At 41.2% G+C, this 144179-nt stretch overlaps 1 protein-coding gene across 4 annotated transcripts; it reads right to left on the bottom strand.

The window, feature by feature from the left end:
* Positions 1-18900: 18900 nt before the first annotated feature.
* Positions 18901-93334, bottom strand: TFEC (transcription factor EC). Of its 4 annotated transcripts, none has more exons than XM_083182787.1 (10): positions 92970-93334; positions 66051-66148; positions 46681-46926; positions 46013-46093; positions 43069-43164; positions 33712-33832; positions 30547-30597; positions 27687-27762; positions 25980-26127; positions 18901-23219 (listed from the first exon to the last, which is right to left on the bottom strand). In XM_083182787.1, the coding sequence occupies exons 2-10, from the start codon at positions 66051-66053 to the stop codon at positions 22863-22865; spliced, it is 1179 nt and encodes a 392-aa protein (XP_083038913.1). In that variant the 5' UTR covers positions 66054-66148; positions 92970-93334; the 3' UTR covers positions 18901-22862. The 4 variants fall into 4 exon arrangements, with proteins under 4 accessions (XP_083038913.1, XP_083038914.1, XP_083038911.1 ...); XM_083182788.1 differs by lacking the exon at positions 92970-93334 and adding an exon at positions 77397-77506; XM_083182785.1 differs by lacking the exon at positions 66051-66148.
* Between the last annotated feature and the right edge of the window lie 50845 nt (positions 93335-144179).

A 144179-nucleotide genomic window follows, 5' to 3' on the forward strand; every position in this document is an offset into this window, starting at 1 on the left:
TCAGGGGGATTCCAGACTCCGTATCCAACCCTGAACTGGAGGGTTATGTCACCACACTGCTCCGCAAACTGCTGCCTTCCGTAGAAGACAGAGACCTCTTGATCGACCGTGTCCACCGGCTCCCAAGACCTCGCTCAGTCTCTTCTGCTCTCCCTAGAGACACCCTCCTCCGTGTCCACTTTTTCACCACCAAGGAGCGCATCTTGAGGGCTGCAAGATCGGCCGGGGAGACGGATACATTGGGAGGCCTACAGATTTTTCCAGACTTATCTGCAATGATGTTAGCCAAAAGAAGAGCACTGGCCCCGATTACTACTGCACTACGAGCCAACGAAATCCCCTACCATTGGGGTTTCCCTGTGAAGCTTTTGATTACCCATGAAGACTTCACGCACACCATTCAGAATGGGACATCACTGTAAAACACCCACAACGGAGTTCTGCTCCCCGTGTGGAATGGGTGGACACTTGAGTGACTACTCCACTACCCCCTTCGTGGTATGTGATCCATGTGTCCTTTATCTGGACAATCTCTTTCTCCTCACATCCTGGAGTTTGACCCGTTGGCTAAGTATAACAGCCGTTTGTTAATTAGGTTCATTGTCTGTCTAATTATAACATGCCTTTTGCTACTATGTTTATGATAAAACTGTTTTGTGCTAGCTCTCTGCTAAATGACAGATTACGTTAATGTTAATATAATATTTTTCAAGTTATGCACTGGTTTGTAGATGTGTTATTCACTAAGTGATTCTCTTATTGGGCCTACATAGGAGGTGGCACTAGGCCACCTACAGAGCCCCCACCTTCTCCTATACTACTGCATTTGTCTCCCCTTCCCTCCCTGCAGTAGTCATGTCGGTCCGATATAATGGACCGTTTTGGTTTAGTATTTTCCCTTTCCTTTTCAATTTGTTCCCTATTTTCCCCTTAAGTTGCAGACCTCTCCCTCACACTAGACTCTGTCTTGTACCTCAAAAATATGTACACCTTACATATCATATAAACATTGTGCTATTTGTTGACCTTTTCACCCATAATTTTGTTCATGTGGTTTTATGACGACTAAGATCCTTTCCTTGAATGTCAAGGGACTGAACTCCCCCAACAAACGCAAACTTGCCCTCACTTTCTTCCATAAGCAGAGGGGAGACGTGATCGCTCTACAGGAGACTCACTTTACCTCCGTAAACCCCCTGTCAGCGCAGGGATATTTTGTGTTCCCGGCTGTGACCGTGGTGGACCAGTGGAGGGCGCTGGATAGTTGAACGCAGGAGGTTTGATATGAGACTTACACGGGAGGATCAGGGCACTGTGAACCAGAGTGTTGGCGGAGACCAGGAACAGGGGCGCGGAGTCTAACCTGCCAGCGGTATTCACCAGGGAGCCCCGCAAGGAGCTTTGGACTTAGCTGCGTCTGACAGGCAGGTCGCGGCCCCCTGCCCTGGCCCTCTGGATGCAGGCTGGGGTGATGACACTTGAACTTGGAGAGCTCAATGAGGGAAGTGCAATCTGGGAATTGCTGGGGATGTCGACGTGAGATGTCGACCGTGGTGTCGACAGATGAGAGAAGGCCCCGGGGTACTTGCTGGAAGAATAGGACAGATGATGTAGTCACTATGAGAGCAGCAGGGAGTAGTCAACCCCGGAGTCGACAGAGTCTGTCGGCAGTTTTCAGGACCAGGTGGAAAAGTCACTGATGGGCTGAAAAGCCAAATGATGTTTGTAGCGGAACACCGGCTACTCAACTGCAGGGATGGAATCGCAGGAGTCTTCTGGAGATGGAGAGAACCAGGTAAGTATCGCAGGTGCAGGTGTACGCTGGAGATTGAGACACAGGAGAACCTGGAGATCTCGGAGCCTTGGAAACTTCTCTGACACAGGAGATTCTGGGAACAGGTAAGCAATTGTTCAAGGCAAGGAATGAAGGCCCAGGGCCTGAGTTATATCCCCCTTGCCTTTCTGTGATTGGCTGCCAGCCGCAGCACTAAACAACACTGGGGAAAGACAGACACACCTGATTACTGCACAGGTGTGTGTGGGTCAGGGATCATGCTGCAGAACTCAGGGAAGTTCACTGGAGACTTAATCACTGGGAATGCAGGGCAGCTGCAACAGCAGCAGCTAGGAGCAAACAGGCATAGAAACCTCAGAAACTGACTGAACCAAGTCAGGTTCATGACAGTACCCCCTCCTTTAGGGGTGGACTCCGAACACCCCAATGAACTTGGCAGGGACGGGAGGATCGGGCCCTTGAGGCTAGGACTCCACTATCGCTTAAGTTGCATCTAGTAAGATAGCCAGGGGCTTTTGGATAGCAACTTGTAGAATTCAATTTGATTTTTTCCTGAGGCAAAACATAGTTTTCATCTTCGGAACAGGTGGACCATCCATCATCGATGGAAACTGAATTTATCGGAGTATCATCCTGGAGAAAAACATGGTCGTGGAGGATAGGGCCTCCCTGGAAAGGAATTTTATGCTGTGTACCCTCTGGACAGGATGTCACACATTCTTTGATATCTTCTCTGATCTGTGGCCATCCATCGGAGCGTTGCAGAGTCTCGAGGGTGTTTTGGGCACCAGGATGCCCGGGGAACAAAGATTTATGAACCCCTGACAACTGTCTTGGGCGGAGCTCAGGGGGCACAAATGTCTTACCAGAAGGAGGTGTAGGAGATACTTGCGTAGGAGCAAATGCGATGGAATCAGGAATGGGGTAGTCTTCCTTCATGGAGCAAGATAGGACATCAGTTTTTACACTCAGAGTACCAGAACGGCACATAATCCTATCATAGGGCTTGTTTTGTCTGAGCTGACGTGGAACCTCTTTTACTGGAGAGCGATGGGATTCTACGTCTCTGGAATCAATACAAGATCGGAGACCACCTTTTTTCTTTGCAGGGCAAACACCTATACCAGCAGGAGGATTAGAAGGTCGGACGAATCTCTTTTGAAGATTCTTTCTATTACCAGATTGCATGGCCTGATTCTTAGGGACTGATACCGGGTAGGTACGGCCTTTAGGAGGGATTTTCCCTGGGCGCAAATTGATGGAGCAATCCCACTCCTGAGGTGGTGGCAGGGTATCGGCAGCATGCTTATCCATAAGGTCTCTGTAGGTGTCAGGCCGACCAGGAAATGGTGCGACATTCGTGGAACCGGTTGGCAGCGCCGGAACAGTACAATGCTGACGACAATATGGACTCCAATGTTCCAACTGTAAAGTGGACCAGTTGATACTGGGGTTATGGAGTCGGAGCCATGGAAGCCCCAGCACAATGTCATAGGATGCTTTGGGAATCACAAAGAATTTTATTAACTCTTGATGCAAAGTACCAACTTTTAAAAGGACAGGTTCAGTACGGAAATGAACCTCACTGCCAGGAATCTTGCTGCCATCCATCGCGGTAACAGAGATAGGCGGAGATATGGGTACCAGAGGAATTTTCAACTTGGAGACAAGGTCATAAGAGATGAAGTTTCCACCTGACCCGGAATCTGCTAGGGCAGAACTGGGTATGGGTCCGGCTGGAGTCTCGAGGGACACTGAAAGGACAAAGTCATTATCGTGAGGAGATTTCACAAGTTGACCCAACCTGACTTCTCCATTGCAGGTCAGGCCTTGGCGTTCTCCTGAACGCTCAGGACAGGCATCAATGAAATGATTGGAAGCAGCACAATATATACACAATCTATTGCGCTGCCTGCGGGCACATTCGACAGGAGTCAGGCGTGATCTACCAATTTGCATGGGTTCTTCACGGTCAGGAGACACAGAACGTGATTCAGGAATCTCTCTAGGAATTAACTTCTTTTGTTTTTCAAGACCTCTCTCACGGAGGCGTAAATCAATCTTGACACATTGGGAGATAAGGTCTTCCAACCGATCTGGAAGATCCCGGGTTGCCAGCTCATCCTTGATGCGATCTGATACTCCTAACCAGAACGCAGCTGTCAAGGCTTCATTGTTCCACAGTAACTCGGATGCCAAAGTCTGAAAGTGGACCACATATTGCCCCATGGGCCGAGATCCTTGTTTGACCTGAAGGATATCTGTGGAAGCAGAGGCTGAGCGACCTGGTCTATCAAAAATACGGCGAAAAGTCTGGATAAACATGTCATAGTCTGCAAGGAGAGGATCAGACTTCTCCCACAGCGGTGATACCCACTCGAGGGCAGATCCGGAAAGCAATGAGACGATATATGCAATCTTTATTCTAGCTGTGGGGAAGTTGTGAGGTAACAGTTCAAATTGAATTTGACACTGATTAATGAATCCCCTGCAGGTTTTGGAATCACCGTCGTATTTGCTTGGTACCGGCAATTGGAGACTGGAATGGGAAGTGGGTGGTAAAAAATTTTGGACAGTCGACACATGAGTTGACAATGACTGCTGCATTGTATCCAATCGACTGGATACCTCTTGAAGATATTTTATCACTCGCTGCTGAGTGGCTTCTTGAGTCTCTATCCGAGCGGTAACATTTTGGATGACCGCTGGTCCCACACTGGGGTCTTGAACCGAGTCCATCGGCCTTGAACAAACTGTCAGCGCAGGGATATTTTGTGTTCCCGGCTGTGACCGTGGTGGACCAGTGGAGGGCGCTGGATAGTTGAACGCAGGAGGTTTGATATGAGACTTACACGGGAGGATCAGGGCACTGTGAACCAGAGTGTTGGCGGAGACCAGGAACAGGGGCGCGGAGTCTAACCTGCCAGCGGTATTCACCAGGGAGCCCCGCAAGGAGCTTTGGACTTAGCTGCGTCTGACAGGCAGGTCGCGGCCCCCTGCCCTGGCCCTTTGGATGCAGGCTGGGGTGATGACACTTGAACTTGGAGAGCTCAATGAGGGAAGTGCAATCTGGGAATTGCTGGGGATGTCGACATGAGATGTCGACCGTGGTGTCGACAGATGAGAGAAGGCCCCGGGGTACTTGCTGGAAGAATAGGACAGATGATGTAGTCACTATGAGAGCAGCAGGGAGTAGTCAACCCCGGAGTCGACAGAGTCTGTCGGCAGTTTTCAGGACCAGGTGGAAAAGTCACTGATGGGCTGAAAAGCCAAATGATGTTTGTAGCGGAACACCGGCTACTCAACTGCAGGGATGGAATCGCAGGAGTCTTCTGGAGATGGAGAGAACCAGGTAAGTATCGCAGGTGCAGGTGTACGCTGGAGATTGAGACACAGGAGAACCTGGAGATCTCGGAGCCTTGGAAACTTCTCTGACACAGGAGATTCTGGGAACAGGTAAGCAATTGTTCAAGGCAAGGAATGAAGGCCCAGGGCCTGAGTTATATCCCCCTTGCCTTTCTGTGATTGGCTGCCAGCCGCAGCACTAAACAACACTGGGGAAAGACAGACACACCTGATTACTGCACAGGTGTGTGTGGGTCAGGGATCATGCTGCAGAACTCAGGGAAGTTCACTGGAGACTTAATCACTGGGAATGCAGGGCAGCTGCAACAGCAGCAGCTAGGAGCAAACAGGCATAGAAACCTCAGAAACTGACTGAACCAAGTCAGGTTCATGACACCCCCCTATCTTTAGAGATAATAGATATCCTCTGGGATTTTATGCTAGTGGTCAGGTTAAACGTAATGGTGTTGCCATTCTTTTCAGCAATAAAGTGACTTTTGTCCAGCACTCCCTCACTGCGGACCAAAATGGGCGCTATTTAATCTTGACTGGACTGCTAGATGACAAACTTGTTACCCTGGTCTCAGTATATGCCCCTAATTCTAACCAGATTCCCTTTTTACGTAAATTATTTCTTCTAATTCGCAAAGTAGCCAAAGGGTCATTACTGATAATGGGTGATTTCAACTTGGTATTAAACCCATATCTCGATAAATCTACCAAACCTTCCATGATTCGGCCCCCTCCCCCCCAGGCCCTTCCTTAGCATTCCGCAATATACTAACTGAATTCGACCTATATGACATCTGGAGAACTCATAACCCATCGGGCAACGAATATACCTTTTTCTCAAACGTCCACAACTCATACTCTATAATTGACATGCTCTTATGTGACAAATGGACTCTACAACATTCCAAAGACATAGACATCCTCCCCATCACCTGGTCTGACCACGCCCCGATACTGTGGAAATGGTCGTTGAATAACTTCAATATTCCTCCCAGACCTTGGCGTTTAGCTCCCCATCTCCTAACTGACCCGTTGCCCAATAAAATTAGCATATCTTCATACTTCACTAACAATACTCCTCAAGACACGTCTACATTCACACATTGGTGTGCATTCAAGGCGGTTACCAGGGGTGCTGCTATTCAGGCCGGGGCTGTCCTCAATAAACAAAACATCCAAAGACAGACAGATTTAGAAAATAAAATTAAGGATTTAGATTGTAAGAACCAATCCTCCCCTTCTGCTGCCCTAAGGAAAGAGCTTTCAGAAGCTCGTAGTCAATTGCAGAAAATGCTCCTGGCCCAAACTCAGTTGGCCTTGAACAGACTCCGTACAAAATTCTATCTATCAGGGAATAAATCTGGGAAAATGTTAGCACGTAAACTGAGAATGCAGCATGCCAAGAATAGAATTAAGCTCATACATTCCCCATCTAATGAGAAACTTCTAAACCCAAAGGATATCTCTAACCAGTTTGCTAAATATTACTCTCAACTATATAACCTTTATCTAGACCCAGACACCCCTCAACCCTCCAAAGTCTCTATCTCCTCTTTCTTAGAAGGAGTTAATTTGCCTTCCTTATCCAATGATCAATTAGAAGTCCTAAATGCCCCCTGGTCTCCGTCTGAAGTAGATGCTGCTGTTAAATCCCTACCTAGGGGCAAAGCCCCGGTCCCCGACGGGTTCATCAATAATTTTTACATCACTTATCGCGAAACAAGATTTGGGAGTGATAGAATGCTATCACAAGGTGGCGCTGTTTTACCACAAAGTACAATTTACACAGTGCTGTGATATCACTTTGATTTAATAGAAAGACATATTAAAATACAATTCATAAAACACTCAAATGTACGTATAAAATAAAAACAAACAACATATAACATATAATAGCATATATTATGCAGAGCGAGGCATTTTCAATATATGAGGCTTTTTGGTTTGTTCAGATATACTTTGTGAGGCAAAATGACCATAGTTACCAGTCCCTTAGATGCTGTTCCTTTGGGTTTTTGTATATATATTTTGGAGATATTGTCCACTGTATTCCTATTTCTGAGCAATTCGAAATGGGTCCTGCAATGGTTGGACCGGCTCCAGGTATAAGTGTCCAATTTTGTAAACTCCTTTTTTAGGCTCACTGAGCCAATTTCAGCTCACCCAATATTCAGCAGTGTGCAGAAGCTGATGGTTGCAGCGTATCAGGGTGCTGGTACCGGGCTGTAACGGGCTTCCAATACGCGTTTCTCCGCCTTAATGGTGCTCGGCGGCTTCCTCAGCTGGATACCCGACAGCACGCAGTTCTCCCTTTTTATGCGGTGTCCGTTCGCGGGGATTCTCCCCGGGAACTTCCGCATTGTGCGTTTCAAGCCTCATTCTCGTATCCTCTATTTATAGAGTACCGCGGCCATTTTTATTTTTGCGTGTCAAGCCTCATTATCGATCCTTCTTGGATTGCTTTGTACGGTGGCCATTTTTATTTTTCCAAGCCTCATTTTCATATTATCGCCATTCTGTAATCCATTGTGTGTATATTAGTAAAGCCTCATATTTAAATGTTTCCAAGCCTCGTTTGCAAACCCGGAAGTCCTTTATAGCCTCATAATTATAAATATGCCTCTTATTCAATCCATATGCCTCGCTCATATATACATATAATTTATACAAACTAGATATCAAAAAATAGCTGTATATTCTTGATCTTTCATGTGTATATAAAACATGCACTTTTTTTAAAAAAAATAGCGATTTTTATTATTACTATTATTTCACTATTACTTGCTATCTGCACATATGCACATACAGTTATTTATTATTATTATCCTTCTACTACCTATATTGATAAATGTTCTAAAACTTATCACCTCCATTAGCCCAAAAATAGAGTATGTATATATATATATACCTAATTTAAACGATGGTAAGAATACCCCATACAATATTTAGAAAATAATTTTTTTATATAAACAATACAGACTACATATATCTCTCAACCCCAGGTACTAGACATATGCCTATCCCAACCCCGACCATATTTTATGGTCGTAGTAGAGACATGCACATTCATAAATTCATATTAAGTGTGGAGTAGGAACATAGCTTCACACTAAAGGAATTTTTATATATATAAAAAATACACATATAAAGAATATACATAAATGACATTATTGGTGGGTGTATATAACACTAGATTTGAAAGGAGACCCATATAAATATGTGGAGAGAGGGGGGAAACATACTCTCTCCACACACACATGGACTCCTCTATCTCTATATATTATTCATTTCAATAGTGTCGTTAAGACCTTGTGGTACCAAGGTTCTTAATCTAAAAATCCAATAAGCCTCCCTTCTACATAATTGGACGTACCTATCCCCTCCCCTGGCAGTATGGTAAATATGTTCAATACCTATCATAGTAATTCCTCTCATGTCCCCATTTTGACATCTTGACATATGTTTGTACAAACTATTAGTTTGTGTCTTTTTACAGATATTGCGTTTATGTTCCATAAACCTAATGTGTAAGTTTCTTATCGTGCGACCCACATATTGTAGGCCGCATTTACAGCTTAACACATAGATAATGTATTCTGTTCTACAGTTGATAAATTCTTTTATTGGGAACACCTCTTTTGATATTTCAGATGTGAAGTTAATAGTTTTTTTATTATTATTTGTAAATTTACACGACATGCATTTCTCTCCTCCACACGTGTGATATCCTTTTGGTTTTTCAGGTAGCCAGGTGGGTTTCTGTGTATGTTTATCCATGTTCTTAAAAAAACTGGGGGCCAGTCTATTTTTTAGGTTTCTAGATTTTCGAAAAACCACTGTATTTCTTGTTTCTACCTCTGTTTTAATTGCTTCATCTAACTCCAAAAGGTGAAGATTTTTCTTAACAATCTTTTTAATTTTCATCGCTTCAGAGTTATATTGTGTGACAAATACTGCTCTTTTCTCTTTCATCTTATCATTCTTTTTAATGCCCTGTGCTTTGTCTGTTTCTAGTAGTTTTTCTCTATCCATTTCATCTACCACTTTCATGGAATTTAACAGCAATGTTTCTGGGTATCCCTGTTCTAAAAAAGCTTGGTGGATATTCTCACTTTGTTTGTAATACGCTTCTTGAGTGGAACAGTTCCTCTTAATCCTCATAAATTGGCTTTTTGGGATGTTTTGCTTCCATTTTATGTGGTGATTACTATTGTAATCTAGGTACCTATTCTGGTCAACCTTTTTTACATATGTTTCTGTTACTATTTTATTATTTTTGATCGTGAGAGCTATATCGAGAAAGTTCACACCCTCCCCATGATATGTACTAGTAAATTTAAGACCAAATAAATTGTCATTTAAACTATTAGTGAAATTAACAACTGATTCTACATCCCCTTCCCAAACAAAAATTAAATCGTCTATGTACCTACCATAGAGGACCAGGTTCCCCCCACGTCCGCCGCCCCATACATGGTGCTCCTCAAAACGCCCCATGACAAGGTTGGCGAAACTGGGGGCGAACCTGGTCCCCATGGCGGTACCCTTAGACTGTAAATAAAATTGTGAATCAAACCCAAAATAATTATGTGATAAAATAAATTTAATGGACTGTAAAATAAATGTGCTTAACTCATGTGTTATGTCGGGGTCTTGGGTCAAATAATATTTGACCGCCTCTAGACCTATTTGGTGATCAATATTAGAATACAGTGACTCTACGTCACTGGTAATGAAGTAATAATTTTCCTTCCATTCCACCGTTGCAATTTTCTGTAAAAAATGTGTAGTGTCTTTTATATAAGAATTTAACTGAACAACATATTTCTGTAAGTGGCTATCTACAAAATAAGACAAATTATTGGTCATAGATCCAATTCCGGCTATAATTGGCCTGCCTGGAGGGCAGGTCAGGGTCTTATGTATTTTAGGCAAAAAATAATACGTTGGTATAACTGGTTGTATAACATAAAGAAAAGTGCGAACCTCTCTCGATATAGCTCCCACGTGCATCCCTTCATCCAACAGTTGTTTGAATTCATTTTGGAAGATTGTAGTGGGATCTTTTTTTAGTTTTATATAGTAATTTTCAACCCCCAACTGTCTATATGACTCTTTCAGATAATCGGTGGTATCCATTATAACGATCCCTCCCCCTTTATCTGCCTGTTTAATGATTAGGCTATGATCTTCGCACAGTGTTTTGATTGCTAACCGTTCTTTTTTAGTTAAATTATCTCTTAAGGAGTTTTTTTCTGATTTGTCACACAATTTTCTAAAATCTTCCATAGTGGTTTTATAAAAACTCTCCAAATACGGTCCTCTATATTGTAATGGATAGAATTCTGATTGGTTCCTGAATCTCGTCCCACTGTTCTCTTTATTTTTCACATCATAGAGAGGTATATTCTCAGTTGTTACCATCTCCTCCGTGGATAGAGATTCAAGGATCTCAATCAGAATATCATCACCAGCATCCAATGTAACAGAATAGCCCTCATCCCTTTGATGTTTTAATGAAAAATACCTTTTTTGGCTAAGGGTTCTAACATAACGGTTAAGATCAATGAATAATTCAAAAAGGTTTGGTTTACTTGCTGGGGCAAAGTTTAGCCCTTTTTCTAGGAGGCTAGTTTCATCTTTACTTAATATTCTTTTTGAGAGATTATAAATACCTTTCCCTGATGTTATCTTTTTAGGTTCTTTCCTTTTCTGCTTTCGTCCTCCTCGTTTCCCTCTATATCGTGATCTCTTGATCTTTTTAACATATTCAGATTTTCGTGTCTGTATGGTGGATAATTTTGTTTGGGAGTGATCCCTAAAAAATCTTGTTCCCTTCCTCTTAGGGGGGTATTATATTCCCCTTCTCTCCAATTTCTCCTACTCTCATTTTCATAAGGTCTAGTTTGAGCATATGATCTACGGTACTCTGGGGTTCGGTTTTCAAGGGGATCATACCTATTTCTTGTTGGTATTACAAAGTTACCATTGTATCTGGACCCTCCCTCTCTTTGGGGGTTCTGTCTAGGTTTTGATCTATTATTGTAACCTTTGTTAAATCTTACATTTGTTGTTTCTTGATCAGTCCTATGAAACATCTTTGGACTATTTCTATTTGTGGGGTATTTTGTTTCCCATTTATTTTTGTTATATGTATGTACCTCCCCTTGTTCATAATCTATCTTGTCTCTATTCATTTTGCTATTTTTTCTATAGATTAGAGAATTTTCAAACTCCTCCACGTTTTTGTTTACTTGTTGATCTCTTTTCACAAAATCGGGATCACCTACACATTTCTTTAGTTGATCTTGTATCCCCTCTATTTCTTTTTGGATCACTTGTACTTTTGTTTCTCTATATCTGATGAGTAACCTCATCAGATTTTTTGAACAATTGTCCAAAACATTATCCCACTCCTCTGTGAAGGTTTTATCCTCTTTAAACGTGGAGGTTTTCAAAATTCTCAAACCTCGTGGTATAAGGTTAAGATCCAAGTATTTTTGTAGTGTGACCTGGTCCCACCAATGTCTAGTCTCATCCATACATAGATTTTCTAGTTTATTAAAAAGATTTTGCATATTATTAACTTCCTCATTGGGAGTTATTTGTTGGATTTTAGTGGGATCTTTCAGATATATACTCCTTCTTTCCAATCTTTCAGTTAAGCATTTTAGGCTAGACATTGTCTCGGATAAATCTACACACCTGCAGCTCCTGTTCACAATAGCAAAACAAAAACAGAAAAGGGGTGACCCTAAGGTCGCACAGAAGCGCTAGTATGTTAACACAATAAAACTTCTAATAGTGTGTATCTATAAAAATCTATTAATCTCTTTGGGTATAACTGCCGCCTCCTGTCAGAGGTATTGTGTTCCTCTGCTAGAAAAACAAGATTTGGGAGTGATAGAATGCTATCACAAGGTGGCGCTGTTTTACCACAAAGTACAATTTACACAGTGCTGTGATATCACTTTGATTTAATAGAAAGACATATTAAAATACAATTCATAAAACACTCAAATGTACGTATAAAATAAAAACAAACAACATATAACATATAATAGCATATATTATGCAGAGCGAAGCATTTTCAATATATGAGGCTTTTTGGTTTGTTCAGATATACTTTGTGAGGCAAAATGACCATAGTTACCAGTCCCTTAGATGCTGTTCCTTTGGGTTTTTGTATATATATTTTGGAGATATTGTCCACTGTATTCCTATTTCTGAGCAATTCGAAATGGGTCCTGCAATGGTTGGACCGGCTCCAGGTATAAGTGTCCAATTTTGTAAACTCCTTTTTTAGGCTCACTGAGCCAATTTCAGCTCACCCAATATTCAGCAGTGTGCAGAAGCTGATGGTTGCAGCGTATCAGGGTGCTGGTACCGGGCTGTAACGGGCTTCCAATACGCGTTTCTCCGCCTTAATGGTGCTCGGCGGCTTCCTCAGCTGGATACCCGACAGCACGCAGTTCTCCCTTTTTATGCGGTGTCCGTTCGCGGGGATTCTCCCCGGGAACTTCCGCATTGTGCGTTTCAAGCCTCATTCTCGTATCCTCTATTTATAGAGTACCGCGGCCATTTTTATTTTTGCGTGTCAAGCCTCATTATCGATCCTTCTTGGATTGCTTTGTACGGTGGCCATTTTTATTTTTCCAAGCCTCATTTTCATATTATCGCCATTCTGTAATCCATTGTGTGTATATTAGTAAAGCCTCATATTTAAATGTTTCCAAGCCTCGTTTGCAAACCCGGAAGTCCTTTATAGCCTCATAATTATAAATATGCCTCTTATTCAATCCATATGCCTCGCTCATATATACATATAATTTATACAAACTAGATATCAAAAAATAGCTGTATATTCTTGATCTTTCATGTGTATATAAAACATGCACTTTTTTTAAAAAAAATAGCGATTTTTATTATTACTATTATTTCACTATTACTTGCTATCTGCACATATGCACATACAGTTATTTATTATTATTATCCTTCTACTACCTATATTGATAAATGTTCTAAAACTTATCACCTCCATTAGCCCCAAAAATAGAGTATGTATATATATATACCTAATTTAAACGATGGTAAGAATACCCCATACAATATTTAGAAAATAATTTTTTTATATAAACAATACAGACTACATATATCTCTCAACCCCAGGTACTAGACATATGCCTATCCCAACCCCGACCATATTTTATGGTCGTAGTAGAGACATGCACATTCATAAATTCATATTAAGTGTGGAGTAGGAACATAGCTTCACACTAAAGGAATTTTTATATATATAAAAAATACACATATAAAGAATATACATAAATGACATTATTGGTGGGTGTATATAACACTAGATTTGAAAGGAGACCCATATAAATATGTGGAGAGAGGGGGGAAACATACTCTCTCCACACACACATGGACTCCTCTATCTCTATATATTATTCATTTCAATAGTGTCGTTAAGACCTTGTGGTACCAAGGTTCTTAATCTAAAAATCCAATAAGCCTCCCTTCTACATAATTGGACGTACCTATCCCCTCCCCTGGCAGTATGGTAAATATGTTCAATACCTATCATAGTAATTCCTCTCATGTCCCCATTTTGACATCTTGACATATGTTTGTACAAACTATTAGTTTGTGTCTTTTTACAGATATTGCGTTTATGTTCCATAAACCTAATGTGTAAGTTTCTTATCGTGCGACCCACATATTGTAGGCCGCATTTACAGCTTAACACATAGATAATGTATTCTGTTCTACAGTTGATAAATTCTTTTATTGGGAACACCTCTTTTGATATTTCAGATGTGAAGTTAATAGTTTTTTTATTATTATTTGTAAATTTACACGACATGCATTTCTCTCCTCCACACGTGTGATATCCTTTTGGTTTTTCAGGTAGCCAGGTGGGTTTCTGTGTATGTTTATCCATGTTCTTAAAAAAACTGGGGGCCAGTCTATTTTTTAGGTTTCTAGATTTTCGAAAAACCACTGTATTTCTTGTTTCTACCTCTGTTTTAATTGCTTCATCTAACTCCAAAAGGTGAAGATTTTTCTTAACAATCTTTTTAATTTTCATCGCTTCAGAGTTATATTGTGTGACAAATACTGCTCTTTTCTCTTTCATCTTATCATTCTTTTTAATGCCCTGTGCTTTGTCTGTTTCTAGTAGTTTTTCTCTATCCATTTCATCTACCACTTTCATGGAATTTAACAGCAATGTTTCTGGGTATCCCTGTTCTAAAAAAGCTTGGTGGATATTCTCACTTTGTTTGTAATACGCTTCTTGAGTGGAACAGTTCCTCTTAATCCTCATAAATTGGCTTTTTGGGATGTTTTGCTTCCATTTTATGTGGTGATTACTATTGTAATCTAGGTACCTATTCTGGTCAACCTTTTTTACATATGTTTCTGTTACTATTTTATTATTTTTGATCGTGAGAGCTATATCGAGAAAGTTCACACCCTCCCCATGATATGTACTAGTAAATTTAAGACCAAATAAATTGTCATTTAAACTATTAGTGAAATTAACAACTGATTCTACATCCCCTTCCCAAACAAAAATTAAATCGTCTATGTACCTACCATAGAGGACCAGGTTCCCCCCACGTCCGCCGCCCCATACATGGTGCTCCTCAAAACGCCCCATGACAAGGTTGGCGAAACTGGGGGCGAACCTGGTCCCCATGGCGGTACCCTTAGACTGTAAATAAAATTGTGAATCAAACCCAAAATAATTATGTGATAAAATAAATTTAATGGACTGTAAAATAAATGTGCTTAACTCATGTGTTATGTCGGGGTCTTGGGTCAAATAATATTTGACCGCCTCTAGACCTATTTGGTGATCAATATTAGAATACAGTGACTCTACGTCACTGGTAATGAAGTAATAATTTTCCTTCCATTCCACCGTTGCAATTTTCTGTAAAAAATGTGTAGTGTCTTTTATATAAGAATTTAACTGAACAACATATTTCTGTAAGTGGCTATCTACAAAATAAGACAAATTATTGGTCATAGATCCAATTCCGGCTATAATTGGCCTGCCTGGAGGGCAGGTCAGGGTCTTATGTATTTTAGGCAAAAAACGCGAAACCCTCACACCCTATCTGACTGATCTTTTCAATACTATCACCTCTTTAGGTTCCCTCCCCAAGGAAATGCTGGAAGCACAAATAATAACCCTACCCAAACCAGGAAAGGATCCAGCCCACTGCCAGAATTATCGTCCGATAGCTCTGCTGAACGGCGATACTAAATTGTTTGCAAAACTTATAGCTCTCAGAATTAAAAACCCTCCCTAGAGCCAAAGGGGGATTGAACCTCCCAGACCTAGCCTTGTACCATGATGCCTGCAAACTGGCCCAGATAAAAACTTTCTTCGAATCGCACTCAGAATCAAGGTGGGTGGACCCTGAGATATCACATGCACCGACCCCAATTGATGATCTGTTTAGAATACCTAAACAACTCCGTCCTGAGCTCTCCTAACTTCTTCCAACCACTAGGGCCTCCATTGCAACCTGGGATGCCTTGATCTCTAGACTCCCCCACCCCATATCTCAACTCCCACTAATTTCATTGAAATCAATATCCAAACTAATACCCAATCTACACCTTACCAGATGGACCACACTAAGTATTTCTAAACTACGTGATATTTTGGAAGGCCAGCATATCCTCCCTTTCTCTGCCCTCCAGCAGAGATTCTCTCTCCCCAAATCTGAACTACTACATTATTTTCAAATTTGCCACTGGTGGAATACTGCCCATACTTCTAATAGTACACCTAATAACTTTGATTCACACATCTATTCTCGCCTTAACCTACCAAACTCGAAAGGGGACGTTACATTTTGGTATAAAACATTGATAGACATTCCAAATTCCCCTAAGTCAAATGCACAGACTAAGTGGGACGTTGACCTAGGTATGACCCTCTCGGACGCTCAATGGAGCAAAATTGTTCTCTCCTCCTATGCTATGTCAAAATGTATGAATCATACCGAGATGCACATAAAACTAATACACAGATTATATTTAACCCCAGCCAAACTACACTCCTTCTGGACCACGTGTTCCAAGTTCTGTTGGAGACAATGTGGTAGTATCGGTCACATATACCACATATTCTGGTCTTGTCCCCTCCTCACTGTGTTTTGGAAGGAAGTATTTGACCTAGCAAACCAGGTCTTAGACACAGCACTATTACCCACTCCATTAATAGCCTTATTCAATATCTTCCCTGACACGGTCTTACCTAACAAACGCTATGTTCTAGGCCATATATTCATTGCGGCACGCGCAGCCGTGGCCCAGTGCTGGAAACAATCCACCCCTCCTCTACTTTTAAAAGTTATTCAGAAAATTAACTTTAACTTCACCATGGAAACACAATATTCTTCCCACTCAGGCTCTACATCTGCTCTAATGGCTCGCTGGTTGCTTTGGCACGAATATGTTACTATTGGAGCAGGTACATCGCACATTCCCAAATCACCCCAATGCGACCCCCTTCAATTCAGCCTTAACGAGATGCAAGCAGAATCCACAGACTTTCCATGATCCCTCAATTCTCCACTCTACGATCTGCTTGTGTGGTTGCATACTTAATGTTTATTTAATTATTTTATAGTTAGATTTATTTGGCTACTATAGATATAGCTTACATTACTATTATGGTTAAATATTTTACCTGATGTTTCTGTTTAGGTCTACTAAATTCTCATTGTGTACTGTATGACGATATTTCTTGCCTGCTTACTTATGTACAGAGTCTATGTACCCCCCCCCTTGCCCCCCCCCCTGTTCCCTCCCCCTTTTTACTTTATTCTGTAACCCTCCATCAAAAATTTTAATATTTTTCAATAAAATATTGATGTTAAAAAATAAAATAAAGAACAAACAGGAGGCAAAAAACAACATTTATATACATGTATAATGGAGCAAAGTTGCTAAAGAAACTAAAAGAATAAACCTTGGTTGACAACAGAGACGCCGGAGCTTGTCACGTGACCGGCTGTCTAAATAGAATAACCCGGCAACAGAGACGCCGGAGCCGGTCACGTAACCAGCAGTCTAAACAGAAAAAATAAGATAAGCCGGGTAACTTAGCAACCAGGACGCCGGCCAGAACATGAGACAGGCCACTCTAATAGGCTATGAGTGGCTTGAAAATAGCCGCTCACATAGCAACGGAGGATGCCTGCATCCTGATCACCTGTTATGGTGTAATAAGCAAGGCTGTACCTCCGTTGTATGAATATGTGTTTGAAAAGTCTAATGATAAGGAATAAACAAGGTTTATTCTATTAGTTTCTTTTGGCAACTTTGCTCCATTATACATGTATATAAATGTTGTTTTTTGCCTCCTGTGTGTTCTTTATTTTTATAAAAATTTATAATGGATTGGATCTTCTCAGCTGGGGCTGATGAGCCATGTGACAAACAATGCTTGGGTATGTAAAGTCAGCCCCAACACAGTCAGCTACCCACCTTTGATAAAGCCACCTGCAGTGGCAAAATGCATCAGTGAGCTGCTTGGATTACCCCTTATGTGCTGATCTATGCCGGATTGTAGCCTGAACCAACCCCCGGAATCTGTAAATTGACTTTAACAAACAGACTGTGCACCACCTCCACGGGCTTCAACATTCATTGCCTCATCCATACCAAATACAAATGTGGATTGGACTTACCACCATACCCTGCGATTTGTCGGTAATTTGTGCCATCTTGGGCCGACCGCACGGAGGATCGGTGGAGGACTCACATACCCTATAAAGGTGCTGCTTTATTTTGTTTTCTTTTAAATGCACAAAATTGTTCACATTGGAGGCCATACTCAGATGGACAATCTGAATTTGCCATAGTACAGGTGCACATTTTGATGGTATGACCAATGACACAGTTAAAAGAAGCACCAAGTGATATTTCAGAGTTTATGGATGCTGAAAGTGGGTATATTAGTCCTTGCACATTCTAATGCATGGATAAACACCAAAAAGGACTTTATAGAGGCATTTGCATGTGACTGGCAAAAGGCACAAACATGGTATTATTATGAGAAGTAATGGATTGTGCAGATCTGAGATGGCAAGTAATTAATCAATTATTTTCCAGAAAAAAAGCTCATATTCACACACTGACACCAGGAGCATATAGAGCTTTCCCATGCAATGTATTAAAGAGTGTGTGACCTAATAATTGAGGTGTGTCCACGACCCCTTTAAAAAAAAATCTAGATTTTTTTTTTATACACAGTGATGCATCATAACCTGCACATGGTGGCCATGCTCACATTCTTGGAGGATGCATGATCGATGCATGGACCCAGGGCCCCCATCAGCAGTGGAACCGGGAGGCAGCTGCAGTGGCAGTGCCTTCCCTCTGAATGCAGAACATGCACTTTTAACAGCCACATAGAGAAATTTCCTAAGGGGGGAGGGGGCAGGTCACATTTCCCTTCATTGGCCATGCCCCCTCTAGTACCTGGGGCCAGCACAGCTGCCCGCTACACCCATTCAGGAAGCCAGGACCCGAGTAATTAGTAATCCTCCCCTACCACCCTTTTGAAGCCACTGACTAACACAAACACATTGCCTAAATGTTATCTGAACCAAATTCAAAAAGTTATGTGTTGATATTAACTGTGATAATAAAGCTAAACAACAAAATGTTTCCCTAGAAGTATCTTTAATACCAATATTGTTGAATAATACATTGTTGTATCATTAGTTTACAAACACAAGTAGTATAAAATAGTTTTATTTAGTCTTATAAAAAGAATACTTTAATAGTCAATATAAATTTTAATCTTAAAAAACACTGTGTGAACATCCTAATTCCTAGAAAATGTAATAAAGTACTGTAGTGGTTCATTTTCCAATGGTTTGTGCTAAATGTATTTTGCTGTTCCATTTTTTTTGTTTTATATATACTGTAAGAGATTTACAAAACATAAGACTCTTGGTTTTTTTACCCTTTGTGTGCCAACATCTCTGTGAGAGACATGCAAAATAGCCACTAAAAATGCCAGCATTGCTCACATTTGTTATATAAATTCAAATAAAAATGTGTAATAAAAGATTATATTTCCTATATAAGGTAAACATTACAGGTCATTATGATGAATAAAAATGTTTGCTTGGCAATTTTCACACCTATTTTGACAAAATCACTTGGCACTCAAAGGGTTAAGATAGATTTATATTCCAAAACAAGCACAAAAAAATGTAATCAGGTATACAAGTATTAGAAATACAAGGAATTCGTCCATGGGAAAGGCTATAAATTTTGATCATTTGTAATCTGATAATTCGTTGGCACTATAATAATGAATGCATTGAAAAAAGGCTATTATATCAAAAACAATTTAACGTTATAACAAAAACAATTTAAAAAAGTTAGAAAAATAGCTTAATGTAACTTGGTAAATTTTAGGGTAGGTCAAAATAACCGAAGTGTGTACAAGTGTGCTCTATCTCACTTTCCCAAAACCGTACACTTGTACATGAGATGTATACAATATTGTACAAGAAACTAGGTTTATCGTCATGATCTCAGGACAGAAACATTTCAATATTTGTGTAATGTAAACCTATTTCTGCAATGTCCAAAACAACATTGCATCAAGTTTTAATATCCAGATTGAATTTAAAGTTATTTAATATACATTTTATTAAATCAATAAAACATTTTTAAGCAAGTTACATTATTTAAAAAAAAAAACAGATATCGATTCACTTTATAAATTTGCTTAAAATTGCCTTTTTTATCTAACATTTGCTATGAGAGCAAACAATTATATGGACAAGCCATCCAATAAATACTATTAGCTGATGTGCTAACTATCTATATATGTGAATAAAGGAATAAAACGTACAATACACAAAACAGAATTCCAGTATTTTATACATTCATTTTTGTTTGTACAAAAAATGATTGAGGATATTGTATTTGTATGTTATTAAAATAACATAGATACACATTTTAAATTAAGTTATCTACTTTGTACAATAAGGATTTAGATAAATTAGTTCTTGATGAGAGGATACCGCAGACACCATTTGGGTTAAACATTTCTTAATCCATAGTTTCCAAAATTGTCTACTGAGAGCTGAATATCCGTAAGGAATAATTATTCCTTATATCTACTTAGTCTCCCAAGCATTTTAGTAACTGAGGAGCAAATGCCGCAAGGTACCCTCCAGCGCTGCCACACACCTTAGGGCATATAAAATGAATATGCCGCAAGGGTTTTTTGCTTGTGGAAATATCTTCGTCTTTAAACTGCATAACAAATGTGGACCGAGCAGAAGATTATATTTGGAAACTATTTGCTTTCAACGATTTAGTTTAAGTGTAGCCTCCAGTAAATAAAGAGACCATTACCAACAGTTGTCAGAAAGTGTAGTAATAATAATTCCAGAGCTCTCTTTTCTTGATTGGTACATGTCAGTTTCTGATAACAGATAAACAAAAAACCAGAAAGCATACATGCTAATTATTTTCTTTACTGGGCATGTGAAAAGTTATTGATGCTTAGTAATAGGAATTGGTGAAATAAGAATAGTAAAAGTACAAAATATAAAATATTTTATGGCCATAATTCATATTTTGTATTGCATGAAAGTATCCTTGTTTAAGGAATTGATATCTTTAACAAGCTTTTGCACTGTGGAAAAAAAAAACAGTTATAAATGTAGTCTTTGTTGTACAGTATTATTCAGTAGAGAAATGTAGCTTTAATTTTTTGTTAAACAATCAATTTAGCCTTTAAAAAACCGATAGAAAACTTTTCTAATATTACAAAAATAAAAAAGTTGTTGAAAAAATCAAATGACTCTTTGGCCTACCATTTGCAGTAACAATTCTTCCATAAAAACTTTGTGTATTTATTCCTTCAACATGATAATTCAGTGCACATAATTCAGTTAAAATCTTTTGTTTGGAGTATTACAGAAACATTTTCTATGCCACATATATTCTTTTAGTTTCATGTTATTGAAATTGAAAGACATATTTTACCTTTGCACTGTTATTATTAGTTGAATTAATTTATTAAAGTCACAAACACTTGGCTTTCAAATAGTTGCGACAGAAATACAGTCCACACAAATGATACTGAAGATGACTTCTATAAAACTAAGTGGGTTATTCATACTTGATCGCTGTTGTGCAAATGCGCAATGTGATCGATGATCAAATTACTGCACATGCAAACAGATCGTAGTGCGCATACGTGAGGCCAAACAGGATCAAAAATCAGAAATTATTCTATTTGCAATCCCATTGCAATTTAAGATATTTGAGGGTGACAACTGGCACTTTTCTGAGAGTGTCTGGAAAAACACAGATGTGCCCAGGCGTTTTAGAGGAGGGTATGGGGTATGTGAGATCAGCCTGAATGTGTCAAAGATTTGTGGAAGGGTCAGACTTATACTTGCACAGACTGGGAAAATTATTCAAAGGTGAGTGAGTTGCATATGGATCTGTAGCTGGTGGCCAATCTGTGATATTTTCACAGACATGCGAAACTCTCTCTGGGAAGTGCCTATGTGATTGCAGGGATCTGCAAATGAGTCAGGCCCTAAGTTCCTAATTTATATTTGTACATACATTTGATGGTTTACATACAAATATGATGTTTGGGCACAGACGGAAGAACCATTCTGCATCACACTTTCTGGATCCAGGTATCTAGGTCCTTTGGATAACCAAACTAAGCTTTAGCATACGCAGGCTGGTCAGTGCCTGAAACCATGGCAATGGTGATCTGAGGCAGCATCCTCAGATGCGGCACGTGGATCTCTTGTAAATGGAAACAGGAGGCATCTATCTCCTAATGACATGGAGTTGCATAGCGGCTTCCTTGCATCTGTGAAATTCCATACAATCATGAATTAGGCCCAAAGTGCACAGATAGGGATGGTCCACACCTACTCGCAAACAAACTACCACCACCCAGTTACACATTAGCAACTAGTGGAGATGCAAAAGATTTGCATCTACAATAACTTGTTAAATATGCACTCAGCTATGGTGCAGAGCAGAAGCATGCAAGAAGTGTCTCCAAAACTGACTCGTGTTCCTCTCTGCATCAGCACAATTATGGCTCTTATGAAAAGGCATCAAACAAACAGATATGACAAAATATTAAATGTCTGTAGCTTAAAAGAAATGATGCGACCGTAGAATATAGCACAGCAGAAAGAGCATTTCTAGGAATGGACAACCAACAAGGAAGTTAGAAAATGGAAATCAGACATAATTGGATTGTTTGTAGGACCATTTTTTTACAGTAAATATCTTCTGCTTTCATGGCTATTCAAAGAGAATTCATTTTAATTGTTAACAGGATGATCCATTTGCCACAGTAGCAAAATGGCAACTTAATTATAAGCGGCCCTTTTAAATTTAATTATGAATTCAGACCTCTTTTTCCTAGCCACCAGATGATTTTAGCCCCGAGGTAAACATTTTGACCAGTATTTACTAATTAAAGCTGTAACAGTGGAAAATCACTTAGGTTCCATGTAATTGAATGGGCGAATAATATATTCCTCCATACTTGTCACCTTGAAATACATGTTAATGAAAATGAAGCTGTTCATTCAGTACTCATTCTTTACAATAAAGCACTTGTAATTGTTCAGTAGTCTCTGGTTGCTGTCTGTGAGAAAATGTCTTTTCACAGATCATCATCATCATCAGACGTGAAGCTGCTCCTCCTACTGCTTCCTTTGGAAAGGTCTGGTGATGTTGTAGACAGAAAGGGGTCTGTTCCATACGGAGACATTTCCTCTAACATCTGTTCCTTTAGAGCGGCGCTGAATGATAAATCTGTAAAATGTGAGAGGGGATCAGAAAATCCAGTCGATCCATCACACATATCAGTTGTTTGTCCAATAGACAGTGGAAGCTGATGCGCATAATCCTCTGAAATATTCTCTCCATATGTTTGCTGCTTGATAACCTGGGAAGTTAGTTCTACTGTGCACATTGCCGGAATGGGCAGACCATGAGCTCGTGCTTGTATTTCAAGTTCCTAAAATGACATAATAGTACAAAATTAAGTACTGATTACCTTGAAATAAGGCAATTCATTTAAATGGCATACTGTATATGAATAGTTTGTATTTGTTCTACAGTAATTTGAATATAAAAGTCATAAGATAATATCTACCACATAAAAGTTGATATTAACTGCAATTTAATTTTCAGTTGATTTTATTAATTTACTGAAAGTTCAAATTTCTGCATTAGAAATTTGTAAGATTAGGGCAGAACAAAGTAAACACTGTATCCAGTCTTGCATTGTTGTTGCAAACAACACAACTAAAAACCATCTCAAAAGTATTAACACTGACAAAGAGAGAACAGATGTTGGTACTTTGGGCAAACATTACGTGCTAGACTTAAGGTGAGCATACACTGGTCTGACTTGTCTAAGGTACAAGTCAGACCCGATTTCCCTTGGTCTCCCCCTTGCAGCTTCCCAAGAGGAGTTCCATATGGTTTGACACTTGGTGTGCCATTTTTATATGCGATAAATTGCATGTGATTTATTGCATGTAAAAGGGCTCCTGGGAGCTACCATGGGAGTTCAAGGGGAATCAGATGCAATATATTGCAGGTGCTAAAAATCGAAATATTTGGATGATTTTATGGTGTTCTTACAGTACCTACACTTTACTTCTTGTCTTCATCCAACATATTCTGTGCAATAAAAAAAATGCAAATAAATGGACCATGGAGACAGAGCACTCATCTATTTTTTGTTTTATATTTACAATTTTTGATATTGCACAGCATATTCCACTTTACAAATGGAAACAACAGTGATAAAACAAACTGGGTAGTAGCAAACTGACATAGAGGTACTTGTTTAGTTTCATGGCGGCCGATATATCGGATGCCAATAGGCCAATATATATCAGCCGATCCGATGCGATACGATGCCATTTTTTACCTGTTCATAACCCCACTATCCACTACGCATGGAGTTTATTTTATATAGTGTGGTGAGTGCAGTAATCCGCATCTGCTCGCCACACGTCGGGCAAGGTGGCTCGCTGCGCTCGCCACACTATATAAAATGAACTCTATGCGCAGTGGATAGGGGGGTTATGAACAGGTAAAAAATCACATCGGATCACATCAGATCGGCCGATCTCGCATCCGATATATTGGCCGCCGTGAAACTAAACAAGTACCATAAACAGTAGTAACCATTTATTCATTCAAATCAGGAGTTTAAAAACACTGCACACCAATGGCAATGGCACCACATGACTTCACATGAGGGGGTGATATCAAGATAGCAGAACTTCTTTGCTATTTTGATGTCAGTCTCTCAGATGGTGTCACCGAGCATCGGCATTAGGTGTTATGGATGATATGTTCATGTACACATCATTAGCATGCTACTTGGGGAAGCTGGGGGTGTCCTGAAGTTCCTGGAGCACCGGACCAGCCACCAGTGTGAGGATAATAGAGGGAAGAGGGGGGGGGGGGGTGGCAAGCAGTCACATCCTCAAAATGCCACACACATGTGTGTGGCTTTGGCACACACAAGTAACACTCACAGTTGCCACACTGGGTGTCACCAATTTAAATTGGGCCACTGTATGACTAGAAACCAGCAGTGCGCAGAACAAAATTACTGTATAAATATATATTATGTGCCCATATTAATTTGAATTTTTTTTTATGCCCTCCTTTATTTTATATTTGTTTTAGCCCATAACATATATCATTGGTTGCACTATATTCTTTGGTACATTTGTATTTTTTCAAACTCCTCCATATTTTGACATTTGCGTCTATGAATATGGCAGATTTAGGTAGTAACCAGTGGTGTTTCCAGGTAGAGCAGCACTACAGTCCAAAATTCAAATAACTAAGCCCCATAAACTTTCTGCGAGCCCTGGCCAGCAATGTTTGCCAGCATTTGGGGTCACAGTTGTTGTGGTTCCCCTGTTTGAATTTTGAACTGTGCTGCAGCATCAGGTCTGGAGCAGCCACTGGCAACAACACCATTATTATACTTATTAATACTAAAACTTCTTTAATTGCCAGTAGCTGCACACCTGACTTTGGACCCGATTCAGACCTGCTCACCAGGCTCACTGATTAGCAAGCAGGTAAACGCCACCCTAACAAACGCCCCCCTCCCGAGCTAAACCCTGTAACATGATGTGATCAGATGTGTACGCTTACACATTCACTCGTATGCAGCCACACAGAGTAAAAATCATTTGATGGCCGCTCACCATTTTTGCTCTCTTAAGTCTGAAAAGTAAGTCTAGACTTACGTTTCATATGGCAAACTATCTTACTGCAACTGGCACCACAAAGCACATACTGCAGAGATGGCATGAGCAAACTTGTTTATTGAGTGTTGGAAGATTCTACTACAAGTCAAGCACAAATATATTTATTTATTAACAGTTTCTTATATAGCGCATACATATTCCGCAGCGCTGTACAGAGAATATTTGAACATTCACATTAGTCCCTGCCCCAGTGGAGCTTACAATCTATATTCCATACCACATGTACACATATTTAATTGTAAGTACTGCAAGTTTTCAAACTACAGTATACAGTACTGTCCAAACCAATGTACAGTTTATTTAATCCTATTGGAATGCATTCATACAGCTGAAAGGTCCCTGTGAAAGGTTAAATACATTTTGAAGTTGCAAATGACCACAGAGCGTGACAGGGTTTATAAATAAATGATACAATCTGACAAAATTGATGCAGAAGAATTTGAGGATATTTTTGATCATATTTAACCAACCTGAATACGAAGCAGCAATCTTCGGTTGGCTTGTTCTAATTTTTTTTGTCTGTGTTCTAATTCTCTACCTCTTTGTTGTTCTCTTTGTAGCCACTTGATGTATTCTACTGAAGCTTTTAAAATAGTTCCTTTGTTCCAGCGCATATCACTGCAAAATGGAGAAATAACCTTTTCACAATTGTGCGCATCAGCAGAATTTATAAGAACTTACAAAATCTTTTACATTAACCTGAAATAATGATTTACATGACTATTATTCACTGTTAGATATTATTGCTTCTGAATGGAAATTTTAATAGAATAGTTAAGAAGTCCTTATATAGTAAAATTGATCCTGGAATGAAAATATGTGTCAAAAGAAACTAATAGAGAGACTTTTTGTGAGAGTACTAAATGTATTATCATGATTCTACCATTACAGTTTTTATATTTTAAGTGAAAATTGCTTTTATTATTAACTCTGAGATTAAAATCTATGTGCAGTACTTATACATTAATAGAGTAGAAAACGTACATTGCCAAAGAATTCAGATTACATTTTAAAAGATCATTTTAAGCATAATATTCTTTATATGTCACTCTTTTCTGGAAAGAGAGAGGGGCTCATTGTGAAAAGTAAAATAAACTAGGTTCTGAATAGTGATACTTATTCAAAACTGTACGTAATAGGAAAGTATAATATACATAGAAAGCTATTCAGCTATTTATTTCTTTTCTAACCTGAGATTATAAAATATATTGGCCTAAATCTAATCTTATCTGTAAAACACATTCAACAGCTAGTGTAAATACACATCTTATAAATGATGAGATATTACAGTATGAGTTTCTCTTGCCATAGGTTAAATTGTACAAATACTTTGTATATTATACCATTAAATTAATATTGGGTAGAACGCAGTGAAAATTCTGATGTACTATGCATACAGTATATAGGAATGGCAATGATGCAAATTACTCAACAAATATGTATTTTATCTATCTACAGATGGAACAGCTCTCAATGGAGCTGCTCCCGGCGATTCTATCTCCATTCGCCACCGCCTTCAGCTGCGACCAGTCAACAGAAGGGGGCACGCACGCAGAAGACGCTCGCATGCCCAGTTCTGTCCGAGGCTGTAGCCGCCCTCTGTTGCCCTCCGCCAGTCTCCATGTATCTTTATATATTTTCTTTTAAAAAAAATCTATTCCAGGAAGTAAATATGTGAAGTTGCACAATGGCACATGCATTTTTGGACAATATATCAAGATACAGTATGTACCCATTGGGCTAACATTTAGTCTTTTAGGATATGCTTCTAGTGCAAGTTCAAAAATGTATAAGCACATGTAAAAAATTGTACTAAATGAGATTGTTTACAGTCTATTTGTATCTTTATGAGATGAGATGCAGGAGCAGACAGCTTAAGAAATGAGATTGTTTTCCACATGCAATTAACTTGAACAAGACAACACCTTCCTGTTTTGACTCAAATGGGTGTTTCATAGGATTCAAATTGAATATACTTATAAAAGTTTATAGAAACTCATTAAACCTAATAAACTTGAGTTTAATGTGCAATAAAATTGTATTGTAAATGGCAGTTTGTACATAGCCTTAGACAGTCACAAGTGTGCTTATTATTGGATTATATTAAAAAAGGCCAAAACAATTACTTTAAACATTTAATTACTGTTTTATCCAATAAAAAGCGGATATAAACTTACGGATCATTTGACTTTGGGATCATTGTTCCAAGTTCTTTGATCCTGTAGTTAATATTATATCGTCTCCGCCGTTCAACTGTTAAATAGAAAGTAAGTATTCATGATGTTCCATTCCAAATTACAGTTGTAGATAGCAGTAGCAGCCTTCCAAAGTACTAAGGGAAAACTGCTCTGGCTACAACAGGTGAGTATCAGCGGTACTCTGGGGAAACACATATTCCAACATTTCATAACAATGTAAATTCCCCTGATGAAGAACAATTTGGTTCTGAAATGTTAAAATAAATTCCTTGGTGCTTTATTTACCTGTGGAATGCAGCAGATACTGCTGCATATTGCGACCACTTGTTCAAATAGAAGTCACAGGTACTCTGCACCCACTAAATTAACTAACAGTAATAAACAGTGGATATTTAGTTCATGTATTGATCAATGCCTTTAAGCTTGCAGCCTCCTTCACAGGACCTCAGTTTTCTGCAGGTCCTAACCTATTGCTCATCTATACATATATATATATATATATATATATATATATATATATATATACACACATATATATGTACAGTATTTATTTAAAATCATCATACAGTATGCTACTTGTATGGAACAACTTAGAAGTTGGCATATTATTCACCTGTATTAGTGCTGCTTCCTTTATACATTTTGGGCCTGATCCTGAATCACTCGCAAAAGCAAATTCTCTCTCTAATGGATAAAACCATGTGCAGGTGGGGCAGTTGTAACATGTGCAGAAAGAGTTAGATTTGGGTGTTATTTTCTTTTTTTGTGCAGAGTAAATACTGACTGCTTTATTTTTACACTGCAATGTCGATATCAGTTTGAAGTACAAACCCCACCCAAATCTAACTCTCTCTGCACATGTTACATTGATACATCTGCCCCACCTGCAGTGCACATGGTTTTGTCCATTAGAGAGAGAATTTGCTTTTGCAAGTGAACCAGAATCATGCCCTTTGTTTGTCCATACTTGTCATTATTTGACGATGGGCAGCAGTATTTTTGCTACAGAAAATAATAGCATTTTTCCTATCAATCGTTAGAGAGGACACTCACCAATTATTTTGGCAGAAGAATTGTTTTCATTTCACCTCATAAAAGGTAATATACAGATGGAGCTGGCCTTTTTCTTGCAGGGGCTGGCGATTCTATCCAGCCCCTGCATCCAGCGGCCGGCTCTCACCAGGGGCACGCACGCATGAGACGCTCGCTTTCTCTGCCGCCTCCCATGCCGCCTCCCCTGGTGCCTCTCGCTGCCCCACCGTCCCCCCTATACCTGCCTGTCTCCCTGAAGAGGAGACGGTCAGGATGCCACCATGGCGCCACCCTGACACTGGGACGCATGTGCGTGTGAGACACACACGCGTCCCAGTCAGATAAAGAGCCTCTGTGCCGGCGATCGCCAGTGCAGGGATGCTCGCAATCCCGGGCAAGGTTTAGAGGCGCTCCATCTGTATTACAAAACTTATCTCATAGATGAATGTGAAGGTAGTGTTACCTATTGGTGTCCATATATCATTTACCACAGCCTTGGTTTAAGAGCAGCTGTGTTACAACTGTAATTATGCTACTTGTGTTTCTTGATTATCCTCTGCCAGGGCTGGTCTTGGCCATAAGGGGACAGGGGAAACTCCCTGTGGGTCTCACTGCCTGCCAGCCCACTTTCTCTTCTAAGGATCAACATCCGGACAGTGCACTTGAATTGTACATTATGCATAGGTCACCATATACTGCAATATAGTGTATTTTTTACAGTGCTCCTATTAACCTTGCACATTATCATGCATGCACTAGCAGTTTTTACTATATATATATTTATCAAGGATTCCAGCCCATGCGCTTTCTAATGTTTAGTGAAACCAATGTGGTGGCTGGCTGCACCCACTCTGGATGCTGGACACATGTCCACTGCCATAGCATTGCCCTAGTCCAGGCATGTCCAAACTGTGGCCCTCCAGCTGTTATGAAACTACACATCCCAGCATGCCTTGTCATAGTTTTAGCATTCCCTAATAGCAAAACTGTGGCAAGGCATAATGGGACTTGTAGCTTCACAACAGCTGGAGGGTCATAGTTTGGACATGCCTGCCCTAGTCTAATAATGACCTATATAGTAGCACTTCTCAATCATCCACTATTTTCCAGCCTACCTACAGATGTGTGGTAATACACTGTACTGCACCAAACATTTCCATTTTAGCCCCGGCGATACGGCCGTCTCAAACACTTTTCATCTTATTCACATAAATAAAACAATGAAAATGACAAATCTAATTTGTTGGTTTAAACTGATCAATAAGATGTGCAACATTTTACATCTGTGTGCAAATGAGTCTGAAGCTGTATATACTGTAGAGTGCAAGGATTCTGGGAAAGTTGATCTGAAGTGTTTAATAAGTATATTGGATTTTTTACTAGACACTTTGTTAAACCCTGTATAGAACTTTATGTAATGATTTCAAATTCAGGATCACTTTGAGTATGTACAGGTGCCTCTTGTTTAAGACGCAATAGTGTTGCTGTATATGGAGGCCACCAAGTAAGTAACACCACCTTAACATTCATCTATGGAATTGTATGGAAATCGGTGCCATTGGTGTCCTAATCTTTAATGGCCTATATCACTTATGAGGAGAAATTAATAGTTTTTTCTGCCTTCTCCTTGAAAGAGAGATCTTCCACATATCCCCTAATCCTTTTAATGTACAAATTATTTTAATTTAAGACCAATCAAATGTGCAAATAGATATTATGTAAGAAATATTTAGCTGATTTTTCTTTTTTCACAAAAGGAACAATGATGATTAGGGTAGTATTTCCTATTGTACTGTAGTGTACTTACTGAGGTTATGGTTGTCCTTCTTCTGCCTCTCTTTGGCCATTGCTCTGTTATCTGTATAAAAATGTGTAAAAATGTCTACATTAACATTCTGAATCTGAATGTATTTTATTACGGATAAGACAACACATCCACACAATGTAGTCAATTGCTGCATTGCAAGTTGGGCCAGTGTTATCACGGCTCATCCTCAGATGCAGATGGTGATAAATTGGCCTCTTAAGCAATCCTGCATATTGGTTCCTGATTATGATTGAAAATGATGTAAAGAAAAATCTGATTAATATCTGGACTGCCATTTCAGCAGTTATAAGATGCAAAAAAAATGAGATGGAGGTATTAAGCTTTTGCCCATCAATTATTTTAAAGTGGGCTAACACCCCCCTCCCCCCCAATTTGGCTAACATTTTTATTCAATTTAAGTGTTAAAATAATCGTGCATAAAACTATTGTTTTTTTGTGAAGCTTATCATAATGTCAAGATTCATAGTACTTGTCCATACAAAAAGTGTATTTAACCATTCCACAGTAGCTCTGGCTTCTTGCATTCCCAAGTTCAACTCTAATCAGATTTCTTAAATAGTTCCACTGAAAGAACGCTGTGTTTCATTTCCATGACATTAATAAACAGTAAAAGGTTTTAGAATGTTGAGTACTAATTGAATGTAACTTTTCAAGCTGTTAATCCGTTAATATAGATACTTATTGAATGGATTTTCTGTACACTCTCAAAAAGCCATTTGTTCTATCATGAAACACATTAAACGGGAGATAATTAATTTATGCAGTTGGTCTTAAGCCAGTATTTGAAAGAATCTTGTGTTTCCCAAAATAATTCGATTTAAAAAAGCATGATGTTCATATTGATCACAAGGTCGGCATTGTTTGTAAGTTTCTAAACTAAGAGCACAGTGTAAACATACGTATTGATCTTTGCACTGTCTTTACTAAAATAGTATTTTTTCTAGAACACGTGCAGCTGTGATTCTAAAGATTGCTAGCATTTTTCCTGTGAAGAAAGCATTATTCTAGCACTGTAAGAATGCTTTTATTAGACTAATTTTAGCTATACTGTATATTTTCTAAAAAATATTTTTAGGATATTAACAAATGTGCTTTTTAAGGGTTGACTTTAATGCAAGTCTTTTAAATAAATCTATTTAATAAATAAAATAAAAATGTTGTCCTAAAAGAATAAAACATTTTACTTGTATTTTACTTATTTGTAAATTATAATGAATATAGTAGCTGTCATACACTGAGAATTGAGACTAAAATTCAAGCTGCAGATGTACTTAGGTGTAGTTTAATATAGCTGCAATAGAAGGCATTTCTGTATTGAAAGCTTAAATTGCTAAATGTTCATATTTCAGTATTTGTAATCAGTGTTCTATTATTTTCCAGTAGTAGTCTCATAACGATATCCCCCATTAAGGTACTGTAGCTGCCCCTGATCAGCTACTGTAATATAATTTGAGAGATCTATAATAAGGGCTCACTTCAGGGCGCTTTTTATTTCGTTAAAAATGTGGAAAATTAATGTTTACACTGCAGGGAAGGAGAGACTATCCGCATTGTTCAGTAAGAGATTGACAACAAGAAATAGATATCGTAATTGAAAGAAATCCAACAACAACCTAGCAGAACCAGTGTGTTACCGCAACCACACTGCAACCTCAGTTCCTTCAAAGTTATTTGAGAAATAAGTACAAAGAAAAAAAAATGGCGCTTGGGTTTCGCTAACTGAGGGGATCAAGTGGCACTGAAGTTACCCAAATAATATTATTATAACTTCAGTGCCCCTCATTCTTTCTTTATGGACTGGTGTACTTTATATCATTGATTATCTATGGGAATAGCGTATTGATTTTATATATATAAGTTTTTAATGTTCTCTAATGTGTAACATTTCCAAATGAATTCAATATAATTGGTTTTACCCAGCCGTACAGATTTTATTGTATATTCAGTGAAACCCAAGCGCCAAACGGGAGCAAATACATTTATATTGTTTCTATTTAGTGTAAATGCTGGCTGCTTTTGCTTGACCAACATCTAAATATCTCTGCACATGTAATAATAATAAAGATGTTACATCTGCCCCACCTGCAGTGAAGCATGGTTTTGTCCATTTGCCTGCAGTTTGTGTGTTTTAAACAAAGCAGAAACAAGCCCAATATTTAGATTTTTTTTTATTGAGCCATTAAGCCCTATACACACTGAGCGGTTTTAGCCAGAATGTTTTCACGTGGGTACAGGGCGATATCACTAGGGACAAAACCATGTGCACTGCAGGGGGGCAGATGTAACATTTGCAGAGAAAATTAGATTTGGATGGGTTATTTTGTTTCTGTGCAGGGAAAATAATGACTGCTTTATTTTTACACTGCAATATACACTGAAGTAAAACCCCACCCAAGTCTAATTCTCTCTGCACGTTACATCGGTACTTGTGTAGTTTCACGGCGCCAGCATGGCGCAGTGCTACTTCTGGGTGTACTCTCGCCACAAAATATGTCCAAAAAAGTAACTTAACTCCATGCCAACATGGATAGTTCATACCTCCACTATCCATGTTAGCATGGAGTTGTTTTTAAATAGCGTGGCGAGCGCAGCGAGCCACCGAGCCCGCAGCGTGGGCGAGCAAAGCGAGCCCCGCATGCTGGCGCCTTGAAACTACACAAGTACCGTTACATCTCCTCCCCCTGCAGGGCCACCGAAAGGGGGGGTGGAGGGGCCCGGGCAGCTGCCCACAGTGGCACAGCACCACCCCCTGCACAGCACAAATCAGCCCACCCACCCGGCACCGGTGGCCAGGCGCACACAATACACAGTGCAGCCTCCAGAGCGCCGAGCCTAGGATACAGAGGGACTCTGCAGGCTGCACTGTGCAGTGAGTGCTCCGAGCCCCCAGTCCCGGAGGGAGAAGATGCTGCGCTGCCGCCACCGTTGGTAAGTAATAGTTATTGGATGGGGAGGCGGGGTGCCGCCGTGCGAGAGGGGGTGCCGGCATGCACGAGGGGGGGGTGCCGCTGGGGGCCCGGGATGAAGGTCAATCCTGGGCCCCAACATTACTAGTGGTGGCCCTGTCCCCCTGCAGTGCACATGGTTTTGTCCATTTGAGAAGGAATTTGCCTTTTTGTGGATTATAGATTCATGTCACATTACCTGTAACTTCTCTCTTTACACCAACCCCAGTGGTGCAGGATGTATTGGAAAGTCCCATACTAGACCCCGAAATGCTTTGATCAGTATTGTAAACATCCAGAATGTTACTGGACAGTGGAAGCTAAAACACAAAAAAATATAATTAATTAAGTAGATTGTTAAACCATATGTGGAATATTGCACATTCTAGTCTAAGGCTTAAGTAACTAAATAGTTCTGTAAGGCTCTTCCATCCTAAGTAAAAGAGCAACAGATTGTGGCTATAAGTTACACAGTAGCGCTGATTTCTCACTGGAGGTAATATTAATCCAATTTACACCTTATGTAATTATTTTATTTCTGGAATGTAATTGCAGCTCTCTTTTTGGAGGAATTGTGTACCTCTTATACATACAAGACAAAAGAAAGGTGGTGGCAATAATCAATTGACACCTAGAAAGCGCAGCTGCACTCCAACTACAATAATTCCACAGTATTTCTCAATGCATTATATTACTGTATTTTATTTAAAAATTATATAGGGCAATTTCATACACATTAAAAATACACAATTTCATTATCACAACAATATATAAAATAGACAAACAAGACATACAACATATAACATGTACTCTATCCTATGAATCAATGTATTGAGGCAATATTATTATGTCTCTATTGAGGCTTATGAGGCTTCTGTTTTGAATGTCTCTTTATGAGTGAGGCAATATTTATAGTTATCAGTCCCAATTCAGATTTATAAGGGTCTCCTCTGGATCATTGTATCACCCCAGTTTCTTTTTCTGAGTCCGCTACCTCCCTCTGCTGAGGGTGAGCGCTCCGGCTGCTGAGTGTCCAATAAAGATTTTGTGCTTATTATCCCAGAATCGGAGACCACTCCTGATAATCTCTGGTGACTGGATATGTTGGGGCTCCACAATGATCCAGAGGAGACCCTTATAAATCTGAATGTGGACTGGTAACTATAAATATTGCCTCATTCATAAAGAGTCATTCAAAACAGAAGCCTCAATAGAGACATTATAATATTGCCTCAATACATTGCCTCGTAGGTACATGTTATATGTTGTATGTCTTGTTTGTCTATTTTATGTATTGTTGTGATAATGAAATTGTGTATTTTTAATGTTTATGAAATTGCCCTATATAATTTTTAAATAAAATACAGTAATATAGTACCCTTATATAGTATAAAAAATACACTAATATTGAGAAATACTGTGGAATTGTTGTAGTTGGAGTGCAGCTGCGCTTTCTAGGTGTCAATTGGTTATTGCCACCACCTTTCTTTTCTTCCATCCTTACCCTCAGGGCCAGATAAAAAATGGGGCAGATGGAGTTGCAGCTCCAGGAGGCCTCCACAGAAAAATAGGCCCATTATCATGGCAGCATGATGACCACTAGACAGATACCAGCTGTCCACATGATTGACCATAAATTATAAGTATTAAAATAGCTTTCCTATTTTACATATTTATGCAGTTTTTGTACTTTTATATATTAAGGCACACATTGGGGCATATAGTGTATGGGTTATACATGCCTACATGGCATCTGCCTCGCCTCCTCCACTTCTAGCTCCAGGCCCATTAGGCCCAGCTTACCCCTATGTAACCTCTTCACATATGTAGTATTTATATATTGGAGTCTATACCAAAGCAGTCAATGACAGTCTTTAGGAGCTCTTAAGAAAAAAAAAGGGGAAATTTACTAAGATGTGAGTTGTATTTCACAAGGATGTTGCTATGGGCAACCAATCAAATACTATCTATTATCTTCTAGAAGGTGCTTAAAAAATGAGAAGTAGTTTCTGATTGGTTACCCATAGAAACATCCCATGTGAAGTACAATTCACATCTTAGTAAATTTCCCCCATTGACTTATACCTGACTGCAAGAAAACAGCAATTAGGAAAAAAGTAATAAGATAATGCTGACACTTCTATTTGAGAGTCACAGGAGCAGGGAGAACTAAAACATCACTTTCTTTTTTATCACTGCACAATGATGAGGTAAAGTCACAATGACCAAAAACTTTTGTATATTGCTTTAGAAAAAAGTGAATATATGAAAGCACGGAAAGAGATAACATTGTCAAAGATAAAGTACTAGCCAATTATTTGCCTAAACATTTTATAAACAGGAGCTCATTAGTTGGCACTTTATCGCTTACAGTTTTATCTCTTTCTGAGCTTTAATAAATACCCTCCCAAAAAATGTTTATGTTCTAACAGAACATATGATATTAATTGCACATATAGGAGATGATCTGGGCTCCATTTACCTCTTGAGCATTGTGGTGACATTAATGAATGATGGAGCTACTGTTAATCTCTTTGCCAATACATCAGCCAAAACCAAAGTTCAGTGAATAGAATAAATGAAAATACAGTATATACGCCCAGTAAACAGTAGGTGGCAGAACTACAGTACTATAAATATTGTCAGTGCTGTAAGGTAGGAGGCAGCAGTAAGAGAAATACAATACAGTATGCCTGAGAAGAAAGGTACATGTGCAGATCAGCACAGAATTGCTCATAGGTATAGTTTTGTCATCTGTAACACCATTGCTGTTACTTTTGTGCTTTTTAACTACCAGACATTACAATGCTGGAATTGTAAAATGAAATAATAAATGTACAGCCTACATTTACAATGTGGACAATGTTATAGGGATAATACTCAAATATATAATAAGCTCAAGTATTATTTAGTAAGTAAATTCTTATGATACTGATTCAGCTCCTTAGTATTTTCAGGCTATGGATCATTAGGATGACAGTTTTTAGGTTAACAGTCCTTAGGACAACCACTATTGGTCAACAGAAAGTAGGTCGGCACATACAAAATGTCAACATGCATCTTTAAAAAATGCGTTGAAGTTGACATGCAATATTGACACTGTAAAAGTGTACCTCGTTCCCTCGCATGTCTCACTGCACCCACCATGCTTTGGACACAGAGCCTAGTATATTTTCCATCCAGGTCCACTGGGATGGTAAAGTATGAAAGTATGTGCAAAACTCATGTCGACCCTGTCATGTCAAGCTTTTTCATGTTGACCTTTTGACCATATAGTCTAATGCAGGCATGTCCAACATTGGCCCTCCAGATGTTTTGAAACTACACATCCCAGCATGCTTTGCAATAGTTTTAGCATTCTCTAATAGCAAAACTGTGGCAAAGCATGCTGGGATGTGTAGTTTCAAAACATCTGGAGGGCCAACGTTGGACATGCCTGGTCTAATGCATGTCAACCTTTTTCATTTGTTGACTTACTGCCTGTCAACCAATAGTGGTCATTGTTGACCTAGGAGCGCATACCGTATTTTCATACCGGTTTTTCTATACTTCAATTTAGGGTATGAAATTCCCTGTGATTCAGACATATTTTTACATAATAGTAAAATATGTGCGGCATTCAAAAATACAGACAACGTAAAGCAAAGCACTTGCTGGTGCACAGGCCACCTATAAAACACTAGCACTGCACTATGTACAAAACATTATACAAAAAATGAAATACAATAAATAACTCCCTTGCCCTAAATCATGACCCAGCTTCAGTGATAGATAGCAGACACAGTAAAAGCCAGCCCTGAGCTCATCCTTGCAGCACTGTTACCCGAACAGGGACACAACAAAACTGCATGCAGTTCTACCTGTATTAATGATTGGAGCATTTGCATACAGCACACTATATTTCTATGCACCACTACAGACATTTTCCCTTTTTGTATTATCTGTTTTTAATACTTCAGAGAACCATTGGTCCCAAGAGTAAATTATGTACAGTTCAAAAAAAATGCAACTACTGTAGTTGATTATATCTACTGTATTTTGTATTTTACCCTTCCAAGCTTTAGCAGCTTCAATCTCTGGGCTTTGTATGCATACAAATTCCTCTATGTAGAAAAAACTGTATGCTGATTGTTGTAATTCCAGTATTTATCACATAAGAGGCATACTACAGTATATACTCACAAAGTGGAATATAAAAAAAAATTCTTACCTTAAATCTTAACCTGTGTTATGTTTGGTAATGTCAACCTCTACAATGAATGCTAAAAAGTGGTTCATTTCATGCAGTAAGATGAACTTTGGTTCCTCTTGTAACTTGTTTTCCAACTGTTTTTTTACTTTGCTAGGCAAATTGTCTTGTTAATATTTGTCCAGTCTGTCTAAAGTGTCCAGATGTCCTTGCAGGAGTTGTATACACTTTGTCAGGTAAATACAACTACATATCTCTAATGCACATGCAAAGGGACACTAAGGTCTAAATGAATATATTTCTTCCCTTCTTGCCTAGAACTGTTTGCCCTTACTCCATATCTGCTAACACGACTCTTTTTCACAATGAGACAATACTATTTCTGCTTCTTTGCACTAAGTTGCAATAGGCTGGGTTAAAATACCTTTAAATCCAAATAATTAACTCAGCTCAGATGACTTCAGTGGAAAACAAGTTTAAAAAAAGGAACAAGTCAGGAAATCAGTTAAACAGCTATGCTAATCTCCCATGTTGGGAGCAGCAATGTTACCACATAGAAATAAGGAAATATCTCTAGATATTTAAACATTTTTCACTCAATAAGGGGTATATGTATGAAGGGGAGATTATGCACCTCTCTGCAACAATGCAGTACTAGAACGTGAGGTATCCTCGCTTTGCACAATTTAGGCCCATGAAAAATTGCCAGGGTGCAGTGACCTAAGAATCCAACCTGGGTGACAACCAGTGGCATCACTAGGGGGGGGGGGGGGTTGCAGCCTGCACTTCAGTGGGGTGACACCATGGCTGCACCCCCCCTGCAATCATGCCTGCATAGCTACTGTGCTTCTTTACAGAGAAGTGCATGAATGTAAGCAGCACTAATGGGGGCATTTATGTGTGTAACTACACATAAAGTGTGGCCCTATTAGGGTAATAGTCTTGCATGTGGCTAACCCAATAGCCCCAATAAGCTGGCACAAGCCACGGGTTATTGGGGATTTGCTTCACCTGCCCCAGAAAAAAAGGAGCTGCAGCTTTGCAAAAACACACAGGGTGGGATTCTTTAATATCCGCACCCCCCGCTAGCAGCACATCGCCGGCTACTGCTGACATAATTATCGGATATGCTCTAACATATGCGATAATTATGGCAAATGACAGCTCTTGCGTTAAAAGCTGTCCTTTGCGGTGAGCAAAATCCTTGATAATAGCAAATATGACAAACAACATATAAAAACTGCGCTGGGGACAATCTTTATATAATTACATTTATTATTTGTATATAAATCACTGGCCAGTAAACATTAAAAAAAATATTAATAATAAATAGACATACAGTACACAGAAAAATGTCTTAAAAAGCAATAATCAATAATTTGCAACTATGATGTTATTATTGAAGTGCCTTGTAGTTATTGTTAATAGTCGATTCCTTTTTACTTTGTTTTTAGTAAAAAGCATGCATATTAGTAGCAGTGGAACACTTTATCAAACGTCCATCTGGAATACAAGGAGGCTCTCATAGGTACCTGGCTATACATCAAAGGATCTATTTACAGCCTGCTCCCTCAGCCTGCAAAGCAGTGCCGTGCAGTTTGCACCATAATACTACAAACCGGAGGATGCCAACAAAGAGGACCTACTGTAAGAGAGGGACCTTATTTTGTCTGGCCAGACATATCAGGACTGGTAAGGTTGCGGTAGAAGCCCATATGCTTCTATGGGGCATTGCCAGATTTTGCTGGCGATGCCACCTGTCACGGTAACCCGGCGGGGGGACTTTAGAGCACTGATAACAGGGTTTTTACCACATTTTTAGTTTAGACAATCCGCCCACAGTCTTTCTATCAGTCAAGTCAATAAAATAACTCAATAAAAACATCAGGAAAACATTGGAAACATCAGGACCAATTGAATGGGATTTCAATGAAGCCGTGTTCAATTACTCAAGTCGGCCTCAGATTTTAGGTGGTATTTTTTTTTTTTTCAAAACTGTCATTTGAAACTTGTAAAACAAATATTTTATATTTGCCTCCTTTATTTCTTTTCACAAGCAGAAAACAAGGTCCACATGATTTGATGATGCCCTTCATCAAGCAAGCAGTGTTTGGGGACACTATAGTGTCATCATGATCAGCGATCACCAAGGTTGCCTGAGATTAAGGATTAAGGTTTCAGTTTTCTTCACAACATTCCCATATCCATTCTGCAGATACTTGTGCAAAACAGTAAAAGAAAAGCTTGCTGCATTAGAAGTCTAGGAAGACTCCCCATAATTTACAAATATATATTGGATACAGCTTCTTCTTATAATTATGCAGAACTCAATCAAGTTTTTCCATCTAATTTCTATACAACACTTGTTTTACAGATATACAGTTATCCGAGTTGGCTTTTGTAGGTTAGTTCTTTTCCACCTGCTATTTTCTACTTTCAAGCACAGCCATGTCTTTGGACCTTGTCGGACACCCACCTACATCTTTATGTAAATGCCCCTTCCATGTGTCTAAAGGTGCCCATACACTAGTAAGATTTATCTTCAGATCTGGCTGGTTGGCACAAAAACATGGTTATGGATGAGTGACAGTTTGTCAGTTTTCCAGCATTTCCAAGCAAATGGTCAACTGTCATTTGCTCTCATCAATAACCAGGTTTTTGTTCCAACCAGCCAGATCTGAAGATAAATCTGTGTGTGTATGGCCACCTTAAAAGTGCAAGGACTGAGACACCCACGGTTAGCATCCACAGATGCATGAGGGTTGAGGATTGCTTATAGGTACAGAAGTGTTAAGTACCCACCCACAGATGTGGTACTCTTCAATGTGGCTATGCCCAATATATAAACAAGACAAGTTCCTGATAATATGGATTGTCACATAAAAAATATGGTCTTTATATTTCTGGGACAATATTAAAATAAAATGACAACTTGGTTCTTTTTGTTTTATTGCCACTCCACGATTTAAAAAAAACAACAACTTATTATCATAGTTTTGACCACAGGTGCTGACTGGTCACAACCACACAGTATCCTAAAGTACCTACATATGTGTTCTCATTCAACTAGCCTCAATATGCCATGAATCATAAATGCATGAGATGCCTGGCGCTAGTAAGCTGCCAGTTCCTGTGCAGGGCTGCTAGCATTGGGCATATTTTTGTTGATGTCGCTGAAAGTGCATCTTAGTCACAGTACAATATGGCTAGGCTATACCAAGAAACTGTGCTGATTAATTTGAATTACAACACTTGTATATTTCTGTGCGGCTGAGTGTGTATACAAAGCACAACAGAACATGAAAAAAGGCATTGAAAAAAGTCAAGGCAGTTGCATTGTAGAACTTTGTATGCAGATTCTGAAACTAAGACAAACACAGATATTAAAGTGTTGCATAGCAAATTAACTAGTACAGTCTCCCAGTGATACTAGCTGTTTTGCATTGTGACTAAGATGCTTTTTTGCAAAAAAGACACCCAGTGCTAACAGAGTCTCATGGGATCCGACGTCAACAAGAGAATCTGTTTGATATGACTACAGAAATGATGTATGAGGACATATCTGTACACAGCCTCCTCTATACAGTGGTAATGCTTATAAATACACATATTGTATGATATACAGTAGTTGGAAATATGCTTTAATTTTACAGAGATGCCTATGACATTGTAAAGTTTGGACTTTGCGCTTTAGAAATCTGATGAGCAAATTAATTTTCTGGTGGCATTAATACCTACAGAAAATGTCCTAAATTTATTGGAATTAATATGACAATGTGGAAATATCTAAACTTTAACTAAATGCCAATGTAAGAAGAACATGATAAGTTGTTTCCCATGAGAAAATTGCCTTATCACACATCAGTGCACTGATATTTAGTTTTACTTTTATAGAAGAATTTACATTAAAGAAAGAAAAGTTACAACAGACTGGATTCAACATGATAAAACTTGGGACGGTGTGAATACAAAGTGAATCACTAAGGTCTAGGATATCAGGATTTTTTCATCACACAGTAAGTGCAATTATTATTATGTATGTATCCCTGATCTTCATTTCCCTTATTTAAATCATATTCAAACAATTCAATCATATGATCTGTATAAACAAATGAAACAAAAAAATAATAATATACATATTGTTTAAATCTGTTTAATTTCTTAATTAGTTAAAAGCATTTGCCTCTTAATGATCAGACAAAACATAACACATGCATCTTCACATGAGAATGGCTTTTAATTGTATGTACCAAGGCACTCATTCAAGTTGGATCACATTAGTGATCCGACCCACAGTGTCCAAATAATTGGGAGAATGCACACATGCAGGACCTATTCACATCGCTGTATTGGAAAAAAAACTCTGCCTGACTGGCAGGCAGAGGCGGTCGTGGAGATGGATGAGGGCGGTGGTGGTCATCGTTCATGAAATCTGCATTTCCAGACCTGTCATGGCCAACTGCAACACAGTTTTACTTGGTTTAACAAGGCCCCCTAGAACTGCAAGCCTGTGTATGGTCAGGCTTAAGTGCAGGAAGGAAATGGTATGCACCTCCTATTTCATTTGCTTTGTTAAAGACAGTATATGCCCTGAATGAGGGCCCTAGTCTACTGCTGGGAATTTATTGTTTTATATTTTTACTAGCATGGCTTTCTTGAACAGTTTATTACAATAAATCTAATTCTAATTTGGTTACGATAATATTAAGAAAAAACTAACCGCTATAAAAAACAAAATCAAATTTTTTTTGTCCCAATACACAAATAAATAAATAGTTATTTTGTGATGACTGGGAGCCTATAAAATTGTCTGTCACCAACAGGAAACAGGGTAACAAACACAGAGTTTCGGAAGACAGAACAGTAACCATTTTAGTATTCTTAACACTGTATACGTGACTATCTAACATAAAGATCTATGCTATTTGCTTCACAAGTTTTATGCCTAGAATAATTGTATGAATATAACATAAACACAAAATAAATCAGATTGTACTGTAGGCCTTATTACATATATAGATACCACCAGGGGCGTAACTAGATATTCGTAGGCCCCATAGCAAAGGTTTGTAAGGGCCCCCTATTAAGCAATTGATAGAGACAAATGTATGTAAAACATATTACTTAGACAGTAAAGATGGGACCCTTCAGCTCTGGGCCCCATAGCAGCTGCACCCCTTGTACCTATGGTAGTTACGCCCTTGGATACCACTTATACTATACATGTAATTTTATTTTGCGCAGATTCTTTAGCACTAAAAAAATAGCTACTATGTAATTTTCAGATGTTAGTTTGTTAAAACTATAAGGGCAAATTTGTTTCTACTTGAAACCACTACAATACGTTTTGTACATTTATATGCTTACATTATTTTGCATTAGCATTGTAGTTTCTGTGCAGTTCAGCCCATTGTCATTGAAACTTGATTCCAGACTAATTATGTCATCAATAACTTCTTCCATCTGTTGTAAAGTAAATGAAATGTATTAAAAGTGATAGTAGTATATTTAAATAATTACATATCTGCTACTACACATACTGTACAACTATGTGAAACACCTACGTTAAGTGTGATTATGTTACAGTTACTAGATTACCAATGTTACCATTGTGAGAACACACTCAGGGGCAGATTTATTAAGCTCGGTGAAGTGATAGAGTGTCTGGTTTTTATCACCGGCCAATCAGCTCCTAACTGTGAAGTTACAGGCTTGGTTTGAAAAATGGCAGGTAGGAGCTGATTGGCCAGCGATAAAAACCAGACAGTTTATCACTTCACCAAGCTTAATAAATCTACCCCTCAGTATCTTGTAAACACCATTCCCAAAATGGCAGCTATAGGATCAGGAGAAAACTGTAACAACCAATCAGAGAATGCATTTTTATAAGTCTAAAGCTGGATATACACTGCGCAAATGCCATCGGAGAACAATATAGTGCACACTCACCGATATCGTTCATGATATTGGTCAGTGCCATCATCTGTCCCTCCCCCACTCCATATAAAACAATATCATTTTTCATATGGAGTTGCTGATGATATAGAAAGATTGAGCTGCATGTACAGACAACAAGGGTGGATCGTTAATGATGCGTAGAAACATACATCGTTAACAATATTGGGGTACACACTAACCGATGTTTGCGAAGTATCATTAATGATATCAGTATCATGCATAGTGTTAACAATACAGTATATCGCCCATTATGTACCCAACTTTTCATGCATTTATCTGGTCTGGCATAGTATCTGATGGGATGCTATGGGGTAACAATACCATGCAATAAATAAACATTTTTATATATCTACTTGTTTGCATTTGTAAACTATGGTGCCATGATTTAGATAACATTTTTAAATACAGATTTTTTTAATGCAAAGTATAATGTTTACAGAATGTCATTTAGGATATAAAATCTATTTATTGTATTTAGAATAGATTCATTAGTTAGCAAATGATAATGTAATTAGGCCTTTCACCTTTATCCCCTGTTAGGTGGGTGATATTAGACACAAGCTGATAATGTGAATATATGTACCTCTCTACTGGCCACTGCTTTCCTGCCATTTACATGAGGTATCTAATTATTATACTGTATACAGTATGGTCTAATTTACTAAAACATTGAATGAAGAAGTTCTTGCCTTGAAATTGTGCAAGCCACATAAAAGATCTCATTTGATCAAAACAAAAATTATGTTTCATACTGTATAAGTTCACCAAAAGACAAACAATGAGGTCCGCAAGCATGAGATGTGAATTATAAAATAGGTATAGTAAAATGCTCGTGGAGAGATTATTAATATCACATTGCTCATTATCTGATTTGATCTATAATATAACAGTTAAGATTGACATATTTTTATTTTGGCCCCGAAATTTCAAAAAATTTCTGGGACCCAAAATGAGATGGTTCCTAATAAAATATGAAGTACAGGTACAGTATATATGGGAACCCCTCATGCGCCTTTGATATAAAGTACTTCCAGAGCATATCAATATTTGGCATATTAGTAACGTCTAAATTTTACGAAATACAAATCTTAAATAAAAACATTGTCTTTTTTCCTGCTTGTTTACTAACAGCACATATTGTTTTTTACTTTTATTATAACTGCATTGCCATACAGCTGCAGGTCCATGGGTTCTAATCTCTACCAAGGCCCACCCGACATCTCATTCCCAGTTTACAGTACATCATCTACATACACACAACCACTTTACATAGCAGACCTACCTCTTCCACTGAATCCCTGTGACTGTAGAAGACCAGTGCAGTCTGTTTAGTCATAATAAAGCCTTTCCGGCTTTGAATTGTCTTGAGAGAGATGTGCAATTACATAATTGCATTGCACTTCTAAATTAGAATGCATCCGCTAACTAAAAACAGTCATTGCGGCTGCATTTTTATCTTAAAGAAGCCTTGAGCATGCCAAGTGTAAGGGGAATACCATGGAGTCCTCTACTTGTATCCAACTGGTGCTTATATGGCCCTTCCAGCAATACAGTAGCATCACATATAAAAATTCCCCACAAACCAAACTTTAAATGTATGAACTTTTTCCCATTTAATTTAGTTAAAGATTTGCTATATTGCAATCCCTAGAATCCACCAAGAGAAACCAATTTAGGGTAAAGTTACTATGTTTATACGATGACTCTCCTGAAAAGTCTTTTAAGCATTTTAGTACATCAATTCCAAAATCTACATACAATTGTATCTTTCCAATTGATTGTAGGTCTCCCCACTATTATGATATCAAAACTTCAGAAAGTTGACATAAAAATATAAAACACACTAAAATAATATAATAGTATTGTTCATATTATACTGCATCTACGTTATTTTTAAAGTACAGGAATATAAGTGAGTACACGATACCACAGGTCCTAAACCCTGAAAATTATTTTATATCATGATTGTTTTAAATAAAGATGAGCTCAATAGATTTGCTGCATTTTTGCATTTCTGCACAGAATTTGTATGTTTCTCACAAAGATTTCCATACTTCTACCCGAACCACAGATCAATGTACATGGACACTATTATACCCCAGCTCTATTTATAAACTAAAATGTGGAATGCATGCAGACATTACAATATATACAGAGGGAGATGGGAATTCTGTAGAATAGAGAGGCAAAAATGGCACTCAAAGATTATTTACCCGGAAATTCACTTCTAAATTCCTTTCATGCAAAATTCCTCCATTTCTGGCTAAAATATAACGGTATAATTGCTGCATGGTGACATGTTTGCTGAGATTCTAAGTCTGCAAGATTTTAGACAACGTGCTACAAAGCTGACCTGAATGCAAACTCCATGGAGTAGTGATGATGATGGTGATGATGATGCCTCTCCCATACTAGATTGTAGTTGTGGAAGTACCTAAGCATAGGAAGAAAGATACCAGACAATGAGTGTCAATGGGGATCGTACTCTACATTTCTAAGTACAATATTTTTAAGATATTTAATAACGCAGTACTGTATATAGACACTAATATATATTTTATAAGCTAAAAAGACTTTCATTTGCACCTCTGTATAACCTCAAACACTTTTGTGTTAAATGACAATGATAATAAAATGATCTAACATTATTAAATATCACAGCCAAATTCACTGTTATATAAAATAACTGCCCAAAAGACCTAAACATGCTAATACAGAGTCAGTTAACACATCAGAAAGTGCTGGTTGTAAAATGTATGCCACTTTCATTATATTTTATTTGATATCACAAATCAGATTCTATGAGGTAAATTTACTAAGATGGGAATTATGTTGAAGATGTGATGTAGCCCATAGCAACCAATCAGATTCTATTAATTATTAAGCACCTTCTAGAAGATAATAGATATAATCTGATTGGTTGCTATAGGCAACATCCCATCTTCCCGTTTTAGTATATTTACCCCTATGACTTTATTATATTAATTTCAATGATCTGATGATTATTTATATACACAATACCTCATTTTTGTGTCCGGTTCCCAAATGTAATAATTTTGTCACAGTGTTATTTGCTGTACAACTTTCCTCCGCAGGAGACACATGTCCGTTTCTTAGTGGTGGGGTTATTCCAGCAGGCAGGGCGGTGTGTGAGTAGGAAAGGGACTGTGTTGCAAATTTGGTTCCAAGTGTTAAGTACTGTTTTACTTGCTGTCTTTGTGATTGTTGCAAGTGGTACTTTGTAGGATTTTCCAGGTGAGTTTGAACCTGCAGACAAAAAAAGACATCTTTAAATTATCAGTGCAGTGATCAGTAAAAGTTCATAAGCCACCAGAAAATGTTCAACCAAACTGTAGGCCTAGGCACCCTGGGGTGCTGTGAGGCTGTTGCAGGGGTGCCTCGGATTGGTGGTCAATTTAATAGCAGGTAACAACTGCTAATCATAAAACATACAGACAATCACAAGCACAAGTCTGTATACCGCCATAAAACTGACCCTAAGTATGACAGGTAGACACAATTTACTTAAAAAAAAAAAAAAAAATATATATATATATATATATATATATATATATATATATATATATATTTAATTGTATCAATTAAAAACTTTTATCCTAGGGATGCCATAAGAAAAAAATTATTGATATTCTAGAGCGCCGTGACATGAATGATTGGGAACCGCGGGTTTAACCCATTATTATATTGTATAAAACAGTAGATTATTATTTATTAGCAGTTTCTTATATAGCGCATACATATTCCGCAGCGCTGTACAGAGAATATTTGAACATTCACATATCAGATCCACAGTATAGTATATACAGTATAAACTGTATTGCATGCAATATAATGAGAGTAATACAAAGGGTACATAAAAGTTTGACAAAACATACCAAATATACAGTATAATAGTAATATCAGTGCGTTAATATTCATGTGTAGCAAAGTGCAATTCAATTTATAAAAACTGTTTAGCATCATTATGTAACAACAGTTTGTATAATCTTTACTATTCTTTACATCTATTATCGTTTATTATGACAGAAAGTTTGCAAGCATTAAGGTATAGCAACCATATACATTGGTACACAGTAAATACTACAAGCAAAAACATAAAAACAAATACTTATTTAGTAAATCGAATGTGGATCTGGCCAGGTGAACACTACGCAAATATATTATAAAACAACAGTTGCACTATACTAAAGTACTTATGCTTTATGTTGCAAATGCCAGTATAATTGACATTAAAAAAAAGAAAACAAAATGAAATAAAATGATTAAAAGATGTGTTGATGGCAAGTTTTACTTTGTGCACAAATTCAGAATTACAGGTGCAAAAACCATCAAATGTAATATATACAGTATAAACAAATTCACTTAATCATATAGCATCATTAAATATTATATATATATATATATATATATATATATATATATATATCACATCAATATTTCTTACCTCATAGTATGAACAGTCAGTTAAATGAGGCATTTTTCAATGGTTACGAAGGGAAATGTCTCCGTGCTATACTAGCGATAGAGGTACCAACCACAGTCCTCTGGAGGTTGCAGTTCAATAGGGACAATGTTTGAACTCAGTAGGACTTTATAATCTTACTAAGCATGATAAAGGATCTAATTGGTTACGAGGAGGCCATCCTTTGATTGTAAAGACTGACAGTTACTTCAAATAGCTCTGTTTCTTGTAGATGTCACATTCCTTTAATTTAACCACGACAGGAATACTAGATACAACATAAACTGTATTGTTAATTGAGCCTTGCATCTTTACTCCAGTGGGCTTTCCGATGGTTAATTGCAAACTTGTAGTAATAAATTCTTCTCAAGTGCCCCATGTGTAAGTATTTTTAATGTGCTCCTAATGATCATCAGTAGTAATGTTTGATTTACAACACATATTTATCTCTCTGCTGTGCCCCAATTATATAATCTATTTATAATTCCCCTAACAGACATTAACATGCATAAGTAAGCCACATGAAGTATTTTGCATATAAATTAAGTATATTTTGGCATCACTATGTACTAGTTATTTAGCAATTTACATAAAGTCAAATGACAGTTTTAGTGATACAGTACTTTATATTTCCTAATGTACAAAATAAAATATGCAAAAAAGCTAAGCTTTCATGTAAAGATTTTATATGTTGCTAAGTACATGGTTTTAAAAATGGGAAGAAGGCGAAAAAAAAAACAAATTCATGTTCTAGATAATATTTTACCCTTTTTTTAACTCTTTATGTTGCATGTTTCCGATGTATTGCATTAATGACACTAGTAAAGTAGACAAACAAAAACCTAAGTAACTCAACCAAAAAATAGTTTGATCATTTTCATTTTTAGTATATAAAGCATTGTAGCTCATACACCAAAACATTTATTTATTTATTGACAGTTTCTTATATAGCGCAGCATATTCTGTTGCGCTTTACAACTGGAAACAACAGTGATTAAACAAACTGGGTAGATACAAACCGACATGGAGGTAGGAGGGCCCTGCTCGCAAGCTTACAGTCTATAGACATTGTGATTTTTGATACATTCTACTAGAAAATGTTCAGAGTATTTTCGAACATTTAAATGGACACTGGGATTTTTATGACAAACATCATCGCAATGTGTCTGTGCAATATTTTTTTAATAATACAATGATGAAAATATATAATTGCTGGTGAGTTTTCTGTAGCAACTATATATTTTGTTTAATAATCTAGTACTACTTACTTTTTTACTACTTTTTTTTTCCTAGTATAAAAGAGGATGAAATGATAATTTACTTGATGCTATGCAATAACATTTTTTCACCCCCAGGACCCAGTTGTCCAGGCTGCAGCCTGATCAGCCTAGTGATTGATCAGATTCTGCAGAAATGAAATCATCAATATTGGTTCCTATCACACTGGCATTTAGAATTTATTGTACAGTATATTCCCTAAAACAAATACACAGGTTCTTAAAACATTTTTAATCATGGCACCAAACAGTTCATATTTTCCATGTCTCTTCAAAGAGGCACAAAAGAAACAATTAGCTCCACCTGCAGATCTTTTAAACTGTGTCAATGAGTAATAAATACAATTGTGCACCTGCCAGGTGCCCTGGGATATGTGAACAGTTTGGGGTTCGGTTCTGAAGGAGCCCATACACGGTCCGTTGTGTAGGGCTCCGTTCTGTACTATGTGATGCGCGCTCCCGCGCATCACATAGTATGGTACAAAAAGTATGTGCTGCACATACTTTTTGTACTAGGTACACATCGGAACGGATCGCAGTGCATGCACACTGCATGCACTAGGGATGTGATCCGATGTGTACTTTAAAAGTACAGAACGGACCGAAAAAACGGACCGTGTATGGGGGGCATGAGGACTGAGTTTGAGAACCACTGCCCTACTACAGACATATTGTTGTGTTAATTGCTTCAGAAGCCAATTAACTTATCAGGACAATAAAGTATTAAGACTTGTACACATGAGGCAATTGTTCTAAGCAATTTGATTACAGGTAGGCAAAAAACTGTGTCCGTAAAAGTGCATTGCTATCAGCAAGTTTGCAGTGACAGCATTACCCAAATAAACAGCAACCACTCCATCATGGTGATGTGGTCAGGACAACACAATAGGCATACTGTAAGGCCCTTATTCTGGTCCATACAGCTAGTCTGCGTTTGCTCAGGGACTGATGTTTCTTTAGTGCATTTCGCCAGGTGCACGCACCCAACATACCGGCTGGGGGGGGGGCAGAGAGGGGCATGGGGCTCCGGACAGCCTCATTAATATATGGGAACGCCCAGCATTTCACGTGCTTTCCCATGAGAACGCTTGGCGTTCTAATGGTAATGAGGCCATGATGCGGGAGTGGGTGGCAAGCAGCTGCCCGCCCATTTCCGTCAAAGCGTGCATATGTAAGTGATTTGAAAGGTACTTTTATGTACGTGCACCTTCCACATCTTTCGATCGTTGGCGACCATCGAAAGATGTGGGTGTTCCCGGCAGCATGCTAATGGAGTTTATGTAAAAAATCCCTGAGATGGGCGGCAGAACATCAGAACATTGTGGCACATGTGTACTGTGTACCGTAATAGACTTAGTCATAGATAAGCTCCATTAATTGGAAATTCTTTTTACTAAAATCTATAAATATAGGTCAAAGACTTAGAAACTATTTTATAAATTGGTTTGTTTTGGTTTGTAAACCGACATTGTCACTAACTTCAACCTACAGCTGGTAAAATAAATACTCCATTATCTTTTCTTTTCTTTTATGCATCATACCTGATTAAAGGAACATCATGTTCTCTCTTACCTCTACAGCCTTTCTGAACCATCTCTTTCATCTGAATGTTGTCACTGCTACATTAGTTTTCCTTCAGTCATTCATATTTAGGCTTGCTCTATTATTTAACAGACTATTCATTACCTTATATCCTTTACCAAAACATAGGTTTGTACATAAAACACTGGGTTGCCATTTATTTGATGTGGATTTGGGATCTTCTTTGGCATATACCAGGGTTTCAGTAGTGTCACCTTTGTCTCCAGTGGTGCTCGTTTGCATGTGGTCTGCTGTGACACATGGCACTCCCCTTGCATATATTAGATAAATTTAGGAGATAATAACACTGCCATGCCAGTGACTTCTACATCATGTGTGTAACTCTCCCCCATCTACAATACAGGGCCAGATGCAATAAGCTTCAAAGTGATAATATGGAGAGTGATAAACAACCAACCAATTAGCTCCTGCCTGACATTTTTTTTAAACACAGTCTGTGACATGGCAGGTAGGAGCTCATTGGCTGGCTGTTTATCTCCCTCCATTTTGTCACTATTGAAGCTTAGTGCATCCGGCCCTCAGTTTGCTCATGCAGTTGCTGTTGAACAAATGGAGGGCCCTGGATCCATAGCGATGAGTGTCAACTGGCAGGCTCCATGTGAAATGTCAGTTGTACCTGGTGAGTCATCTTCTGTAACTGATTACAATTGCTCGCTTGCAGACATTAGTGACATTTGCTCAGAACGCAGATTATGGTATGCTGTTCAAAGTACATGTTTACCCTTTTGTTTCTCACAAATATGAGTGACACTCTTGTTGCTCTTCCTCCATTTCTAATTCAGGGTGCTCAGCAGTGACTAGCATGCAGTACTATTTGATATGTCATCACTCCCATAGTAGTAGTGAGCCATTGTCAGGGCCGGCACCACCACTAAGCAGCTTTAGGCATTTGCCTAGGGCGCCGGCCACTGCAGGGCAGCACTTGGGAGCCCCCCCCTCATGGAGCAAGTGGATAGGTAGTTCCACAGTGGCGCCCGCATTGTCCCCAACCCCCTTTAAGGCAGGTCCGCTGTGTCTTGTGAGCGCAGTGGTGCCCGCAACATCCCCCCACCCTGCCCCTATAGTTGGAGTGTCTCGGCAGCGGTGGCCGCATCCCCTCCCCTTCCCTCCACCGCAACTGTACTCCCCCTGTCGTGGAGCGGCGACTCAGCGGCCGCATCACGCCCCCTGGAGCAGGTGAGCAGCGGGGGGCTCCAGTCCCCCGCTGTCATGGAGCAGTGCCGTACATAGCATCGGCCATGCCACCACCACCAGGTGCCTGCCTGGGGCAAAGTACGCGCCCCCCAGGGCACGGAACAGGCCGAGCAGCTCTCAGGTCTCCCACAGCACGTGCTTGCCCAGGCTGGCCCAGGCTGCTGGTTGGTGGAGAAGGCTCTGACGGTGGACTGCAACCGATACGAAGCTGAAGGACGGAAATGCGGGGCGCCTTGCAAAGTCTCCCCCGTGTGCAGCAGTACGCGGCGGATTGTGTGGTCCCCCCCGGAGCAGGTGAGCGGTGAGTGGCGGGTGGGCGGCGGGGCACCCCCCCCTGCCTGGGACCGGCCCTGGCCATTGTGTATACACTTCTTCGCTCTGCTTTGTTGTTTTAGTATTATAGATCATATATGCAAAGGCAAATACTGCACTTAAAAGTGTTTGTCGTTACTATTAAAGCCTCAAATAAGAAGGTATGATATGAGTGGTACACTTACAAGTCCTACTTTTCCTGTTTGTCCAGTATGTTAGGTGTAAATGCAACCTGCAATACCTATGAATGTTATTAGGTATCTACAGTATGTTTGATCTCTCTCATTCTGCAAACAGCTTTGTTTGGTGAGAATACAATGAGGAGCTTTGGGGCATACATTTTGGCTGTTCCATTATGGATCTATGGCATAAAGAAGTGTAACTGGATGTGACCTAACCCCAGGCTACAATCAGTGAGCAGTTTATTCAAAGGTGCCTATCTTCTGACCCACAAGCATCCGCTATGAGTACATGTATTGTCTTTTATAATAGGCAATGCACTAATACACTGAGGTGTCAATTGTTTTACTTGTGTACAGTATTTGCTGTAATGGGGCATACATGTTCTTACACATGGGTAGAGGTGACTCAAGAGCTAGACCAATTCCTTTTCCCATGAACAGGACAATTTCACCCTAAGCAGGTCACCTAATCCTGTCTTGCTGTATGCCATGAACAATATTTTGTCTTGGTATCCTGTTTTTTAAGACAGGGTTTTGAGATCATCCTGGCTTTAGAAAATTAAAAAGGTCAATCTTTGCTCTGCACAGTCTTTGTTGGAAGACTGTAAACTATAATTTCAGATTATGCTAATGCGTAATACTACTTGCTGTAAACTGGATTGTGCCATGGCAAGTGTTAGTAGACCACATTATTTCTGAATAAATTCTAGAGGTATCTTCTGGTCTTGGAGGATTTTTTATCACACTATAATGGCATCTAAATGCAGGGCCTGATTCAGAGTTGATCGCAAAATCTTTATCAAATGGGCAAAACCATGCTGCACTGCAGGTAAGGCAAATGTGCAGAGTTAGTATTGGGGGAGTTATTATGTTTCTATGCAGGGTAAATACTGCTTTATTTTTACTCTGCAATTTAGATTTCAGTTTGAACACACCCCAACCAAATGTAACTCTCTCTGCACGTTACATCTGCCCACCTGCAGTGCAGCATGTTTTGTCCATTTGAGAAAGACTTGGCATTTGCGATCAGCTCTTAATCAAGCCCATGGTCCATCACCTTGTGACTATTTCAGGGTGTAATATTAGGCTCTTTAGGTAACTAAAATTCTGCAAAGTATAATTCCATCATAAACCATGTTGTTCATTTATGGAAAGTGATCATATTTCCATGTTTGCTATTCACATTGTAATCTTGTTCTGAAGCTTGGTTGTTTTCTTAGCAAATATATAATAATACCGTACCCTAGATACTACCATCAGTGTTTAAATGACCGTATATATATATGTACACAGATTAAATATGCACACAGGTCAAATATCTCAGAGCATAAAACGATGTTTCAATCGGATTGTATACAAGTGGAACACAGGATAACTCAAAAACAATGCTTTTGATATGTAACAAAACACTATTCATGATATCTAAGACAAAGGCTAAACATGAAAATGTATTAAAACTAGTCTACTGGTTACATCAAACTCTACACAGTGTCCAAATATATATATATATATATATATATATATATATATATATATATATATATATATATATATATATATATATATATATGATCTGCACTTTTTATTTGGTTTGCATATAAACAGTTGCATATCCAAAATGGGTACTTGTGAGTTATCCGGGCGTCCGATTTTTTGATTGTATGCCTTAAGTTAAGGCATACAATCAGATGCGATGCGATGCGATATCGCATCGCATCGCATCGCATGCGACCATCGGATGCGATGACCCGATTTTTCCATAGGAATCAATGTTAAAATGATTCCTATGGAAAAAGGGGTCCTTTTCATACCCCTACTATCCAAGTGGGCATGGAGTTGGATATAAACCTGTGGCGAGCGTAGCGAGCCACCGAGCCCGAAGCGTGGCGAGCGAAGCGAGCCCCGCGAGGGGACGGTATTCTGTGTCCCCTCGCGGGGCTCGCTACGCTCGCCACGCTTCGGGCTCGGTGGCTCGCTACGCTCGCCACAGGTTTATATCCAACTCCATGCCCACTTGGATAGTAGGGGTATGAAAAGGACCCTTTTTCCCATTGAATTCCATGTTAAAATGGACTCAGTCCATTTTAACATTGATTCCTATGGAAAAATCGGGTCATCGCATCGCATCGCATCCGATGGTCGCATGCGATGCGATGCGATGTCCCGATCCGACCCGATTTAAAAATCGGACGCCCGGATAACTCACAAGTACCCCAAAATGTATTCCAAACTGAGTGGTCTCTATCTAAACACATGTGAATGTATTTTATGGTACAGCCTCCCAAAATCTGCATTGGCACAGTATATATTGAACACTTTACCCTGCTAATATATGCTTGCTGTGTGACTATACAAATCATGTTATCAGATCTAAGTTGGCTGCCACTCCCCATCAGATATAGTAAAAACTGCTTGCTTATTCCTTCAAAGATTTATGGACAAATTATCAAAATGTCAGAACTGATCGAATTCTGCAGCCTGTGTATAGCACTTATTTCGTTCCAAAAGCCGTGAAGAGTTCTCTAAGATTGGCAATGAATCTGGTTTATCTTCTTCCCCTATTAAATAATGTTTAAATAAATAAAAGTGTACTTGACTGTATTTGATTTGACGAAGAAAGGGTTACTGCAATTTTATTTTTATTTTTTTTCTGAAGTAGAGCTTTAAAAGTTTGGGGATCAGAAACAGATAATTAAATGGTATGCAGCTTGGTTGGCATATTATTATTATTATTATTATTATTATTATTATTATCAGTTATTTATATAGTGCACACATATTACAGATACTATTTAAACATTCACATCAGATCCTGCCCCAATGGAGCTTACAATCTATATTCCCTATCACATGTACAGGCACAAACACATCTTATGGATCATTTTTTTGTTGAGAGCCAATAAACCTAGCAGTATATTTTTGGATTGTGGAAGGAAACCAGAGTAACTGAAGGAAACCCACGCAAGCACGTGGAGAATATATCAACTCAACACAGTTAGGGTCATAGTGGGAAATAAAACCAAGACCAAAGTGTTCGAAGGGAGTAATACTTACAATTGCGCAATCCCTGATGCCCATATTGGTGAGCATTATTGTCTCAGAACTGATGTCACAAGTAAAACTGAAAATATTAGTGGCATTTGTATGCTATCTCCATGTTTACTAAAGAGTTCAACGTTTCATATCCAAACAGGTAGGTTATTGGTGGCAGTGGTAGATTGCCCTCTAGGCTTGTGAAGCATGTGCCATGGGGTGACACTTGCTGGAGGGCACCACAGCATGCTCCACTGCATGAGAGTCCAGCTAGTCTTGTAGGTGGATAATTGTTTATGTCATCACTTATTTTTTTATTTTTTAAATAGCAGGGGGATGGGGGGGCAATGTTCAGTAAATTGGCAGTTGGCAAGCATTGTGATAGGACTGTTAAAAAGGATGCAGTGGTGATGGGGATCAACCAATAATGTTGTGTCTAGGTACAGCCCCTATCACTGATTGGCTGCTGGCAAAACTTAATATATTTGTTTCCATTTAATAGGGAATATGAATTGTCTGTAGCCATAACCATCATCACCCTACAGTATGATGACCGGTGTCCAAATTCTATCTAAGCTGGCTTAGACACAGTTGACACTGTAGCATGTGCAGCTGATTTCATTCTTTGGTGCTTGCGACAGCATGTTAAAATCTGTAAGATCAGTGCACATTCCAACTTGCTATAGACTCAGAGTATTTCCCAAACACTTGATTGAGGTGCGTAGCATGATCTTCTATGTCATGGTCCTACATCAGGATATCATCCACAATGATTTCACATGAGTATCCATCAAAGATATGCTTTATGTGAAGATTTCATTCACAGCGTAAATACTGTAGGGCATTATGATAATGGCATATCTGCCCACAGGTATCATGAAAATTATGAGAATTAAGGACTATTTGTCAGTGTTGGTCTGCTAGTAATTGAATCAACCATGGTTGAGAATAGTTTTGTGTTGGGTATGTGAAACAATAACTTGTTTCAAAGTCTTGAGATGGTGGAGTGGTCTCCCGAGTGTCAGGACCTTGGATTGGTTTGGATTCGTGACAGCGATTTCCCAATGCAGTTGCAATCAAACAGCTCTAAAAAGTATTTATGTTAGTTTCTATGTATATTATTATATTGATGACGTTGTGGGTCTCTACTGTATGTCTGCTATGGTTGTATATTTTCCACCTTGTAAATATATTAAATTGAAAGCTGACATCTTGGGTGGTTTGTGGCACTTTCTCAAAGGTGTTAACCTGTACTTGGTTGCTGGAGCACAGTACATGACACTGCCCATCTTGTTTTCTGGGCTACTTGCATCCTGTGCAAAGTGATTTCATTTTTTTCTCAACCACCTCTGCATTTATTAAATGGAAATTATTTATGACACTCATAGGAATTGTGCCCACTTCATTTCACACAGCATCCCAAATGTCTGAGTGTGATGCTGGACGTTGCATACTCTCGTTTTTTAAGTCTTGGTCACTTTTGTTAGGCTGTACTGTACATACAGTGCATAGATACAGTACATGTGTATAGTTTCTAACACATCAGGCATATGCTTGTTGCTTCATTCTAAGTCCACAAACAAGCCTGTCACTAATTAGCTCACTTGTGAGCTGGCTCTTACCGGCCTGCCAGGGTACCAGGGGATTCACCGGTGGGCTCAGGGGATTTATATCCATGCCCACACTTTAGGAGAGCAAAGCCTGACTCAGGTGTTTAGTTAATAATCTAAGCCGCTTGGCAGTCATCAGTTACTAGCTGGAAAGCTTCCTTGTGGAGCAGTGCGGGTGGGCCCAGTGGCATACATTTGTCCCAGTTGCCCAGAGGCAAGATAAGTATTGATTCCCCCCCCCCCCCACCCCACAAACACACACACACACACCACCTTATATAAATAAATATATGGATGGATGTGTGTATGTATGTATGTTGGACTGATGGACATGGACTATGCCCCCTCCCATTCGTCCATCTGTGCCCCCATATGGTGCTTTGTATGTCAACTCCTGGCCTCAGCTGTCTGTCAATCTATGCCCTCTCCTGTCCATACATTTTCCCCCATATGGTTTTCTAACCATCCTTTTTTCCATCCATGTTCCCTCCCTACTGTCTATACCCCTACGTTGTGCTCTTTCCATTTATGTCCCCATATAATGCTCTATATGTCCATATATGCCCACTCCCACCCGTCCATCTGTCTGTCTATGCCCCTATATGGTGCTATATAGGATAATAGGTCGACACCATATGGTCAACATACATAAGGAAGACAGACAAAAGTCAATGCTAGCAAAAAGTTCACATGGCTATGGTTGGCACATGAAAAGGGTCAACAATTTTCCATAACTTAACATTCACGTGGACTGCAATTGGGATGGTAAAGTGTACCAATCGCAATGGTAGCAAAGCAAGGCACCTGGCCCAAAGCATAGCGAGCAAAGTGTTAAACTAATCTCAGGTATCCACATTGACACCAAAAAGTAAAGTGGCCACACCCCTTCCAGCAAATCAACATGACCCTCAGTGGTCCTCTGTGACTGTATTTCCCTGCTGGGCCCTTCATGCCTCAGTCTGACACTGCTTGTGAGTGGTTTATAATCACATTTAAAAGCCTGGCAGTTTAAGTATGCTTGTACCTGAGGAAGTTTAATGTCTAGATCTGCATTGTGCTCCCCAACTACATAGACAAATGTATCAGACTTAATTTAAATATATCTGACAGCCTGGTATAACAGTCGACTTGCCATTCCTTTTTAAAATTGAGTCATGACTCCTAAATGGCATCATTGAAGACCAAGGTCTGAGACTGTTAACTTCTGACACCATGTAAAGTTATCTGGGTGTGATGTAAAGTTGAGCATGAAATGGATAACATCACTTCCACCAACCACACATAGCATGCATCTAAACTTATGTTTCCTTTAGCTGTGATACAAATCTATAAAACAAAGGGCTGTTATTGTACACAAAAATCAATTCATACTTTATAACCCATGTTTGTTTACACTGTAGGTCATGCTTAGTTCCGATATGAATATTTTATCAGATATGATTCCAGCTATTTTGCCCCTTACACAGATTTTAACCTGTTTGAGCCATAACTCCATCAAACACAAGTATGCTTTGCAGTCTTCTCTACTAGCTATGACATAGTTTTATATAACATACTGTAAGATATATATATATATTCCATGACAATTAAACAGTATAGTTACACAAATTCCAAGGTACTTGAATTTTGAAAGCTATTAAACCTCAGCAACAAATTTTATTACACTCAAATTAATACAAAAATACTTTCACTGTCAGGTATTGAGAAAGTGTTCTAATAGTTAGGACAATGGTGTTTCTACATAGTGGCACTGAGAAAGCTGAGTCTGCAAGACAATAGTGTGATAAATATAATGAGTCCTGTCTAGCTTAGTCAGGTTCTCAGACCTCTCCAACATCTACTGCTGACAATTCAGATTATGTCTACATAATCTCTTTTCAGTTGACAGTGTAGGAGCTGCAAGAGTACATGGTGTGCTACTGACAGCAGAATATGTGTGGAATAGGACAGGATACATTACTTTATTTTGTTACATAGGTCCTCGATTTATATAGATACCGTATCTAGTTTTATATGTATAAGATAGCAAAACATATTTATTACTAGATATTTATATATCGGACACATATACTGTATTATATAACTGCCTGCCATGGTGGAGTTTATAATCTATATTCCATAGCATATAGCATTCTATCTATTTTTGGATAGGTTAATTGAGAGAACAAAGTTCTTGCACCTGGAATACAAGCTAAGACAAATAATATTTTCAGGTCTTTCAATACCGAATTGCAAATCGCTATAGTATTAGTTAAATTCTTCAGGAATCTATGCACATTTATTTTAAACATCATATAATACAAATATTATACACTGTACAATACATTATCCCTAAACAATGGTGTATCTATAATGGGTGCAGTGTATGCAGGGCCCAGGGAGTCCCACACAGCACCAATTTTTCAGTGGTTACCCTCCGGAGTCCTGTATCAGCAGCGACTATTGAAACCACAGATAAAATGGCATAGCATTTTGCGCATGCACAGTAGAAAAATCACTGGGAAAATTACGTAGTGGCCATTTTCCCAGAGACCTGTACATACATACTAGACTCTTGGACAGTACTAGGGTCTCCTATTGAGAATATACAAATATATGCAGATATTTTTAAGGATCTCTCACAGCAATATTGGCACTCAAAGGATTATTAACAAGGGCCCTATGACCAAATTAATGACAAGTAATCAAGCCACTGCTAAATACCTTGATAAATAACCAGCTTTACATATCTAGATGTAAGATTTTCAGCTTCCTTCTGGCTGAGAATGTTTATAAATTTAGGAGTCTGAAGACAGGCATCTATGAATGCTTTTCTTTTCTCAGTATACCTGTACATTTGCAGAGGCAGCATTGAGCACTGCACTGGGAAGCAGGCCTCAGCAAGTGTGGCCTTGATTTAACAACCAAATAAAGAGGACATTTTCTATAGACAAGTGATGGTATTGTTGTTACCTTTAGTCTAGTTTGCTGATGGGTACCTCATGTGACAAAATCACAGAAATTGCTTAAATTCCACATGCATAATTAAAATTGAGCAATTTCCATTTCTATTATTAAGCCCTCTGTCTTTTTAGATGATTAGTTGGCTTTCCATTATTAACATAATGTACATGCCCTGATCTTTAAAAAATGCAGTCGGTAAAAGATATTCTATATTCATATGTTGAATCTCTTTATAAAAAAGGAATCAAACAATATAAAATATTTTGTAGTAACACAGTTTCAATTGTTTAAAGATACCAGCATCAAAAAAGTTTACACAAATAATTAAAAATAAATATATACAAGAATATACGTATATAATCAATGTTCTAAAGTTGGCATATAATAAAAAGTTAGGATCTGATTCTTCTATAAAACTATGTGTCTAGAAACTACATTTCTAACATTCTTTTGTCTCGGTGTGGGCAGTAAATGAGCTGTCTCAGGCTGTCCAGTCATCCCATATCATTCAAATTTTGAATGAGTCTAAATCCTTGTCACTGGCATTTCACATTCACAAGAATGCCTTTTATCTACCAGGTAGATCGGTTGTTGAGACAATGTCTTAACCAGTAAATTATTATAAGCTGAACTTAATTCTTATTTATGCAGAGTTTAATAGAATGAGCTTTTAGTCCCAATTGCTTTACACACCAAAGAACATTTTAAAAGGCAAGAAAAGTAAAAAGTAGGGTGGGATAAAAATTCCATACACACATACAGTACACCAGGGGTGGGGAACCTCAGGCCCGGGGGCCGTATGCGGCCCCCATAGCCGGTCTGAGTGGCCCTCCAACCTGCCCGGCGGCTTTGCCTGGAGTCAAGTACAGGGGAATTCTCGCAAGAGGTTGGTAGTTCTCACGAGATTCCTGTTAATCAACAGCAGCCAGAGACTGTCAGTCCTATTTAGTGGCAGCCACTGGAGCGTGGGGCGGCTGCAGCTGGACAATTTGTAAGAGAAATTTTTACTTATGGTCCCCGAAGGATTTTTTCCCCATACAAATGGCCCTTGGCACAAAAAAGGTTCCCTACCCCTGCAGTACACACACAAACAGAGACACACACATGCAATACATGAAACAACAATTGTTACTATAATTTTACTGTGCTGTTTATGAGTGAAAATTTGTTGACTAAAATATTTAAGCTTTGCTATGCCCCTGATATGCATACTCTTTTGTGATATTGTATCCTGTTTTTATTGGGATACGAGCTATGTTCATGAAGTATATAAAGTATCAACAAGTGCGGCACTGGTATCCCTGAGGTCATTGAGAATGATTCAATGAAATTACATGAGACAACAAAATGGCTGCACCTTAAGGGCCTGCTTCAACAAGTCACGCTAATCAGTGGCCTGAAACACCGCCCGGCTGAACGTCCCCCATCCCCACGCCACCGAATACCTTTGGTACACTGCGAGGGAAAGTACAAGAACATATCCCCTCGCATGCGGCCATAGGGGTGAGAGAAATCATTCCATGGTCACGACCATGGAATGATTTCTCTCCCCTTCGGAAACATACTGACTTTTATTTCCTTTGGTGTACGCCGAAGAGTGGGCAGGTGCTAATGTCATAGGACCTTTGCCGCCCACCCCCTGCAGGCATCGGCCCACCTGCGCTCCTATGGGAATGTCCGGCGTATTCATGGGAGGCCAATAAAACACTGGGCTTCCCCTGGTCCGGCAGATGTCCGCCTCCACCCACCCTCTCTGGAGCCATTCACTCCTGGGGTCTTCACATGCGCAGACCCCGGCCACCAATGGAATTTGGACGAATTCCCCCGTTCCAATTGAATTAGGCCCTAAATGTATAAGGAAGTGATACACTTTAAAATGCTTTTGCCATAAATAATTCAGGACACTAAATCGTAAGTAAATAATTCTAATAAATATGAATATCAGTTTTATGAGGTAAAATACACCAAGTACAGCTAATGCATAATAATAATAATAATAATAATAATAATAATAATAATAATAATAATAATAATAATAATAATAATAAAAAACAGATCTGTAAATAAATCATGTTTTTTTCCCATTCACAATGAATTAGAGTATAACATTAATATGTATAATTTGCATGTCCTAATATAATGTGATTTAACCTCATGACATTGAACCCTTTTAAGATGTTCAGTTCTTTTAAGAGTTGATTGACTGAAGATCAGCTGTACTGGGTTCTTCTTGACAAAGGTCAAGCTTTAAATATCCCACATATTTGCTACTGTCTTCTCTATTTTGGTATATGAATGACCTATAATAACTCCAACAGCTATAAATGATCAAGTATGACATAAAATCTTACATTATCAGTCAAGTCTGCGAGGCAGTAATAAAAATAAAAATATAAATGTATTTATAGGTTTTAATAACAGCTGAATAGAGTGTATTCTTAGCTTTTGTATTTATAAATTAACACTTCTCTTTTATATTCATGTTGGGTGCATTCATATTATATGGTATTCCATTTTTCATGGATGAATAGAAGAATAGGAAACTATATTTGGTTCAGAGTCTGACATTTCTAATTCAAAATGAATAGAAACTGGCATTGAAAAGATACAAATGACAATGTATTACTATAGTAGGATAATCATCATCACTACAACTCACTGTATGTTAATGACTCCATTCACAAATTGTGATGTAGTTCATTAGTACACTATTGCTATTATTTCTTCTAAATTTGTATGTGGGCTACATATAATTATTTCACATATTATATAAAATGAAGAATGTTATAAACTAATAATGCAAAAAAACAACAACAATGCAGTTACTTACATCCTAAATAAGCTAATTATGCATATCAAGAAAGCTATGGTTACAAAATACATGTATAATATATGTCAAAGACAATCAAAAATTGTAAATATGAAAATGTTATAACTTATAAGAAGCAAATTAAACTGTGTAAATATGAAAATGTTATAAGAAGCAAATTAAATCTCCTGTTTTATACTGTAGCATTTATTCTGCAAATCTTATTACCGTTGTCCCAAGATGTATATTGGATTAACTCCCCATATCTATTGTAGAAAGTTCATTATGGAGAAGTGTTTCTGGAATGTTATTGCAGCTTGTAAATGTATGCTCTTGTTACTTTGTAGCTGGAATGGGATAGTAGACTGCTCACTGTCTTGCTGATGCATTCCGGGGGCTAGTTTAGGGCTGCGGCCAATTAGTGACTGTGGGGTCTGTGCTGGGGGTATGGGTTATTGCTTCGACCCATATTAGGTTGACATGTACAAGACAGACATGACTTAGGTCAACACATGAAATACAGATGGAGCCTTCTTCAGCTAGCCTTCTCTGGATGACCATGGTAAGCCAAGCATCAGCTGCAATACAATACATAGAAAAACACCATAGGGGATTAGCATAGGATTAAGTCCGAAAACTCTGGCTCACTTAATCCTATTAAAGGGCTAGATGAGGATGGCTCTATCTGTAGGTTGACATGAGTTTTTTCACCTGAAATGGGTCAAGATGGCTATAATCAACAGGGTTGGAAGGTTAACATAAGCATTAAAAGGTTGACATTGGTTTTTCAAGTTCTTTCGTCCCGAATGTTGACAAAGTCAACATGGACACCATCAAAGTATACGGCATCCCCTTGCATGGCTATCTGAACTTGCCATGCTTCAGGCACACTATTCTATTACCCCTCCACACCCTAGTGGATGGAAGGGCATGACTTATCTCCTGTCAGCTCATGTCCTTTAAAAAAAACTTGAAAAACTCATGTTGACCTTTTGACTGTCGACCATGCCATTGTCGACATTCCAACACTGTCAACCTTAGCCATATTGGCCTATTTCAGGTGTCAACCGAAGACCTGTGGACCTTCATTGATAGACCCAATGCATATTGACATAAATAGGGTTGACTCAATGAACGTATCCCCTTTTTTTGCATTACCATTGATGTGTGCTTGTTTTTTTCCATCACTCACCTGTCTCTCTTTGTTAGAAACATAGAAACATAGAATTTGATGGCAGATAAGAACCACTTGACCCATCTAGTCTGCCCCTTTTTTAAACATGTTACCTCAAACCATATTTGATCCTTATTTTTTTGTAAGGATATCAATATGCCTATCCCAAGCATGTTTAAATTGTACTACTGTATTTGCCTCTACCACCTCTGATGGGAGGCTATTTCACTTATCTACTACTCTTTCTGTGAAGTAATTATTCCTCACATTTCCCCTGAATCCTCCTCCCTCTAGTTTCAGTGCATGTCCTCGTGTTCTGTTGCTCCTCTTTCTGTAAAGAATGTCTCTCACCTGTACCTTGTTAAAGCCCTTGATTTATTTAAAAGTTTCTATCATGTCCCCCTTTCCCTTCTCTGCTCCAAAGTATACTGTACATATTAAGATCTTTTAGTCTTTCCTGGTGCATTTTGTGATGTAGGCCATGCACCATTTTAGTTGCCCTTCTTTGTACAGTCTCTAATGTATTTATATCCTTCTGGAGATATAGCCTCCAGAACTGAACACAGTACTGTAGATGAGGTCATACCAATGACCTATACAGTGGTATTATTACTTCTTTCTTTCTACTGCTGATACCTCTCACTATGCAACCCAGCATCTGACTTGCCTTCTTCATTGCTTTGTTACATTGCCTACCTGCCTTTAAGTCCCCTGAAATAGTGACACATAGATCCCTCTCTTCCTCAGTAGTTTCCATTATAGTGCCATTTATACTATATTTAGAGTTCTGAGACCCAAGTGCATGATTTTGCATTTTTTGGCATTAAACTGTAGTTGCTATGCTCTTAAACATTCCTCTAATTTACCTAGATCATCAGTCACTTTTTTATCCCTCCTGGTGTGTCTACCCTGTTGCATACCTTTGTGTCATCTGCAAAAAGGCACATTTTACCCTCTTTTCCATTTGCAGTATCAGCAATAAAGATATTAAAAAGCACTGGTCCAAGTACAGATCCCTGGGGTACCCCACTTGTAACCTTTACCTACGTTGACTGTACTCCGTTTACTACAACTCTCTGTTATCTGTCCTGCAACCACGATCTTATCCATTCAACTATCTTAGAATCCAATCCCAAGCTTTCAAGTTTATTTAACAGTCTGTTATGTGGGACAGTGTCAAAAGCCTTACTAAAGTCTAGATAAGCTACATCTACAGCCCTACCTTAATCTACAGTATCACTTTAGTTACCCAGTCAAAAAAGTCAAAAAGATTTGTTTGAAATGATCTTCCCCCAGTAAACTTTCCCCCAGTTCCCTTTGTTACCCACCCCTACAATACACTTAGAAGTGCTCCTACAATATATTTGCTATTGCCAGTCAAAAATCCAGAGTCCAATCCAAATTAAGTTGATGCATTTCTATGCAGTTGCAGTCTCTCTAGGATCATGTGTTTAAGGGTAGACATGTAAATCCTCTGTCAGCCAAAAGCTGTTAAAATAATATTATAGCTAACTGGCATAAAATGAAACATTTATTATAAAATCACATACATTTGTGTTGTAGTTTAATACCACAGATAAACCAATTGTAATTTAATACATTTCATTGTATCTGATTATCAACATTGCTTGCATTTACACATGTTCTGTTTCACTTAACTAATAGTCTTTTAAAACAAACAGATGATACTCTGAGATTTAGGACACTTGGAGACTCATATCACTGACATACTGTAAGAACAAAAAATGATCATGCAATGTCCTATTAGTTACCATTCACGATGCCTTTGCTTCCCAGTCTTCTTAAACAATCTACCCCTCTTTCTACTTCATCAGTGTGTACAATCCCAATAATTTCCTTGGGGGCTGTTCTGAGAGCACAAATGAAAATACCTCAGAATGTAAATTTCAAAAACATTTGACATTTGTTTAAATTATTTTTCCATGTTTTATAAATATTTAATTTTAAGGTACTATGTAATTCATTATATGTATTATAATAGATATACTCATCTGACACAGCTTTTAACCCCTTCAGTGGCAATCCCGAGAATTTTCCAGGCTCTGCCTCAGTGCCCAGTCTGGCAAGCCCGGAAAATTCGGGATGGCCACTGTTTAGAGCTGGGCATCACTGCTGAGATCAATCGCTGAACTCAGGCAACTTCAGTGCTGCCCGGCTCCCTCCCCTCCGCCGCGCCTCCTCCTCCCCCCTCCCCTCGGACTTTCTATTAAAGTCTCCGGCGTCGGCTTATGAAAAGCCGACTGCCGGGGAGAGGGACGGGGTGCAGGGCCGGGCAGCGGCTGATTGACAGTTCAGTGGCGCTGCCCGGACCCGGGGAGGCAGTGGTGGGTATATTTTTAGGGAGCGCTCCCCATAAAAACCTCGCCCAGTGGGGAGCGCTCCCTAAAAAAAAAAACCACTGAAGGGGTTAATAGTAAATGATGCTTAGCCACATTTCACTTAATTTTCTGTCACAATAAAAAAAACTGTATATATTTACATGATGCGGTATGTTTTACGACATCAAAGTGTTAGCTTTGGTGGTAGATACAACAATGTGAACGGTGGTCTTTACCTTCTACTGATTCTACCCTTATAAAACTTTTGAGGTCAGAAAGTTATTAAGATTTTTGGCCCTTTTGAAGATAAAAGAAGGATTTTGACAAATAACTGGTTTTAGCACTGTCTAATTTTCAAATAGGGAAATGTTTCTTCACTAATTAATTTGAAGACAAGAACTACAGTATTGTACTTAGATAGTAGCTTGTGTTTGGGGGTCTATCGCACAAGATCGGAAGAGTCTCAGTATTCATATATGGGGTGGTCCCATGCTGTGTGGGTTCATTAATGTATTTATTAATTGCAGGGATGTGCTACCATGGACAAAAATAAGTAACCCTTAAGGTAGGAAAGGAGAAGGTTTGCCACAAAGTTGTGCACCAATCGCAAGTATTTAAAATATACCTTTTATTTAGTTATACATTAAAAAACTGTGAAATATGACGAACAACAAATAACATATACACAAGTGAATACTGTGCAATTTAAAAATGCACGTGCGAGGTCACCATGTATCTGCCTTCTATATATGGTTTTATACTGTTGTTCCAAGTGTCACCTTATAATTATTCCCTTTACACAGAATATGGTTAAATTAATCAATATTTGTGTGAGAGAGGTGGTGTATTTTCACCTGGATTTTGTATTACTATTATTGTTAACCCGTGGTCTGTGTGTGATTAGTATATGAGTAATAAATGAGTAATAAATAAATCCTACAGGCTCGGTGGTCTGTTTTGTTGCAATGGATTAAATTTATATAAATTGTGTCACTTATGGTCAGTTAAAGAGCTTGTGTGTTGGTTTATCAAGGATGAATCAATATGTTGCTACTTCAAGCTTACTGTGAAAAATGAATAAATGCCCTGGTATAAGATTCTAAATCTAGCAGGACACCGCCTGCATATTAAGTTGATAGGACATTTATAGATAGTCACTCTTCATTTTAATTGCTACAATCCCTCTTGTCTCATTATGTAGATTGATGCTTTAATATGACTTATATGGTGTTTCAGTATAACAGTCGCTATTGTGCAGGATATGCCACTGGATGCTGGTATGTCGCTGCAGTTTGATTATTGCAGTTTTTTATAGATTGACTCAAGGTATGCACACTGAATTGATAGTCACAAATAACAGCCGGGTTAGACGCTGCCGCCGCTCGCAGAATCCCTTTGTCGGGATGAGAACTGCAGGGTGGTTCAGCGACCTCTAATTGCTGGGTCGGTTACACTGAGCAGCCGTACAGCGGCAGGTCAAACGGCATACGCTTCGCAGATCTTCTTCAGGCAACCAGTAGCCCTGGTTTTATTAAATTAGAACACTGATCCTTTCCCCTTAGATTTACCTTCTATATATACATACATCTAGCTGAATAATGATCAATCAAGACCATTAACCCATGAGTGATGGGTTTTACTGGGTCAGGACAAACCTACCAGGACAGGTTTGTCCTGCCCCAGAAATACTCACCACTGAAGGGGCAGTCGCTGCTTTCTACAGCAGCCCCTGCTCCCCTGAGACTGATGCTGCCGGCTTCAGCTGTTTGCGGCCGCTTGGAGAAGTTGGGGCTGCTTCAGGGGGCTCGGGAGCGCTCAGGTGTTTGAGCAGTTGGCCGTTTGTGCGTTAGGGCATTTCTTGTGTTTGGTTGCCTGAACGCCTGATTGGTCAAGTGTGGCCAAACTTCCCTAAGCACCCCTGATCCTCCCCCCCATGCCAGCAGTGCAGCTCAGCCCGAGAAATTTCCAGGCATACCACTGAAGTGGTTAAATGGCTCTTGTATGGAATGAGTTTGTTCCGTTTTAAAAGCACACAACATGTTCTTACTTATGAAGTGAAATATATATATTATAATTTGCTATCTGACAAAAATTTTAACTACTCATTGCTTTCTGTGTGGAGAAATGATGAAATAGTTTCACTTCATTGGCAAGCGCAGCTATTCCCTCTAACTGATATTGGAAGGCCACAATGAAACAGACAAATAGTTTCAGTTCTTTATCTGTGTACAGTATTTTGAAATATTAAAAAGGCAAACTCAATCACAAAAATGTTATACTTGTGGATTTGTTATACTTGTGCAGAGGGCAAGCCATGTTTTTGGTAAGCGAACATAGGTTTTGTTGCTCCTCACTGTGGTTGTGGGTTAACAAAAAGGGTAAAGTATGAATTGGTGCCCCATCCGCATAAAGCCAGATCCACATAAAAACCGACCTGCTGAACTCCCAGACCCTTGACCTGCTGTTCCCTTAAGACCTGAGTGCAGCCCCCTTCACTCACTGGTGACAGGGGGAAAAAAGGGGTGATGTGATAGGGTAAGGCGAGAGGGAGTGAGTGAGGTGACAGGTGGTTAGGGGGTAGGTGACATGGGGTGAGCTGACAGGGGGTAAGGTGATGGGGGCAATCTAACAAGGAGTGAGGTAATGGGGGAAAACTGATAGGTGTGAGATGATGGGGAGCAAGGAGGTGAGGTGACGGGGAGCAGGAGGGGGTGAGATGATGGAGTGCGAGAGGGGGTAACAAGATGGGGATGAGATGACGGAGCAAGAGGGGATATGGGGATATGAAGGTAAGGAGCAAGAGGGTGTGTTGTGATGGGGGTTAGAGGTGATGGGGGAGAGCATGGGTGAGGTGACGGGTGGTGACAGAAGGGGTGGGTGATGGGGCAACAGGGGTGAGGTGATGGGGAAAGCTAACAAGGGGTGAGGTACTTGGGAGTGAGATGATGGGGAACAAGGAGGTGAGGTGACCAGGAACAGAAGGGGGTGAGGTGACTGGGGGCAAAAGGGGGTGAAGTGATGAATGGGAAGAGGAAAGGGTGGGGAGAGGAGACAGGTGTCATTCTCACCAGCATCAATGGGTCTCACACTTCCTGGTGCTGGCTCACATCTCTCCTGCTCCCCGGACCCAGGACGCCACTGCTCTCCTGCTCCTTGGTCCCCAGCCACCGCTGCTGCTCTCCTCCTCCTAAGTCTCTAAATATTTGTGATTACTGTGGCCTTTTGAAATGTGGAGCCAGCCAATCAAAGCTCATGGTTCATAAGCCAATCAGGTGCTGCCGTTGCTTGATTGGCTGCCAAGACATGAGCTCCAATTGGCTTTGGCCAGTGTCAAATTTTAAATTCCATTGGCGATTTCAGCATTTGCTCCATTCCGAATCACTGTGGTGCCTTACTCAACCGTATACCTGGTGTATAGTGTATAATAGGTTGGCCCTGTTTGTGGATCCATTTAAACAACAACAACCTTGAGAGTAATTGTACTAAAAACGTACATTGCTCTATTTGATGCCTTTATATTTTGTATGTAGGAGTTACATAACTGTACAAAACAATAAAGATTGTATATCAAAACTTTCAAAGCACTATTCATTGTACTTGTGTTTGGAAATGTTTTGTCCATTTGAGAAGGAATTTGCTAGAACCAGAATAAGGACCTTACTGTAGTATTTTCAGTTTCTGAGGATTTGAACCATATTGACAAAAGAGTGAGAAGGTGGTGTACAACAGAGTGACTGAAGGAGCAGACAAGCCTCTTACAAGGCCACTGTGTGGCTGCTCTTAAAGGTCCTATTTTGTGCAGACAGTTACGAGACATAGCAGCAGCTCTGCTGATGAGGATTCCCATAACATCTGCACCGGTCTCTGCTGGTGAGGTGAGCTGTGTCTTTTCTGCGGTGCCCTGGTCTGGATGTTGGGAAGTGTGTGTGTGGGGATTGGGGGGAGCTTGAAATGTAGCATGGAGTCATTGGGGGGGGAGAGATGAGAGAAAGAGATAAGGCTGTGGTGTTGGAGGAAGGAGAGAGGGTGACAGACTAGTGTTGGAGGAAGCAGAAAAGGAAGCAGACTGTGGTGTGGGAGGAAGCAGAGGAGACAGACTATGATGTGTGTGTGTTCAAGGAAAGAGAGAGCTGCATACACTGAAAGATGGAGGTTGTGAAGGCTCTGTGTGGCTGTATTAACTGACAGGGAAGGGGGTGCGACTGCATACACTCAGGCCCGGAAAATCCAGATTTTTGCATGGGTGCACGCATCAACCTGTAGGCAGTGGAAAAAATCCCCAATAAACATCCGGGTTGATGGGCAATGTAAATGGGTTATCTGGGTCATTCTACCCTGGAGTCATTTACGGCATGCAGAGAGCTCATAGCTCCCAAACTACAGTGTCCCACGGGTGGTCTGGAAGTTGTAGGACACAGCGCACCCTGCCTGCCATGTTATGGAGGCATCATTACCACATCAGATACCAATGACTGTCAGAGGTTGGGGACAGCTAGCAGCTTCAAGAGTGCTGGGCTTGCCCCCAGCATGATGTGGAGCAACTTCCAATAAGTGCATGGCCTAACAGAACCAAGGACATGCTCTGGAGGTCCCAATTCACTAATTTTCCTGGCAATTTGGAGATGACATCTCTCCACAGTATCCTTGGCTAAATTAGCCTCTCTGCTATGGAAAGTATTTAGACATTTTTTAACTGCTTGTTAGGATCAGGAGCCAAATAGAAACATGGGCAGGAACTTTATTGTTGATTTATGTGAAAGTAAAGGAAAAGTACTAACACATTCAAAAAATATGTATACAAATGTTTCAAAACCTTAACATAATTTATTTTTTTATAACTCTCAACACATTAGAATATAATTTACCACACACAGCAGACTTTCTGCAGTAATCCCATTAAATAACACTGCAGTCAAACCTTTTTTTTCTGAGCATATTTTGAAGCATGTGGCTGATAACTGGGAATACGATCGTTTAAACAAATATGTAAATAATTTTAAAGCTTGACAGATCTTTAAAACTTAGAGAGAGAGATAAATTACTAACCAATCAAATTGTTTGGTTTGGAAAAATTATCAGTTATCAGCTGATTTCTTGGCACTTTACATCTCTCTCTCCTTTATAGGGGGCATATTCTGATTCAATCGGTCCCACGTGCCTTCACACAGGGACCGATTGTTTGCAACTGTGCATGCACATATGTTTTTATGTGCATGTGCAGCCACTGTATGCGAGCGCCCTCTGCACTTGCACACAAAAGTCTGGGCGTGGGGTGGTGGGCTAGGCAATTTGCATATGGGAACACCCAACATTTCATGGGCATTCCCATGTAAATTTCCCAGTGAATTAGGTGTGGGGGGTGTGCAGCAGACGTCAGCGCATGTGACCATAGAGGTGTCTTAGATGTGCGACTGCTGTAGAAATCATGCGATGATCAGCAACCATTAAATGATTTCTTCCCCACACCCAACGCTATGAATGGATGATTATGCAAATCATCCATTTGCATGCCTGCGGGGGTTCGGGGTGGGAGAGGGAGATTCTCCATGCTTGAGGCCATTGGTGGACTCACAGCATTGCTAGTCAACCAGAATAAGGGCCTATATATCTTTAACTTTTGATAAATACACCCTCCTTCCCAGTGTGTAAAACCTCACTATGGCCCTTATTCTGGTCGGTGCGGATATATCCCCGTGCGTTCGGGCCGCCGATGTTTTGTGTCTGCACATGTGCAGAGGCGTCTCTGCGCATGTGCGAGTGGGGCGTACGGCCAAATCCCGCATGATGGCCCTTATTCTGGTTGGTGCGGTAATATCCGCGTGCGTTCGTCCCGCCGATGTTTTGTGACTGCGCATGTTCAGAGGCGTCTCTGCGCATGGGTGGAGAGGGGCGTGAAGGGCTATTTGGGCTCATTACCATATGCATACGCCCCGCGTTTCATGGGCGTTCCCATGCAAACGCTGGACGTACGTATGATAATGTGGCCGTGACGCACGTGTAGGGGGCGGACATATGACATCGCCGGATGTCAGCTGCCCGCCCAGATCCCTGCTTTTGCACGGAGAAATGTCCGTGTGGTCTGAAGTTGCCGGAGCTGGTGGAGCACTCGGTCCTGCATTCGATGGTCTGCGACCATCGAATGTTGGGGGAGGTTCCCTGAGATGGAGGAGGCGTATTCCGTGAAAAATACACGTGCGGTCCGTTCGGACAGCTTCTTACCGCGTACGGACGGAGTTGGCGATCCGTATGGAAGGCGGGGTTTCGCACGCACGGTCCTGGCCGCATATTCGGATCCGGCCGCACCGATCAGAATAAGGGCCGATATGTGGACACTCCGAACAGGGGGTGGAGAGGGGCGTGAAGGGCTATTTGTGCTCATTACCATATGCATACGCCCCGCGTTTCATGGGCGTTCCCATGCAAACGCTGGGCGTACGTATGGTAATGCGGCCGTGACGCACGTGTAGGGGGAGGACATATGACATCGCCGGATGTCAGCTGCCCGCCCAGATCCCTGCTTTTGGACGGAAAAATGTCCGTGTGGTCTGAGGTTGCGGGTGCTGGTGGAGCACTCGGTCCTGCATTCGATGGTCTGCAACCATCGAATGATGGGGGAGGTTCCCTTAGATGGAGGAGGCGTATTCCGTGTAAAATACACGTGCGGTCCGTTCGGCCAGCTTCTTACCGCGTACGGACAGAGTTGGCGATCCGTATGGAAGGCGGGGTTTCGCACACACGGTCCTGGCCGCATAATCGGATCCGGCCGCACCGACCAGAATAAGGCCCTATATGTCATGCCTTGGTCAAAGTGGGTCATGTTTTATCATTAACACTCATTTTACTTCTCATGTATTTAACAAGGGCCGCTGATCTACAATTTCTAAAGAACTGGGTTGCTTATATACAGGAAAAGTTTCCAAATAATTATTTTTAACTATATATTTTTTAGAATACGCTTTTTTAATAAGTGGATCTGGAGGCCATCTAAAGCTCGGTAAATTTATTGACATATTTGAATTATAAAATCTGGGTCACATATGCACCAATCCATGAAGAGTGGCAGAAAATGTGACAATAGCACTGCCAGTATTGTCATGAAGCTGAGTATTTACTAATATTAGTCGATTCACTGCTATTCGAGTCATACCTGATTTTTTGACACTACAATATGCATGTGCAGAGATTGCCAGGACACACATGTGCAGGATGCATCCCCTACTAATGGCTCCCTCCTCTGCAGCAAGTGATGGGTCTGTGTGGCTATCTACTGTAGGTGGTATTGTGCCAATCTATCACATTTGGGCTATTATCTTTTTTTAGGAATACAAATAAGAATAAAACATATTTTTGTGTTATATTACTACTGTTCCTGCTTTTTCTGGTGACATAAGGGATGAACTAGCTACCCCCCTACATTATATCTTTAGCAAGTCACTATCGTCAGGTATAGTACCAAAAGATTGGAGAATAGCAGAGGTAGTGCCAATATTCAAAAAAGGAAAAAAGGAAGATCCCGCTAATTACAGACCCGTTAGTTTAACATCAATTGTGGGTAAACTATTTGAAGGATTTTTAAGGGATGGTATCCAGGAATATTTAGATCATCACCGTCTACTCAGTACTAACCAACATGGGTTCGTGAAAAATCGTTCATGCCAAAATAATCTACTAGGGTTCTATGAAGAGGTTAGCAAAAACCTCGATAATGGAAATGCTGTAGATGTGATTTTCCTAGATTTCGCTAAAGCATTTGATACTGTCCCACACAAGAGATTGATTAATAAAATGGAGAACCTAGGATTGGGTGAAAATATCTGCAGATGGGTAGGGAATTGGCTATGTAATAGAGAACAAAGAGTGGTTGTGAATGGTGCCGTATCAGATATGATACTGGTACTAAGTGGAGTGCCCCAGGGCTCGGTTTTGGGGCCCATTTTGTTTAACATTTTTATTAACGATATTGGGATAGGGTTACTCGGCAATGTATCCATCTTTGCGGATGATACAAAACTTAGCAAAGTCATCAAATCACCAGAAGATGTCACCATGCTTCAAAATGATCTTGCAATTCTAGATGAGTGGGCTAAAAAATGGAAGATGAGGTTCAATGTAGATAAATGTAAGGTTATGCACCTTGGGAGACACAACCAGTGTGCAAGTTACAACCTTAGCGGAGAGGAACTGGGTAATTCCATACTTGAAAAGGATCTAGGAGTCCAAATAGACAGCAATCTAGGATGTAGTGCCCATTGTAATGTAGCTACAAAAAAGGCCAACAAAATTCTGGCATGTATTAAGAGGGGAATGGAAACTAGGGACTCAAGGGTAATTATGCCACTATATAAAGCATTGGTGAGACCTCACCTAGAGTACGGAGTACAGTTCTGGGCCCCACACTATAAAAAGGACATCATAGAATTAGAAAAAGTCCAAAGGCGAGCAACAAAGCTTATTAGGGGAATGGAGAATTTAAGCTACGGGGAGAGATTAAGCAATTTTGGACTATTTACATTAGAAAAGAGACGTTTAAGGGGGGACATGCTCAACATGTACAAGTATATCAAGGGCCAATATAAGGAACTGTCACACACCCTATTTTCTACTAGAAAGGAATCTAGGACGCGAGGGCATGAGTATAGATTAGAAGAAAAAAGATTTCATTCAGCTAGTAGAAAGAATTTCTTTACGGTCAGAACAGTCAAACTCTGGAACTCTCTTCCCAGAGAGGTGGTAATGGCTGGCTCATTAAATGCATTCAAGGCAAAGTTGGACAAACATTTTCTGGAGAAAAACATCCATGGGTACAAATAAGAAATATAATTTGTCTGTAAAATACCAGAACCTACCAAATCAGCAATGGATATCTATACCAGGTTGAACTAGATGGACGCAAGTCTTTTTTCAGCCTTACCTACTATGTAATATGCGGGTACAGTATATGGGGGATAATTTAGATGTGATCACTTATGTGTTCAGTCATGAAGTTTCCCGATGGTCGGAGGCATTTCCTGAAATGGGGGTGTTTCTGGGAGTTGCGAGACCAACGCAGATTTCTTGGCCTCGCAAACCAACCATTCACCAGGCAGCATAAGTAAGGTCAGAATTACTCAGGTTGGCCATCACCTAGGACCTTCACGACCAATGGGTGGTATGCCCCTCCTCTTGCATTTGTGTTTGCTGCGGGCATCTTATCATATGGGATCCATGCTGATTCAGGCCCATGGTGGTATATAAGTATATATGGTGGGATAGCATTAGTAGCATATACTGTATAGTTTAGCAGTACTTGAAGTGACATGAATATAATTTAACATTTAAAAAATTCTAGAGGTCTATTTATCAAAAAATAACACCTTGAGCTACCTTTTTATCAGGAAAAGGGTCTGTCACTGCTTAGTAAACTTTAACTGTCCTTTAAAAACATCTACTGTAGTATGCCTTTTACTAAAACAATCCTCCTAGAAAACAGTCTATCATTGTAAATGGTATAACATGTTATCAATAAACATCACTTAGTTGTATATGTTAGCAGGTTAAAAAATGTACATAGGTGTGCAGCCATTACTATACTCAAAGTTAATGATATAAACTCCATCAGAGTTGATTATGGACCATAATACTAAAACGTCTTCACTAATGCCACTGTACCCTTGTTGGTGTCCTCAAAAGGGGATAATTGGAATAACAGTAAGATAAGTACTAATACTTCTCCTTTGTACAGTATACAGTATGGCCCTCTTTCTTACATAACATATGATTCTGCAGAGGAGAAGGGGGTAGAGAATGCACAAAGACCAACTGGAGTCAGACAGCTTGGGTCCTTTCTCTAAAACAATGATTTGAAATGCTGTCTGTGACCTCTGTGCAGGTCAGAGTAGCAGGGTCTGATTTTTGAGTGTGAAAAAGCTACTTGGTAAAATCACAGCAATATTATTGTTGCCAATTCTGCCTTTCTTAGATGTATTCACAACTTTTTGACTCTGTACAATGAACCTATTGTTGTCTATCAACACAGTGCAGCTCCTGTTTGTTAACCTAGATGGAATTTTCATTCTTTACTGCTGTGCTAAGTCTGATGTTCTAGTACAATACTGTATTCTTTTGTTGGATGTACAAGAAGACAATACATTGATATCGCACGGACTTGTCAAAGCTTGTTAATGATATATACTACACACTATAAAAATCATATTGTGTACATATATTTGAATTTGCACTATAGAACAAAGAACATAATGATGTTTAATACATTTATATTAACCTTCTTATATTCATCCATGTGTATCCAGTTTTGAAGAATAATTGCAACATGTGATCTGGCCCTAGTTAAATGCATCTAGACACAGAATGGAAGATAATGTATCCTCTCACTATGCCACAATGATTTATATAATTCAGACACCATTTACATGTAAAGTATAACACGAGTGGACTCATATTCTACCAGGCCCAAATCCTAACCTGAAATGTATGGACAAATCTTTTACAGCCATTTGCCCCCATTAACAATGTAAGAAAGATTGCAACATTCTGGATATTATATAAATTAAACTTTGATGTAATTTTCTGATTGTTGATATTTGAATTCAGAAAGAATAACTGTCAAATGAGTCAGAAAAACTTATAAATAAACCCTTATAAAATTGTATCTAGTTCAATCAGTGTTTCAGTAACATATGATACCCTTGTGAAAATTAAGGTTATTTTAATGTTGTAATTTAAAAATTGACTAAGCAAAGCAAGACAGTGATACCAAAAAAGAGTAGTTCTGCTACTTACTGTTAAAGGCTGAATTTGCAGCACGGTTATCATCTTCACAAAGCATTCACAGTTACTGCTAAAACAACAGTTCCATAGTGCCACAGTGATTAATACGCAATAGATTCAGAGTGCAAGAGGAAAAGAGAAGTGACTGATAAGTGCATTTCCTAAAATCTGGTAACAGTAATAAGTTACAGTATGTGGAATACATGACGATGCATTTTGTAGAGAATATTATAAGACACAGACTAGTGGCATCGTTTTAAGGACAATGTACGGTAAAGGAAAAAAACAAGATTTACAGATCATAGAGAGAAATTTACACTGTAACTTATCAGAGGGACTTCCTCAACTATCAACTTTTCCGAAGGAGACAGAGCTCATTTCCCGTAAACACATACTCTACTGTACACAATTGTATTCTGTTAGCCTAATATGTGAGCATATTGTACATTCCCTGCTCATTATTCAGTGAAAAACAAAATAAAAAAGTTGCAAATTGCTACAAACTAAAATAGTATTTGAATGTTAAAATGTTTACTAAAATAATTTGAAGGCATAATGCAGTTTATCAGACCATGTTGTGTTTCAGATAGTTCAGATTTAAAATGTGCAAAAGATTTTTAGTTGGGAATGGACTTGTCCCAGCTTAATTCCTAAGGTCTGTGTCAAAACAAAGCTGCTCACTACAAAGCTAAAAGTCTCATCGGGTGCAGGATGGCGCTCCGACAGCCGGGATTCCAACGGACAGTACACTGACCATTTAAAGACCTGACAGTCTGGATCAAGACTGATAGGGGCTATTCTCCCTCATGAGGGTTTATGACCCCCATAGAGGGAGAATAGAAACTGTGGTGAGAACAGTAAGCCTCCGAGCCTGCATTGAGTCCAAATGGGGATTTGTAGTGCTTACCACCCTATCGGAGTCGAGATTATGATATCGGACTAATGACTGTGGGAATCCCAACTGTCTGAGCATTATATCACACCCTCAGGGCTTGGGGCTTGGAGGCAGGCATCTCTTATGTTAGTTCCGTCCCTAAGAGATACCCAGGAATTCTTAAGGTGCCCATACACGTTACAATTATTGTATACAATTTCGTATCTCATCGCATATCGGTTTTGCAATGAGATAAAATGAGATGAGATCTAGTACAAAAAGTATGTGCTGCACATTCTTTTTGAACTAGATCTCATCTCATCGCAAAACCGAGATGCGATGATGTGCGATATTGTATACAATAATTGTAACGTGTATGGGCACCTTTAGACCTGCAACCTTTAAAAAATTTAAATTTCAGGCCTACATGTAAAACGAAGCACAGCTATAGTTCTGCTATCATTGTACCAGTAATCCAGAATATGGAAAACTAAGTACTTTAAATACAAATTGAAATCTTAGAACAGGGGTGGGGAACTTCAGGCCCGGGGGCCATATGCAGCCCCCGTAGCCGGTTTGAGTGGCCCTCCCACCTGCCCGGCGGCTTTGCCGGGAGTCAAGTACAGGGGAATTCTCGCAAGAGGTTGGTAGTTCTCGCGAGATTCCTCTTAATCAACAGCAGCCGGAGACTGTCAGTCCTATTCAGCGGCAGCCGCTGGAGCGTGGGGCGGCTGCAGCCGGACAATTTGTAAGAGAAATTTTATCTTATGGCCCCGAAGGATTTTTTCCGCATACAAATGGCCCTTGGCACAAAAAAGTTTCCCCACCTCTGTCTTAGAACTAAGCATGGTGTCAAGTAACTTCCACAGTTAATATACAATTAACAATCTTTTTCCTTTTTTCATCCCTTGCTGTGATTACTGTAATATTTGAAAGATTTGTCTTATTTTTTTGCAATATATTTATGATCATTTAGGGCTGCTGTTCCTAAAGTGAGGCTCAGGGAGCCCAGTGGTGCTTCTAATGGATCCAATGGGAAGTTAGCTGGTCAAGTCACATGATACAGTCAGCAGCCATTTGCACAACACAGCCAGCCAAGTACTGTGCTGCTGACTCTTACTCAATGTCTGAGCAGTGCTAGGCCCTGTCCTCTCCTCCACCTTGAATGTAACTGTGTGACTCCTGAACTCCTGACTGAAGTGCACTAAAGAGGTCATTCTATTTACATCGGTCCCCCCGTGTGTTTGCACAGAGGACCGATGTTTGTGCATTGTGCATGTGCATATTCTCAAGTGAGCATGTGCAAGGCTTCTGTGCGGGTGCCTTTGCCGACCTACGTTGTCAGTGTGGCACTCACACAGGGGCGTGGGACAGGGACAGTTGCAGTGGCAGCAGTCCAACATAGATACGCCTGCCCTGTCAGCTACCTGCCCTGTCTTTGTCCCAGAGCCCACAAATTATATTTGCAAGCCCAGGAGAAATCATGGTCTCCGACCATCGAATGATTTACCTGCAGAGGGCATATGCAAGAGGATGTGTTTTCATTACACATCCCCTTGCATATTTGTGATTGGAAATGGTGGGCGGGGGAGCGTTTTTCAGTGGGGCAGCAGGGCGGGCTAATAGGGACTCGGTAAAATGCAATCTTTGCAGCTTACCGAGTCAACCAGAATCAGGCCCTAAGTTTGCAATGAGCCTGATTCAGACCTGATCACTGGGCAGCTAATAATCGGAGACCAGCAATCAGTTAGCCACCACCAAGAGTATATGCTTGTACCTGTGCATGGCTCCGAATGTGATCCCTGCAGTGCAAATATGGGGAAATCCATTCACAAGCACTCACCATCGAATGATTTCTCGTATGTGTCCTATAATAGACTACATTTTTTGCATTCTTTTAAAACTGTGCAATAGACACTCACTACTTCTTTTGCATAAATATATAAATCTATCCCTACACCGGCCCATAGAAAATCTTATTTACAGTAGATCAAAAAATACACTTTGAGGGAATTCTCAGAGAAATGTGAGACATATATACATTTAATAAGGGCTTCCAGTTTTATCAATTTGGTAATTAATCTGACTGCTTACTTTCAGATTTGAAGAGCCGTCACCCCCTTACTGATATTAAGAAACTGCGCACTAAAACAGGCCTTGTCACGGAATCTAGTAAACAAGTAGCGGAGGGATTTTGCACTTTTTATGCCTCACTTTATTCATTTACTTCGCCTGATACTGTACATCTAACAGGGAATTATTCTGGTCTAATATCTCTACCCCTTCCTTATCTTCTGACTTGGCGTCTTCACTTACTGCCCCAATTACTTCCATGGAAGTACAGTGTACTAAACAAGGCCCGGATGGGTATGCCGGAGAATTTTATAAATTGTTAGCACCACATATAACAGATACCCTGATGGATACTTATAACTCCATACTTACGGCAAATTTATTATAATTATTAAGCAGATACTGGCAGATCGGTGAAAACTAGCCATACCGACAATTATTCATGAAGATCAAACTGGTGGACGACACTCTACATCAAACATTCACAGGGTTTTAATGGCAATACAGGCTACAAGGGCCATTCCATCATCTGATTTAATTACTATTCTCTTGCTTGATGTGGAAAAGGCCTTTGACCTAGTGTCATGGGTCCACTTATTTTATACACTGAAGGTATATGGACTCCACCCTATATTCATAAATATATTAACCACACTTTATTCATATTCTATGTCCCAGGTTGCTTGCAGTGGGTATATTTCAGGTCCGTTTCCTATACAAAGAGGTACTAAGCAAGGCCACTTTTATTTGAAGTTGCCCTTGAACCACTTGCTATATCCTTAAGACAATTGACACATTTGAGAGGGATCCGGGTTGGAGATTTAGAAGTTAAAATTGTAATATTTGTGGACGATATGCTTCTCTTTATGTCCAACCCAGGCTCCTCAGCACCAGAGGTGATGCACATTATGGGGGACATTTACTAAAGGAAATTTGTAAAAAATAGGTGTATTTGTATCCAGAAATACACTTATTTTTGACATTTACTATCCTGAAATTCGGCAATTCCTATTCGTATTGATGTGCTATCAATACGAATACGAATTGCCGTATTTTCGGGATAGTAAATGTCAAAAATAAGTGTATTTCTGGATACAAATACACCTTTTTTTTTACAAATTTCCTTTAGTAAATTCCGCCCTATATAGCTATTTGGGTCCTATGTGGGATATAGAACATCGCCAAGTCAGAATTCTTACCTCTCTCTGGTTCCTTATCTGCCTTTCAAGCTATTCCTATGTTTTCTCAATTACGCCTACATTGAAATATTTGGCCATATATATATAACCCCTCCGATCTTGGGAATTTATATTGTGTAAACTTTTCCTCATTATAACGAGCTCTAAGATGCTGGAAGGCTGGCTTGCCCTACCACAATCCATGATGGGCAGAATTGCCGTAATAAAAAGTGTTATTTTTCCAAAACATTCTTACCCCACGAGATGATACCAATTGCCATACATATACATGATATAATAGCATTACAGAAGGTTTTTACCAAATTTATTTGGAATCAGGGTAAACCTCGGATTTCCATGACTAGACTCACTTTACCACAAAAAAGGGGAGCGTTGGGTGTTCCTGATCTGAAGATATTCTCCCTGTCCATTTTCTTTAGATATATCTCTGCCTGGCTTTTACAGCGCTCTGTGTACACTTCACTTCCAGTGGAAACAGCACTAGTGAGCCCATATTCATTGTCTGCACTGCTCCATATTCCGAGAACAAAAATTCCCCGAGTTATTTGTGAAACTCCCTTATTTAGGTATACAAATACAGCATGGATCTAGATGAACCGAAAATTAAAACGAAATTGGAACTACTCTCCATTTATTCCTTTTTGTGGAAACCCACTCTATACTCCTGGCTTGGATAACCACTGGTATGGAGTGTGGAAACTCAAGGGAATATTGATGATTAAAGATGAAAGATGTATTTGATCCAGGCGGGGGTCTACTTCAATTTGCTACATTACAAGATACTTTTGGTTTGAGCAATAAACGTTTTTTATTTTTTAATGTATCTTCAAATGCTCCATTATATATATAGTCTATCACAGGTTTATAATACCAGGGGGACTCATGATCCCTTGCTTTCCCTTCTGGGTTTTACAAAGTCCCATACATATCATACTAGGCTTTTATTGGAGCTATTTATTAAAGAACAAACTTTCACTGCCTGGAATAATATATGCTTAAATTGGTCTAAAGATATTCTTACTTTCCCTAAACCTGAAACCCTTCTCCTGTATTTTGATAAAACAATGAGACACCTTTGAACTGCATTGTTACAGGAAACCCGTTATGAACAGAGCTTTCATTTCACAATCTCAGAGGAGACATACTGTATGGTGGTGAAGAAGTTGGGCTGTTGTCCAAATGTCATGCGTCTAACGCAGCATTCTCCATAATTTTTGGTAAAGTGGCAAAATTCTGAGATTTTGGAATAAAATTGCTGTATTTATTAAGACAATTGTTTTGATATATATATGCCCAGACCTCCTAGCAATGCTATGTCTTCATTATACGAATTGGAATTTTGGACAGAATCATAAGTTAATTATTCCACTATTATCTATTATACTGACAGCGGCTAGAAAATGTATTTTAGCACAATGGACTAGCGCATCCCTAACTCTCCTCACCTCAGTTCAACAATTGCTTCTAAAAATGTTATACTATGATAGACGGGCCTCACTACCAGATGCTGAAAAAGTTGTTATTCATTTCTACAGACGATGGGGCTTGTATATAAGCCCTTATTCTGGTTCACATGCAAAGGCAAATTCCTTCTCAAATGGACAAAACCATGTGCAATGCAGGTGGGGCAGATGTAATATGTGCAGAGAGATTTAGATTTGGGTGAGTCGTTTTTTTTTTGGCAGATGTAATATGTGCAGAGAGATTTAGATTTGGGTGAGTCGTTTTTTTTTCTGTGCAGGGAAAATACTGACTGCTCTATTTTTACACTGCAATATAGATCTCACTTTTAACCCCTTCCCGACATTTGACGTATATATACGTCATGGCCGGGATGTACTTCCCGACACATGACGTATATATACGTCATGGCTTCAAACTGTCACTGCGTCTAGAGACGCAGTGACAGAGGGACGATGTCTGCTGTCCCTGACAGCAGACATGTCCCTGCATGCCCAGGGGGGGCTGCGATGCCGCCCCCCCGTCGGCGATCGCTGTGATTGGCTGTTCAGTGTGAACAGCCAATTACAGCGTTTTCTGTGTCACCGGCGAATAACGTTCGCCGGTGACACAGGGATCGGAGGTGATTGGTGCTGTAAAGTACAGCACCAATCACCGCGGGGTGTAAGGGTGACACTGGTGTCACCCCACCTCACCCCGCCCGCCCCCAAAGGCCGTGATTGGTTCGTCGGACCGACGAACCAATCACAGCCATGGAGGGGGGTTTAAACTAACGGTGACTGCACTGCAGACGCCATTCCGGTCTGGAATTGCGTGCAGTGCGGTTACCGTGCCTAGCTGCCGCAGTATACTGACCTGAACCTTACAAAATACTTACCTGATCACTGCCTGGATCTTGCTACTTCTTGCTGTGACTTCCTGTGCTGTGTTGTGCTGTGTTGTGCTGCTGCAGTGTCATCGAGTATAGATAGAGAGATAGAGAGAGAGAGATAGAGAGAGATAGAGAGGGCTAGTGACAGAGAGTGCTATATTTTGTGCTGCTGCAGTGTGATAAAGTTATAGATAGAGAGATAGAGAGAGATAGAGAGAGATAGAGAGAGATAGAGAGATAGTGACAGATTGTGCTATATATTTTTTATATAACTGACTGCTGCCCCCCCTTTTGTGCTGATCAGTATAAATTAACTGATCAGCAACTTTTTGGGGGCGCAGGGTTTTATTTTTATATAAATACCTGTCAGTGCTGCTGCTGCAGTGTCATAGAGTGATAGATAGAGAGAGATAGAGAGAGATAGTGACAGAGAGTGCTATATTTTGTGTCTGCTGTCCCCCTTTTGTGCACCCCCAGCAACTTTTTGGGGGTGCAGGGGTTATTTTTTATATATATTACTGTCAGTGCTGCTGCTGCAGTGTCATAGAGTGATAGATAGTGAGAGATAGAGAGATAGAGAGAGAGAGATAGAGAGAGATAGTGACAGAGAGTGATAGAGAGTGCTATATTTTGTGTCTGCTGCCCCCGCCTTTTGTGCTGATCACTATATCTGAGGTGATCAGCAACTTTTTGGGGGTGCAGAGGTTTTTTTTTAATATATACCTGTCAGTTGCTGCCAGTTGCACTGTCAGTTGCACCAAAGGTTGTGCACCTGCTGCCCCTCACTGGTAATCAGTGTCGCATCAGTGATCACCTTTTTTTTTTTTACACACACTGTGATTTTGTGGGTGTCCTGTGGCCACTGTGCGCTGATTAGTGACGTACATCACTGATCAGCTTTTTCGGCACAGGGTTGATCTATTTTTATTTATTTTATTTATTCCTGTTGCCTTTGAGCGCTGTTCAGTGACGGACGTTACTGACCAACATCTGTGCTCAATTTTTGGCGCAGGACCTTTTTTTTTTTTTTTTTTAACCCCTTCAATTTTTTTTTTTTTTTAACCCCTTCAAATTTTTTTTTTTATTGGGATCAAATTCCTGTATAAAGTATTTTTTTTTCTGCACTACATACACACTACACACTACATACCCCCCTGGGTTGAAATAAAGTTTGTACCCCCCCCTACACTATACACGTGTTGAAACATTTCACTACCAGAAACACAAAAATAAAAATGGCATCCCAAATGTCATCCCAAATGTCATCCCAGTCATCCAGAAGAATGTATTCAGCGGAGGAGGCATATGCCATGCTTGCCTCTGACTCTGACACAGCCAGTGATGCAAGCGGGGAATTTGAAGGCTTCGTCTTAAGCTCCTCTTCCTCCTCTGTTGATGAGGGACCCCCTCAAAGACGCCCCCGTAGAGCAGCTGAGCCCCCCCCCCAATAATTGATCTCGTATGGACCCCACCACCAGACAATTTTGAGCCCCAGGTTCCTGAGTTTTTGGCCATGCCAGGAATCCAATTTGATTCCACAGGTCTCAGAGAAATTGACTTTTTCAAATTATTTTTCTCTGATGATTTTATAAATTTAATGGTGGACCAAACTAATTTATATGCCCAGCAGATCATTGCTCAAAACCCCACGTCATCATTTGCTAGGTGGACCCCTGTAGATGCAGTAGAGATGATGACGTTTTGGGGTCTGGTGTTTCATATGGGCATAGTAAAAAAGCCAGAAATTAGGCAATATTGGAGTACAGATGTTCTGTACAGCACCCCATTTTACCGTATGGCCATGACTCGGGCTCGTTTTGAGATGATCCTTAAATTTTTGCATTACAATGATAATGCACAGTGCCCACCCAGAGATGATCCCACCTTTGACCGGCTATTCAAAGTCAGGCCGGTCATTGATCATTTCAGTGCCAAATTTGAAGAGATGTACATCCCTGAAAAATTTATTTGTATCGACGAGTCCCTTATACATTTTAAAGGAAGGGTTAAATTCCGCCAGTACCTTCCCAGTAAGAGGGCAAGGTATGGCATAAAAATGTATAAGCTGTGTGAAAGCACCTCAGGGTACACCCACAGGTTTAGGGTATATGAAGGGAAGGATTCAAGAATTGAACCGCCAGAATGCCCCCCCTCCCTCGTAGGTGTTAGTGGAAAAATTGTCTGGGATTTAGTGCACCCCTTCCTGGATAAAGGTTATCACCTCTATGTGGATAACTTTTACACTAGCATCCCCCTGTTTAAGGCCCTTGGTTCAAGAGGTACAGCAGCTTGCGGTACTGTGCGTAAGAACCAAAGAGGCCTCCCAAAAACGCACATTGCCCAAGTAATGAGAAGGGGTGAAAGCAGGGGAATATGCACCGAAAATATGTTGTTAGTCAAATATAAGGACAAGAGGGATGTCCTTATACTGACAACAATTCACGGAGACAGTACCACCTCCGTCCCTGTACGAGGAACCAGTACCCACACCTCAAAACCTAATTGTATCCTGGATTACAATAGGTACATGGGCGGAGTGGATCTTTCAGATCAGGTACTGAAGCCGTACAGTGCCCTGCGGAAAACAAAAATCTGGTACAAGAAGCTGGCCGTGTATATCATCCAGATGGCACTGTATAACGCTTACGTGCTATTCCGTTCTACCAGCCAGAGGGGGACATTTATGCACTTTCAAGAGGAAGTCATAAAGGGCCTAATATTTGGGAACCAGCAGGCAGAGGGCCCCAGTACTTCTAGTACTGGCCCTCGTATTGTACCAGGGCAGCATTTTCCTAACGAAATCCCCTCCACTGCAAGAAAGGGCAGGACACAAAAAAGGTGCAAAGTTTGCTATAAAAAGGGAATAAGAAAGGAAACTATTTTCCACTGTGAAACTTGCCCCGACAAACCCGGCCTATGTATAAAGGAGTGTTTTAAAATATACCACACATCTATGGATTATTAGGTTCATCATTTGACCGTGCTTCGGGGGTCTTGCTAATGCCACATAGCACCCACCATTCATTCCACCAGAATCTGAGCTGCAAAATCCAAAAATCACTCCTTCCCTTCTGAGTCCTGCCATGCACCCAACTGGTATTTTTTGGTCACATATGAGGCATTGCCATACTCGGGAGAAATTGGGGCACAGATTTTGGGGTGCTTTTTCTCCTTCATACCTTCTGAAAATGAAAAATTTTGAGCCAGAACTGCATTTTTGTGTAAAAAAATGTAATTTTTCAATTTCACTGCCAAGTTGTATCAAAATTAGTGAAACCCCTGGGGGTTTGAAATGTACACTATACCCCTAGATGAATTCCCTGAGGGGTGTAGTTTGCAAAATGGGGTCACTTGTGGGGGGGTTCCACTGTATTGGTGTTTTGGGGGTCTTGCTAATGCGACATAGCACCCACCAACATTCCACCAGAATCTGTGCTGCAAAATCCAAATATCACTCCTTCCCTTCTGAGTCCTGGCACTTTTTGGTCACACATGAGGCATTGCCGTACTCGGGAGAAATTGGGGCACAGATTTTGGGGTGCTTTTTCTCCTTCATACCTTCTGAAAATGAAAAATTTTGAGCCAGAACTGCATTTTTGTGTAAAAAAATTTAATTTTTCATTTTCACTGCCCAGTTGTATCAAAATTGGTGAAACCCCTGGGGGTTTGAAATGTACACTATACCCCTAGATGAATTCCCTGAGGGGTGTAGTTTGCAAAATGGGGTCACTTGTGGGGGGCTTCCACTGTATTGGTGCTTTGGGGGTCTTGCTAATGCGACATAGCACCCACCAACATTCCACCAGAATCTGTGCTGCAAAATCCAAATATCACTCCTTCCCTTCTGAGTCCTGGCACTTTTTGGTCACACATGAGGCATTGCCGTACTCGGGAGAAATTGGGGCACAGATTTTGGGGTGCTTTTTCTCCTTCATACCTTCTGAAAATGAAAAATTTTGAGCCAGAACTGCATTTTTGTGTAAAAAAATTTAATTTTTCATTTTCACTGCCCAGTTGTATCAAAATTGGTGAAACCCCTGGGGGTTTGAAATGTACACTATACCCCTAGATGAATTCCCTGAGGGGTGTAGTTTGCAAAATGGGGTCACTTGTGGGGGGCTTCCACTGTATTGGTGCTTTGGGGGTCTTGCTAATGTGACATAGCACCCACCAACATTCCACCAGAATCTGTGCTGCAAAATCCAAAAATCACTCCTTCCCTTCTGAGTCCTGCCATGCACCCAAATGGTATTTTTTGGTAACATGTGAGACATTGCCGTACTCGGCAGAAATTGGGGCACAGATTTTGGGGTGCTTTTTCTCCTTCATTCCTTGTGAAAATGAAAAATTTTGAGCCAGAACTGCATTTTTGTGTAAAAAATGTAATTTTTCATTTGCACAGCCCAGTTGTATCAAAATTGGTGAAACCCCTGGGGGTTTGAAATGTACACTATACCCCTAGATGAATTCCCTGAGGGGTGTAGTTTGCAAAATGGGGTCACTTGTGGGGGGCTTCCACTGTATTGGTGCTTTGGGGGTCTTGCTAATGCGACATAGCACCCACCAACATTCCACCAGAATCTGAGCTGCAAAATCCAAAAATCACTCCTTCCCTTCTGAGTCCTGCCATGCACCCAAATGGTATTTTTTGGTCACATGTGAGACATTGCTGTACTCGGGAGAAATTGGGGCACAGATTTTGGGGTGCTTTTTCTCCTTCATTCCTTGTGAAAATGAAAAATTTTGAGCCAGAACTGCATTTTTGTGTAAAAAATGTAATTTTTCATTTGCACAGCCCAGTTGTATCAAAATTGGTGAAACCCCTGGGGGTTTGAAATGTACACTATACCCCTAGATGAATTCCCTGAGGGGTGTAGTTTGCAAAATGGGGTCACTTGTGGGGGGGGTTCCACTGTATTGGTGCTTGGGGGGTCTTGCTAATGCGACATAGCACCCACCAACATTCCACCAGAATCTGAGCTGCAAAATCCAAAAATCACTCCTTCCCTTCTGAGTCCTGCCATGCACCCAAATGGTATTTTTTGGTCACATGTGAGACATTGCCGTACTCGGGAGAAATTGGGGCACAGATTTTGGGGGTGCTTTTTCTCCTTCATTCCTTGTGAAAATGAAAAATTTTGAGCCAGAACTGCATTTTTGTGTAAAAAATGTAATTTTTCATTTGCACAGCCCAGTTGTATCAAAATTGGTGAAACCCCTGGGGGTTTGAAATGTACACTATACCCCTAGATGAATTCCCTGAGGGGTGTAGTTTACAAAATGGGGTCACTTGTGGGGGGCTTCCACTGTATTGGTGCTTTGGGGGTCTTGCTAATGCGACATAGCACCCACCAACATTCCACCAGAATCTGAGCTGCAAAATCCAAAAATCACTCCTTCCCTTCTGAGTCCTGCCATGCACTCAAATGGTATTTTTTGGTCACATGTGAGACATTGCCGTACTCGGGAGAAATTGGGGCACAGATTTTGGGGTGCTTTTTCTCCTTCATTCCTTGTGAAAATGAAAAATTTTGAGCCAGAACTGCATTTTTGTGTAAAAAATGTAATTTTTCATTTGCACAGCCCAGTTGTATCAAAATTGGTGAAACCCCTGGGTGTTTGAAATGTACACTATACCCCTAGATGAATTCCCTGAGGGGTGTAGTTTGCAAAATGGGGTCACTTGTGGGGGGGTTCCACTGTATTGGTGCTTGGGGGGTCTTGCTAATGCGACATAGCACCCACCAACATTCCACCAGAATCTGAGCTGCAAAATCCAAAAATCACTCCTTCCCTTCTGAGTCCTGCCATGCACCCAAATGGTATTTTTTGGTCACATGTGAGACATTGCCGTACTCGGGAGAAATTGGGGCACAGATTTTGGGGTGCTTTGTCTCCTTCATTCCTTGTGAAAATGAAAAATTTTGAGCCAGAACTGCATTTTTGTGTAAAAAATTTAATTTTTCATTTTCACTGCCCAGTTGTACCACAATTGGTGAAACCCCTGGGGGTTTGAAATGTACACTATACCCCTATATGAATTCCCTGAGGGGTGTAGTTTGCAAAATGGGGTCACTTGTGGGGGGGTTCCTAAATTTTAGCATCTTATAGTGCCTAGAAACCTACATGGTGCCTAAAAAATAATCTCATAAAAAGGAGGCTCCAAAATCAAGTAGGTGCTCCTTCTATTATGAAGCCTGTGGTTTGGTCAACTTGCACACTAGGGCCACATATAGGATATTTATGAAAACAAAAGAATTGGGGGAATCAAATTTTAGTCACATTTCTCTAGTAAAATCTACTGTGTTCCTTAGAAAAATGTATTAAAATTGCAAATCTGCAAAAAAAATGAAATTTTGAAATTTCACCTACACTTTGTTTTAATTCCTGTGAAACACCTAAAGGGTTAACAAACTTCCAAAATGCTGTTTTGAATACTGTGAGGGGTGCAGTTTTTGAAATGGCATCATTTATGGGGGTGTCTCACATACAAGTCCCTCAAAGTCACATCAGAACTGAACTGGTCCCTAAAAAAATCAGTGTTTGAAATTTTCTTGAAAATTTGAGAATTTGCTATTCATATTGTAAGCCTCCTAGTGTCCAAAAAAATTAAAAGGAAGTTGAAATAATGATGGAAACATAAAGTAGACATATGGTCTATGTTAGTTCTTAACTATTTTGAGTGGTATGATTATTTGTCTCACAAGCAGAAAATTTAACATTTTGCAAATTGCTAAATTTTCCATTTTTTTACGACATTTTGGTATTTTTCACAAAAAAACACAGACTGTATCGACCAAAATTTACCACTAATTTGAAGTACAATGTGTCACGAAAAAACAATCTCAAAATCACTGGGATAAGTAAAAGCAAAAAAAAGTTATCCCCACTTAAGTGAGACATGTCAGATTTGAAAAAAAGGGCTCTGTCAGGAAGGCAAAAACTGGCTCTGTCAGGAAGGGGTTAAGTAAAACCCCACCCAAATCTAATTCTCTATTTGCCAACAGAGAATAGAACTCAAATATTACATATATTTGAACCTATTTCCTGATATTTATTCAGGGTTGTCTACCTGACCCTCTCCTTCAGGGAGAAAATGCTCTGTTCCTGGACTTCCCTGGTAATGTATGATTGCCATCACCTGTGGGGAGCTAGGTAATTTATAAGAAAGGTGTTTCACCACAGGTGATGGCAATCAAATATTCGACTATTCGATTACATACAACCAATCAATTGATCAACACGAATCTTAAAAATACGACACCTTTGTAAACTATCCGCCGTAAAAAAAAAATTGTAGATGAAATACTCCTATTTTGTATTCAAAAAACGAAGACGACTAACTGTATTGCCCAGTTGGGGCCCCCGACAAGTGTCTGTTTCCCTGTAAATATATCCGGTGTACCTATGCAGCTGTACTGTATCTGCATGCAAAGTGCTACGTTACAGTGTTCCAGGGAAAGTATGTATGGTCTGAATGGTATGCGGTCGCTGGGTCGACACTTATTATGTCCGCACACAATAAGTTGACCACTTTTGGTAGACAGGCAAAAGGTTGACACATGAAAAAGGTTGACATGCTTTAGGTCAGCATGGTCAAAAGGTCGACACAAGCAATATGACATGGAAACTGTCACCATAAAAAGGTCGGCTTGAGTTTTGTTTTTTGTTTTTTAAATGTGTTTTTTCATAATTAACCATCCACATGGACATAGAGGGAGAATAAAATAGTGTGACAAGCGTAGCAAGGCACCATACCTGAAGCATGGCGAGCATAGTAAGCCATGGTAGGGGATGTCCATGGTAGGGGATGTCCATGGTACGGGATGTCCATGGTAGGGGATGTCAACATAAGACAAACACAAAAAATTTGAAAAACTCATGTTTATTTACAGTTTCTTATATAGCGCATACGGTACTTGTTTCTTAGCATGGCGCCCACTAAGCAATTTGCTTAGTGAGCTATTCTGCACAGTGAAATCGCATCGCATCGCATGGGCCATTTTAGGGCCATGCGATGCGCGATGCGATGCCATTGTTCTATGTAATTTATTCACTGCTCTCTCACCCCCGGCCATCGCATCGCATCTGCCGCAAAATCGCATGCGATTTTTAATCGCATGCGATCGCATGTCATTTTATAGGGTGTGTGATGCCATGACATTAGGTATACAATAATATGATTGTATGTCCTAAAAAATAGGTTTAACGCACCCCCCCCACTATCCACGCCAACCCGAAGCGTGGCGAGCGCATTGAGCCCCGCGAGGGGCTGCGGAACAGGTCCTCTGACTTTTTCATTACCCCACTATCCACATCGTCGTGGAGTCAATTATATATTCTTGTGGCGAGCCACCGAACCCGAAGCGTGGCGAGCGGATGCAGAAAACATGTAAAGTAATCCGCGTCCCCTCGCGGGGAACGCTGCGCTCACCACGCTTCGGGCTCGGTGGCTCGCTCCGTTCGCCACACTATATAAATTCAACTCCACGCCGACGTGGATAGTGGGGTAAATGTTGTCCCTGTCGAACTAAGACATGTCAACCTTTTTTAGGTGCTGATCTATGGCCTGCTGACCAATAATGGTCAACCTATTGAATGTCATCCTTAATTGGGTCGAGCCTTTGACCTATACCCGTCTTTTAGGAGGTGCATGTTGCTGCATAAAGCCAGGCAGGCTGTAGGCATTCCACCACCACCGGAGGTTTTTCTTTTTCTTCAAAAGATGTAAAAAACTCACTTTTCCGTGGCCCAGTCTCCAGTGGCATGTGGTTCTCTCATTTTTGAGACCCCAGTAGTCAGTGAATGTACTGCATCCTGTCTGGAGGAGTCAAACATGTTCTCCTTTGACTGGGCAAAGATATGGGGCAGTGGCGTAACTATACATTTTGCTCCCCCCTGCAAAAAATGTTTGTGGCACCTCCCCCCCCCCATGCTATTAATAAAAAAAAATATATATATATATATATATATATATATATATATATAAAGATTCCTGAGGGACCCTGCAGCCTCACCCCAGCAGCACAGGCTCATCAATATGATTATAGAACTATATTATGTGTGATATAGTAAATTTCCCCATCCATGGCAGAAGCAGCCCCTACCTGAGATGCTGGTGGCCAGCTCATAGCCACTGTAGCCAGGGGTCTCCTCCTCTTCCTCCCCATTAGGTCTGGCCTCCAGCAGCCGCTTACTCATCCTGAGCCTCAGCCCCTCCACCAGCTCCCCTTCCCCTGCAAGCTTCTCCTTTCTCAAAGAGCGCAAATTCCATGCCTCAGGCAGCACAGCCTGTCCACTCCGTCCCACGTCCACCTCCCGGCGAACAGCCTCCAGCAGCAGGATGGTGTGGCGGGGCTGCTGGCGGAGAGCAGGCGCGCCAGCCGAGGAAGTGAACCCTGCCCCGCGTTCCACTTCCTCCTTCCTCCTAATAGGGAGAGCGCCGCTTTAGCCGACCGCTCTCTCCGCTGTCTCAGGCCGCAGACGCCACTGCCCGGTTGCTAGGTATGCATGTGCCGGCGCCTGGCGCCCCCGCTGCCGTCCGCTCCCCCAAGCGGCAGCGGTGGCTGCCTTACAGTAGCTACTCCACTGATATGGGGCTAAAGCAGGTTGTACAGTCCTTGCTATGGGCAGGCACTATGGAGTAGGAGGGAGTTATTGGAGTCCTTGCATTAAAGTAAGAAAGAGGGTAGACTGCTCGAAAACACATTGGGGAAGATGTATTGTGAGGCGATATGGAGGAGACATGGTATTAGCAAACCTTATGTGTGCTGATACCACTTCTCCTCCCATGTAAGAAAACAGTGATTGCCAGCAAATACCCCAGGCTATTGGTGCCCCTGCCATAACAGCACATAAGTATGCTGGGCGATTATGAACAATGGCACAAATGAGCGTGCAGTAATGACACAAGCCATTTGAGGAATAGGCCTTTAACTTTGTGGGTTATTCATACCTGATCACAGCGGGACGATGTAGCAGAACCCTGAGACCATTTAGCCTCCGCCCAAGACAGAGGGAAAACTCGCCCTGCGCAAGCCTGCAAATGGCTTGTGAAAGTCACCCCGATTGGCATCTAGCTGCAAATCTATTCGCAACTAACAATCAAATGACTTTCTCAGTCTGTGCATAATGCATAATCTACTCTGTCTGTGCAACAGAAAAGGGATGATTGAGGCTGAAGCTAATGTCACACACCCTCGTTGAAAATGTTTGCGCACGCCTGAGTTTTTCTTGACACTCCCAGAAAACGATCGGGTGACACCCATAGAAGGCAACTTCCTGTCAATCAACTTGCGAATGGCTTGCGATCAGAAAGGACACTGGATTTTTGCACTGAGTGGTCTCGCGCCTCATACGTGAATGCTATGATCCGTACACATGCGCAGTCGTTCGATTATAGGAAGCCTGGAAAAATCGCAGGGCTGTGATCAGGTTTTAATAAACCCCTTTGTTCAAAGCTTTATAGTAAAAAGGTGAACTTCACTGCTATTGTTCTTCTTCAGAATATTACATGTCACTCGGACATAGGCATACATTTTGTCACTCAGACATAATCATACTAATGACATTTGTTCATAAACTCACCCATCAACACCTGAGTGAAATATAATAGTGTGAGAGAATCAGAAAGTGAGAGATTTGGTAAGAAATCTCTAGTTTTTTTAAAGCGGCAATCATTGACACTGCAAAACCAGTTTGATTATGTAGTGTAAATGATTGCTGCTTTAAAATAACTGGAGATTTATTACTAAATGTCTCACTTTCTGAATCTCTCATCCTATCAAATTTCATCCTTAGGCCCTTAATCTGATCTGATTGCAGAACAAATTTGTTTGGAAAATGGACAAAACCATGTGCACTGCAGGTGGGGCAGATGTAACATGTATAGAGAGAGTTAGATTTGGGTGGGGTGTGTTGAAACTGAAATCTAAATTGCAGTGCAAAAATAATGCAGCCAGTATTTACCCTGCACAGAAACAAAATAACTTACACAAATCTAACTCTCTCTGCACGTTACATCTGCCCCATCTGCAGTGCACATGGTTTTGCCCATTTTCCAAACTAATTTGTACTGTGATCAGATCTGAATAAAGGCTTTCGTCTTAAAGGCAAGTTGGGCCTGGTTTCCCTTGAGCTCCCTCAGCAGCTCCCTGGGAGGGCTAACATCCGACTTTTTTTTACATGCGATAAATCGCAACCAACTGGGTAAAACTGTGTTGTACTGCAGGTGGGGCAGATGTAACATCTGCTAAGAGATTTACTGTAGATTTGAGTGGGGTGTGTTCAAACTAAAATCTAAATTGTAGTGTAAAAATAAAGCTGTCTAACATCTGTGGGTTACTGTAAATGTATAATCAGACAGCATTTACCCTGCAAAGAAACAATATAAATGTATTTTCCACCCTTGCATGATAACCCTTCCAGATACAAAGGTAAACGTCAATTTTGCTTTACTTGCAAACATGAATCAAGTCCCGTGTTGCACAATAACTTGGTGTAGGTATTAATGCAAAATAAGAAAAATAAAGGAAACACAAAACAGGAATTGGAATGATAAGGGAAACATCTGCTATTGATTCATAAAAAGTCATTGACCACTTCTCTCTTTTATACACTATGGCCCTTATTCTGGTTCACTCACAAAGGTAAATTCCTTCTCAAAACAATGTGCACTGCAGGTGGGGCAGATGTAACTTGTGCAGAGAGAATTAGATTTCAGTGGGGTTTTACTTCAAAGTGAGATCTATATTGCAGTGTAGAAATAAAGCAGTCAGTATTTCCGTGCACAGAGACAAAATAACTTCCCCAAATCTAATTCTCTCTGCACATGTTACATCTGCCCCACCTGCAGTGCACATGGTTTTGTCCATTTAAGAAGGAATTTGCCTTTGCGAGTGAAACAGAATAAGGACCTATGTGTAGCTAAGGTTATCCCATTTCTATTGGTCATGGTGGTATAGCTGGCATCCCTCTTGTATGTTCATCCTCAGGTACTGTCTTTGTGCATGCCTTCGATTATACATTTGCAGGCCAATGGACACATGTGTAAATAATGTACCAATCTCATAAGATTCTAGCTTTTTGCTGGGACAGGCCGCTATCAGAGCCTGCATCCTGTCAAAATTTGCAAGATAATTAATTCTCACTTTGTGAATTACGGTGACATTTTAGCGCAATTTGTGAAAAATATAGCCCTTTATCTTTTGGGTGTTTTTCTGTTCTATAATATTTCATATTCTAACTTTGCAGGTAGAAGTGTAGCATAGTTTTATTTGCTATGACTAGGATTCAGTCACCTGCAGGTATTAGTGAATGTGTATCTCTCTACATATATCTGTCTGCTTAGGGATGCAGTTAAAATCTCGGCGTTCAGAATCCCGAAGCCGGAATCCCGACCACCGAAATCCCAACACTTTCTCCCCCCGTGGGTGTCCACGACACCCCTGGAGGGAGAATAAATTAGCCTGCAGAGCGTAGAGAGGCACCGGGCCCGCTGCGTGGTGAGCTCAGCCAGCCCACAAGGGGGTGGGGGGGTGATCCACGTCCCCCCTTGTCGGGATTTCGGCGGTCGGGATTCCGGCGTCGGGATTTTGAACGCCGGAATCCCGACCGCCGGGATTTCATACTGAATCCGTCTGCTTACTAGGTATTTGCCACTATAGCTGATTAACGGCTAAGCAACAAAAGCAGACACAACACAGAATTTGTTTTCTAAGTGTCATGCCACAGCCGGGGGACACTTTTTACATAAGGTCCCTCGGCCGTTCCATGAGCACCGTGGCTGGTCAGCCTTGGAAGGGGTACCTGGAGGAGTGGGGACCCCCCCAATAAAGGGGTCCCCCCCAGGCTTCACCCGTCCAGGGCTAAAGCCCGGGGCTGTCACCAGAGTCCCTGGCCAGTGGACCCTGGCCTGAGAGGGTTAAATCTTTCAATCCTAACATTGCTTTATACAGGAGAACTACAAGTGCCAGCAAACCTCCCCCGCAGGCTGGGACTTGGAGAACCACAAGTCACAGCATTAATGGGCCAGCTGGGACTTGTAGTCCACCTGTAAAAAGAATGTTAAAAGAAAACACACACACAGTTTTTTTTCCCCCTGTATTTTTGGAACCAGGACCGGTCCAAGAGTCCGGGGCTAGTTTTAGAAATATGGGGGACCCCTACGCTTTTTGTCCCCCGTATTTTTGGAACCAGGTCCAGCTCAATGAGCCCGGGGCTGGTTATGCTAAGGAGGGGGGACCCCACGCAATTTTTTCCCCAGAAAAAAACACTTTAACACATTTTTTACCACAGGACCATGCACAGATCTCAACTCGCATATCAGAACCTGGTCTGATTTTTTGGCGAATTTCAGACACATTTCCCACATTCGCATCTCATTAAATATGCAAATTGTATACTTTTCAATGGGAAAACATCTGGATGCGAGTTCCGGTGCAAGTTAAAATCGCACTTCTAAAAGTGCGATTTCGCGTCAAAATCATCGATTTTTGCCATTTTTCGCAGCTCATTAAATATGTGAAAAGGGGATTTCGGCCGTCTTTCGCAAAAATTTCGCAAATTAAAACAAATCGACTCCTATTAAATGTCACCCATGATGTCTGATGTGTGCCACTCTCCCATTCAGCAGTCTCCTCAGCCCAAGTGTGACCCCCTCCTGCCAATCATTGGTGCCTGTAATTAAGGTGTTATCTACCTACTCCACAGGCACTCTGCTCAATCATAATCATAATCACTTTATTGGCCATGTATACTAGGAATTTGTTGTGGATACAGTGCAGTTTCAAGCATGGTACAAGAGGGATAACAGGACATAGATACATTGCATCTATTGCCCATACAGATGTCAATTCATGTCAATGTTATGATTGGCAAGGTTAGACAGAGCAGTTAGGTGTTTAGATTAGCAGTATCTTAGAGTACATTGTTCAATAGTTTAATAGCTATCGGGAAGAAGCTTTTGCGGTTCTTGATGACTTGGCAGGGATGGACCTGAAGTGTCTACCCGATGGGAGAATATCAAACAAGCTATGGCCAGGGTGGAGTTTGTCCGCCACAATCTTCCCAGCTCGTGACCCTACTTACATATTGTTCCATTACAGGGGGAGGTCCATCCCAATTATCCTCTCTGCTGTCCTCACCGCTTTTTGCAGGCTTCGTTTGTCACATTCATTGGTCCCTCCATACCAGATTGTAATAGAGGAGCATAGAACGGACTCCACGATAGCAGTGTAAAAGAGCTGCAGCAGCTCCTGCGGAATGTTGAATTTTTTCATTTGCCTCAGGAAGAACAGCCTGTTGGGCCTTTTTGACAATGGAAGTTATGATGGGCTCCTATCTGAGCTTACAACAGATTTTTGTCCCTAGGATCTGCACTATATATATATATATATATATATATATATATATATATACTATAGTCTATGCAGCCAAGACTTTCTGGCTGCGATACGGGAGCGCGCATCGGGATCCCATCGGGATCGCAAGGGTTAAAACCCATACAATTTGCATGAGATCCAGATGAGATTTTGACTATATAGTCAATATCTCATGCACATTGTACATGTGTGTACACACCATTACACATTGTTGACAAATCAAGACAGAGCACAGTACTTTGTCCCTTTTACCATTCCCTGTTCTGCCCACCTGCCTGCCCCATGCCTACTCAGATCTCCCACTTAACTCCCCTCTTAGGGGAGGAAGCTAAGATATCGGCAACTACAGTGCAGTATGGATTGCATTGTGTGAAATGAACATAGTAATTGCATGTTTTCTTTATTGTGTTCTAGTTTTACCATAATGCAATCCTACTGCTACTGTACAATAAATCACCATTCATTAGAAACTAGCATCTAATTTGTATTTTTGGAGTGTACAGTAGTGGTTTTAAGTTGTCTGTCAAACTATAAACAGGATATAGGAAAGTGTACAGTAAAGACAAGACAGAAATACAATTGAGAACAATACAAGTCACGGAAGGGTCAGTTTTGCTGTCTAGATGCTACGTGCTAAGAGGGCTATTTATTGTTTCTGCATTTACAATAGATTGCTTTCGTACAGTTTGCTGACTTCATTTAATTAAACAGTTTTCAAAATGTATTTTTGTGCCAATGTTCAACCTTTCAGAAATTCTACATCCACTGATTCATGTAAAAGCAAAATAAAACCCTCAGAGGTTGATTCTGAGTCACACACAAAGTGACTGTAGTTGCTGGAAGCAGTGGAAATATGTTTTACTAATTTATGCTAATGAGAGTGTCTGTTCATCTAATGTAGGGGATTGTGTGTGTGCAAGGAGGAACCTGCTGTATCTGCACTTGCACTAGCCCCAAGCTAGATGTAAGGGATCCATCAGAAATGGGCTTTTATTGTCCATATGCAGGATGAAGAATCACACAAATTCTCTGTCAGTACTCCCACAAGGCAGGTTGGTTGTGTGAATTCATTTTGCCATTTTACCCTTTGGGTTCTACAGGGACCGAAGAGGATGTGATCTACACTGGAGTAGGTGAGTATTGGATTTTTTTTCATGCAGTACCACATGCATTACTACATGGACAAGGGGACTGGTTTACATTACAAATAGGTGAGTATGTATGTACTGTAGGTATGTTAAACTTTTACTTTCTAAGGTGTCTGTGTGTATTAGTCCTGCTGTGGAACTACCGGTCAAAATGGGCCCTTTAATGCCTTGCATGAAGGTACTGGTGATTCTCCAAGTAACTGCATGAGGGAGAGGCTTGCTGCGTCTTATTGTTCCACAGCTGAACCCAATTTTATTTATCATATTCTTTTTAGACAAAAAGCTATCAACCCCACACCCAGGAATATAAAAAGGTAAAATGCACAGAAAGATTTAGGATATGTGCAGGAGAATGTAGGACTTGAAACCAGTGGACAGGGACACACTGATCAAAACAGAAAACTGAATGTCCCAAGGCGCAGTCTAGAAGTCTTTGCAGCCTCCATGTTAATGCAGGGTCACTGGAATATCTCCTTGTGTAAGGATCTGTAGCTAAAAGAATAGCATTGATGGAGCTTGACTCCGGATGAAGAACCATGATGAATTATATCAATTTCTTCACAGTTAATGAATTAGCGTGATATATAGGGGGGGAAATTGATGGCGTACCGAACTCACAGATATATTAGTGAGATCCCGTGTATCAAGGTATATTTTAAGGGATCACCTTATGTGTTGACATCAACATGTATGGCTGGCGTACCGGTACTCACTAGAAAATATCTCTGTATCCTCCTATAAAGGTTTCTTTGGATCTGCTCACTTCTTTAGCGTTTCGTATATATAAGTTCCAATAGAGAAATGTTGTACGCCGAAAAAGAAAGTGGCATATATAAAAATTCGGTACTTGTTTCCTAGCACGGCGCCCGTCGTAGGTGATCGCATACCTTAACTTAAGGTAGGCGATGGACGCGACCAACGCGATTTTAGGGCTATTTTTAGCCTTTTCCCCAACAATTAAAAAATCGCGTCCATCGCGTACATCAGTGGTAGCCAACCCAGTAGCGCACGCAGGGGGGGTTTCTGAGTACCCAGAAACCCCCCAGGAGTCTAAGGGCCCTAGGCTGAAAGCTGAGGGTCCCCTCTTTCCATACATACAAGTATTTTAAAAATCGGCCCTTGGGAACCGGAGATATCTGACTTCAAAGTAGTGGTCCCCATCCAAGCCTGTTAATTGCTCTTCCCAGTCAGATATTTCAGGTTCTGTCTGACTTAGAGTTTTTGTGAGGGTATATTCCAAAAGATGGGACTCTCCCCCTTTGATGGACACTAGTAGCTTGGCTCTACTTTTCCCAGAACCAGAGATATCAGCCTTCGAGCAGCTGGTTACTGCTCCAGCTCCACACACCTGGTATGTAGTTTTATATCCTCGTTGGCAGATTGCTCTGCCTCCTGAACTCTGATCTCCTAGTCACCAATACCGTTTGGTAGGTGGGATCCTCTAGTTTGTAATTCCATTAAAATATAAGAAATCTATTTCAGGGAACTGGAGATATCTGCAGTCAAGCAAGCTGTCCTCCCACCAGAAAATTATGAATAATAAGCCCACTCCACTATTCACCCCTCCTCTGCATATTAAACATCCTCTACCACCCTGGAAGTTATGTATCAGGGCCCCTTCATTCAGCCCAATGCCCCCTTCTCCCACCCCATCTCCCACCATCTGTGCAGTAAAGGGGTAATTAGTGGAAATTACTGATCCAGGCCCTACATGCTGAGCAGTTGATATAATACCCCCTACCACCCGGGGGACATCAAAGCTTCCTCCACCCCTACCACTGGAGGATCGGTAGGTGCCCCAATACATTGCTATGCCCAGGGGTCTACACTGCTGTTGACGCCCATGTATGTATGTATGTGTATGTATATATATATATATATATATAATTTTTTTAAGAATTATTATTATTTATATACATTTGGTCTATCTATAATACTTTAACTGACCCGGCATATACTGGGTCACCTAAGTGTCCATCTCCGTGCTTTGCTCCGCCCCTCTGGAAACCCCCTTCTGAAAATCCTGCGTTTGCCACTGCAACCCTAGCCCTCGAGAGCTACCAACAGTTCACATTTTCCAGACAACCTAGCTGCTGCACAGCTGCACTCATTAATCACTGACACATTTTAAAAGATACACAGATGGAGCTAATTAGCTCACTTGTGATTCTGTGAGGAGACCTGCAAAACATGCACTGTTGGTAGCTCTTGAGGACTAGGGTTGGCTACCCCAGGCGTACATCGTGTCCATCGCATGCCTTAAGTTATGCGATGCGACCAATGCGATGGACGCGATTTTACATAGGGAACAATGTTAAATGGGCCAATGGACCCGATTTTTCATTGTATACCCACCCTTATGGGTATTTTACATGACAAATGCCCCCCATTGTTAACGCCACCCCACGATGAACACCAACCCTAAGCGTGGCGAGTGCAGTGAGCCCTCAAGGGGCAGCGGTACGCGTCCTCCGACCTTTTCATACCCCCACTATCCACTTCGGCGTGGAGTTGATTTTAAAAATAAAAATTGGGGTCTGGGGGCCATTTAACATTGGGGCCAATGTAAAATCGGGTCTCAGGTACCATTTTACATTGATTCCAATGTAAAAATCATTTTGATTGCGTTGATCGCATTGCATGCGATTTGGTTGCATGTGATGCGATCATCGAGATTTTTGGGGTCCAGATGGATACAATTTTTATCGCTGGCGCCGTGCTAGGAAACAGAGTGCAGGATAAACCACTAAAGCGTACCAAACTCACAGGAGAATGTGTATCACTGTGTACATAAAGGTTTATTTATGGGATATCACCTCCAGTGGACAAACCAACAATGTAACAAATGCTTACCGTTACATACAGCACAATAGGAGATAAACACATGTAGCAGTTTCTTTAATTGTATTCATTTGTATTCTCCCATACTGTAGTTGATGGACTCACCAATGGTATGATATACAAATGGAAAGGAACCATCTTAATGGCACACTTATTTATTTAAAAAATGTAAACTAAAAACATGTGGATAAAATTCTAAAAAACACTGTACCAGATTAGTGGCCGAAAAGTGGACAAGGCCACATCCCAGGTTAACAGCTCAGTCACTCTGATTTCCAACGCATTTTAACAGCTCCTACTGTCTTTTTGAAGGCTGAAAAAGACAGCAGGAGCCAGGAGCCGGGAGCAGCTCATTAGATATTCATATATTCACTACACACTGGTCCCGATCATTAAATATGCAGGAGCAGGACCAGTGCAGAGGCTCCCTATCCCAGTCCCCTGCCAGCTCTCCCGGGGCTCTCCCTGTGTCCCTGCCAGACCTCCTTTACCCCCACAGTGTCTGGTGCAGGTAGGGAGGCTTCCATCTCCCTGCCTGCCGCTGTCCCCCGGCTCCCTGCGGCATTCGCTGGGGGGGGTTAATATTTGCCACCAGGGGAAGCGAGCCCCTGAGGTGTTGAATAGGATGAGAGGGAGGGCTGGCAGCGAATGCACCAGCTCTCCGGAACCCAGCAGCTGTTCAAAATAGGAAATGACATTGAAAAGTATTTTAATCAATGAAGTACAACTTGAATAAGCTAATGGAATACACTGATAAAGATTTGTAGAAAGTACAAAATTCAAAATATAAGATACACTACTCACAGAATCAATAATTTAACCAATTATTCATCCTACACATGAGAGTACCAATTAAGATAACCTTATGTCAGAATGACAATATACAGATGTAGCGCAGCTCATTCAATCCCAGCGCCCGCCAGATCCCTTTCACTGGCAAGCGCCGGTGATAGGGACTGGGAAACGCATGCGTCTCACGCGCACGCGCATCCCAGTATCACAGCGGCTGGGCAGCTTCTCCCTGCCCATCTCCGCTTCAGGGAGATGCTGCCCAGTTCGGGGGGGTCGGGGCAGCGAGGGGGACTGGCGGCGACGGCGGGGGAGGTGGCGGGACCGGCGGCGGGGACCGGCGGCAGGCTCCGTTGCCAAGGGGCGCGCGAGCATCTCGTGCGTGCGTGCCCCTGGCGGTAGCCGGCCGCTGGTGGGGCTCACGATAGAATCGCCAGCCCCTGCAAAGAAGACCCCCGCTACATCTGTATTTGTGGGCACAGGTACTGGTACCACTGGGATATATTGAAGCTGCTATGAGTGATGTGTGGTACAGTGTATATACTTGAAAGGGAGAAAAGAAAGACTCTCTTTTTTGTTGGGGCACTCTTTAGTAAAGTTTAGTAAGTTTTTTTTTGGTGTCAAAACGGATCTGAAACGGGATTCCTCCCCCCTCCCCCCTGGGCAGCGCAGGGAGGGGAATAATCGCGCTGGGGGCAGGGGATCCCTACAGTGTATGTTATATCAGTGGCAGGGTCCCTGCAGCTACTAGTTCCCATACACTGCAGGGACCCCGCCACTGATATAACATACACTGTAGGGACCCCCTGCGCTGCACTGCCCAGGTAGGATATGTGCTGTGGGGCTGGAGGACCCCCGGGCAGCCTTTCTCCCCCCTCGCCCCCCCTGTCCATACCGTGCTGTTTTGCGGGAGGACCCCCGGGCAGCCTATCTCCTCCCTCGCCCCCCCCCCCCCCCTCCCGGGACAGAGACGGAGTTCTGTAGATAGCCGGCTCCTGTCCTGCAGTGATTGTTGCTGCTCCTGTCCTGTGGCTCCTGTCCTGCTCCCAGGCTCACATTCAGTCCTGCTCCCACTCTGGCCCCTGTCTTGGGGGTGGAAGAGACGCTGCCCGCGGGTCCTCCGGCAAAACTGATTAATTTATTGGGGGGGGGGGGGCAGCAGTGACACCGGGACTCCGGATCCCGACATCCTGACCACGCCACTACCCAGCCCACCATGGCAACCATCTACAACAATGCTGTCATCATGCCAACGGCAGAGCAGCCTAAACAAGTGACATAATTTATTGGGGGGGGGAATTAATCAATTTTTGACATAAATTATGTCACTTGTTTAGGCTGCTCTGCGGTTGCCACGATGACAGCATTGTTGTAGATGGTTGCCATGATGGGCTGGGAAGTGGCGTGGTCAGGATGTCGGGACCAGAGTCCCGCTGTCACTGCTGCTCCCAGCCACCGCTCACTCGCTGGGTGTCCTTCTCCCTCTATACGTGCACACCTCTCCTCCGTTGGCCAGTGCAGGACGCCGCACGAGTCCTGTCCCCCGCCCCCCCCCCCCCCCGCACGAGTCCTGTTCGAGTCCAGCTTTGCGGGAGGACCCCCCGACCCCCCACCCCATGGAGCCTGGACCGGCCACAGTGCTCAGAGTAGCAGGACTGAATGTGAGCCATTTTCACTATCGCTTTTACACCGCAAACCTGTTTTAGACCAGGTATTTAGATGCGGTGTGAAAGGGGGTAAACTTCCTCTGACCCGTTTTAAAAAACGTTTTAAATACCTGGTCTAAAGCAGGTTTTGTGGGCTGAAAGCAGCATAAGTGTATATGTTGTTGTCCACACTCACTTAGATCCGGATCCTAAGTTATGTGTGTTGGCTTCACATTATCTCTGCCCTAACCTTGAATCTCAAGCAGTTTTATTGAATTTTTATCACAAGTTGTTTGTATGTGATTTTGGCCGAATAAAGGTTTTTGAAGGAAGATAAAAAAAACCTTGATATATGTTATACAACACATCTTACCGTGATTACGGGTACGCACCCCATCCTTAAGACACCTTGATATATTTGACTGAATGTCACCCATTTTAGATACCTTGATGCACTTGATTTAACATCGTCTTATAGTGTGTGGGGTACACCATGTGTCGACCCACTGTACTCTATTTCCCCATTTTGTGAAATTATACCACACATTGGGGTTTATTCTAGTTCATTCTTTCTGACAAAATCCTTCTTAGATGGACAAAACCATGTGCACTGCAGGGGGGCAGATGTAACATGTGCAGAGAGAATTAGATTTGGGTGAGTTATTTTGTTTCTGTGCAGGGAAAATACTGACAGCATGATTTTACACTTCAATATAGATCTCACTTTGAAGAAAAACCCCACCCAAATCTAATTCTCTCTGCACAAGTTACATCTGCCCCACCCGCAGTGCACATGGTTTTGTCCATCTAAGAAGGATTTTGTCAGAAAGAATGGACTAGAATAACCCCCATTGTGTGTTTTTTTTCTCTTTTTTTTCCACCTGTATACAGACACCAACGGACAAAACTGAAAAAAAAAGGAGAAAAATGTCCCATTCCTGGAGTCCATAGTAAAGCTAGAAAGGGGAGTATTCCATTCCCCCCCCCCCCCCCCATCTTAATATATCCCATAGTATGTCCATAGTATGTACAGAGTATTTCTCACCCTTTTTTGTTAGTTCTCTCCTAAGGATCTAGGGGTAGATCCTTTAATACTCAGATAGGCAAACCTTTATTCATAATAGTTCCACGTTTTCCTTCAAAACACTATTCTTCATGGGACTTATGAAACTGGAGATCAGCTATGCTGGATGCCAGGCTAGGACAAGCTATACGGAAATCCAGGCTGGTACCACCTATGCTGTATGCCATGCTACTGCATGGCATAGTGCTGGATATTGAGTACACACTATAAGAAATCCAGTGCTTGTACTGATGTATCACTGAAGGAATGAACTCACAAATACTGTACATGAGCTTTTTTCCTGAACAGTATATGTATAAGCGAGGATCTCTGTGCTGATGAGATGATTTAATCAGCAGTGATGGGAAGCATGACAAACACTGAGGCAGGGTGCAGAGAATTAGAAGTACCAGGAGGTTCTTCTAAGACCAGCATACAAAGTCAAAGTTGCAGGTGCACAAATCAAACTCCCAATTTAATGAATATTGCAATAAAATTTTGCATTTTTAGTGAGGTTCTTTGCTTATTTATGGCCATAATTAACGGCTTGCCCACCGCGTCCAGGTGACCTCATTAGTCAGGCAAGTCCCTAACATTTTGGAGGGTACAAATCTAGGGCACAGGGCAACCCAAAACGGTGCAGCTGAGTGACCCCAGGGCAACACAAGACTGAAAGAAATATATAGTGAAACAAAATGAGGATAGGTTAGTGAGAGAGGCTGCTAAAGATAGCAGGGGTAAGTAAGTGAGAGGTAAAAAAAATGAGAGATAAAGTAGTGAGAGGTGAAGTAGTGAGAGGTGAAGGTGAGAAATGAATTACATTGAAATAAAACACACAATAGGGATGAAAGTGAATATGAAAATAAGTGTTAATTTGTGTTGCTCCTGAGGCCAAACAGCCACACCAGTCCAGGGGGGCCCACAACCCAGAAATGCACCCCCCATCTGATAATCCATTATACATTTGTGCAGGTCTCATCTTGCTCTGCATGCAGTCTAAGAAATGTCAGGAACCTAATTAAAACCATTATATAGGACAGGTGGGCGTGGGTGCTACCACCAGGCGCAGAAGGGGTCTCTGGACTTCTATTGTATATTGAAATACATGGCATTAGATGACCCCAGGGACACCACCCCTGTTCTACTAAGACCAGCATCTGCAGATCTCTTCCTGTGTATCTGACTTGTCACATCATCTGTGACCTGATCAAATAAAGCACTGTGGTGTGGTCACAAATGATGTTACTGTGGGCCTTATTCTATTTCACTCTTTCTGACAAAATCCTTCTTAGATGGATAAAACCATGTGCAATGCAGGGGGCAGCTGTAAAATGTGCAGGGACGGCGGTACGCATTCTCCGACCTTTTCATACCCCCACTATCCACGTCGGACTGGAGTTGATTTTAGATAGTGTGGCAAGCGCAGCGAGCCACCGAGCCCGAAGCGTGGTGAGCGGACGCAGAATACGAGCCCGAAGCGAGGCGACGCAGCTAGCCCCGCGAGGGGCTGCGTAATACATGTAAAGTAATCCGTGTCCGCTCGCCATGCTTTGGGCTCGGTGGCTCGCTGTGCTTGCCACACTATCTAAAATCAACTCCACGCCGATGTGGATAGTGGGGGTATGAAAAGGTCGGAGAACGCGTACCGCCGTCCCTGCACATTTTACAGCTGCCCCCCTGCAGTGCACATGGTTTTGTCTATCATGCTGCGCTAGCCACGCTTCGGGTTAGCGTTGATAGTGAGGGTGGCGTTGACAATGGGGGTGCATTTAACATTGTAAGCACCCATTAGGGTGCTTGTACAATTAAAAATCGCATGCATTGCATGCCGCTATATTGCATGCGATGCAATTGCATAAGATGCACTTCAATCAAAATCGTGGGCGCCATGCTAGGAAACAAGTACCAACTGTTGTCCACTGCAGGTTTTTATTATGTAGGCTGGGTAGCTGAATAGTATCCACTATATTACTATAAGTGTTTAACTTCCCTGGCTATGCCTCTTGAACAATGACATAGACATAGGGCCCAGATCAATGGATGGTAATATATGTTTCATAAGTCGCTACAATTGTTGCAGTCCAAGGCCATCTGATAAAGAAGAGTACTTTTCCTTTGTACAAATATATCCTAACTCAGATGGAAGTATACGGTGATATTGCTGCTAGATGAGATTTTTAATTCCATTAACAGGCATCTTAAGTATTCCAAATATAGCTGCCTGCAATATTCTCCTTCTTTAACCCTATGAGGCTGTGCTGACAACCTTGTAGTGCTGCCTACAAGAACAAGCTGTTCTTGTTAATGACACCTGGTTTGTGACTAGTCTCAATAATAGGTTCTTGGGTTGCTTTAAACCCTATCATGGTCCTAAAATTCTGTCCAACCCACATAAGCTGAGGGGGATAGCGCTGAGCTGAGTTAGGGATATATGTCTTCCTGGTATAATATTTCTAGGTGCCTGCCTGCTGATGACCTGCGAACAGGGACACTTTATTGCTTTCCCCGATTGGCTGGCTATAGATTTTGTGGAGAGATGCCAATGCACTTGTATGTACAATCCCTCTCTGTATCTGTACACAGAACTGCGTGCTTGTATGTGGCAATATCCTATGATGAGGTGATGGGGGTAATGCATTGGTGCATATGCTCACTCACATTTCCGATAAGCCGGGTGGACTAATTGGTGTCAGCACCACTGCTGCTGCTCCCCTAGCCGTTACCCAAGTCAGGGCTCTTATGGCATCCTTCCAAAAATTATTCCTGTCCAATCAAGACCAGCCAGCTCAGATCTCCTAGGCAACTGGCAGGCATGGGGAGCAGTAGTATCCGCAGGCAGAGTGGCTAGAGCTGTAGCAATGATATGGGGCATTGGGGTGCACTCTCCTCACCAGCCGCTCCCCTCTCCAGCTTCTTGCAACCCCCCCCCCCCCCCCAAACTCGCTCTGACTTCAGCTTTTAAGTCAGGCTGGGTCCAGTTTGAACCAAAGAGGTATGTCGCAGCTTAAGCCGGCAGCAGCCAGTTCACCTCTTCATCCAGTAACCCAGGGATATCTCCCCCAACTGCCACTCTGTCACATGTCTGTCCATGTGAGACACAGGTGTCCTGTTCCTCTTTCTCTACAGGCTATTGGACCATGTGAGACATGGGTGTCCTGTTCCTCTTTCTCTACAGGCTATTGGACCATTATGAAGAACTAATATCCAGTACCGGGCACATTACATAAGAAACAAAGGCTGGGATAAGCAGTACATGGATAGTGCATATGAAGCACCAAATTAGCATAGATACAAATATACTATACAAAATAGAGTTTAATCATTATATCACTTAGGCTCAGTGGCGTAGCTACGAAAATTGCACCCCCCCCCCTCAAATTTTTGGCGCCCCCCCTCAAGAATAGTTAAACACCCCCCTGCCTTACCCACTGCCGCTTTCCATCGCATCGCTGCCTATGTAACCGGGACACGCATATCTACTCTGCGGTCCCGGCGCTCCTCCTCGCTCGGCTTGGCTCCTGCTATTATAAAAAAAATCTCCTACACAAAATGTCTGCCACCTTACAGCAGACCATTTTTTTGAGTGCTAGAGGAGGCCGCGGCCTCCTCTAGCATCCTAAAAAAACTGTCTGCTATAACGGGGCAGACATTTTGTGTTGGAGATGTTTTATGATAGCAGGAGCCAAGCCGAGCGAGGAGGAGCGCCGGGACCGCAGAGTAGATATGCGTGTCCCGGTTACATAGGCAGCGATGCGATGGCAAGCGGCAGCGGGTAAGCAGACGGGGGTTATCTTTTCTCTGGGTGCGGGCAGCAGTGGAACAGGCAGGCTGGAGTGGAACGATAGCCCCGCAGACCCCCGGCACCCACACTTTACTCAGCGCCTCCCCGCCACTGCGGGAGCTGCGGGGCTATTGTTACGCCACTGCTTAGGCTCAAAGGAACAAGCAAGGCGACAATATTGGGTGCTCTACATAAATACAATGGGTCAATTTTCTAAGATGGGAGTTCTATTGAAAATGGGATGTTGCAAATAGCAACCAATCAGATTTTATCTATTATCTTCTAGAAGGTGCTAAATTAATATATAGAATCTGAATAGTTGCTATGAGCAACATCCCATGTTCAGTAGAACTCCCATCTTCGTAAATTTGGATATCAAACAAAGACTGAAGAACCATAAGTGCAGTTAAAGCAGCTGTATATGGGAGTGTGTAAGGCTCCCTGTAACAAAATTGTACGAAGAAAATGAAGTATACAGCGCTAGGTTTGACTAAATAAAAAAGAAGTTACACAATTAACCAGTAAAATACATTTTTTATACAAAATAAAAATACAATTAGATTGTTATCTATAGAGAATTCTCTTAGTAGGCCAAAAAATGGGGGATGTTAAAAAACAGTCTGGATAAGTATTGCTTCAGTGGATAAGGTTAAAGCAACAGTTCAAATGCACCAATGCGGTTTAATAGTTAACAAATGAAGGGTTGAATGATCTATCTCCTATGTTTTTGAAGGAGAATTTAGGAAGGTCACGGAGAATTGTCTAGCATTATGGATCCAAATTAACTCAGTGAGAAAGCAGGGTTTTTCGGGTGGGATGGTATCAGTACACCCAGGTACGTCTTTGTATCAAGAACTGAGACTGTGGAATCCTGTAGGTTTTTCAAGCCGGTACGGGTGGTCTGGTAACAGGTGCAATTCAAGCTGAAACAGATGGTGGCTCAACGCGTTTTGACTTGTTAACACGTCTTCTTCAGGAGCAGTAGTGACTGGTTTGTCAAAGGGGAGCTCTATATACACCCTAAATTAACAGGTGTAGTGGTAGATAATTTCTACATGACCAATATTTATTAAAACACACAATTAAGTATACATAAAAATCAATAAAAAAACATGTATGCACAGGAGGGTAAGTGTATAACAATTATTCATCTTTAATAGACCATAAAACTTAAAGTTGTGCATTTTGTATTGAGAAATTATCAATAAAGTTACAGGTCACATGATTGGAGCTGAACACGTGATGCAGTAAGTGAATAGGTAGTATCAGAATATGTGTATATACTGCGGTCCAGAGTGCTCTAATACAGAGTCAATACCTTATCTGTATCATGACCAAGCACATAGTGGAGGGGATACCATGATTAGTCTCACCATGCCGTTAGTACGGCGTTGCATCTCAGTGTAAATGCTGTGATCGGCGGAAGTGACGTATACAAAGGCGGAAGTGTTCCGCCGGACTTCTTCCCCAGTGTGGTTGGCGGAAGTATGTTTTGCTAGATGTGGCATCTATCTATATAGCGCACACTATAGTCAGAATAATAATATGATTTTAAAAGCGTCACGTTTATGTTAGTCTACTGAATTTATCATGAGCTGCTTTTATAAGAAAATGGGATAATACTGAAGTGGGACTAAAACTGTACTGGCTGGCGGAAGTCCGCACACCGGCACGTATCTGGTTGGCAAACCTAAATCACCACTACACTACAAATACTACACATGTAAAAAAAAAAAAAAAAACAGAAGACAAACAAAAGTAACAGAAATAATGACAATCAAATAACATTTAGATATTCATAGACAAAAACAGTCTGGATAAGCTATATAGATAGAATTCAATAAATAGTATGACAAATTTAGTAACACCTGATTCTATAGTGCAATGATGAAAAAGAGTTATGTTTTAATTCATATTATCATCTATATTGCAGAATGATATTCATTTATAATACTGATGAAGATCATCTTAGTAAATTTACCCCAATGGGTGTGATTAGCATTATATAGATGTGATAAACCACCACAAATACCGAATGTGTAACAGACTTTTAGGGTGCACAGTACATTGGGGATACAATGCAGAGCAGGAGCATGAGCAATCTGGGAACCCTGCTATGCATTCTGTATAACTACAAACAGTTACCCTGTTTACATTTTATTATATAAAGGCCTATACACACTGGGTTATATTGAGTGGAAAGCAGCTCAGTTTTCTTGTTTGAGCTGCTTTCAGCTCAAAACCATCCAGTGTGTATAGACGGGCGGTCAGTGCTTCCTTATCATTGCTGGCTGCTGCCGTTCATCTTCTGGTATTACCAGCATATGAGCGATGGGGTGGATGGCTTTCCATATCGTCCTGCTATGGAAAGCCGTTCACCCCCTGTGAAAATAGCCAGGGAGAAAATTGCTCAGTATGTATACACTGAGCGATTTTCAGCCAAGGGAATTTCACATCATCGCTGTCTATAAAAGCTGGGCAAAACCTTCCAGTGTGTAGCAGGCTTGCCTACCTTCCCGGAATGGCCGGGAGCCTCCGGAAATCGGGTTCTTCTCCCGGCCCCACAAGAAGGTGGGCAAGTCTCCCTCCCGCTTTCTGCTGATACCCCCTCTCCCCCCATGCCCGCTGGTTTAATTTACCATAAATCGTGGGTCCGCAGTGAGGGGCGGGGCTTAAATGACGTGATCGCGGCATTTTGTGTGATTTAAGCCCCGCCCCTCTCCGCGGCCCGTGAATCACAGCGTTTTCGGCATGGGGCGGGGCCAAGTTATGTCAGCCTTGCCCCCGCCCCCCTGACGTGTTGCCTCTCCGGGCTTCTCCCAGAGAGGTGAAGTCAAAAGTAGGCAAGTATGGTGTGTAAGGACCTTAAGAGTAATGAATTTAGATATCTAAGAGTGAAAAATATCTTCATTCCCAAGTGAGCAAGCACTCAGATGCTGTGAGTATAGCGCACAGTGAAGGGGGCTTATGTTATATATCTGTCTGTCAGACTGTTTGAACTGAACAAATGAAGAATAAATTATAACATCTTAATGCATTAATTAATTAATGTATTCTTAAATGCTCATCTTTCTATATAAAGCTACTCAGTTCCCATGATATTTATAATACTATTAGAAAAGTTTAATTTTATCTGCCGGTTCAAGGAAATGTGAAGCATGAAATTATATTTCAGTGATGAATGTACCAATTGTTCGAAGACCTTTTCTAAACTTCAGTGAATGCAGAGCCAAGTGTATTTAGAACAAACTGAGATTTGGTTTATCATACAGTACACCCACTGACCTATATGACAAATTTTGTTAAGTTCATTCAGTTTGGTTGTATTGCAGTATATTAGCTAAAATAGTAATTTTTTTAAGCTAAATGGAAAAAAACTGGGGTTTGTTTGCGCAACGCAATTTCCTGTTCTTCACAAAGTGTTTCTGTTATGTCCTGAGAGTAAGCAACTAGCTAAGTTGTGTAGTAGGCAAACAGTCTACAGTAGGTTACATTACGCTGGGTGTAAAGGGAGAAATTAAAGAAACAGAACAAAAACATGTACAGTATAATATATATTCATATTTAAGTTTTTATGAAAGTTTTCAAAATCTGAATATATGGAGGTGTTCTCATACACTGTTGCTTCAGTTACATGCATAGCCCCTCTCGTCACCATTAAATTGGTATAATACTCAGTGATAAAAAAAATTATGTTTGTTAAATGTTGCCTACAGTATGTTAATTATCAAACTAGAGCAGTGGTTCTCAACCTCGGTCCTCAAGTACCCCCAACAGTGCACTTTTTCCTGTCACCGGCAGGTGCACTCATTACGCACTGACACATTTAAAAGATCCACAGGTGGAGCTAATTATTTGGTACTTGTTTCCTAGCACGGCACCCGTCGGGGTTCATCGCATGCCTTAAGTTAAGGTACTTAAGGCATGCGATGGACGCGATGGACCCGATTTTCTGACTTTAACAAGCTCAATTGCCGGTAAAAGTGAAAATCGCGTTGATCTCGTCCATCGCGGCCCCTAATAAGGGGCCGTGATGCGACCGACACGATCAACGTGATTTTACCATAGGGAACAATGTTAAATTAATTTTAAAGTGAAAATCGGGTTGATTGCGTCGGTCGCGGGCCATTATAATGGCCCGCGATGTGATCAACGCGATCAACCCGATTTTACATAGGTGACAATGTGAAATGGGCCAATATGGCCCATTTCACATTGAATATGTGTAAAAAGTATGGTTAATGCCCCCCCCCCCCCCATTTTAACCCCACCCCGGTATTGACGCCAACCCAAAGCGTGGCGAGCGGCGGCGGTATGCGCCCTCCGACCTTTTCATACCCCTACTATCCACGTCGGTGTGGAGTTTAGAATAGAAAGTGTGGCGAGCACTGCGAGCCCCCCAGCCCGAATCGTGGAGAGCGGACGCGGATACCTGTGAAGCCCGCGAGGGGACGCGGATACCTGTGAAGGTAACCGCGTGCGCTCGCCACGTTTCGGGCTCGGTGGCTCGCTGCGCTCACCACACTTCCTATTCTCAACACCACGCCGACGTGGATAGTAGGGGTATGAAAGGGTCGGAGGACGCGTACTGCTGCGCTTGCCACGCTTCGGGTTGGCGTCAATAACGGGGTGGCGTTAACAATGAGGGGCATTTGAAACATCAGGGGGGTTTCTATGAAAATGGGGTGTTTTGGGGCATTTTACATTAAAATTAATGCAAAATCTGGTCTCAGGGACCATTTCACATTGATTCCAATGTAAAAATCGGGTCCATCGCGTCGATTGCATCGCATGCGATTTGGTTGGCATGCGATGCGATCAACAGGATTTTTCCGACCCGATGCTTACAATCAAAATCGGTGGCGCCGTGCTAGGAAACAAGTACCAATTATTTTTCTTGGGAGTCTGTGTTGAGACCTGGAAAACATCAACTGTAGGGGGTACTTGAGGACCAAGGTTGGGAAGCAATGAACTAGAGATTGAAAATTGCACAAAGGGATACAATGTAATATATTCAAGCAAAAATGTGTCCTTCTGTCTTTCTATATAATTCCTCGCTTTTGACATTATTTTTAATGGGCTTTGTAAACAAACATTCTTAAAATCCCGGGCAACGCGTCGCGGGGTACTCCTGCTAGTATATTATAAAACATAAAAGTGGCACAGAGAAATACAATGCTTACTATGAGTGCGGTTAAGACAATATAACAAATACATGACAAAAAAGTGTGGTTTATAGAAGAGCCAGAATGCAAAAAAAATACAACTAATCTAATAGGAAGCCTGTTGTTATTTGAAGTCTTTAATAATTTAATGGTGTTTGGAAGATGATTACACCTGTGGCTCTGCACTAGCTCCTGGCAGGTGGTAATATTTGACAGTGTATGAGTCCAAAAAAGGCTGAGCGGGTCACCAGAGTGAGTTATAGAGGCTATGCTGCCGGGTAAGGAGTGGTGGTCAGGAACTCATCTTGAGCAAATGGAGAAACAGCAGTGTTGCCAGCATCTGCATGATTGTTTGCACAGTTTATAGTAGCCTGATGGGGATAAAATAGCTGTGAAACCAGCTGCAACGATAGGGAGGCTGCAGGTGTTTTTTTGCTGAACTCAGCTTATGGCCAGTGGTTAACAGCAGGTGTGATTGTATTTGGTTTGCAGGAAGGAAGTGGCTAAATGTCAAATTGGTTGCAGTAATCCAAAGCATTTCAGCTGATATGGCAGCCTTTTAAAAAAAAAAAATTTGGCATGTAAGGTCCCATGCGGCATGTCTACACAGAGAATTTGTTACACACAGTGCATCTTATTTGCAGAAATAAAACAATTGGTGACAAAGTTTCACCCCTGTAAACATTTTGGGGGCGTGGCCTAAGCGAGGGAGGTGGCCACACTGCATTCACCATCCCTTGCTGGCTCCAGATACCCTTAGGGGTAAGGATTCATCCTCTCTTTTTTAATTACATGTTATTTGTTTAATAAATCTTGAATTTTTTACCATTCCTCTGGAGCCTGTAAATTATCACACCCAACCATTTTCCTTAATCAGGACCTGACAGGAGAACGTCATGGTGATGTGTAAAACTGGTTGCTAATGCAGTCCCTTTACTCTTTGGTTTGTACTGTATTACAAATGTTATCCTGGCATCCCGATACAGAGAATCCCAAAACCTAACCATTTCCCCCTACCCAATAATATCAACCATCCCTGCTTACAGCTTAATACTACCCTGTCCTGCAACCTAACCATAACCATCTCCTTTAGTGCATAACCCTAACCCCTGTAACCCACCTCCTAAACTATCCCCCACTCCCCACAGCCTAACCCTTAGCCCCCTCCCCACAGCCTATGCATAACTTTATACCCCCAGAGCTAAACACTATGTCCCTCCTCCTAGTTCCTAAACCTAACCCTTTCTCAACCTGACCCCTAACCTACCCCAGCATACAGTACATTCGGGATACTGGCTGTTGGAATTCTAGCGTGCTGGCGGCAGTCAGGATTCCGGAGCTGGGAGTTTGTTAGCCAGCATCCTGACCGCCATTACTATAACTGCATCCCAAACCATCTTGTGCACATGTGTGGCCTGTTGACTGCACATGTGCTTGGATAGATTAATAGGAAGTAATTCTTTTGATACTTCTACAGGAAAAATTTATTACAGTATGTACAATATTACTCCTAGGTGATAATGGCTAACAACATCTGAAGATGCCATTAGCTGATTGTGGTTGGGACTCTTTAAACAAAATTCCCTTTTTTTTTTACTGCATTTTGATATGCAGGAATAACCACACTACGGGTTTTCACTGCGGGGGGGGGGGGGGGGTGTATCGCCAGCAAAAGTTGGTGATACCCCATAGAAGCTTATGGGCTTCTTAATGCCACCCATGCAGCCCCGCACGGTCCCCCACCCAGGCCCAGCGACAGGGGAGGACAAGGAGAGCAACTGTGATGGGCCCAATGATATGAAGGGCCCCCGGAGGCAGAGCATGGCTGCGGGCTGCAGCCATGGTGAATGACTCCATTTGTTGTGTGTCCCTGGCCCAGCCACCTGTACACTATTGTGCCGTGTCTGTACTGTCTGTGCCTCATGGCCGCACGGCTGCCTATGCTGTCTGTGACCCACAACAGCCATCCACTCAGCTGTCTGAGACCTGAGCCACGGCCGCTTGTCTCGGCCGTCAAACTGTGCCCCGATGGCGGACACCTGTACTGCATACATACCCCGGCTCGGCAATCTGTCCCTGACTGCTCCTGCTTGGTCATATTTTGTGCACTGCAGGCAACAGGAGAAAACCGGGTGTGGACTGTGGAGGGAGGTGAGGTAGCGTGTTTGGTGGAGGTGCGGTCCGAGGAGGGGAGATTAAGGGGATTGAGGGTTTTTAATAAGACACAGTGGGAAACAGGTTCTTTATTGCATTAATTACTCCCTGTTGAATCTAATTAGAGCCGAAATCACTGTGTGAAGTGAGAACAGGGTGATTAGGGTGAAGTTGGTTCTACTAGCACTCAGATTGGGGTCTGTATTGTTAACTAGCAGGCCACTGGCTCCCTCATCTATGCCTCCAGTCTCAGACAAGATCCTTCCCTAATGAAAACGTGACAAATTACTACAATGGACTGCAGCAATGTTTTTCAGGTACCAAGAAATTCCTATATTTATAGGGATATATATGACTTTACACCTTGATAAAGGGCTATTCACGCCTCAAAATGTTGAACACTAAAATGTCATCTTTCTTAACCCATGGAGTGCCGCTGTTTTATTTATCGCCTGTTTTATATATATAGATATATATATATAAGTAAGGGAATGAAGCGGCACTCACGAGGCTTTGCAAGTCAAGTAGGTAAGCTTTATTGGTCCGACATGTTTCGGGGGGTAACCCTCCCGTCGTCAGGGATATATATATATATCAGTGGCGTAACTATAGCACCGCAGCCCCCGCGACCGCGGGGGGGCGCTATGCATGTGCGGGCGCCGGGGGCTGCAGTGCTATAGTTACGTTACACCCCGCCGCCCGCCGCCTGCAGCACCAACCCCCGCAAACCCCCCCCCCCCATCCCCAGTCTTTACCTGTGTTCAGTATGCGCTGGTCCCGGCTCCCTTCTTCTGCTGAGAACCACCACAAAATGGCCGCCCCCATATAGCACACAGTTCTCTGAAACTGTCTGCTGTATGGGGGCGGACATTTTGTGGTGGTCCTCATAGCAGAAGAAGGGAGCCGGGACCAGCGCGTACTGAACCTAGGTAAGACTGCGGGGGTTGGTGCGGCGGGCAGCGGCCGGCTGGCGGAGGGGCGGGTGAGTGACTGGGCGCCCTCCCTTTAACGGGGGAGGCGCCCAAAATGTAGTTACGCCGCTGATATATATCTATATACAGTATACAGAAGATGAGAACCGTCACTCAGGACTTACTGGTACCATGTTGCAATCCCTGCCCTGGTGCCTGCCACTTGGAACTTGTACAGAGCCAATAGTATAGCCATTGAAAGAATGGACACCCAGGGACTCTCATGTGCAGTGAAGAACGTGGACCAATTTTATTCCATACTTGGCCAATGTTTTGGGGTCAATCCCCCGTTGTCAGGACATACTGTATACAATAAGTATATTATATATGTCCTTATTGTATATGTCCTGACAACGGGGGATTGACCCCGAAACATTGACCATGTATGGAATGGCTATATATATATATATATATTTGGGAGTGGGGGGTGGGGGGGGGGTCGGGGGCCTCAGAAATGTCAGTATACCGGGCCCCAAAATTTCTATTGCCAGCCCTGCCCCTGCCACCTCGCACCAACCCCCCCTCACCTGTGTCCGGTCAGCACAGCATTGTGCTGCCTGGACCTGTGACACCCTACTCCCTGCACTGTAAATCCTCTTCCGGGTGCAGGGAATTGGACCGATATTATCGCAGCACATCTGTGTCTGAGGATGCCGATGTTGATAAATCAGCCCCTTACATAGAAAGTGTCTTGATTGCAGTTCCTGCTAACTTCCATGTGTGCTCCTAAAGTGCTCCTGCAACATAATTTGTATTCATACAAATATGTGACACATACATGCAGTACATAAACAAACACAAACTACTACATACTTAGATACTAAGGGGGTTATTTTGGTTCACTCTTTCTGACAAATTCCTTCTTAGGTGGACAAAACCATGTGCACTGCAGGTGGGGCAGATGTTACTTGTGCAGAGAGAATTAGATTTGGGTGGGGTTTTACTTCAAAGTGAGATCTATATTGCAGTGTAAAAATAAAGCAGTCAGTATTTTCCCTGCACAGAAAAAAAGTAACTCACCCAAATCTAATTCTCTCTGCCCCCTGCAGTGCACATGGTTTTGTCCATCTAAGAAGGAATTTGTGAGAAAGATTGAACTGACTCCAGTGACTGACTCCTCCATAAACGTGGGGATGGGTGACAGGGGGAGTGCATGCGCTGTGTGTGATACACAGAGGTGTAGCATGAAACCATGGCACCTAGAGCAAACTAATGTCACTGCCCCCCCCCCCCCTCATTTGCACACACCAGTGGTGCCATTTGCATACATAATTCCCCTAGTAGTGCCATATACACACATAATGCCCCTAGTAGTGCCAACTACACACATAATTCCCCCAGTAGTGCCACTCACTTATTATGCCCCCACTAGTGCCTCACATATCATGCCCCCAGTAGTGCCTCACACAAGTAATACTAAATGACCATTGGCCTGCCCAATCCAGCCTATGCCACTGCAGGCGCCAGTGCCATCCGCTGTAGTAACGCCAACTACATACAGTGCCCACAATAGTAGCGCCTCTTGCCTCTTACACATAATTCCCACTGTTAACCACAGTAGTAGCGCTACTTATACATAATATCTACAGTTGCCAACAGAAAAAGAGCTTCTAATACATAATACTCACAGTTGCTGATGGCAGTAGCACTGCTTACGTGTAATGCCCATAGTTTCTCACAGTAATAGCGCTGCTTATGCGTAATGCCCATAGTTGCCAACAGTAGTATTTCTGCCAATACAGTACCGCCACAGTTGCCGACAGTAGTAGAGCTGCTTATACAAAATGCTCACAGTTGCTGACAATAGAAGTGCTGCTTACATGTAACGCTCACAGTTGCTGACAGTAGTAGCTCTGCTTATACTTAATGCTCACAGTTGCCAACGATAGTAGCGCTGCTTATACATAATGCCCACAGTTGCCGATAGTAGTAGCACTGCTTATACATAATGGCCACAATTGCTGACAGTAGTAGCACTGCTTATACATAATGCCCTCAGTTGCTGGCAATAGTTGCGTTAATTATAGATAACGGCCAGAGTTGCTGAGAGTAGTAGCATTAATTATAGATAATACCCACAGCTACTTACAGTAGTAGTGTTATTAATAGCTAATGTTGTAAACTGCAGAGGAAAGGTAAAGGTGGTTTGTAACATCTCCCTAGTATTTCAGCACTGATAGGCAGCACAGCAGGCACTGGAGGGGGGGGAGCAGGGAACAGAGGAGTCAGAGATCTCTTTGAGATCAGCACCTGCAGCAACACAGTGGGCTTTCTGACAGGTTGCATCAGATGTGGCCATGTCAGGAAAAGCCCAGCCAGGTACAGTCATATTTGATGTGGCCATGCCAGGCAAGTGGCAATTAATGAACTCCAAGGTCTCCAGAAAATGGACACCTATGTTTCAGTTTTGGTAAAACTGGCCTCCTTGTTTTGATTTTTTTTGTTTTATAGCTTTGGAAAAACAACTATTTTTGGTATTGAAAATAGATTTAAAAAACGATAAAATTTGGGTCTGTGTTTGTTCCTACAGTATTATTAACCTCAATAACATTTATTTCTAGTCAATTATTATAGCTCATAATACTGTTCATTATTGGACAAAAGCTGCCTGGCAAAATTAAGCAACAGAGCAGCTGCATGAACACAAAGCAGTTATTTCTGCTTAAAAATGTGTTGCAAATTAGGCTTGTATTTAAACAACAAACATTTCCACAAAGCAAACACTTCAGCGGCCGGAACTGACATTTTTGTGGTTAAAGTGCTTGTTTGGGCCCTCACAAACCACATGTTTTTTTAAGGACTACCTCTGATTAGTAATGAGAAGGTTGATTATGATGATTATGATGAGGGTGTTGGAGATTGCATGTGCTGGTCCAAATTGTTGGTAGCTGATACAGGTTTGTTTGTTATTATTTAACAATATTGATATTGATAAATACAGTAACTTGCATGAACATGCTGTAAATTACATAACAATTAGGAGTTGCATAGATGGTTAACATCTCTATCTCTAATAACACATCTTTATTCAGCCTTAACTACTATGCAACTATGGGATAGATGTATGAAGCAATGATAAGGGGTGTGGCATAGGGGTCTGACATCAGGATCCCGACTGGCCGGACTCAGACAGCATGGTGAGCGCAAAAAAGCCCCTTGCGGGCTTGCTGCGCTCGTCATGATGCGGGCACGGTGGATCGCTGCCCTCACCACCTATTCTATTCTTCCTCTATGGGGGTCATGGACCCCCACGATGTAAAATGACCGTTGGGATCCCAACATCGGGTAAATGCCTGTAGGGATCGCGACTGTCGGGACCCGGTCCGACAACCGTGATAAGGGAGGAGAAGTGATAAAGTGCCTGGTACTTTATCACCGGCCAATAAGCTACTAACTGTTCCTTTTTAAACCCAGCCTGTAACTTAACTGTCAGGAGCTGATTGGCCGGTGATAAAGTACCAGGCATGTTATCACTTCTCCTCCCTTACCAATGCTTCATACATCTACCCCTATGTAACAATATAGACTGGCCCGGTGCCATCGTCCACCCGGCAATTGGCAAATTCCGTTGTTGTTTTTTTTTTATGTTTGGCACCCGCATCCATTGGTGGTGGGGCACAGTGCGTCAGTCGGTTGGGAGACACAGATGGATGCAGTGGCAGCAGCTCTCTGCACATGTGCATCCATAGCAACAGTCAGCCAATCACAAGACTGCCTGTTGCTGCTCAGAGTCAGACAGGAAGTGAATCCTGTCTGCTCTGAGGCTGAGCAGGGAGAGGACTCGAGCAGCAGAGAAGAGCGACACAGAAAGGAGCAGGTTTAGCTGCTTTGAGCAGCTAAATCTGATACCAATGGGTGCAATACACATGGCATGTGCACCCATGATGGGGAACAATTGAATTGCTGTAGATAGAGCCCATTGCACTTGGGCACCATCAAAACAATATTCCTCTATAAATGTCAACTGCATTATTGTTGACTTTTTTGACTACATCCCATAACATGTTGGACCACATTTTGAATATCTCATTACAAGATAGACATAGAAGAACTTAGAAGAGAGTTTGAAGACATGCAACCTCATTAATGAAATGAAAGGATTGAACTACTGTATAAAGATATATTAGACCAGCTGGGTTTGCTTATTACAAAAAAAAAGGCATCTTAAAGCAGCACTTATTAATCTGTATAAATAAAGGTTGAGTATCCCTTATACAAATATCCGTTATCCAAATATTTTCAGTAAACCATAGTCTCCAAAATTTATTTTGGTACTTGTTTCCTAGCAGGGCGCCCAGTAGTCTATTTGCGTACAGGGCTATTTTCCATATGAAAATCGCATCGCATCACCTGGGCCATTTTAGTGCCATGCGATGCGATGCAATTTTTTTATGTTATTTATTCACTGCTCTGTTGGCCCATGAAATTAGATATAAAGTTGTATGACATACAATGAGGTTTTAGTCACCCCCCACTATCCATGCCACCCCGAAACGTGGTGAGCAGCGGCGGAAGGTGTCCTCCCGACCTTTGCATACCCCCATTATCCACATCGGCATGCAGTTGACTCTATATAGTGTGGCGAGCACAGCGAGCCACTGAGCCCGAAGCATGCCGAACGCAGCGAGCCCCGCGAGGGTCCGCGGATTACTTTACATGTATTCCGCGTGTGCTCGACACACTTCAGGCTCAGTGGCTCGCTGTGCTCGCCACACTATATAATATCAACTCCACGCCGACGTGGATAGTGGGGGGTATGAAAAGGTTGGGGCTTGCCACGCTTTGGGGTGGCGTGGATAGTGGGGGGGGGTGACTAAAACCTCATGTCATACAAGTGTATAGCTAATGGCATGGCATCGCACCCGATTTTGCGGGAGGTGCAATGCTATGCGATTCCCTGGGGCCAACAGAGCAGTGAATAAATTACATAAAAAATATTGCATTGCATCGCACGGCACTAAAACGACCCATGCAATGCGATTTAACTATGGTAGCGTACGTAGGAAAACTGGGTGCCCTGCTAGGAAACAAGTACCTGTATTTTTTTTGCTAAACACCTACTGGGGACATCTGTGACTGGCATTACTGGGGATATGATATGTAACTGGCATTAAATATGTAAAATTATTGCTTGGCATTCAATGTCAGTAATACACAGACTTTGTTCTATGTTTTAAAACCTTGTTTCATGCACAAATAAATTATATTTGTGTGTATTTCATGTGCTTGATGTGTTTGTACAACATAAATACAAGACACCTCAGGTACATCATTCAAATATAAAAAATATTCCAAAATACGGAATAATCCATTATTATAATGCTGGGCATTTTGGATAAGGGATACTCAACCTGAATCAGTGGCGTAACTACTGTAAGGCAGCCCCAGCAGCCGCTTGGGGGAGCAAGCAGCAGCAGGGTCTGTGTGGGCGCCGGCACCCACTCGACGCACCGAGATGCTGCTGCCTGCCGCTGCCCACTGGATGAGCACTGGAGGCGAGTCAGCCGCAGCGCGGGTCGGGCCATGGCAGAGATGACAAATCCCCCCCACTGATTCAATTGACTGTACACAGAGCCGGCTATTGGCTGCTGTGTACAGGATGGGGGGGTGGATGGGCGTGCTAGGGTGGCCTGGGATGCGTCAGAGCCAAGGGAAGCAGCAGTGTATGCTGGTCTCTCTTCCTCTCTCCTGCTTCAGCTTCTCCGTTATGCGTGTGACATCATCACGTCACACGCTGGGGAAACATGCTGGAGAGGGGCCTGGAGGGGGGGGGGCACCACAAACTGTTTGGCAGGGGGGAGCAAAATTTATAGTTACGCCACTGACCTGAATGTAAGATTACCACAGATATTTATCTAAAAAACTTTAATGCACCAAATACACAAACTAAGGGTCACGTTTTACCTGTTACATATGACAGTGCTACAAACCAGGAGCATACTGTTTTGAAACACTAAATTCAAAAAACAGAAAAAACTATTTAAAAAGTACTTTTACACTGCTAGTTACTCTTGTGTTTAAAACATAAAGACAGATTCATGACAACCACGGACAGGGAAGCATGTGTTACAATTAAGTGCTCCAAGCCTCTTGTTTACTAAGTTATATTTTTAACATCATCATTTAACATCATTACTCACTGGGCCCAATCTGCATCACTTGCATTGATCCAAATTATGCCCCTGCCCCAATGGCCGGGAGTTTGTGCATGTGCATTTCTGAAATTCAGTTACACACTCGCCAGGCCGTTTGCAGCGGGGAGGGAGGGATGGCGGTAGACGGAGGTGGGAACAGCGATCACCCATGCAAACACTCGGTGGCTGACATCACAGGATGTCAGCCACCTGCCCTGTCTTTGGCCAGGCACATGCAAATAAAAGTCAGTTCAGACTGACTTTTATTTGTGAAGGCAGGAGAAATCATTCGATGATCAGCGATCCTAAAATGATTTATCCTACAGTCGTGGCATAAAAGGGGGTGTGTCTTCATTTCACATCCACTTGCAGGTTACCAAGGGCAATTGGCAGTGGCGAGGGGGGGGGGGGGGGGGCAGGTGTTCAGAACTTTTCATGGGCAGCATATCTGGTGCTCAGTAAGCAGCAATGTTCACAGCTTACCGAGCAAACCAGAATCAGGCCCACTATCCAGTCCCATTTTAGCTAAGTCTAGCAAGGGAAGGTTGTTGCAGCTACAGTTTTGCTTATTTAATTGACTATTAATAGGTCGGAACAGACTGGCAACAGTGGACAAAAGGATGATCCCTGGAGGGTGGCCTGTGGTCAAAGATCATATAGGGTGACAATTTGGAGGTGTGGGTGTATTAGGAAGTAGAGGGTGGCAGGCTGGTGGTGTGGGTGTATTAGGAAGTATAGGAAGGTAAGCTGTTGGAGTGGATGTATTAGGAAGTATAGGAAGGTAAGCTGTTGGTGTGGGTGTAGTAGAAAGTAGGGGGTAGCAGGCTAGAGACGTGGGTGTGTTAGGAAGTAGAGGGAGGCAGGCTGGTGGTGTGGGTGTATTAGGAAATAGAGGGTAGCAGGCCGGTGGTGTGGGTGTATTAGGAAGTACAGGGTAGCAGGCTGGTGGTGTGTGTGTGTTAGGAAGTAGAGGGTAGCAGGCTGGTGGTGTGTGTGTGTTAGGAAGTAGAGGGTAGCAGGCTGGTGGTGTGTGTGTGTGTGTTAGGAAGTAGAGGGTAGCAGGCTGGTGGTGTGGGTGTAATAGGAAATAGGGGGTAGCAGGCTGGTGGTGTGTGTGTGTTAGGAAGCAGAGGGTAGCAGGCTGGTGGTGTGGGTGTGTTAGGAAGTAGAGGGTAGCAGGCTAGTGATGTGGGTGTATTAGGAAGTAGAGGATGGCAGGCTGGTGGTGTGGGTTTGTCAGGGGGTAGAGGGTGGCATAGTGGTGTTAGTGTATTAGGGGCTAGAGAGAAGAAGTTTTGTTATGTTAGTATTTAAGGGGCCACATTTAGGAATTTTTTCCAGGGACACTTTAAAATCCCAATCCACCCATGTACTAGTCACTGCAATGTGACTTTTTGAAAAGTTGCAAATTGTGACATAGTTCTGACTCATAAGGATGATTGTATATTAAATGGAACTTCTGATGCTTTTTAATGCAATAGTTGAGAAGGTAAGAAACATACAAATGATGCAATATGTTTTTCAACGGAATACACGCCTTTCCCATTAAAGGAGTTGCACCTCCCGCAAAATCGGGTGCGATGCCATGCCATTAGCTATACACTTGTATGACATACAATGAGGTTTTAGTCACCCCCCCAACTATCCACGCCACCCCAAAGCGTGGCAAGCCCCAACCTTTTCATACCCCCCACTATCCACGTCGGCGTGGAGTTGATATTATATAGTGTGGCGAGCACAGCGAGCCACTGAGCCTGAAGTGTGTCGAGCACACGCGGAATACATGTAAAGTAATCCGCGGACCCTCGCAGGGCTCGCTGCGCTCGGCATGCTTCGGGCTCAGTGGCTCGCTGTGCTCGCCACACTATATAGAGTCAACTGCATGCCGATGTGGATAGTGGGGGTATGAAAAGGTCGGGAGGACACCTTCCGCCGCTGCTCACCACGTTTCGGGGTGGCATGGATAGTGGGGGGTGACTAAAACCTCATTGTATGTCATACAACTTTATATCTAATGGCATGGGCCAACAGAGCAGTGAATAAATAACATAAAAAAATTGCATCGCATCGCATGGCACTAAAATGGCCCAGGGGATGCGATGCGATTTTCATATGGAAAATAGCCCTGTACGCAAATAGACTACTGGGCGCCCTGCTAGGAAACAAGTACCAAAATAAATTTTGGAGACTATGGTTTACTGAAAATATTTGGATAACGGATATTTGTATAAGGGATACTCAACCTTTATTTATACAGATTAATAAGTGCTGCTTTAAGATGCCTTTTTTTTTGTAATAAGCAAACCCAGCTGGTCTAATATATCTTTATACAGTAGTTCAATCCTTTCATTTCATTAATGAGGTTGCATGTCTTCAAACTCTCTTCTAAGTTCTTCTATGTCTATCTTGTAATGAGATATTCAAAATGTGGTCCAACATGTTATGGGATGTAGTCAAAAAAGTCAACAATAATGCAGTTGACATTTATAGAGGAATATTGTTTTGATGGTGCCCAAGTGCAATGGGCTCTATCTACAGCAATTCAATTGTTCCCCATCATGGGTGCACATGCCATGTGTATTGCACCCATTGGTATCAGATTTAGCTGCTCAAAGCAGCTAAACCTGCTCCTTTCTGTGTCGCTCTTCTCTGCTGCTCGAGTCCTCTCCCTGCTCAGCCTCAGAGCAGACAGGATTCACTTCCTGTCTGACTCTGAGCAGCAACAGGCAGTCTTGTGATTGGCTGACTGTTGCTATGGATGCACAGCATGTAAAGTAGAGCATCATATTCCAAAGAATTGTGTCTTTTACTGAAAAAAAAAGTCTACTCTACAACTTTATTATGTTCAGTTTAGGAAAATAATTTCATACATATAATAAATGTATACACTTAACATGACTTGACACTGTAGCTCTTTGGTTAAATATGTTTAAGCCATATTTCATTGTACTATTATACAAATATTTAAGACACTTGAAAGAACAGCTTGCTAGGTTTCAAACTGCTTTTCCAAGCAGAAATAATTTAATTTTAAAGCTAACAGCATGCTAGCAATTAGTACTGTCCTTTGGTCGTTATTTAATAAGTCGTAATTGCAAATTTAAATTCACTTTCCTAAAGTAAAAAAAAAAGCATAACTATGTTATACTTTCACTTCATAGAATAGATGGGCTAATCACTATACTGCATCTTCAAAGTAACTGACAAAAGACATTTCAGTAGGCACCAAATCCTGCAGACTAAATAGCCTACAGATATGTAATTAAAGCTGAAACAGAGTCTACAGTTAGTACAAATTAAAAAGGGTCAGCTGTGACGTCTCATATGAGAAAACTTAAGCCATAATTGATCAAGAAGGTCAAATTGTTTTTTTTAAGTTGATTTTTAAGCAGTTTGAATCTTAAAAACTTTTACACTATTGAAGTTAAAAGATGAAGATACAGTAGAGCTCTCAGGTCAATTAAAGTAACATGCCTGCTATCAATATGTACATTGTGGGGAACCGGGAAGAAAGAACACTCATAAGCAACACATTAGAGGGTTATTTAAGTTAATGGAAACTTCTACACAAAAAAATGTCAGCCAGGCTAATACATTTTATTTAATGGTCCCACGTGAGTTATGTGTGAATTACAGTATGATAAAACGTGCTACTGAATGGTAAAGTGTGCCACATGATAGACATCGCCAGGGTGGTCAAGTATCCTGATAGTACAAGGAAGATTCTAGTGTTGATGTTCAGTCATACTTTTATCACAATAAAGTTGATCACATTCTTCTAAAAATCTGGCAACAAAAGAATTTACTCTATCATGTGGATAAGAATGGTATATATTGTGTATTAAGGAGACAGTAGCTATATAGGGGTATATTCAATGCCGTCGGCGAGCCCCTGATGGCTAGCTATAGGGTGAGAAGTGCCGATAGTTTGCCGTCAGAATATTCACCACTGTCCCCTTCACTCTTCGTTTTCACCTTGCTGGTTCTTTTCAGCGAGGTGGAAACGGCGAGTGCGCCCATCAAAAGGGAGTCCTCACCGTCAGAGGACAAAGAAAGCCATCCTCACTGTGCAAACCCTCCTCGCCACCGTTCGCCGCCCGTATTTAATACACTGATGCCTCTGAATGTGTCAGTAGTCAATACTTAGAAATGCACAATGGAGTCCATACTTTGAGGTATCCATTATATCATACATTTATCATTTAATTAAGAAGTAGAAAAATTAAAAATTTAAAAAATACAATGGAAATGTAGAATGGAGATATGCTTTATAATCTATTTGGTATGGCTATTAACCCATTTGCTATTGAACCTATTTGGCCCTTGTTGGGCTGTTCACATTCCAAAACTAATATCAGTACATTTTTTCTCATTCAAATTGTAACTTGTTTTTCAGAAAATATCATTAATATGCTTTCCCCTCACACAACAAAGAACCTTTACCTAAAATTGTCAAAATAAAGTGCTTTTATTCAGATTGCAAAAAGTGAACTAAAGCTGTGTACAGTATGCAGTCATATTACCGACAGTCAAAATGCTATCCACCATTGGCCAACAGTAGAAATACCAAAATGTTCAAAATGTTGACATGCATTATGGCGACAGTCAAATGATGACATTTAAAATGTCAACATGTCAAAAAGTCAACATGTGTTTTTCTTCAAAACCAAGATGGTTTATTTAAGGCAGTACAGATGGTGTAATGGTTAGCATTACTGCCTCACAGCACTGACGTCATGGGATCGAATCCCACCATGGCCCTAACTGTGCAGAGTTTGTATATTCTCCCCATACTTGCGTGGGTTTCCTCAGGGTACTCCAATTTCCTCATACATTCCAAAAATATACAGGTAGGTTATTTGGCTTCTAAAAAAAGTAACCCTAGAATGTCTGTGTGTGTGTACATGTGGTAGGGAACAAAGATTGTAAGCTCCACTGGGGCAGGGACTGATGTGAATGTTCAAATATTGTGGAATATGTGTGCGCTATATAAGAAACTGTTAATAAATAATAATTTCACAATCCAAGTGGGCATACAGTCAGATTTAAATAGTGTTCTGACTTTTAACACAAAAAGTTGACAGCATAAGAATTTACTCTATCATATGGATACCTGCCTTATATAGGGGGAAATTTGTAAAAAAATAGGTGTATTTGTATCCAGAAATACACTTATTTTTGACATTTACTATCCCGAAAATATGGCAATTCGTATTCGTATTGATGTGGAATCAATACGAATACGAATTGCCATATTTTCGGGATAGTAAATGTCAAAAATAAGTGTATTTCTAAATACAAATACACCTATTTTTTAAAAATTTCCTTTAGTAAATTTCCCCCTATGTATTAAGGAGATAGTAGACATATGTTCAATGCTGACGGCTAGCTATATGGCGAGCAGTGCCGATAGCTTGCCGTATTTATATTACCGACAGTCAAAATACTGTCCACCATTGGCCAACAGTAAAAATACCAACATGTTCAAAACGCTGACATGCATTATGTCGACACAGTCAAATGCTGACATAAAAATGTCGACATGGAAAAAAGTCAACATGAGTTTATCATGAGTTTTTCTTCAAAACCAAGATGGTTCATATTTCACAATCCAAGTGGGCATATAGACAGATTTTAATAGAGTACTGAGTGCAGTGATCCCCCTTGCCTGAAGCATGGCTAGTGCAGCGAGACATGCAAGGGAACATGGTACACTTATACATTCTCCATGTCAACCTATATCAACATACAGCAGAAACAAAAAAGGTACTTCTTTACTTTCACGGCGCCACTAGATAGGACAGATAGGACAGATAGGATACTAGATAGGATACGATTTGTATGCGATTTGACATAAGATATCGCATAAGATATAGGATAAGATTTACTATCCATTTCATTACCCCACTATCCACTAGGGCGTGGAGTTGATTTTATATAGTGTGGCGAGCGCAGCGAGCCACCGAGCCCGAAGCGTGGCGAGCGCAGCGAGCCCCGCGAGGGGACACGGAATGTATTTTATGGAATTGCATGCAAATGGCATGCGATATTGGGGACTTGCTTTGAAACAACATCCGTGTCCCCTCGCGGGGCTCGCTGCGCTCGCCACGCTTCGGGCTCGGTGGCTCGCTGCGCTCGCCACGCTATATAGAATCAACTCCACGCCCTAGTGGATAGTGGGGTAATGAAATGGATAGTAAATCTTATCCTATATCTTATGCGATATCTTATGTCAAATCGCATACAAATCGTATCCTATCTAGTATCCTATCTGTCCTATCCTATATCTTATGCGATATCTTATGTCAAATCGCATACAAATCGTATCCTATCTAGTATCCTATCTGTCCTATCTAGAGTGGCGCCGTGAAAGTAAAGAAGTACCACAAAAAATTATGTTGACATTTTGACATTTCCACCATGTTGGAATAATGCATGTCGCCAATGGTGGTCACTTTTTTTTTTGATTGTCAATATTTTGACTGTCATACTGACTGAAAATCATACTGAACACTTGGGTATGCATTACGCGATGTGTAAACCAGCTGATCTTCGATTCGATATGTTGGATCCAATGGGCTAACATATTGGATCCTTGGTACATATCAGACTGATTTAGAGATCACTGTTCTGTCCTTCATTAGCATATACCAGGTCGCATGCGATATATCGCGAAGCACATACAACTGTGGGCACCTGCAGGTCGGGCATATACATTGAACAGTTTAAATCAGTCTTATGATTCAGACAGAAACATATTGGGCTGATATTGTCTCAGTGTGTACCGGGCTCTAGAGCTTACTCTATGTGTCTATTTTATTTCTAGCCACCACCAACAAATACTTCTGTCAGCATTCATTTTTATGTGTTTGAATGAAACCTATAAAATGTTTATGAATAATATGATAGCCAAACAATGTCTACTGAAGACAAACCTCTGTATGAGGGCATATATGGGTTCAATGATGCCAGGATGTAGGAGAGCAGAGGCAGGACTACCATTGGGACTGCAGGGGAATTGTATCAGGGCCCCTGAGGTCTAAGGGGCCCATTGCTGCCCAGACCAGCAATTACTTCTTTGGTTGGGATGGAGTAAGTTCCACCACTGTAGGAGAGCTTAGCATTAGAACCTCATCTATAGATTCCTTTACTAGCAAAACTGCAGCTGTGCATCACAGAAATGCGAGCACTTAGCAGAATTGCAAAGCATTTGATTAGCTAGAACAGTGGTCAGGGAACTCGGTCCTCATTACCCCACACAGTGCACGTTTTGCTGGTAACCCAACAGGTGCACAGGTGTACTAATTACTCACAGACACATATTATAAGGTCCGCAGGTGGAGTTAATTATTTCACTTGTGATTCTGTGAGGAGACCTGCAAAACATGCACTGCGTGCGGTAATGAGGACCGAGTTCCCTGACCACTGAGCTAGGGTAAGCATTAGCTAGCTTAGCTGCGATGGCAGGCACCAGGCTGACATTTTCCAGCTCACAGTGGCTGTGAACCACCCTGAAAATGTTCCGGGCACAACTTCATTGTTTGGACCAAAGCCACATTGCCATAACTCAGGCTGCTGTCACATTTTTCAGAATGCAACTGCAGTTTTAGTACTGGCATGCATGCAATAAATTGAGAAAAATGCTATAAGGCTATCATTATAGAATAAATAAATAGAATGTAAATAATATTTTTTTTTTCCAATAACCATAATTACACTAAGGGCCTGATTCAGGTTCATTCTCTTGTTTTGACTATATTTTATTTATTTATTAAGTTTCTTATATAGCACACACATATTCCACAGCACTTTACAGAGTATAGTTGAACATTCACATCAGTCCCTGCCCCAGTGGAGCTTACAATCTATATTCCCTACCACATGTACACTCACACAGACATTCTAGGGTTAATTTGTTGGGAGCCAATCAGCCTACCAGTATATTTTTGGAATGTGGGAGGAAACCCACACAAGCACGGGGATAATATACAAACTCCGCACAGTTAGGGCCATGTAGGGAATAGAACCCATGACCTCTGCGTTGTGAGGCAGTATTGCTAACCATTACACCATCCGTACTGCCCTGCAAATGTATGTGTATGTTCACACATTCATTCACTTGTGAGCGTACGCCAGAAAAATTATTCTATGGTCGCCAACTATAAAATGATTTTTTTAGGAATCGTAAATAAAAGTCAGTTTAGATAAATAGATAGATAATGACCAGCGCACTAGCTCTATAAATATGTCCCCAAATAAGTGGGATGGTGTGTTATGTCGGCGGTAAGAAAGATGCAGATATGAGTGGGTGAAGCATGAATAATTTATTGGTATTGGACACAGTGTATGGGTATAAACTGCTCTGCAACCAAAATATTCTGACAGTGCTGGTGCCGTGGGGGAAGAGAGGGGAGAGTACCGCTGCACTGTGTGTCTGCGGTCTGGTATGACTCTCCCTCCGGTGTGGTGCTGAGAGACAGGTGGGGGATGATGGGGATCTCCAGGTATCCAGTGGGGGTGGGCTTGCACTGAGTCCAGTCCACCGGGCTAGGTGTTCTGTGCAGCGGTGAATAATGGGGGGGGGGTTGGCAGTCTGGGGTGGGTGGGTGGGAAACAAAGTTACTCGATACCGTTGGTGCTCCAATAATGTCACCAGGGGCTGGCGTCCCTGCACCACTGGTGGAGCACCGGCACGTACCTGGCTCCTGCTCCTTACTCCGACCGTCCCTCGCTGTCAGTGGAAACTTGTCTGGCGTCTGCAGAGCCCTGCAGCACGCCGTTGGTGATCCACGCCGCTGCTACACTGACAGATGCGACTTCCGGGTTCAGGCTATGTGCATCTGCTGTAAGCGCAAAGTCAGTGGAGTGGCGTGTGCTCAACTCCTTAGTGTGGGGAGGAGACTGTACAATAAAGTTAATTGTATGGCACACTGCGCCAGTGAAGATAGCAGAGGAGCCACCAGCCTAAGGTGCAGTAAGCAGCATGTGCGAAAGACTCCAATGCTGACACGAAGACCAAGGGTGGAAGATACTTTTATAAAAGCAGTAAGAGATTGGCATAAGGGAGCCCTGGGATGGTTCTCTGAGCAGGCTGAGCATGTTGCTTGCTGATTTTGTGTGACAGCGCAGGCTCAGCAAAGCTGAAATCATTGGCTTACCTTTAAATAATATGGGCGAGGTTACAACCTCACACCCACCCTCACCCCCACCCCTACACAGTCACACACACACACACCTTAACTGCTGTCATTTAGGTTTTTAGTTAAAAATCAGGGTACTTGTGGATTATCACGGCTCCCATCGCATGCCATCGTATGCCATATATAGTGGCATGCGATGGCATGCGATGCAATGCGATTTTTGCCGTTTTTGCCAAAATCGCATGCAATCGCATCGCATGCAATCGTATCGCATGCAATCGTATGCAATTTTTCACTGAAAAGCATCCAAATGCATTGGAATTAGTATGAAACATGTTCAATGGCCCCCAAATGGCATTTTTGAGGCTGTACCACCCCCACTATCAATGCGAACCCGAGTCATGGTGAGCGCAGTGAGCCCGCGAGGGGCGGCGATACGCATCCTACAACCTTTTCATACCCCCACTATCCACATCGGCGTGGAGTTGAGAATAGAAAGTGTGGCGAGCGCAGCGAGCCACCGAGCCCGAAGCGTGGCGAGCCCCGTGAGGGGACGCGGACACCTGTGAAGCCCGTGAAGGGACGCGGATACCTGTGAAGGTATCCAGCTGCGCTCGCCACACTTTCTATTCTCAACTCCACGCCGACGTGGATAGTGGGGGTATGAAAAGGTTGTAGGACGCGTACCGCCGCCCCTCGCGGGCTCGCTGCGCTTGCCACGCTTCGGGTTCGCGTTGATAGTGGGGGTGGTACAGCCTCAAAAATGCCATTTGGGGGCCATTGAACATGTTTCATACTAATGCATTTGGATGTTTTTCAGTGAAAAATCGCATGCGTGTTTTCATGTACGATGGCCATCGTGGGAGCCGTGATAATCCACAAGTACCAAAATCAGATTGATGGGACCGTCCATGAGGCTTGCGGGCAAAATATCTCACTAAGATATTTTGTGTAAAAATAGGTTGGGGGGGATGGGCTGCCTATTTTGTCAGTCCTGGGCCACATATTTTCTGATGGCAACCCTGATCAGGTCTGGGGACATGGTGTTCAGCTCCACCCTACAAACTGTAAATTTTCACTCATCAAATAAATTCCCTTGACATGTCTCTTTTGTGCATGGGTGACAGGGTGCTGGCAGGACATATATGCAAATAAGTTTGCCCATAATGCATTATGATAGTAAATTATGTAATGCTTGCACTATCTATATGCACAGTTGATATAGTAGATTCATTGAATTAGGATTAGCATATGAAATAAATATTTACAAAATGAGTCTCCCTAATTTAGTAGTTCCCAAACTTTTTTGAATTACAGTGCTATTTTTCACGGCACCCCTAGGCCAAACGTTTCCCATTGTGGAAATCTGAGAAATACATTAAATTAAGTGAATTGTGTTTAAATTATTTAGGTATATGATAAGGGACAGGATTTGCTTCAGTCTCTCCACAGATTTTATGTTGCAAAGCTATAAGCTCTGGTTTTACCTATTATGTAGACCTGGGGTAGCCAACCCTAGTTTTCGAGAGCTACCAACAGTGCATGTTTTGCAGGTCTCCTCACAGAATCGCAAGTGAGCTAATTAGCTCCATCTGTGTATCTTTTAAAATGTGTCAGTGATTAATGAGTGCAGCTGTGCAGCAGCTAGGTTGTCTGGAAAATGTGCACTGTTGGTAGCTCTCGAGGGCTAGGGTTGGCTACCACTGATGTAGACCTTAAAACTTTTTAGTTTGTTACAGACCTCCAACACAGGTCACCCCTACAAGAGCACCAATGCACCGATGGGTGCCATTGCACCTGTATGTTGGGAACCACTGCACTAATTGTAAAAGTTTATTATATAAAGTGACATATAAGAATACTATGAGGTACTCTTTACCTAGAACGGCACCCATCGCGACCATCGCGACCATCGTATGCACTAAAAAACGGGTGCGATGCGATGCCCGCGATGGCCGCGATTTCCCATAGGGATCAATGTTAAAGGTCAGATTGGACGCGATTTTAGTGTTCAATGCCTCAATGCCCGCGATTTTTCCATAGGAAACAATGTTAAATGGGCCACAGAGCCCAAATAGTCACCCTAAAGTCTGAAATGGCCCCCACAATTGTTAACGCCACCCCACGATCAACGTCAACCCGAAGCGTGGCGAGCGCAGCGAGCCCGCGAGGGGCGGCGGTACGCGTCCTCCGACCTTTTCATACCCCCACTATCCACGTCGGCGTGGAGTTGAGAATAGAATAGTGTGGCGAGCGCAGCGAGCCACCGAGCCCGAAGCGTGGCGAGCGCAGCGTATACCTTTACAGGTAAACGCGTCCCTTCGCGGGCTTCACAGGTATCCGCTGCGCTCGCCACGCTTCGGGCTCGGTGGCTCGCTGCGCTCGCCACACTATTCTATTCTCAACTCCACGCCGACGTGGATAGTGGGGGTATGAAAAGGTCGGAGGACGCGTACCGCCGCCCCTCGCGGGCTCGCTGCGCTCGCCAAGCTTCGGGTTCACGTTGATCGTGGGGTGGCGTTAAAAATTGTGGGGGCCATTTAAGACTTCAGGGGGACTATTCGGGCTCTGTGGCCCATTTAACATTGTTTCCTATGTAAAAATCGCGGGCATTGAGGCATTTAACACTAAAATCGCGTCCAATCTGACTTTTAACATTGATCCCTATGGGAAAATCGCGGGCATCGCGGGCATCGCGTCGCACCCGTTTTTTATGTGCATACGATGACCGCGATGCCCGCGATTTTTTACCCCCGTTCTAGGTAAAGAGTACCTACTATGATTTACTAATAATAATAATAATAATTATTATTATTATTATTATTATATTTTTATTTGTATATCACTTTTTTCTGCAGGACTCAGTCACTCTACATGCATTAAAAACATTGTACATAGTCTAAGGCATGAATTCACATCAAACTGAAAAAAACATACAGAAATACCTAAGAACATATAAACCTAGGGAGCACAATAAGCTTACTGTAGGGTTGGTTCTGATATTTTGAACAATAATTTCTGGGGGTTAAATGTTCTACCCATGAAAGGTGCAGGGTCAGGCAGCCATCTTGGACACACTAAATAGTATTACCCTTGGATGAAAACGTCATGCCCAGAATGGATGACACAAAATAGGCTTTAGCAGCATCTAATCGACATACAGATGGAGCGCCTCTCAGCCAGTTCCAGGGCTCGCCAGAATACACCCACTGGTGAGCTGGCACTCCATCTGACTGGGCCCAGTTTCTAGGCGGCAGGGGACACGAACCCTGCCTGTCTCCACTTCAGGGAGACAGGCAGGGTTGGGGGAGCTCCATTGGAACGGGATGCGCAAGCATCTCGTGCGCGTCCCCTTCCAGCAGCTGGCACTTGGCGATCCAACCGCCAGACCCCCACTGTATAAGAGCGGCTCCATCTGTAACAGTTGGATCCATGTATTTTTCATTGTATACACAGACATACCAAGCAAAACAGCCATGTTGGGTGCACCCAAGTCATAAAATGAAAAACTTACATGTTTGTATTAGTATGATACACCCAAATATGTTAGTAAAGGAGTGGAGGTTGGTGGGCAGTGAGCACAAATCAATGGATAGCTGGCTACCGGCAGAGCAGAGAAGGTGCCCCTCCAACTTTGTCGCCCTTCTGCACCACATACACATGCCTACCGCATCACTCTGGTCCTGAATAGAATGGATACGTACCATATAATGAAAAGCTATGCCAAACAGTTCTGTTAACAATGTAGGTTTTTTTTTTTTTATCTCATTCTGGCAGTGTTGTGGGAAACCTTCATGAAAGATAACGTGGAGAAGTTGCCTATAGCAACTAATAAGTTTCTGTAATTTTAGAGACTGTGCTAGATAAATGATAGCTATAAACTGGTTGCTAATGGCAACTTTCCCACCTTACTGTATCTCATTAGAAGGTTTGGTATATCTACCCCCTGTCTCCGTTAATGTAGAAATATAATGTTGTATATGCCAATAAAATCTGTATAAATAAACAACTGAAAATGCTTTGACAATTTTTGTATATTATAATAATTGAACAAAACCTGAGGAATAAAGGATCAATATTATTGGTATAGCTTATCATTATTCAGTTAACGTGTCAGCAATCCAAACAAAGGCTTAAATATGGCACTGCATTTCAAAAGTACTATTTATAATGAATCAAGATGTGTCGAGCACATACAATACTCCACGTTGTGTTTAGAGATGGCTTCGTTTTTCATTTTAACCAACAACAAAAATAAACAAGAGTCCAACATGCTGTCACCTGCATGTCTTCAGTCAAAGATGAAGTACAACTTTTAAAAGTTTGTATGAAAAAACGGAAAAATAAACTTCAACAGTAATATCCGTGAAATTTCCAGCAATCCTGTACCATCTGTAATGAGTTTCACCAATTGTGAAGATAATACATTATTAAAGTTAAGATTCACTTTGATTTTTAAATGTTGCATTCACTTATTTTTAAAGTGCTTTCGAATACTGTAAATACTTAAAAATAATATTACAAAAATGTTCAACAACATGACTTATACAGTAGGCCTTTCTATGTGGGATTCCCCATTTTTTCTTACTATAAATACAGAGTTACACAGCCATCGACATGCAATTGTTTAGAAATAGCTTCCTCACTGTTAATCAGATTTACTATCTACATATTTGGTTCCTATAGCACAGATTTGTGTACAATCAGAAGGATCTGAGATTGGGATTTGTACCAGGTGCTTCATCAAGTCCCTTAATATCATTGTTCTATTGGCAACACTGTTATGCTCATTCTAATTGGAAATACATAATCATTGGAATTATTATTAGTAGTATTTAATTGATAAACCATTTAATGTGCTTGACTGCACTGTATGTAGCACTGGTTTAAAACACACCTTTAGCATATACTGTAACACATCTTGTCATTTTATTAATTACTTTATAAATATTGTAAGAGCTTTAACATTTCATAAGAACAAAACACAGTACACGTGTAAGATAAAACTATGTCATCATGGCATGTTTTCCTTTTCATTTTATACCTTGACCATGTAAAATATGAGCAAGTACTGTATAAGAACTCATTGATTCTACAGTTCATGTTCCCATCTAGCCTTCACATGCATGACTAACCAGATTTATCTGTATGACATTTGGACACAAAAAGTCATTCAGTATTCTTAAATAGACATCCAGTGTATATTCACTTAACTAATTATACACACAAAATAAGGAAATTAGTTTGAGAAGCTCTGATTCACAAAGAAATGTTCGTGCATTGCCTTAATATATTTTCTGCTAATCTAATCTTCAAACTGATTAACCCATTGCTCTGTTTTAGGAAAAAGAATGTAAACACATACAACATTAAAGGTGTCGACATGCTTGAATTTAGGTAAAAATTAATGACCTATCAAGGCAAATATATACATAAAATATACAGCATATTGCTTTATAGAAAGCAATAAGCCAAATAATGTTTTTTTTTCTGTTTGTTTATTATACTTTATGTGTAATCTACAGTATATACATGATTTGATCATATTGTGAGAAATTAGACAAGTATTATAATATGAAATATGATTAGGTTTATATGTATTTGTTGTTATATTATATAATAAACATTTTGTTTCCCATTAATATAGTCATTTCATTGCAAGCATTACATTGCTTAATTTAACCATACAGGTGTGTAAAGTAGAAATCTAGAGAAGTGTTGTTCTAAAAACAAGGATTCATATTTGAATATGCTGCTTAATATAATACAATTGCACCTCTTTAATAATTTATCTTTATGTAAAAACACAAAATGTTATACTATATAAATTCATACTCATTCTACTTCAGTATGTGCATAAGAATTACTCAGATCTACTCTATGCACTATTTTTAATACCATAATACACATACAGTACAGTAGCAAATATGACATAATAGACATTTAAAATAGCACCACATAAATACAAATATTAAAGATGGAAGCAAAACAATAATATCTACTTTGACTCCAATATTATTATTTGAGTTTTTAATTTACACTACACAATTTATTTCATTTGCAGTGAAATATCCTCTTAGAGCATGTTTACAAAAGGCGGTTATCGGTGATCTAACTGTATAAAAGAAACCCCATATGTGAAATATCACTAATCCTAACAATGATGTGTATACCTTTTATAGTTAACACAAAGTTGATGTTGGGCTTTGGTACAAGGTACAAATTCTACCCAATTTAATAGGATTTATGGGTTAAAAATGGCTAACAACCAATTTAAAGATGACGTTGTGGGCATATTGTAGTATGCATTTATGTTAATCCCGAATTTCCATACTGCATAAAAAAATGTTACTGATACACACTACCCAAATAAGTCCTAAAAGAGTAATAAATAACACATATAAAATAAAACTTAATACGCATTCCAGTTTATAGCAAGCATTAAAACACTAAAACATACCTGTCCGTACCAGCTGTATTCCAGCATTGTAAGGATGACTTGCTTTAACAACTTAAACTTTTACAGGTACCTTAATCGAATGTATACGCCTTGCACCTTACAGTTTGATTCTTACTTTCCCTTTTCAGGGAATATAATTTGGTTTCAAACGCTTTCTTTAGCCACCAGTCCAGTTACAATCATAGCTTTGTTAAAGTGTTGTGCTCTTACAGCTTAAACCTGTTGATAATGAACCTGAACCTATTATTTTGAGTCAATGAATTGAAAGAAATAGGGCAAAGAATGAAAGCCACAGGGCCAATTACCAACATTCTTTGATGTATTACTTGCTAGCACCCACCAAATCACTTTGTGTCTTTGTCTTGATCCCCTCTGTTATTCATTAATTATTCTAGAGGGGTTAGAGTTCAGATAGCTAATTGCGCAGACAGTCTTACTTGGTGGGGATTCTCCCTACACTGACACTTTCCCCAACTGTGCCCAGCCACCTTGCATTAGGCCAATTAATACCATTCTTGGCATATTTGTACAGTATCCAAAACTGATTTTACAGCCGTGTCTGCAATGCTTCCACAAGGACATCCACAGAACAAATTCAGATCAAAGAACAATTTGGGAAAGAATTTAGTACTCTAATATTCTATTACATAAATGTTCCATACAGATGGCTACTGATCACCTGCGTATACTAAAATATCAGCTGTATTGTAGATAAGTTCTGAAAGTATTTTATTCCTTTTATAAATTTTACTACACATTTTAAGAACTCAGTTACAAATTCCTATTGCTTTTATATACAGTACTTCAGTACAATAATCTTTCATCTGCAAATCAGATATGTTGAATAATATTATTATGACTCTGTGTTTTCTTGAGAAATAGGTGGATCACTACTGGTTTAGCGTTTGCATAAAATTAGCATAACAATTTATGCTTCCTGGAAATTCATGTGCCGCCTGCCTAGTGTGCCGCCAGGTGGTCAGATGAATTTTACTCTCCACTGATAATAGCTCCGATAGGGGACATGTTAGAAAATCTATAAATGCTTATAGAATCCTATTGGTGATGTTTAAGAACTGTAAACATTTGATAAATACATGTCAAACATTCAGAATATGTAAGTATAACTCAAGTGCCAAAGAGAAATTATTGCAATTAGGCTTAACCTTTATTTTTGCCAAACAAGTTTCAGCTGATCATAAAGGTAATTTGCTGTACAGTATGTAGTGAATGCTCCTCGTTAAGAACCTGGCTTTCTTTGACATCTATGGTTTTAAAACAATGGACAGGATTCCATACTTTGGTTCCTGTTTACTCAAAGGGTGTACACAGTGTTCAAAGTGAGCTCTTTGTACAGCCCATGTACGGATCCTGTGTTTCTTTCTAGATCACAGGAAATCTGAAATCTAATTTCTCCATAAATATGAAATAAGGAATGAATGCAAAGGAGCTGTTGATGGATCTGTTTATAGAGCTGTTGATAGATCTTCAGTGTTTGTCAGCTCTGAATTTGAAATACTGTTTAAAAAAAGACATGCAATAAACTGCAATGCTAGCAATTGAAAATGTTAGCCATATACACTATATGGACAAAATAATGATTGAATTCAGGTGTTTCTATCAGACACATCGCAACAAGAGTATAAAATCATGCCTCTAGCCATGCAGTCCTCATTTTCAAAAATTTGCGATAAAAAATGGGACGTTCTGAAGACCTCAGTGACTTCAAGTCATGTACTGTTGTAGGATAACACCTTTGTAATAAGACAATTTAATTCCTTCTAGATATTCCACAGTCAACTGTAAGTGATATTATAAGAAAGTATATATATTAGAAAATACAGCAACTCAGCCACGTTAGTGGAAGAGCATGTAAAATCATGTAAATCTATGACTGCTAAGGTGCATTAGTAAAATTGGCCAACTCTCTGCTGAAGAGTATCCCTGAGAACAATGTAAGCAGCAGGACCATAATGGAATGGGTTTCCAACAACTGCATGCAAGCCTCAGTCTGTGTGTAGCAGGCGCCAGGCATGGCGCGGCCCACACGTAAAAGGCCACAGGACTATGCCGTGTGCCCACACATTGGACGCCCGCCCCCCGCATGTCACTACAGCCTCATCGCCGCCACAGAGAATGGGTGAGTAGCCGTGACTGCATGGGGCTGCAATAGGTGCCATTTTCAAAGCTGGTGCACAGGCTTTGGAATATCTAAGGATAGGCAGGTGTGTGGCATTACTAATGGGGGCAGGTGTGTGGAATTACTAAGGGTGAGCTGGTGTGTGGAATTACTAATGTAAGGGGCAAGTATAAGGGGCCTACTAATGTGTTGCATGATGTGTAAAAGGGGTATATGGTGTACCACAATACATTCAAAGACACACCCACTTTTGAGTGACCACACCCCTATTTCTGGAGTCCGGCCCTCTAATATCTGCTGGAAGTATTAAGTGGCCTCCCAGCTGAAATAATTGCCCCCCTATTTCTGGAGTGCGGCCCTCAAATATCTGCTGGAAGTACAGTATTAAGTGGCCTCCCAGCTGACATAATTGCCCACCCCTGACCTAGTCCATTGTCAAGCATTTGATGGAGTGGTGTAAAGCACACTTGAACTGAACTGTGAATTGTGGAAATACGTTCCGTGTAATGACGTATCACACTTCTCCATTTAGCAATCAGACAGGAAAGTCTGGGTTTGGCAAATGCCAGGAGTGAGGTTCCTGCCAATTGTGAAATTTGGTGGAGAAAAAAACCTTCACAACATCCAGCTAAGTGAAGAAGGTTCTTTAGGTGCTAGGCATATTAAAATCGAAGTCTACCATAAAGAGAAGTCTCAACAATTTAAAGGTCAGATTACACAGAAATCATCTCTAAAGCCAGCCCAGTTGAGGACTCACATTCTTTAAACAGGTTAAACTACTGTATGGTCACCATGTGTCAGAATAATGGTCGGAAAAAAGTACAGTGCTTCTGGAAAGTATTCACAGCTCTTAAATGTATCCACATTTTGTTATGTTGCAGTCTTATTCCAAAATGGAAAATTCTACACACAACACACCATAATGACAGTGTGAAAAAAGTTTTTGGGAGATTTTTGCTAATTTATAAAAACTAAGAAATCACATGTACATAAGTATTCACAGCCTTTGCTCAAGACTTTGTTGATGCATTGTTGGCAGTAATTAAAGCCTTGTGTCTTTTTGAATATGATGCTACAAGCTTAGCACACCTATCTTTGGGCCGCTTCTCCCATTCGTCTTTGTAGCACCTTTCAAGCTCCATCAGGTTGGATGAGAAGCTTCGGTGCACAGTCATTTTCAGATCTCACCAGAGATGTTCACTTAGATTCAAGTCTGGGCTCTGGCTGGGTCACTCAAGAACATTCACAGAGTTGTCCTGAAGCCACTCCTTTGATATCTTGGTTGTGTGCTTACGGTTGTTGTCCTGCTGAAAGATGAATCATCGCCCCAGTCTGAGATCAAGAGTGCCATGGAAGCAGTCATCTGTTCTGATAGCCACATGTAGGCAGCACCTGCATGAGCTGTACTTTATAGGCCTGATTCAGCAAGGCTTAAAACGCCACCCGGGTGATGCACAAGGGGATATGTTCGCTAACACATCCACTTGCATACAGCTGCTAGCAGGTGAAATCATTCGTTAGTCGCCGACCAACTTATGAATTCTACTGCCTTTTAAAATAAAAGTCAGTCTGAACTGCATTACGAGTGAGGTACAGTAGGTCGCAGGCCTGATCCGAGCACCGAGCAACTTTACAATATGGCCTCTGTACGTGAATCAGCGCCTCATGGTGGCCTCATTCCATGGATACAATCTGGCACAATAATGTGCTTACAGTAAAATACAATCTGCCAAAGTAATGTCATTAAGGCCTCCATATATTATGCGACTTCTACCAGGGGAGAAGTGGCATCCAATTCCACCGTGAGCTGGCCAGCAGCTTCCTGGGAGGCTCACATGCAATCTGGCACCTGATTTGCCATTTTTTACATAGAATTTATTGCATGTAAATAACCCTGGGGAGCTACAGCAGTGGCAGGGGGCAGGAGAAAGCTAAAAACCTTAAATGAATCAGCGACTGATTCTTTTGTATGGTCTTTTCTTTTTCAAAATCTCCTGCCTGCCACTCGGAATTTAAGATAGGTGTGTGCCAGAGTTGCCGACCGCTAAGGTCAGAATTGGACATGATACTTTGTGGCTGCTAAAAAATACCAGCGATGTGCCCATGATGGGTTCAATTACAAATTATCTTCACATGTTACAGGTCAATGCAGCTTGGATACCCCCCTATGGCCACATTCTGAATATATGTTAGAAAATAACTTATCAATGGGAAAACTGACACTCCTTTTGGTCATGCCATACTATGAATTCTTATTCTAACCATTCCAAAGTTAACAATGACACAGCTGATACGACCAATATCATTGTTATTGTTGTGTCATAGGACAAAAAAGGGGGGTATACAGCGCTGGGTATTTCTGAATGATGACCACTAAACACTTGGTTTAGGAAAATACAAAATACATTTATTGTACAATATATCAATTAAGAGAGTACTCTCTAAACATAAAATATGAAAAATACATATGTTAAAAAATTGCGCAATGTATAAAAATTGGGGGA

This window comes from Crinia signifera, chromosome 4, assembly GCF_055691185.1.
Source record: "Crinia signifera chromosome 4, ASM5569118v1, whole genome shotgun sequence".
Taxonomy (NCBI): Eukaryota; Metazoa; Chordata; class Amphibia; order Anura; family Myobatrachidae; genus Crinia; species Crinia signifera.

Excerpts from the sequence above, each read along its gene's own strand:
- TFEC (XM_083182785.1), bottom strand. The coding sequence starts at position 93,032 with ATGGGGAGGAAGAGGAGGAGACCCCTGGCTACAGTGGCTATGAGCTGG. Across the intron at positions 46,927-92,969 it reads GCTGGCCACCAGCATCTCAG|GTTCAAACTCACCTGGAAAA; the intron begins GTAGGGGCTGCT and ends TTTTGTCTGCAG. Across the intron at positions 27,763-30,546 it reads GAAGGACAACCATAACCTCA|TTGAACGGCGGAGACGATAT; the intron begins GTAAGTACACTA and ends TCTATTTAACAG.